The following is a 144,179-nucleotide window of genomic DNA, read 5'->3' as shown; positions in this document are numbered from 1 at the left end:
CGATGAACCCAGTCCTTATGATCTTTGTCTCCCATGCACCTATCTAGAGAGCCAGAAGAGAGGACCATCACAAAGCTCTTAGCACTTCTCACACTGTGGAGTAGATTGTTGTCAAATTTGCCTGCCTCCAGCTTCTCCACATCAATGAAGACTGTGAAACCGCGTAACTGCAAGTGTACCTTTAGCAAGCTGGACAAAAAGTAAATATGAACAGTTTTGATATCAAATATGACACAGCAACCACAAAAATAAATGTTGAATATGACAGAATAATGCTAGATTAGAGCTTATTCAAGCTATGAGATTTTTCTGCCAATCATATATATGTCAAAATGATCATTCTGATAATTACTTTTACCATTCCTATGCATTAAAGGTGTTCTAGTTGGTTTGTAATATCATGCATCAACCAGGAGGAGACGGACACTTCAGAAAATAATTTTTCACATATTACTTATAGAGTATCCAGTTTTGGCACAAATTATAACTTTTGTCAAGTAGGTGATTGTTCTATAGATTCATATGTAGATTTTTTTTATATACACTTTACAGAACTCAACTACATTATATTGTGAGAGTAAAAAAAGAGAACAGTGTGAATTTTCATTCCCCTTTTAATAAGTTTAAATAATCAATATCACATTTGTGCTCACCGTATCATTTCAAATATGCGAACGAACCTGTATCTGGAATTTATTCATCTTCAAATTTACAACACACTGAACTGCTGTGTGATTACTGACTGCTGGGGATGGAAAAAAAAGCAGAGGCAGAGGCACTGCAGCCCGGGAGGGATTTGAACCCGCTACCTCTGGATTACTATACCAGCATCCCTACAAATAAAAACATTCCATAAATCAGTACACAGTTCCTATCTTTCTTCTACAAACCTTGCTAGCAGAGACCCAGTAGATCTCCGGTAGCTGATGAAGACATCCAAACTCTTTCTTGGTTGGTTCTTAGAATCACCCGACTCAGTCAACTGCTTTTCTTCATTCTGAGGACTGTCAAATACCTTGGGGTAGATGTCAAGTCCTATAACAAAAGCAAAATGAATATGTATGACATTATTGTGACCTTATGAGAATTAGAGGATAAGGAGAATTATCTATAAATGTTGTTGTTTTTCCAACCTCAATTTAATATTCTTCAATGGCCAAGCAAAGGTAATTTCAGGGGGATGCAATATGGCATTTATTTGTTTTTTAAAATTGAAGGTGACCCTGCCATTTCCCAGCTGTTTAATAATGTTTAATGTTTTGAGTAGTTGCCTCATTCCAATAAGGGTCTTGGTTCAAATCCAGGTCAGTCCATTTCAGACATAGAATTTTTATCGAACATAAAATAGAATGTCTCAGACTATTCCTAGGTGTTCAATACAGTGATTTGCTTTGTTGTCACGCCACCAAGATTAATTTCCATGATATATGTCCATTTCCGGTTGTCAGTATTTGATAATATGAACACTTTTTCTGGTTACTCTTAATAAATCAAGAATGATTTTGTTGGGGAAAAAATCACCCAACAAAAATGTGACGACATACAATCTCAAGCTCTACTTCTATAGATTCAAAATAAGTTAAAAACAATAGTAACAAACACACACACAAAAACATGTTGATACTATATCTTTAGTACAGTCAGAGAATTATCACTTCACTCTAGTATAAAACACAAGTAATAGTATTGAGTATTGATGATCAAATGAGCCTTTCATATACTTTTGATTGATTTTATTTATTAACTATTGTCTTTTGCACAATTATATTCCATGTCTGTGGAACATTATATCCAGTTATAATTATCATACTTGACAAAGCTGAATCAATGTATAAGTTATAACCATGATATAGATAATGTAGGTAATACTATGAATAATACAAGTTGCTGGTACACACATCATTCATGAAAATTAGAAGAAAAGAAAAACAGGATGGGTAGGATTTAAAAGTAGATATGGTCATAAATCATTTATTGTAATTAAATGATCTATTTTCAATATAAACACATTAGGGAAAACAAACTTAAAACCAACATAAAAAAAAAGAATCCAAAAAGCAAATGGTTACCGTAGATTCAATATCTTGGTGGAAAACCAGAGGGAGTCAGTTTAGCTAGCAATGTACTGTATATATGGCACGATATTTGGATGTTAAAAAGAATCAAGTCCATGATTTTGTCTTCTTTCAGGAGTATTCAAGCAGCATTTGACTTCTCGTCATCCCTTTTCTGTTCGGCCCATGGAAAAAACGTTTTCTTACTCTTTTCTTCTTCTCTTTCATTTCTACCTTATCTATATTTAATTATTCAATTTCAAATTGTATTTATGTAATTACATTGTACAATTTTTGCATGTTTTTTATGGCCAAATAAATGATAATAATAATAATAACATTAAATATTATTTACAGCTTAAAGTACTATTGATTCTCCACTTTTCAAAACACCTAATTTTCCATTTTTGACTATCCTTGTTCGTTTTCTCCTTTTTTTTTTAAACTACATATTTCCTGAAAGAATGACCAAATTAAGAATTATAATTAATGTGTTAAAATTAAAATACCCTTGTATGCATTCATGCCTCCTTTTAAAAACACATGCTAATGTTCTAAAGATAAAATTAAATTCCAATCATGGGGTTGAAGGAGAAAACTTATCAAAGTTTAATTGGAAAATACTAATCACAATGCACCTCGCTAAGACAAATGCTTATAAATTGTAAAATTCTGCAATAAACCATATTATGCTGAGAGTGGTATATGCACTGCACACAGAAATGCATACACACACATACAAATGTTCTCTATGAATATATCAGCTGTTTTTGTTTGCATCTCGAGAGCAATGTCTTGCAGTGCTGCTTTTGACTATCATTGAAAACTCACAATATGGACCAGGGGTGGATCCAGGATTTTCCAAAGGGGGGGGGGGCACATTTTCCCTAGGAAAATTTGACAAGCAAAAAAAAAAAAGGTTTTCACTGAAAATCAAAGGTCATTTTGTCCCATGTAAAATTTGACAAATGAAAAAAAATCTCACTTGTGCATGAATGACATATTCTCATTAAAAATATTTGCCCTGACTCTTAAAGAGGGGGGGGCACACTTGTGTATGAACAACATATTTACATTAAAAATATTGGCTATATGACTCTTAAAAGGGGGGGGGCATATGGGCTGGATGTTGCCCCCCCCCCCCTGGATCCGCAACTGACATGGACTCTCTTCAACTTCAAACAACAAAAGATACCCTTTAAGTGGTAGTTAGGGTGCTCAATCATGTTTCATACTGGACTAAGAAATATTGTTGGTAATACATTAACATTCAATATGTGCCTGAAGGAGATAACGGCTATGAGAAAAATACATCACAAATCATAGAGGCAGTTGGCTTCTTACACAAGTGGGGATCGACTTGTAGTTTGACATTTTGATTTTATGTACAACCTCATATGGAGCAGACGTGGATGCCCGTGTGCCCCCTTGGCTAGACGAGAATGGAAAAAGCTCTTTTTAGAAGGAAGTGGGATGTGAGACCTTCTTTTCTCTTACTTAAAAAAAAAGTTTTTGCATCCTTTATTAATACTATTTGGCAGGGACAATTTTTTTTTTTTTTTTTTTGGGGGGGGGGCGGGGCAAAGGAGTTGCATGCAAAAAGAAAGAAAAAACTTAATAAATTTGTGGGCCCCCACAATCCCACAGGGGATTGTGGGGGCACTCGATCCACCCTAGAAGCATGAACAACCCCTTGATATGCCTGACTGCATTTATAGTCTTACTCATTTTAAAACTAGGAGTAGCATTGGCTGTCTTGTTATTTTTCAGAGTAGAGTCTTGAGATTAAACCTTGATTCTCCAGTTTTCATCTTCCCTCTTGATGGGTGCCAGAAACATAGCTCATTAGAAATGAGCTACATAGCTAATCAAAATGCAATCAGTTGAATAGGTGGAGGCCACCATCTGCTAATCAGCTCAGTCAGATACTATGTTTAATTTTTATTTGCTTCATAGCTTGTAATTAAAAGAAGCAACTAATTTTGTGTGAAGGATGCTGTGCCTAAACACTGAACATACCAGGTACATACAGGACAGAAATATTGAAACATTTTGAAAAAAAGCATTGCCCTTATATTCCCAAATGACACTCAATCCTTTAACAGTCTATAGATTAATAATACTAACTTTTTGCCACCAGATTTTGTTTAATCCATACAAACAGTTATTTCTCATAAAGCATTGAAATTTTTTTTTACCTTTTTTGGGTGATTCTAAAAACTTTTGGTACTAAACATCAAATTAAAGCTTTTTTTTTAAATATCATCTCTTGAATGTCACGATCTTTGGAAATACCCTGGATATTTTTTTTTTTGGGGGGGGGTGTTACACCCACAAATGTAATAATCGCCCACAAATGTAATAACGCCCACAAATGTAATAACACTTTACCCACAAATGTAATAATTTTGATCGCCCACAAATGTAATAATGACTTTACTCACAAATGTAATAAATTTGAAGGGATTTTTGGCGAATCTATTCCAAACTGAAATCCTATAGGAATACGTTCATATAGCACAAAAGTGCAGTCTTTTTTTCCAGACCCGGTTAATAAAGAAAGTATAATATAATCCAAAGTCTTTTCTTCCAGACCCGGTTGTTTCAATAATTATAATATAAGTTCAAAGTCTTTTTTCCAGACCAAGTTGTTTAAAAAATTATAATATAAGTCCAAAGTCTTTTTTTCCAGACCCGGTTGTTTCAAAAGTTATAATATAAGTTCAAAGTCTTTTTTCCAGACCTGGTTGTTAAAAAAATTATAATATAAGTTCAAAGTCTTTTTTTTCCAGACCCGGTTGTTTCAAAACTTATAATATAAGTTCAAAGTCTTTTTTCCAGACCCGGTTATTTCAAAAATTATAATATAAGTCCAAACTAAGATATGATAATGATATTCCAGTGGAATAAAAATGAGAATCGAGCTTAGTCTTTTCCAGATCCAGTTAATTAAAACTGGTGGAATTAGTGTTTTTGTTGTTGTTTTCACTTATACGGCGAATATTGTGAATATATGCGCTAAGGGTAAATTGAGAATCAAGCATAGTCTTTTCTCCAGACCCGGTAACTAAAAACTAAAACCCTATAGTAATGTGTTCGTATAGCACAAATGTGCAGTCTTTTTTCCAGACCCGGTTAATTCAAAAATTATTATAAGTCCAATGTCTTTTTTCCAGACCCGGTTGTTTAAAGGATTATACTGTAAGTTCAAAGTCTTTTTTACAGACCCCTTTGTTTCAAAAATTATAATATAAGTCCAAACTAAAACAACAAAACAAAGACCTATGGTGTAGTTTTTGCTCCAGACTCAATTATTTCAAAATAGGAAATTATAAGAAACAATAAAAACAAACAAACTATATCAACAAAGACCCCACAATATCATTGATGTAGAATAACGTTGTTGTTGTTGTTATGACAAAGTCTTGTGTTTTTAAGACTGTTTGAATTATTTTTTAAATGACTTGGTCTGGAATAAAGACATCGCTCTAAACATGTGCTTTTCTACATGGTCTTAATTTGGAGGATTGTTGGTTCTTAGATTCGTTGTTGGGGTTGGGTTTTATTGCTTTTATATTCTTGAAATAACTGTGTCTGGAGGAAAGTCTACAATCGATCTTTATGTTATTCCACAGTAATTAGATTATTGGGTATTTGTTTTAGAATATTTGTAAAAACTATCTTTTTTTTCAAATAATAACCAAGTCTGGAGAAAGGATGTTTGCTTTACCCATGCATTATTACAACGTTTTGTAGGGGTCTTAGTATTATTTTAAAAAAGCTGGGTGCGGGGTAAATACATATTTTTACACCCAGTAAGGGTGTAACTTTTGAAGATTTGTCTTAGATTTGAACTGTTGAAGTTTTTTAATTCATTTTTTTTAAATAACCGGGTCTGGAGAAAAGAGTACGTTTTAAAACTCGTGTTATTCCAGAAGAATAAGAATATGATATAGTCTTACGTTAGAAGATTTTTTTTGGTAAATTTTTTAATGATTATGTCTTGAATAAAGACAATGCTCTAAACCTCTTTTTAAAACAGGTTCTTAGGTTGAAGGATTGTTTGGTCTTAGATTTGGAGTTTTCTTATTATTACTGTTAGCGTTATTTAAAAAAATAATAACTGGGTCTGGCTGAAAGACTATGCTATATGTCCATGTTATCCAGCATTAATAAGATTATGGGGTCTTTATACTGTTTTTGTTGTTGTTGTATTGTTATTTATAATTTTCGAATAACAGGGTTTGGAGAAAAGACTAAGCTCGATTTTCATTTTTATTCCACTGGAATATCATTATGGTATCTTAGTTGGGACTTATATTATAATTTTTGAAATAACTGGGTCTGGAAAAAAGACTTTGGACTTATGATGTAATGTTTGAAACAACCGGATCTGGAAAAAGACTTTGGACTTATATTATAATTTATGAAACAACTGGGTCTTGAAAAAAGACTCAATTTAGACTTATGTTATAAATATTTAGTTAACCAGTTCTGGAAAAAAGACTTTGCATTTTTGTGCTATATGAACGTATTACTATAAGGATTTAGTTTTTAGTTTTAAGTATTAAACCGGGTGTGGAGAAGACTACGCTTGATTCTCAATTTACTCTTAGCGCATATATTCACAATACGCACCGTATAAGTTCAAACAACAACAAAGACATTAATTCCATCAGTTTTAATTAACTGGGTCTGGAGAAAAGACTAAGCTCGATTCTCATTTTCATTCCACTGGAATATCATTATCGTATCCTAGTTTGGATTTATTTTATATTTTTTTAAATAACCGTGTCTGGAAAAAAGACTTTGGACTTATACTATCATTTTTTAAACAACCGGGTCTGGAAAAAAGACTTTAAATTGTATATAATTTTTGAATTAATCGGGTCTGGAAAAAAGACTTTGCACTTTTGTGCTATAAGAACGCATTACTATAGGATTTTAGTTTAGAACGGATTCGCCAAAAATCCCTTCAAATTTATTACATTTGTGGGTAAAGTCATTATTACATTTGTGGGCGATCAAAAATTATTACATTTGTGGGTAGAGTGTTATTACATTTGTGGGCGTTATTACATTTGTGGGTAAAGTGTTATTACATATGTGGGCGTTATTACATTTGTGGGTGCAACAGGGGGGGGGGCAAAACTATGTCAAATTTTTCTTAAGATTACCTGCCAATGTCTATGAATGCAGAAGCATATAGCATTCTCTACTCCTGTAATTTGGGATAAGTGTTGCATGGAATAATATCTGGCATTGGGAAAGTCAGATCTAACATACCATTTTTGGTACATGTTTGGGTTCGAGATAGCTATCTCAAACTTACCAACACTAGAAAAGGCCTGGGGAGTGTTTCATCAACATTTTCATCCGACAGATCTGACATCTTTCCCTGATGTTGATTGGCTGAGAGGTACTGTTACTATGGTAACTGTCGGATAAAATGGGACTTGTCGGATAAAACGTCCGACAAGTCCTTTCATGAAACGCCCCCCTGGTGACAATGCAGACTTTCTGTTACAGATCTCCATACACACAGAGGATCATTTACATGTATTAATAGATTATGATGAAGTTTAACCTTTTATTAATAAATAATAGTGCTCAGTCTGTCCACTGTACACAAACCTATCTTACCTTGAAAACTAGTAATTCCTTTATTTTTCATCTTAGCAGGTGCACCGGGGAAGGTATATGGATTGAAAGCTGAATATAAAACAAATAAAGATGGAAGTGGCACAAGAACAGAAAACAAAATAATAATAATAAGCAATTGCCACATGGACATGAGGAAAGGGTTAAAAATGAATTACATGTTCATGTTCATGCAAATCATAAAAGGTGAAAGCTAACAGCAACATAGATACAGGCAGTAAATACAAATTAAACAGAAATATATAACAATTATGCAAGAAATGCAATAAAGGGATTATGCTATAATTCATGAATGAATCAAGCCTGAAACATATAGTGTAATTCAAAAAGTCTGACTACATGTGATAACCTGTCCATGGATACCAAAACGAAAATGACTTCTCTTTAAAGGAACTTGACTAGGGATAAATGTCAAGCCTTAAATTTCGAATACACTTCGGGCAAGTCCACTTTTTTAAAAGGGAACAATTTTAGATTACAGTACAAATGGGCAAAATGAAAAAGGGCACGTATATATCCAAAAAGTCAAAGAACTGTGAAAGGGGCATCGAGGGCAGGACCGGCAGGTAATGTCCTTGGATGGCTTTGGATTAATTCAAATCCCTTGCATATTTCTCGGCAAAATACCTTGTGACTTGATTTTACAATTCACTTTCCAATTTCAACAGGCTTTCAATAGACATTCACACAATGTATGAGGTAAAAACAGAAAGAGTACTGAAGAAAAAATGCATGGGGGCTGGGGGGACAATTTTGCCCCCAGCCCCCCCCCCCCCCCGAAATGCTCAAAAGAGCTCTGGAAACTAAACAAAAGAGCCTGGAAATTCCCATTCACTGCAATGTTAAAGCTTGTCCAATGTTGGAGATCTAGGTAGTAGGTTATGAAAAGTAGCCCTCAAAAATAATAACAAAATTTCTTTTTGCCTGAGAACTGACCTGTAAATTTAAAAAGATCATTAACTGTAAGATACATATATGATTCAGAGCACAGAGACTAACATCAGGAAAATAAGAGATGCGACACATAGAGCAGAAATAAACAATAATGATGCAGGGGTAAAATTAATTATTTTGAAAGTATTTCCAAACAAAGGTGAGTGACACTGACTATATTTTACTAGTCTGCGTTGCAAACCCTTCACTCGAGTTAAGGGTCTGAATGTGCAGCCTACTCATGCCTTGTGTACTGAAGGCCCTCTCGCTGTATTGGAACAGCAAGTTTTGTATGTGCTAGTCTTTGCGTGGAGACACACTTGCTGATCAAAGTTTCAATCAGGGTCTGTGCCTGCAGACTATTTTACTGCAATTTCAACATTGAAACCAAAGTGCATATTTTGATAATACAGTAATTTTTGTATTGTAATAATTGTATGTGTGGGAATCAACAGTCTGTGCTAACCTCACACTCTAAACTATGAACATTATGTGGGTCTAATATCACTCTACAATCAGGTATTCATATGGTAATAAGGGATGGGGGGGATAGGAGGCTTGTGTACCAGAAAAAAAAAAACTCAAAATATATATGGACCAGTACCTATAAATATATCCACACAGTGCTGCACTCAACTCAAGTTACCCAGGTGAGGTAAAATGGGTACCTGGCAGGAATTTATTCCTTGAAATGCATGTGCACTGTAAATAATTACAGCCGCCAAGCTAAAGCCAGGGTAAAAATATCCAAGTCTTTAGAAGTGCACATTATAATCATAATGTGATTATAAGCACTATACAAGAACTATTATCATCATTTATTCTTCTTTTCTGCTTTGTTAATTCCAAAAGTGTCAGAAATTATAAATGTATTCAAAACTCAGCTACCTCATAATCAATGTCTCATTACAATTCTGCCCATATTGCCTCCTTTCTGCCAGAGAAGTCATGAAAAATATATGGGGGCTGTGAGCGAATTCACCCCCAAAATGCCAATAAGAGCCCCATGAAACTAACAAGAGCCCCTGAAATTCCCATGGGGTCCAATGTAATCCTTTGTCTTGAAAATATAAAAAGTATCTCCAGAAAAAACCATGAATGTTTCCATAATGACTTACCCCATGGGTGTATAGCCTTGAGTATCTTCATACGATGGACACCATTGGTGATTCCCCCATCATCTTTTAGGTGTTGATCAGTAACAAAGGGTAAGAGTTGAATGTCAATGCCGCAGTGCATCAGATTGTGAGTATACTGGGGATATTCCGGACCTAGCGTCTTGAGCCAGTCATAGAGTTCCTTGTCACCACTGTTAGAGTTGCATTTTAGCTGGCCTAACTCCCGAAGAAACCTGACAAAGTGAAGATTTAAAGAATTAGATTTTTACGTCAGAGTATGAAGAGCAAAATGTTTATGCCACAGTGTATAAAATTTTGAGTGAAGCTTACTACTGCACTGGAATATTGCAAATCCAATAAACTTGAGCCAATCATAGAGTTCCTTATCGCCACTGTTTGAGTTGCATTTTTAGAGCTTATCTAAATCAGAGTAGGTATTACCTTTTGCATGGCAACATAAAGTAGTATGTATACACATCGATCAATTATTTGTTATATTGCATACTGTAGAGACTGAAAGGGTCATATTAAACAATTAACACTATATCCAGCTGGCATACATGTACACTGCAATTCACATTTAACTACATGTAATTTATCAACTTAGCACCATCACTAATTCACGACTTCTATTGTATTTTATCATGAAATATATATGACATTTTAATTGGTTCTCATTGCAACATGAAACAAGGTTTTATTTGCTATGTGCAACCTGTAAATTATCAATGAAGAGCTTCCTTTAAAGCTTTTAAATCATCAAAGAAGTAAAATATTTCATTATTCACACAGTAAAATACAAAATAGTTTACTTTCTCAGTTTTATAATTTGTATACCGCCAATGATGTGTATTGTACTGTTTTGTGCAAATAAGTGATACTTCAGAATTTCATAGCTTTCTCATTTTTACCTCCAATTTTGATGAAGTTTTCAATGTTGTGCTAGTTTAGAAATTCTCTATTTTTAATATTCAAATTAAGTTTTTGTTTGGGTGTGGTGGACTTGATCTTTATTTATTGATTTGTTTTGTTAAGTACGGCTACAAGAAACCTGACGAGTTTTTCATAAAGCTAGACAAACTAGCCGTTGGTTTTCACTGAGAATTGAACTACATATAAGCTACTGAACTCCTGCATCTTATCTCACTTGCTTTATTGTCATTGAAAATCAAACACGAAATATGCTTCTCTTGGTTTGATTGTCTTGTATGTTTCTTGCCCAGAGAAATGAGAAATGGTTTGTAATCAATAGCAAGGTCCCTCCATGTAGCCTACTGCATCCAATGATACCATCTGAGAAGCAGGTATGTACTTTATATTTGATTTTTTTTTCAATATGTATCTCTATTGGCAGACAATTTGTATTCATATTGAACATATATTCATATTGAACTTTTATTGACTCTCCAGCTATCTGCCACCATCTAAAAGACAAACTGTTAAAAAATTGAGGCAGGGGCTATCATTTTTTTTAAGGCAGTATATGACAAGGCTTTAGGTTGGAAAATGAAACTCATTAATACGGTTTTCTGCTAGAAATATGAATTTAATTAAACATCGTAATGTGATCTTGTAACATTTCACTCCCCTCAGTAGTGAAGAATTCTAGCCTGATCATGATGACAGATTTCATGAGATTCTTGCCGACATACAAAACATAATACTATCCTGATATGCAACATGAAGGTGATACTCAGTTCACTCATGTCATGTGCGATGAGCAGATTTTACGCTCAATGAACCATGCAACTTTGCACTCCCATCCTATTTTAAGATTAAAGATTGATCATTCTCTGATTCATGGTCACGTGTTCTATGCCCACTCTATCTAATTCCCCTTCGTCTCACTCCCATACTACATATCCTAGCTCATCTACAACCAGTTCATCTATAAATTAATTGATCTTTACTGCGCACTACATGTATATACCACAGTATTTAAAATTTTATTGAATTTAGGCTGTACCATTTCAAATATGGTTTCAAACCACATCAACTGAATTTACAATGTAAATAGAGTGTGAAAAAGAGAGTGGAAATTAGACAACATTATACATGACAGACCAAGCCTTCATTAAGTGATGGTTGAACCAAATGGCAATTTAGCCAATTGAGGTAGACAAAAAGGGTTTTGCAATAATTAGATGATTTGAATATTACACCAAGGGAATACAACCAAGGAAGATACATGTACATTATTAAGATAGAAGGAAGAATAAAGGAACAAACCTTCTTCTGAGTAGGCTACTGTCCATCTCAATATCTCTCATTAATTCAGTCTCAGTTATAGTCAGCAGTAGGTCTCCATCTACTTTGTGGTTTTCAAATCCAAAACAGAAATTGGCAAAACCTACAATATCAAATGGTAATAAAAGGAGAATGCATGTAAATCACAGGCAGATCCGGGACTTATCAGGGGGCACTTTTTCACATCCTCAAAAATGACCCCCCCCCAAAAAAAAAAAAAAAAAAAAAAAAAAATTAATAAATGATAATAAAATAAAATAAAAAATGGAGAGAGGCAAATAAAATTGACAAGTAAAAAGGAAAGTTGAATTAATATTTGGATCTGTGCCTGCATGTTATAAAAGTCAATGTGGACACTGCATCATGTGCATAGAGTTTGAAAGGGTACTAAAATAACTAGCCCCCATCATCATGAAATGGTTGCAAATTTTGTATAAGATTTCAGACTGAGAGGCGTGAGCATAGATGTTTTCCATAATATATTTCGCAGCTACTGCTCCAAGTGTTAAGGTGCTTCAGAGAAAATGAGAATATTTTGTAAATGACAAACAAGGGATTTGCTCAGAGATTCTGTGTATTACACTCAATGACCAAAATTCCAACTGACAAACATGTTAGAGTACAATTGAGAATTTTAGATAACCACATCAATAGATCTGCAGATAGTTTCACTTTGTATTCCTGAATCTTATTGGCCAGATTATGTTCAAAATCTTTATCTTAAAGTGCTTTAACACACATGCAGCCAAACATAATCATGTGCCAAGAGATATTTGTTCAATACATTACTCATAAAAACAAATAGCCTGCATAATGTAGACAGTCTGTTATTGAACAAATCTTATCTCTAATTATGATTCCGCCATATGCCGTGTGCATGCTTCATGTTGGCAGTGCTTTCAAACATGCCTCATTTCAGGTCAATGGGATTAATTATTCAATGTGTGATTGCCATATCTCATGGACTAATTACAAATCACCTTGGTTTCAAGTCTTTCTCTCTCTACAAAACACCTTTGCTCACTGTAAAATGTACTGTACATGTACTCAAGTGTGGCTTCAAGTTGACAGCAAATGAGGTCTTAAAGTCTACATGTACAATATCATTCCTATGACATTGACATGTACATCTTCACTGCATTGAAAAACGACACCTTACAACCTATCATCTGTTTACCCCATTGGCCATTTGAACTTCAGAGAATGCTGAGGTAATGGATTGCTCATTCAGCAAGAAATACCTTGGAACTATTGCATGAAGACAAATCTTTGTATATTCATGTACATTATTTTTGTAAGCATGTGTTGTTTTACTTTATAGTTATAGTTCTAATCATTGTAATACTATAGTCGGATGTAATCTTAAAACAATGTAAATGAATAGACGACCTGCGAAAACCAACTGACTAGGCACATTGAGTAATAATTACAATGAATGAAAATTTCTCTACTATGGGCCTATAAATAAGTATTAATCTATAAAGCTATATATTGTAACATGATCTTTATATTTTGTAACTTTACAAAAATAGTTTGACTGAAATTCTCAAACTACCATATTTGTAAAAAAATAAAAACAGCCCAAACTTATTCACAAGCACAAATAAACCAATGATCATATTTAAAGGGGAATCCAACCCAAATAAAAACTTGTTTTTATAAGGAAAAGAAAAATCAGACAAGCTGATAGGTGAAAGTTTGAACAATATTGGACAAACAACAAGAAAGTTATGAATTTTTAAAAGTTGTAAAAATTGGTAATCACTATACCCATGGAGACTTCAAATTGGCCGCATATGGAATATCATAGTGATGTAAGGCAAGGACTACTCTTCCATGTACTCCAATACATATTATGGCTAAAATGTCATTTTTCCCAAAAGTTTTATTTCAAATTGTATTTTTCTTTCATTTGAGGACATAAAACAATATACTACCTGGGTTATATTTAGATTACTGCCCCAGGGGAATGGGTACTTAGGAGAAAACCACAAATCCCTGATAATAAAGTACATGGCCTATGGGAAAGTTGTCCTTGCCCCTTGTCATAATTTACTTACTCAGTTGCCAATTTGAAATCTACATAGTCTTAAAGTTAGAGATCTCAATTTTAAAACAGCCATAACTTTTTTATTGCCCATCCGATTTCTTTCAAACTTTCACCATTTTGTTTAATTTATTTTTCTCCTTCCCAACACAACATTTTATGGCCAAGGCTGGGTTCCCCTTTAAATAGAAAAAAAATCATCACATACATTTGTACTCTTCCAGTACAATTATGTTCAAACAATTTCCATCAAAAACAAGCTTCAAGGCACTTACACATTGAATATAGAGTACAGTACATTAAAAGTAGGATATTAATATTTAAAAGAGACAGTTATACACCAATCATTTGCTATGGCTAGTTTGAGTAATGTTGAATACCAGTACAGTTGTTATGAAATTGCTCTGAGAGTGATAGTTTGGGACTATATCTGATTATATCCATCGTGATAATAATCTGAACAGGTGATTGATCTAAACCTGTCATGTGACCAAAGATAGTTCCAACCAAATGTCACGAAATTGGCAAAAATGCCATGAATCCCGTCATCTGACGTCACATCCCGGGAATCCCGAGCCATGTCAGATGTAAATAGTTCAAAAGATAATTTACAGCTATGCATACTGTGCACGTACAACGCGCGTATGTGATCAAGGGGATCAATCATATCACCAAAACTAATTAATGAATTCTCTCTAAAAGATTGTTTTTCATGCAATTAGATCTACAATCCTTCCGATGACGGATACAGCCTTCGATCAGAGATTTGGTGAAACTATGATCCCCTCAGTGACACAAATGCGACCATTTTCCTTCAGGCTGCGGCCCTCAGGAAAATAATTGCATTCCGGCGTCACTTCGGGAACCATAGTTCCAACCACCTCATTTGGTGTCGTACAAATTTGTTCACCATACTTCGTGTGCAGGAGCCTTTAACAAAATCTAACAATCCATGCGAGAGAATACTACATGTAGGAAATTAAAGTGACAACAAGGAAATGCAGCCAAAATGTGATAACTGACAACCAATTTCCGCAATTGAATAAGTTCCATTTCCTTTCAAAATGGTATGAGAAAGCTCTTATTATTAGAGGGGAAAAAATGCATTTGATATACATGTACATAACTTATGCACAGTATATTCTTACCCCTCGTAAAAAATCTGCATTTTGGGAGTTTTTTTCATGACAGGTCAGTTGAAGTTACTTGCACAGTATCAGCTGAATTGACATAATCTCTTCTGTCATCTATATATACTGGTACCGGTAGATGTTTCTAGTTACACCTCATACTTATGGTGACTTATCTGATTTTGGAGATCATCAACACTGACCTCAAAATTATTCATGATATTTTGTTTTATTTTGAGTTTATTGATCAGTACAATGTAGGGCTTGTGGAAAAGGCTTTATATGTATACCATACATCGCTTTCACACTCCATTTTCTTTATTAGATTTGAGCATGGTTTAAACAAGCGAGCCATTAATTTACACATTGAAAATTGAACAGATGAACATCTTGATCTAGAAAATCCTTCTCAGATATATTAATGTATTATTAGTCAGTAGCGTGATGATCCAAATATTTGATGGGGCCACTTTAATACAGCATATGGGACAACATTTTGAAAAAAGCTGAGCTGCAAGCAAAAATTTGAGAAAAAAAATTTAAACAAAAATTTAATTTTGTAAAAGATTTTCATATAATACTCAGGAATTTTACCCCTTTTCTGTTGTTTTTCTCCCTTTTTTTTTCTTGGTCATAAAAGCTTGGGGGTCCCTGGCACTTCCAAGCTCCCATTCCCATCAGTAGTGTTCAACTCAATTCAATTCATTCCATTTATTTTCCTTTTCAATATTAACAACAAAAGTTAAATTGTATAACAAAACAAATTTGTACAATAAAATAACAGTGTAACTTCTGTTTGATCAGATATACTTAAAACTCTTGTTATGTAGCCTCGTAAAGGACATAGTCATACATGTACACATAAAAAGTAAAATGATAATCTGGACTCTTCCTTCAATAATTAGATAAAATAAACCATCCTTGATGGGAGATGACGTATACTGCCCAAATTAAATCACTCCACCCAAGGTAGTATCAAAGGTACGGTGTTACTAACACGCTAACAATAAAGGGCAAAACATATCGGTACATTTAAAATTTGAAGGAAAAAAAAAACTACATGCATGCACCATTGTACATGTAAATGCAATTTGTTGGTACCTCCATGGATCAAATACCAAATACAGACTGATCTGTTTGTGCCTCATGTACATGTACACACTATAACAAGTGATACCACATTCTTCATTGTGTAGAGATGATATCCTATATGAAACAACCTGTACAATGCATACATGTATCCCAGAAAAAAAAAGGAACCAAGGTTCTCAATCATTTATTTCATACATACTCAGGCAAATGATTTTGGATATCTTACTTTTGTTATCACGTAAGGTTCAATTTTCTCTTTCATTTTGATACCATACCTAATTCAGATATACATAAGTTGTGCATCGATGACTGGGAATAATTCAAAATTTTAATGTCAAATCAAGTGCTGGAAAATTGGTCAAGATTTATTTTGGATAGAATGATCTTGAGTGAGATAAGGATGGGTCATTAGCATTTATTTTGTGTTCTTGTTTTGTTTTAATTTTCTATGTAGCAAACGATAAAAGATGCCAATTCAAACATGATTTGTGTGTGTGTGTGCATCATTTCTATCAGGCTTCAAGTTTTATTGTCCACAATCGGGCCGTCTGCACCGGCCCGAGTTTTCAAATTAGCGCGCTTTTTCATATCCGGCAAATTATCCCGATCTGAACAATCTCGAGAATATTTGTAATGGAGACGCAATTATCGCGCTAGTTCGTAGGATTAATCTCGAGATTGCAATCCCAAGTCAACTTAGATTATTTGCAAAATAGCGCGCTATTTTACTCAGGATTATTTCTTCACAGCGTCAGACCATAATGCATCGGTGCCTCGCTCATGCAGGAATCGCTCTTCTTACTATGGTGGAGACGGGGTTTCTTGAATCTCGAGATTAATCGCGAAGAGGGCCGATCAGGCTAAAATCTCGAGATTGAGCAAATTCGGGCTGGTGCAGCACCGCCTAAAGGCACAATCTATAATTACTTTTGTCTAGTATTAAAGAGAGATTTCACCCATTCTCTAACTTTCAAATTTGGAACCAGAATGTACTTGATGATTGGGACATCTATCCAGGGTAGGAAATAATTCTGATTTTTTAGGGGCTATCTTTTTCTGGACACTGGGGCAATTGCCAAATTTTGGGGGCTAGTTATTTCATCTTAAATGCTACTCTTTAGGGGCAACAAGCAATTATGCAGTTGACCTCAGATGCAATCATTCTGCCAATATCTTGAATATTGTTTGTGACAGATCTTAGGGCAACTCTAAAAAGAATGGTTGCCCCGAAGCATGCTTTTGGGGGGAATTTTAGAGGCTATTTGGGCTGTCATGAGGGTGAAATTGCCTGTCGCTCTCATGTATTTTCTACACTGCATCTATCCATCAAAATTGTTTCCTATTTATTCTGGGACACATTGTATAGTTTGATAAATATATCAACATTAAATGAATGGTTGGTTTCTACAATATTTTCTGACCTACCTATGGTTTTGACCCACATCTGAACTTCCTTCACACTCCAGCATGATATATTGAAGGATAATTTGGACGGGATTTCTTCACCGATAGTGCGAAGGGCCTGGATGGCTAGCTTGGAAGCAATCTCATTGTTACTGCTCGCTACCTGACGTAATGATGCTATCACATTGATATCTTGGAATACCTGTGACAAATTACATGGGCAAATAGAAGTAAATCACAGTTCGATTTTTGTCTCGGAAAGTTGCATGGATATTAAGTGGAAATTATTGTCCATTGAGGTTTTCGGCCTTGGAAAATTATCTATTCCGAATAAGATGGCTATTTATATTTCAAAGACTTTTTAAATTACATGTAAAAATATATGGCTTATTACGACATGCTTTCTTTTTAAAGATGTTGAATCCATTTTTTAAACTCCTGTGAAAAAAAAAGGAAAAAAAAACAATGCATGATTGGTGTGAGATTACATGTACCTCAATTTTCATAAAAATATATAGCACCTTTTTTAAGCAAAATTGTTCATAATCTCAAATAAAAAATGCATGTCAGCTTGTTATTCTTTTAAAAGTCATACAACAGCAGAAAATGCGTTTCATACTTTAAATGAGTCAGAAAATATGTTCCATCAAGTTGTCTTACCTGCAGGTATGAACATTTAATCATTGATTTATTGATATATTGTCCGGACAGAGAATATCCTCCCTACATAATTTGGTATCATTTTCATAAGGATCTTTGCAGGCATGACTGACTACGAGACATTCTCTTAAAGGTCGTAAAATTTCATGTTGCTGGTGAAGATGAAACAAAGTGTGGAACAAGAGTGTCGCTATTAAAGGCGAGCACATAATACGCCCGTCTGTAACAAGGAAAATGGAATAATTGGTCAAGCAAGAAAAGTGGAAGGTGGCGACTTCACCTTTGACCTTCTGACCTCATAATCAATAGAATTGCTAGGATCTATGCTAGTATCATACACACAAAATTATATGAGGCTAGGTTACATGAAACTAAAGTTATCGCGTTTACAAGGACTTCAGAAGGGTAAGATGAAAACATGTCAGTGTGACCTTGACCTTTAACCTTTTGACCTCAAAATCGATAGGCTTCCTGGGATCCATGCTAGTATCATACACACCAAATTATATGAGCCTAGGTTAAGTTAAAATAAAGTTATCACGTTTGCAAGGACTGCAGAAGGGTACATGAAAGTTGAAAATATGTCAGTGTGACCTTGACCTTTGACCTCAAAATTGATAGGCTTCCTGGGATCCATGCTAGTACCACACACACCAAATAATATGAGCCTAGGTTAAGTTAAACTAAAGTTTAACTTAACCTTGACCTTTAACCTTTTGACTACAAAATCAATAGCCTTCCTGGGATCCATGCTAGTATCATACACACCAAATTATATGAGCCTAGATTATAAAGTAAAACTGAAGTTATCTCGTTACAAGGACTACAGAAGGGCAAGATGAAAACATGTCACTGTGACCTTGACCTTTGACCTTTTTTTACCTCAAAATCAATAGGCTTCCTGGGATCCATGCTAGTATCATACACACTGAATTATATGAGCCTTGAATAAGTTCAACTAAAGTTATCAGGTTTGCAAGGACTTCAGAAGGGTATGATGAAAACGTGTCACTGTGACCTTGACCTTTGACCTCAAAATTGATAGGCTTCCTGGGATCCATGCTAGTATCACACACACCAAATAATATGAGCCTAGGTTAAGTTAAACTGAGTTATCGCGTTTACAAGGACTTCAGAAGGGTAAGATGAAAACATGTCAGTGTGACCTTGACCTTTGACCTCAAAATCAATAGGCTTCCTGGGATACATGCTAGTTACAGACACACCAAATTATATGAGCCTAGATTGAGTAAAACTAAAGTTATCGCATTTACAAGGAATGCAGAAGGGTAAGATGAAAACATGTCACTGTGACTGGGATCCATGCTGGTATCATACACACCAAATCATATGAGCCTCATTTTAATATTAAACTGAAGTTATCGCGTTTACAAGGACTGCAGAAGGGAAGATGAAAATATGTCACTGTGACCTTGACCTTTAACCTTTTGACATCAAAATCAATAGGCTTTCTGGGATCTATGCTAGTATCATACACACCAAATTATATGAGCCTCTAGAGGTTAAGTCACACTAAAGCTATCGCGTTTACAAAGAAAAGTTACATGTAACGTATTGACAGACAGACGGACGGACACTGAGCATGATACCATAATACGTCCCGTCTAGGACGGGCGTATAAAAAATAATTGATTGCACACAGAAAGACACCTACCCATCATTCCACCTGATCCAATCCACTCACACGTACACACACCCACACATGACAAATTACCTCTCTCGCACACAGGCATCCACCCATACAGCGCTTCCTAAAAACTTCATAAACACTTCATAAAGCATTGCGTACATTTCGTCATTTCCCGCTTTCTTATTGGTTTTGTTGATCAGCAATGGCCAACTGCCCCATTGTTTAATTTCAAAATGGCATGCCTGATATGGAAGCAGTTACTTAAGTTGAGCCCTTCACAAGTGTGAGTGGATGTGAGAGTGTGTGGGAGATGGTGTTTGTGGGAGGGGTGATGTGTTGTGCATTTGTGAGGGTGAAAACGTGTGTGTGTTTGTAAGGATGGGTAGGTGTCTTTCTGTCTACACACAAATCTTTTTTAACACTTGTTTCATTCTTCACCCAGCAACTTGGCGCAACTGAGATATTACTAGTCATTCATGCAAAGATCCATCTATATGAGAATGGTACCGGTACCAAAATGTGCGGGGAGAATAAGTCTTTCAGGACATAGCAATAAATCAATGATACCTCAGACAAAACTTCAAATAATTGGGACATTTTTTCTGACTCATTCTGTATGAGTGCCCTGAAATGGTTATGATGTGAAGGACATCAAATAAAGAAAGTTTTAGCTATTTTACATCAAAATTTTACCAGGTACCAAATCAATATGAAATATCTGCATGCATATCTTCACCTTCTACAGAACAGAATAAAAGAAAAAGAAAATACCTTAGACCATATTGCTCATGTAGCACCTTTCATTGGCTGTGTATATTTTTTGTGCCCTTTTTTCAATACTCCCACTCCTGCTGTACAGCAGGAATGGGAATATTAAAAAAGTAGTCTTGAACCCTAGATATTGACATCCATGTCCTGAATAAAGTGTGGATGTACTGTACAGTATTCCAAAATGAAGTGATAAGAAGAGACCATGCCCAGGACATGTTTTAAAAAGAGCCTTTGAGACCGAGAAGTAAAATCATACAGGGGTGTAAGCCTATTATATCTTATTGATCTTCTTGAGAATGTGGCTGAGGACATGTTAAAGAAAATATGAGGGTTACTTGAGTGAGGGGAACATTTTATTAAACAATATAGTGATTCTTTTCCAACGAATATGCTCTATATTTACTGTACATATAATCAAAATTTCAATCCTTGCATCTTATTGGCTCAGAGCAAAATCCTTTTCACATCAATCTTATCTAAAAATTCAAAGTGAAGCTTTTGTACTTACCTTAGTTCTTCCTTGATCTTTCTTAATAATTGCCTCCATTGCAAAGTGGAATGCAGCAAGACACTTTGCCTCCCTCCTACTACATTCTAGAAGAGGCATGAGCCTGGTAAGCCATCCCTCTGATCTACCCTGAGCATGGGCCTTATCACTCCTTGCAAATTCACCAGGATCATGGGTGGTCACAAATGGTTCCACTAGGTCCAGAGTTCCAGAGCTGACAACCTGTCGTTCTATGGCCTGATTGGATGCCAGGACCGCAATAGCCAGGCAGGCATAGTAACGGATGCTGTTGTCAGAGTTGAAAGCCAGTGGGAAGAGCCACTCTGAAGTGCGGAATTCAATCATACGCTGCTGGTTGGCAGAGCCACCATACATGGCACAATTAGCTAGTGCAGCAGCACAGTGACGGAGAGTGATGTTGTCACTCATTCGGCAGCTATAGAGAACAGCCTGCAGTCCACCACGGTCAATAACTTTTGTGCAGGTGTCTTCTGAATGCTTGAAGAGATTCTCCAAGATACCCATTCCTATCTGAAGAAGAGTAGGTTCTTTTCTGGAACATGCTAATTTTACAACGGATTCTAGGCCTTTCCTAACTACAAAGTCACGGTTATTTGCTGTCATTATCTGCTCTAGTAGCCTTGCTGAATTAAGCTGCAAGGCCCTGTCATCTGATTTACAATTTTTGAGGAGGATATCTAATCCCCCTTCCATTCGCATTGCATCGCTGATGCTATAAGCCAGGTCACGACCATACTTCGGGGTACTCCAGGCATCATCTACCATTCTATAGAGCTGTTGGGTTGCTTCTACTACTTTATCTGTGTTATCCTGCTTCAGCTGTTGTATCACATCCTTGGCCAGGGTGACGGTACTCTCCATACGTGTACCGTTCCCTGTTGGGGGAGGAGACGAACACTCGGGGGATCCTGGCTTGGTTGACATTCTCTTAAATTTTCCACTACGTTTTGAAGATCTAAAACTACCACGAAAAGAGCTACATGTATCTACCTCATCTCCTAGCCTATCGAGGGTCACCACTTCCTTATTGGGTTGGACATCTAATGTATCTGATGTCACAACATCATGAGTCTTCTTTACCCTGAGGCTTCGACTGCGCTTTGGAGAAGAGGATCCAGGGTTACGTTTGAAGGAGCTCCACACTGTCCTAGTCTGCCTTGGAGGGGACTTGTATTCGAAAGAAGACTCTGTCAACGGATTTTCCGTCATCGAGTCTGAGGATTCGGAAGGTGTTAGAGGTTCAGTTTCAGGAATCAATTCGGGCGAAGGTGTTGCAGAAACTTCACTGTGAGGTGGAGTCGAGGCTACTCTGACTCCTTTTTTGCTGCAATGCAAACCCATCAATTCTCAAATTTTTGTCGAGGCAGTCACGCTTCGGAAGAATGAAGTAGCCATTCTGCATAAACAACAAAATAGACAGAATGATAAGCTGAGATTTTTATTAAAGTACAATTTAAGTAATTTGTAAGTTGTAGCATGTATTTTCAGTAAAACCATCCAACTAACCTAACCCCCCCCCCCTCCATTTTCTTGTCTAATGATAATCAATTTATAAATGAATCCACTGACAACTGAATTCTGTGATTTCTATAGCCTCTGTATAGGATGACCATGTGCCAGTATTTAATCAAAGTCTTATATGATAATCAAATTTTCAATTCATCTACCATTTATAACAAAACTATTATTCAGAGCTCTATGAAGGAGAATAATCCGCCAAATCAATGCGTTATTTTAAAAGGTTGCAAAAATCAGCTATTAAAACAGCCTGGGTTTTAAGGTTCATTCAGACATTGGCATGATGCTTCAAGGTGATTAAAGCAACATTTTGTGTACAAGATAATTTTTTTTCCTGATTGCTAAGAAATCATGAATGCTTGTAAGCAAGCAACAAGAGAACCAACGGCTTAAAGTCCTCTCCAAGGGACCTGTAGTCCAGGATAGGCCCCATAGACAAGGGGTCGAACCTTGTTTTTTTAGATATACAATGTTTTTTGATGGTTTCTTGTCAATTCGAGGGTGCTGATTCCGAATCTGAATGATGCCACTCTTGTAACCTTGAGCATTTTCCGCAAATTGGCAAAATCCAATATGGCCGCCAAAATATGCAAATTACCCATGAAAATCATAAAATTGCCCACACATTAGCTATAAAATGCATGTAGTTGTTGTGCAGAAGTGAAATACCAATTGGAAAAGCGATATTTGACAAAATATTTATTTTATTGATATTCAAAATGGCCGCCATAACCCCTGTATACTTTATTATGTAGAATATGAATGGGGAAAAATATTTTTTCAAACAAGAGCACTATTATTGCATGTGATTGTGACCTGCGAGTGGACTATACTGTCTGAAAACATGACTATTAACAAAACTATGTCATTTGTATACTATCTAATGTGATAAATGCTGTATTATGATATTCAAAATTGCTGTCATAGACCCCTTATCCTGTGTACAATATATAAAAGGGGACAAATAATTTTCACAATTGAATTTGTTTGACTTTAACATGCCAATAACTGCGAAATATTGGTGTAACACTGTCTGACAACAAGGATTTCTAACGAAACATCATTTCCCTTGCAATTTCGGTAATTATGCTGCATTTTGACATTCAAAATGGCTGCCATAGGCCCTATCTGTATTATGAACAAAGCGAATGAAGAAACTAATTTTCGCAAGAGTAAACACAATAAAATGAATGTAATTGTAATCTACGAGTGAAATATTGTCTAAAAACATGTTTTCTGGCGAAACATATCATTTCCTTTTTCATGCATGAGATAAATGATGTATTGTAAAATTCAAAATGGCCCCTAAGGGCCCTTACAGTATTATCTAAAATGTAAATGGGGACAAATACTTTTGAAAGAATAAGGATTTGCCTGACTATGAAATCCATATAATTCTGTTTTATAAGGAAAATATTGTTTGAAAACGTGATTTTTTTTAATGAAATATAACATTTCCTCTCCCATGTAGGTGATAAATACTGTATTTTGACTTTCAAAACGGCCGCACAAGCCCCTGCAAATTCTGTAACATGCGTATAGGGAAACTAATCATCACCAGAATGAGAACCAAAAACGCACGTAACTATGTGATGTATAGGTAAAATTTGGTCTTGAACATGATTTCTGACTAAATACATCACATAATGGTTGAGAAGGTACTTTAAAATTCAAAATTGCTGCCATAGCCCAAAGTAGTATGTACAACTTACGACAGATAATTTTGACAAAATTTTTACTATGAAAATGGCTTAATTTTGATGTAAGTGTTAAGTATTGTCTAAACCCAATGATTTCTAACGAAATATATCATAGCTTGTGTCATAAAGGTGATGAATGCAGCCTTTTAAAAATGAAAAATGGCCGCCATAGTCCCTTATCTTAATATGTAAAATTTGAATGGGGAAAGATAATTTCCACAAAGAAACATATTGCAGCCATTTTGAAATTTAAATATAGCATTTATCACCTAACTAACATAAGAAATGATCTATTTTGTTAGAAATCATATTTTCAGACGATATTTCACTCATACATGCAACACCATTAAGTCAAGCAAAGCCAAATCCTGTTAAAATTATATGTTCCCATTCACAAAGTACATAATAGGCCTACCGTTAGGGCCTGTAGCGGCCATTTTGACTTTCAAAATACATTATTTATCACCTACCTGGCAGAATGAATGATATATCTTGTTAGAAATTATGTTTTCAGACAATATTTTACTCTTAAATCAAAATTATATGCATGTTATGGTGCTGACTCCTGTGAAAATTGGTTTCCTAGATCGATTGTACATAATACAGTCAATGTCTTTTGGCGGCCATTTTGAAAGTCAAAATACAATATTTAACACAAATATGAAACCCGAATAATATATTTCGTTGCAAATTATATTTGAAGACAGTATTCCACTAATTTACCACAAAAAATACGTTTTAGTGCTCACCTTGTGATTGTTTTTGTCCTCTCTCACATCGTAGATCATAATTTTAGGGCCTTTGGCGGCCATATTAAATATCAAAATACAGGGTTTATCACATACATGGCATGTTAAATAATAAATTTCGTTAACAATAATGTTTTTAGTCAGTATTCCACTCGTTTATCTTAACAAAATGCATTTTAGTGCTCACTCTTGTGATTTTTTGTGTCACCATTCACATTGTACATAATAGTGTTAGGGCTTTTGGAGGCCATTTTGAATATCAAAATACAGGATTTATCACATAACTGACATAACAAATGATATATATCGTTAGCAATCATGTTTTCAGACATTGCTTCACTCATAGATCATAATTACTTGCATTTCAGTGCTCAATTTTGTAAAAATTAATTTTCCCCATTCATATTGTACAGGGGTCTATGATGGCGGCCATTTTGATATCAAGAAAATAAATATTTTGACAAATCATTTTTTTAGATATTATTTCACTCCGGCAGCACAATTGCATGTACTTTATACCCAATGTGTGGACAATTTTATGATTTTCATGGGTAATTTGAATATTTTGGCGGCCATATTGGATTTTGCCAATTTGCAGAAAATGCTCAAGGTTACACGAGTGGCATCATTCAGATTCGGAATCAGCACCCTCGAATTGACAAGAAACCATAAAAAAACATTGTATATATAAAAAAACAAGGTTCGACCCCTTCTATCCTGGACTACTGGTAATGAAAATAAATGCCTTACCAAAGGGCACTAGTGCACCAAGAGGAAATATCAAACCAGATCACCAGAATCCGAAATGTCTCGCTCTACCAACTGCACTATTGCGCCTTCTCAGATAGGATGATATATAAGACGTTGATACTGCATCAAAAACATGCATAGATCTAGGTCTGTATCATTTGAGAGCATATTGCACAAAGCACCAAAATCTGACAAATATCGAATAGGCTAAATTGTACAAAACCTGCCGTTCAATATGTTGCCGTATTGAAAAGTCTAAATCCCTACACACAAAAACATAACGCACACAAAAATCAATGCAATGCGATGCGCAGCATAGAGCACAATGACACAAAATGATGTTGCAAATGATAAAGTCACATTTCTAATTCTATGCTCAAATAGATAGATGAAATGAGGGCGAGGCCCGGGGGGGCCACTTCCATTGACGAGTGGATACCATGCGCGACCACGGGGTCTTGAAAAGCACCCTAAACACGTATTTTCCATATTCTGAAAATGCACCCCTTAACAAGTATTGGCGTGTGAAACCCTACCCTTAACAAGTATTGGAAACACATACTATTGGCAAGTATTCCCAGAACTGAGCCCCTAAACAAGTACAGCGATGTATTTCCCATATTCTGAAAATGCACCCCTTAACAAGAATTGGAAACAAAACGATACTCTTAGCAAGTATTCCCTGAAATGAACCCCATAACAAGTACAGAGGTATTTTATTGTTATGTCACGCGTCCGTCGGTCGTCGGTTTTACCTTTAGACACCATTATTTTGGTTTAGTACGGCCCCACCTTCCACACCTCGCGCAAATCGGACTCTAAACACGTAGTGTTGGGGCAAAAAGGACATCCTTTATAAAACATTTTAATTTTGTTTTATCATCCCCGCACATTTGACCCTAAACACATATATTTTTCCTAGCGAAATAGATACCCTTTTTTCAATATTTTTGTGTTTTTGACACCCTTATCACGTTACGTACGTAACGTGCCCTATCTTGAAAAAGACATCCTTTTTACGTGTTTTTTTGGTCGCGCATGGTATCCACTCGTCAATGTAAGTGGCCCCCCCGGGGGGCGAGGCCATATTATATAGTGCCTCTTGACAATAACATGATCATGATATAAATGTACACTGCATTTATGATTAATAGTGTGTACTGTGTAGCATGTATTTTCAAGGCAACATACATGACGTACCTCCTATATCAATAATATACCATATATGGTTTGTACTTCTTCATCAAAGAATCTGAACAGTTGTAATACCCAGTTTGAAACTGTACGCATTGATGGGTAATACTGATCATACATGTAGTCAATTACACCAAATTGAATTTAGAAAATACTGTTCTGTGATATTTTCAAAGATGGGCAAAAGAAACTAAAAATATGTGCAAAACCTGGCTTGCATGAATGAAGACAATTATTTTTTACTAAAAATGATGCACAACCCATATCAGATGAATACATGTAGGCAACAAGAGTATGACTTGGTGCATTATAGAATTAAATGATAAAAAAGGCAAAAACTATTTTCTGATCCCACCGCTGCCACCAAATGAGGATGAAAGACCCAGACCAGAGCTAAAAGTGAAATTAACAATTGACAAAATGAAAATCTATAAGCTAGTAACAAAGCACAACAATAACAAGTTTCATGCATATTAACCACTTGCTTCCAGAGTATTTTGAGAAAAACTCATATTACCGGGTCTTTAAAATATTTTAGGCTTTACTGCAGTGCTTACAGGTATGTGTCAGAAAAAAAAATTGGCTGACCACAACTTTTCAGATTCATGCATGTTTCAGAGCAGACATAATCTCTGGTTATAAGTCAAGGGTCAATACATAAAATGTTCATTGAAAATCATCATAAACTACAGGTACCATAATTTGTGCATATAACAGGAGCCATCAACGTTTATTATAATGAGAGGCTTGTGTGGCCTGCATGTGTTGACCACTTTTCCTTCCGGTATGGGCCACATACAGCACAAGGGAGAATTGAAAAATTAAATGAAACAATGTGGCACAAGCACAGGATTATCAGGGGAGCATTTCATCAACATTTTCGTCCGACAAGTTGTCAGATCTGAGAACTTTCATTGACTTTGATTGGCTGAGCTGAGAAGCATTGTTACTATATCATGGTAACTATCGGATAAAACAGGAGTCACTTGTCAGATAAAAGTTATTTAAAACATCTGACAAGTCATGAAACGCTCTCCTGTACAACTAAAATGCAAGTGAGATCTCAGGAAATCGTAATTTAAATGGGAAATGTGAATTATGAAAATGTTGATGAAATGCTCCCCTGATAATCCGGTGCTTGTGCCACATCGTTTCATTTAATTTTTTGTTGTAGTGTGATGTGTTTTTGTAATGTGTGGTGTGGGGTGTGTTTTTGGTGTGGAGCTTTTGTAATGTGTTTATTAGTATGGTATGGTGTGGATGGGTCTTTGTGTTTTTGTAGTGTGATGTGTTGTGATTGTTCAATGTTGAACCGGGGCCCATGGATGTATTGGACCGGCACCGTGCTTGGCCTTGGGGCATTTCCCCCCTCGGCACCAGGTAAAGTTTCAGTGCAGCTGCCCTTGCAACGTATCATATTGTTTTGGGTTAGTATTAGGTCACTGTGTAATTTTTGCTTTGTATATCATTCAATGCCATTATTTTTGTAATTATTTATTATATGTTAATTGTTATACATTGTTTTTTGTATACCAACAGCCGGAATATGATTTTTATGCCAATGTAATTTCTTTTTATTTTGAGCATTACAATAAATTTTGAATATCTGATATCTGAATGCCAATCAGATGTTTACTTTAATGTGTCCGTGACGGATGAACGAGATGAACTTGCACGCATAATCGCATATTATTATTATGAAGCACACAAATCATATAATAGTATAATTGAAAATGAATGCCTAGTCTGTATTGCAATTTAGTCTCTCTGAGTTTCATGATCTCTGATTCTGAAGCCTTTTCTTTATTTGTTTTTCTTTGGGAGGGTGGCACGAGGTGTGAGAAATGAAATGGTATTACTATTGGTAATCAGACTAAAAAAATCAACTGAATGCCAGCTCAAAACCAGACTTCAATTTTCATTCTCTTATTTCAGACCTTTTAATGTTTTATCAATCTTATTCATAAACATGATAAATGCCCCCCAAAGGCAAAATGTTTCTTTTTCTCTTCTTCCTATATAATATTAATAAGCACAGTGAATGCAAGAAGGCCAACTTGCATTTACAGGCTAGCAGGTTCCATACCGCCACTACAATGCACTGGTCGTCCTCGAGATACCGAGTGTATCATACAATACATACATCACTGTCTTCAGACTAGACCATCGCATCCATGGATGCATCACAAATTGCGGACAGAGCAGAATCAGGCTCATTTCGATGGCATCATGGACATGGAGCTGATGGTATTATACGACTAAAGTGCCAAGGCGAGAACAAAAACGAATTTCTCATTTGATTACGAAAATAATACTACAACTAAGCACCGTACATACCTCTATCTACTCTTGCTCAGCCGACCTTTGATCATTGATGGGATTCAAAGTGTTGTGTGATTCAAAGTGTTGTACGCTTTCGCCTTCTAAGGTCAAAAGGGCTTGCATTAATCAGCAAACCAACGCTGGATCCCGGCAGTGGCGTATACACGCTCCCGCTAGCGCTCTCTAGCTCGCTCACCAAGCTACGCAGCGCCACCACAATCCCAGAAGGGTACCCTAATTCCAACCCAGAAGGAAAAACCAGTTCCACTGGACCAGTTAGACCAGTTGAATTTTAACTGGTAACTCTGGAAACTGGAACATCGGTTTACTGGTCTAACTGGTCATACTGGTCCAGTTAAAATTTTACTGGTCCAATTAAAAATTAAACTGGTCTTGAATTACTGGAATTTTATACTGGTCTTGTTTCTGGTGGTTAATACTGGTCTCACTGGTCTTCATACTGCTGGTATCCAATTCAAGCTGGTCTTTACTGGTATTTTCTACTGGTCTGACTGTTCTTCGAACTGGTCGAACTGGTCCTCGTACTGGTCTAACTGGATCAATAATTACATGCATTTGGTTTGTTATATACCATGGTCAGTGAAATGTGATGGAAAAGATGGTTAGTAAATTAATCTTTCTGCTGTTATTTTAAATGTGATATATGAAATTACACATTTCCATTGTGAATTAGTTCACACACTTATTTGGAAAGTTTTTAAACAACAATGAATGCCATTGCAAGGATATTCCATTATAAATCCTGATTTTTCTTTTTAAAATAGGAAATATGCAAATGAGGTAAACCCCCGGGGGTAAACCACGTGATCAGCATCATCAGAATTACTGGTATTACTGGTCTTGACCAGTTCAATTTCAAACAATGAATTACTTTAGACCAGTTGACTATATATCAGAGGAATATATCTTGCTTTGATCTTAATCATAATTAAAGGAAATTATTATTGTAATGATAATGTTAATACTTGATAATTATGATAATATTAATAATAATAATTACAATATCAATAACAATGATAACAGGAATAAGAATGATAACAACAATGATCATAATAATAATAATAATTATGATAATTATAAGAAGAATGATGATAACAATGACAACGATAATAACTTTCTCTGAATTGCAAGATTCATTTTCCATAATTCATCAAATGATCTGACTTGAAATAAAGTCATTATTTATTGGACCAGTAACACCAGTTTGATGAAAAACAATTTAACTGGTATTACTACTTTGCTTCAACTGGAATGCAATTGTTTGAACTGGTCTCCAGTTGATGATTTTTACTGGTCCAGTAAACATATACTGGAAACCAGTAAAAATCTACTGGAAACCATTTATTGGACCAGAAACACCAGTTTGATGAAAAACAATTTAACTGGTATTACTAAATGCTTCAACTGGAATGCAATTGTTGGAGCTGGTCTCCAGATGATTTTTACAGGTCCAGTTAAAAATCAACTGGCCCAGTAAAAATATACTGGAAACCAGTAAAATTCTACTGGAAACCAGTAAAAATTCTTACTGGTCTTACTGGTTTTTCCTTCTGGGAACGACCATAGCTAACTCCATGATGCAATTAATCCTCCAGAGAAACCAATTACAACCAGACACTATAGCCAAAAAATTTAGGGGGGGTCCACCTGAAATTTTGGGATGGACACAGGTAAAAAATTGGACAAGCAAAAAAAAAAAGGAAAAAAAGTAATCAACCAAATTTTTTTTGTGGGACCACAACAATTTTAGGGGGGTCCCACTTGAATTTAAGGGGGACGCAGGAAACAAAATTGACGAGCAAAAATAAAGAAATTTAAAACAATGGGGAACAACAAATTTTAGGGGGGCCGTCCCCCGGCCCCCCACCTCGGGGGGACAGGACCCCCCCCCCCCCCGTCTCCCCGCTTCCGCCGCCTATGACTGTACCTATCATCTACTTCGTCAGGGAGCAAAACCCTATATTTTGTTTAAAATTACTTAAACCTATTTTGATTGAAAAAAATGACCCGAGTCTGAAAGTATATCTGATCAACATCCGAGGAAGCGGGATCGAGTGCTGACCCCAAATTTTGAGGTGCTGCGCGAGCTACTAGTACTTGCGTCAGCCTATGTCAAGTGAGCCAACAATAAGCTAGCCAACAGCAAGCCAGCCAACAGTTCCTTCCAGCCAACAATATCGCGATATAAGATAGATCAGATACAGGATTTTGCGCACGAAGAGAAGCGTGCATTCTTGTACAAATCAAACAAACGGGGTCAGGTGGGATTTCCCTTCTTTCAATTTGTAAAGAAAAACAACGGGCTAGTGCTTTAATTTTAGTAGCCCACACCCCTATATACTCTATGTGTTTTCGTATATTGAGGAGTAAATTTCAACTAAAAGTCCTCTTTATAAAATACAATTGGAAGATTGCTCCTGAAATATATTTTGGGTGTGTGTAGGGGGGTTTCCCTTCTTTCAATTTGTAAAGAAAAACAACGGGCTAGTGCTTTAATTTTAGTAGCCCACACCCCTATATACTCTATGTGTTTTTCGTATATTGAGGAGTAAATTTGAACTAAAAGTCCTCTTTATAAAATACAATTGGAAGATTGCTCCTGAAATATATTTTGGGTGTGTGTAGGGGGGTTTCCCTTCTTTCAATTTGTAAAGAAAAACAACGGGCTAGTGCTTTAATTTTAGTAGCCCACACCCCTATATACTCTATGTGTTTTCGTATATTGAGGAGTAAATTTCAACTAAAAGTCCTCTTTATAAAATACAATTGGAAGATTGCTCCTGAAATATATTTTGGGTGTGTGTAGGGGGGTTTCCCTTCTTTCAATTTGTAAAGAAAAACAACGGGCTAGTGCTTTAATTTTAGTAGCCCACACCCCTATATACTCTATGTGTTTTCGTATATTAAGGAGTAAATTTCAACTAAAAGTCCTCTTTATAAAATACAATTGGAAGATTGCTCCTGAAATATATTTTGGGTGTGTGTAGGGGGGTTTCCCTTCTTTCAATTTGTAAAGAAAAACAACGGGCTAGTGCTTTAATTTTAGTAGCCCACACCCCTATATACTCTATGTGTTTTCGTATATTGAGGAGTAAATTTCAACTAAAAGTCCTCTTTATAAAATACAATTGGAAGATTGCTCCTGAAATATATTTTGGGTGTGTGTAGGGGGGTTTCCCTTCTTTCAATTTGTAAAGAAAAACAACGGGCTAGTGCTTTAATTTTAGTAGCCCACACCCCTATATACTCTATGTGTTTTCGTTTATTGAGAAGTAAATTTCAACTAAAAGTCCTCTTTATAAAATACAATTGGAAGATTGCTCCTGAAATATATTTTGGGTGTGTGTAAGGGGGTTTCCCTTCTTTCAATTTGTAAAGAAAAACAACGGGCTAGTGCTTTAATTTTAGTAGCCCACACCCCTATATACTCTATGTGTTTTCGTATATTGAGGAGTAAATTTCAACTAAAAGTCCTCTTTATAAAATACAATTGGAAGATTGCTCCTGATATATATTTTGGGTGTGTGGAGGGGGGTTTCCCTTCTTTCAATTTGTAAAGAAAAAGAACGGGCTAGTGCTTTAATTTTAGTAGCCCACACCCCTATATACTCTATGTGTTTTCGTATATTGAGGAGTAAATTTCAACTAAAAGTCCTCTTTATAAAATACAATTGGAAGATTGCTCCTGAAATATATTTTGGGTGTGTGTAGGGGGGTTTCCCTTCTTTCAATTTGTAAAGAAAAAGAACGGGCTAGTGCTTTAATTTTAGTAGCCAACACCCCTATATACTCTATGTGTTTTCGTATATTGAGGAGTAAATTTCAACTAAAAGTCCTCTTTATAAAATACAATTGGAAGATTGCTCCTGAAATATATTTTGGGTGTGGGTAGGGGGGTTTCCCTTCTTACAATTTGTAAAGAAAAACAACGGGCTAGTGCTTTAATTTTAGTAGCCCACACCCCTATATACTCTATGTGTTTTCGTATATTGAGGAGTAAATTTCAACTAAAAGTCCTCTTTATAAAATACAATTGGAAGATTGCTCCTGAAATATATTTTGGGTGTGTGTAGGGGGGTTTCCCTTCTTTCAATTTGTAAAGAAAAACAACGGGCTAGTGCTTTAATTTTAGTAGCCCACACCCCTATATACTCTATGTGTTTTTCGTATATTGAGGAGTAAATTTGAACTAAAAGTCCTCTTTATAAAATACAATTGGAAGATTGCTCCTGAAATATATTTTGGGTGTGTGTAGGGGGGTTTCCCTTCTTTCAATTTGTAAAGAAAAAGAACGGGCTAGTGCTTTAATTTTAGTAGCCCACACCCCTATATACTCTATGTGTTTTCGTATATTGAGGAGTAAATTTCAACTAAAAGTCCTCTTTATAAAATACAATTGGAAGATTGCTCCTGAAATATATTTTGGGTGTGTGTAGGGGGGTTTCCCTTCTTTCAATTTGTAAAGAAAAACAACGGGCTAGTGCTTTAATTTTAGTAGCCCACACCCCTATATACTCTATGTGTTTTCGTATATTGAGGAGTAAATTTCAACTAAAAGTCCTCTTTATAAAATACAATTGGAAGATTGCTCCTGAAATATATTTTGGGTGTGTGTAGGGGGGTTTCCCTTCTTTCAATTTGTAAAGAAAAACAACGGGCTAGTGCTTTAATTTTAGTAGCCCACACCCCTATATACTCTATGTGTTTTCGTATATTGAGGAGTAAATTTCAACTAAAAGTCCTCTTTATAAAATACAATTGGAAGATTGCTCCTGAAATATATTTTGGGTGTGTGTAGGGGGGTTTCCCTTCTTTCAATTTGTAAAGAAAAAGAACGGGCTAGTGCTTTAATTTTAGTAGCCCACACCCCTATATACTCTATGTGTTTTGATTTGATTTGATTTGATTTATTTTATTTCCACATTTCTAAACAAAAAAAAAAGAATATACAAGTATAACATTTTTTTTCAATATTACATAATAAGCAAATATTTTTTTAAACATAATGAATAATGCACATAAATCATTATAAAATATCAACTGTACTGTGAAATTATATATCTATATACATTTTCTTTAATTACTGAACATATATATAGAAATGTGGGAGACCTCCATCTTAAGCTTGGAGCTTGAAAGCGATGGAGGCCTCGAAAGGAAAGGGGATAGAAAACCAGACTGTATAGTGCAATAAAAGAGACTATCTTTTATTGCACAAAATAATAGGAATATATCAAAAGTGGATAGAGAAGAGAAATTTGATTGAGATAAGATTAATAACGTTGATAAAAGTGAAAGTGCAAGTGCAGGTGTGCGAGTGTGCATGTGCAAGGGGGGGGGGGGATTATTAGTTGTTTGGGTACACAGAAAGATTTTAGAAATTATAGCTTGACAGCGTATTTTTTTTCAGAACAGCTTTGAATGAATAAAGTGATGTGCATAGCTTAATGTCATGTGATAAATCATTCCACAAATCCGCACCGTAATGTCTAATTGATTTGTGTGTTATTATTAGTTTTGGATTTGTTAAATGAAAGTTTGTGGAGTTTCGTGTTGGATAAGAATGGATGGTGTTGTTCAGGGTGAACATATTTTGAAAGGAAGGGGGAAGTAATCCCTTTTTGTATTTGAACATGAATATAGCAGCATGAAATGTATTTATATCTGAAATTTTTAATGTTTTTAATTTAAAAAATAAAGGATTGGATCTAGCAAGATATTGTGATCCTGTGCAAATACGGACTGCTCTTTTTTGTAATAAGAAAATCGGATTAAGTTTCGTTTTACCACAATTACCCCAAACTATATTACAATATGATATGTGAGGAAGCACCAAAACATTATAAAGTAAAAAGAGAGTTTTTTCAGGTAATATGTATTTTAATTTGGAAATTATTCCAACACCTTTGGACACGGAAGTTGTGACTTGGCTTAAATGATTATTCCAGGATAAATTTTCATCAATAGTTACCCCTAGAAACTTTGAATGTTGTTTTTGCTGTAGAGATACGTTATCAATATTTATCGCTATTGTATTGTTAACAGCATGTGTATTGTAATGCTTAAAGTGCATAAAATGTGTTTTGTTTATATTTAAGGATAATTTGTTGCATTTGAACCAAGTAGATACTTTACATAATTCAACATTTAAAGTAGATATTACAGTTTCTAGTTCTGTGTGAGCATAAAAAATATTAGTATCATCTGCAAAGAGGATAAACGATAATAAGGCCGAAGTATTTGATATATCATTGACATATAATAGGAAGAGGAGCGGCCCCAAAATTGACCCCTGAGGCACACCGCATTCGATAGTTTTAAAGGTTGAATCTATTCCATTAAATGTAACATATTGTTGTCTGTTTGATAAATAATTTTCTAACCATCTGTGTGCATTTCCACGTATTCCGTATAAATGTAGTTTGTGAAGTAATATTTTGTGATTAAGTGTATCAAAAGCTTTGCTTAGGTCCAAAAATATTCCAATAACATGTTCTTTATCAGCCATCGCTTTAGTAATTTTGTCGTAAATATTTACTAGCGCTAAATCTGTAGAGTGATTTTTCCTAAAACCATATTGATTTTGATTCAATAAATTATGCAAGTTTAAAAAATTGTACAATCGTGTGTATATTATTTTTTCTAAGATTTTGGATATACTACAAAGTATAGAAATTGGGCGGTAATTACTTATTTCATGAGGATCATCTTTTTTGTAGATCGGGGTAACTTTTGCAATTTTGAGTAGGTTCGGACAAACACCTGATGATATAGATTGATTAAAAATATAAGTTAAAGGATCAACAATAGCATGAATAATTTCTTTAAGCATAGATGTACTTATCCTATCATGTCCTTGTGACTTACTAGAGTTTAAGGATTTCGTAATGTTAATGAGTTCAGTGGGGTTGGTAGGATTGAGAAAAATAGAATTTTCGAATGGCGTTGAAATAAAATCAGTAAAATGTGCATTGTTGCAACTACCTATCTTATTTGCTAGTTGGGGGCCGATGTTATTAAAAAAAGAATTGAATTGTGAAGCATAAGTGGAATTATCTGCGATTTTATCACCGTTTAAAGTTAGTCCATCTTTAGGTAATTCAGTTGTCTTTTTTCCGATAATCTCATTTATAACCCGCCATGTCGCCTTTGAATTAGCGCTAACTTTAGTTAATTTGTCTGAGTAATACATCTTGCGAGATAATCTTATTAAATTTGTAAGTTTGTTCCGATATTTCCTATATTTTTGCACGTTTATGGGTGATGGTTTCTTTAAATGTAATTTGTAAAGACTGTTTCGAGTATGTATTGATTTTAGAATCCCTTTTGTGATCCACGGGTTTTTGGCCTCCCGGGAATTTTGACGCTTCCTCACAAGTGGAAAATTTTTATCGTAATAAAATTGTAATTTATTGTTAAATTTCTCATAAGCAATATGCACATTATTTTCATTGTAAATATCACTCCAATTTTCTTCAAAAAGGTCCCGTTTGAAAGATTCAATTTTTCTGGGAGTTTCTAATCTATAGCGGGGAGGTATTGTTGATTTATTTTTAGATGAATTGGTTTCGGATATCGTGAATATTGGCAAATGGTCTGATACTTCTGAATAAAGTAAACCGCCGATGATTGTTTTCGTATATTGAGGAGTATATTTCAACTAAAAGTCCTCTTTATAAAATACAATTGGAAGATTGCTCCTGAAATATATTTTGGGTGTGTGTAGGGGGGTTTCCCTTCTTTCAATTTGTAAAGAAAAACAACGGGCTAGTGCTTTAATTTTAGTAGCCCACACCCCTATATACTCTATGTGTTTTCGTATATTGAGGAGTAAATTTCAACTAAAAGTTCTCTTTATAAAATACAATTGGAAGATTGCTCCTGAAATATATTTTGGGTGTGTGTAGGGGGGTTTCCCTTCTTTCAATTTGTAAAGAAAAACAACGGGCTAGTGCTTTAATTTTAGTAGCCCAAACCCCTATATACTCTATGTGTTTTCGTATATTGAGGAGTAAATTTCAACTAAAAGTCCTCTTTATAAAATACAATTGGAAGATTGCTCCTGAAATATATTTTGGGTGTGTGTAGGGGGGTTTCCCTTCTTTCAATTTGTAAAGAAAAACAACGGGCTAGTGCTTTAATTTTAGTAGCCCACACCCCTATATACTCTATGTGTTTTCGTATATTGAGGAGTAAATTTCAACTAAAAGTCCTCTTTATAAAATACAATTGGAAGATTGCTCCTGAAATATATTTTGGGTGTGTGTAGGGGGGTTTCCCTTCTTTCAATTTGTAAAGAAAAACAACGGGCTAGTGCTTTAATTTTAGTAGCCCACACCCCTATATACTCTATGTGTTTTCGTATATTGAGGAGTAAATTTCAACTAAAAGTCCTCTTTATAAAATACAATTGGAAGATTGCTCCTGAAATATATTTTGGGTGTGTGTAGGGGGGTTTCCCTTCTTTCAATTTGTAAAGAAAAACAACGGGCTAGTGCTTTAATTTTAGTAGCCCACACCCCTATATACTCTATGTGTTTTCGTATATTGAGGAGTAAATTTCAACTAAAAGTCCTCTTTATAAAATACAATTGGAAGATTGCTCCTGAAATATATTTTGGGTGTGTGTAGGGGGGTTTCCCTTCTTTCAATTTGTAAAGAAAAAGAACGGGCTAGTGCTTTAATTTTAGTAGCCCACACCCCTATATACTCTATGTGTTTTCGTATATTGAGGAGTATATTTCAACTAAAAGTCCTCTTTATAAAATACAATTGGAAGATTGCTCCTGAAATATATTTTGGGTGTGTGTAGGGGGGTTTCCCTTCTTTCAATTTGTAAAGAAAAACAACGGGCTAGTGCTTTAATTTTAGTAGCCCACACCCCTATATACTCTATGTGTTTTCGTATATTGAGGAGTAAATTTCAACTAAAAGTTCTCTTTATAAAATACAATTGGAAGATTGCTCCTGAAATATATTTTGGGTGTGTGTAGGGGGGTTTCCCTTCTTTCAATTTGTAAAGAAAAACAACGGGCTAGTGCTTTAATTTTAGTAGCCCACACCCCTATATACTCTATGTGTTTTCGTATATTGAGGAGTAAATTTCAACTAAAAGTCCTCTTTATAAAATACAATTGGAAGATTGCTCCTGAAATATATTTTGGGTGTGTGTAGGGGGGTTTCCCTTCTTTCAATTTGTAAAGAAAAACAACGGGCTAGTGCTTTAATTTTAGTAGCCCACACCCCTATATACTCTATGTGTTTTCGTATATTGAGGAGTAAATTTCAACTAAAAGTCCTCTTTATAAAATACAATTGGAAGATTGCTCCTGAAATATATTTTGGGTGTGTGTAGGGGGGTTTCCCTTCTTTCAATTTGTAAAGAAAAACAACGGGCTAGTGCTTTAATTTTAGTAGCCCACACCCCTATATACTCTATGTGTTTTCGTATATTGAGGAGTAAATTTCAACTAAAAGTCCTCTTTATAAAATACAATTGGAAGATTGCTCCTGAAATATATTTTGGGTGTGTGTAGGGGGGTTTCCCTTCTTTCAATTTGTAAAGAAAAACAACGGGCTAGTGCTTTAATTTTAGTAGCCCACACCCCTATATACTCTATGTGTTTTCGTATATTGAGGAGTAAATTTCAACTAAAAGTTCTCTTTATAAAATACAATTGGAAGATTGCTCCTGAAATATATTTTGGGTGTGTGTAGGGGGGTTTCCCTTCTTTCAATTTGTAAAGAAAAACAACGGGCTAGTGCTTTAATTTTAGTAGCCCACACCCCTATACCCTATATACTCTATGTCCTCTTTATAAAATACAATTGGAAGATTGCTCCTGAAATATATTTTGGGTGTGTGTAGGGGGGGGGGGGGTTTCCCTTCTTTCAATTTGTAAAGAAAAACAACGGGCTAGTGCTTTAATTTTAGTAGCCCACACCCCTATATACTCTATGTTTCTTTCGTATATTGAAGAGTAGTCTAGAATGAATTTTCTTTCTGATAAAGATTGATTGGAAGATTGCTCCTAAATCAAATTTCGGGTGTGTGAAGGGGAGTTTCCCTTCTTTCAATTTGTAAACAAAAACAAATGGTTAGTGCTTTACTTTTATTAGCCCATTACATACGTTTATATCGAAAAATGTCAAGGGGGGCTTATTAAGCTCCCCCCTCCTCCTCGGGCTAGATAGGGTTAAGGGGGCTACAGCTTTCTCCCCCATTAATCCCACTTTGTTTTGTTTTGAAGCAATATAATACGCGAAAAAGAGCATTGTGAAACAGAAATATAATTCGCACTGTATAGGCTTTTTAAGTGGTGTATAATGCAAATTAACTTTCAATACCCAATAAATTTTCTCGCTTGGTCACTTGTTTCTATAGCTGTTATTCTGACTCTCTTTTGTTATCAACACTGGCGTACAGATGGAGAGGGGGAGTGCTTTTGTGGGCTGGAGCCCTCATAAATTCCAACCATTTTTTTTTTCAATTCCCTCGAAGTTATATATAAAAAAATATGAATATATATGTACATGTATATATGTCCGTGTGAGGGTGTGTCAGTGTGATGGTGTGTGTTTGTGTGTGTGTGTGTGTACGCGCACTTGCCACTTGTTAATATAAACGAATTGAAGGAATTAGGGAACTCGCTCCACATACCCGAAATTTCTTTATGGATCAATCTTCCCAGGAGGGTGGGATCACAATTTTTTTTTAACTTTAGGACTAGCCCCTTGTTTGTAACCCTAGATTGCAAATATGTGAAACCCCCTACAAACAACCGAAAGCTCTACCAGGAGCAATCTTTCTATTTGCTTTCAACAGGCAATCTTTTTCCATTATATCATTCTCAATATTTTTAAAACATCGAGTATATTATAGGAGTGCGGGCAACTAAAAAATTTAGCCCTAGCCCTTCTTAGTATCCAAAAATTGAAATGAGGTTTAATAAACTCCCTACAAACAACCGAATGGTCTTCTAGGAGCTATATTTCCGTTTGCTATCAGGAGGTTTTTTAATTTTATTTAATCCCCAATTACTGTCAACACTAAAATAAGGACAAAAAAAGGATATAAATAATATATAGGAGTGTGGGCTACTGAAATGTAGGCACTAACCCCCCCCCCCCTTTATAAACGAATTAAAAGAAGGGAAACTCCCCTCCACAAACACCCGAAATTTCTTTCAGGAGCAATCTTCACTTTTGCTTTTCAGTCAAGAATACTTTCATTTTTATTCACCCCTCAATAGTACAAAAGAAATACTTTTTAAAAGGGCGCAAATAATAAGAGAGGGCCAGTGAACCTTATCAAAGGACAAGCCCCTTCATTCTATCAATACAGTGCGTATCAATAAAAACTGGACAGTTTTGAAAAGTCTATCAAAAATTCTTTTCAAATTATGATGTCTATATTTTGATGTTTATAGATGCTCTGAAACCTTATATTTTAAATGCAATTTTAAGAAATGAATTTTGTTCATGCTTGAACGAACACGAGATTTGTCAAGGGTTCAAAAATAGGTTTGTGCAGAAATGAGAGGAAACAAAATATATGGTCATAAGACTTCCTGCTAAGCAGTAAACTTCCTCTTAACATTTTCATTATCTTTGCCATTGTTTTTAAAATTATGTTTCAAAATTCACTCACAAACTTATTTAGTTACTTTAAAAAAAAAGTTATTTTTTAGGATTGCATATTTAATAATTAATAAAAGTCAACCCAACAAATGCCTAATTGCATTTTTTTTTCGGCCTCAATTAGAGGATTTTATTTACAACAAAACAACATAACACATTATGAAAATGAGCATACATGACATTACAGGAAATTTCAGAAATTAAAACAAAAATTTACATAATAATGTAATTGTGCAATAATCTTACGTAATCTTTAACATAAATTAAAAAAAAACATTAAATGGAAACATGAAATTCACAGTGTTTCAAATATATTCCATAATTTCTTTGGGTAGATGAACATATCTTTTCCTGTACCGAGGTTTCATTTCTATTCTTCTTTCTATTTCTCTTAAAAATATGAATTTCAGATCCAGTTTAATTTGACCAGTAAAATTATTACTGGTCCAGCAAAAATTGTACTGGTCCAGTTTAATTTGACCAGTAAAATTATTACTGGTCCAGCAAAAATTGTACTGGTCCAGTATAATTTGACCAGTAAAATTACTGGTCCACCACAATTTGTACTGGTCCAGTTAAATTGGACCAGTAAAATTATTACTGGTCCAGTTAGTTTGACCAGTATATTTGTTACTGGTCCAGTTAAAATTATACTGGTCCAGTTAAAGTTGACCATCAAAAAATTACTGGTCCAGCTTATAGCAGACCAGTATATTTTGTTCCAATTTCCAGAGTTACCAATTAAATTTTACTGGTGTAACTGGTCCAGCCGTACTGGTTTTTCCTTCTGGGATTGCCTCTCTTTTCGTTTCCACTCATGTTTCTTAAAACGATGACTTTGTGAATGCACCAAAGTGCGATAGTCAGAAGTAAAACTAATTTTTCGTCTACTTCATGTTTAAACAAAATTTTAATGATTGATTTCTAAATCTTTATGAAATATTTGCTGGATAATTTTTTTCAAAAATTCAAAGAATGGTTTGTTCAAATCACAAGAAATGAAAGCGTGATGAATATCTTCCTCTACTTCACAACGAGAACAGATGTTATCATTCACCAAACCCCTAATTGTTAATTGTTAGTTGTTAATAGGGTGAATTTGCTGTACTTTATTCAAATCATTATAATTGTGTGTTAGATAGGATATTAAATTATCAATTCTAACAGAAAAGGATTTATCTGCTTGTTGCATAAAATAAAATGGTTTGAATTGATTACAAGCTCTCAAATTCCTAATTACAAATTGGGTCATTCTTGGTTGATAAAAAAATGTTAGTATGAAAGAATATTAATTGCAAAAAAAATAATTTATTGAAATGAAAAAGTAAAGTAAATATACAGCTTTGTACGTGACATTTGCGACCAAAATCTGAAAACTATGGCAAAAATAATCTGCTGATTGGCAAGAAGTCTTATAACCATACACTTCATTTCCTACCACTTAGCGCAATCCTATATTTGAACCCCCGACAAAACCATCTCGTGTGCACTCAAGCATGAACAAATTAAAAAAAAAAACATTTTGAATTTGATCGATAAGATTTCAGAGCATCTATGAACATCAAAATATAGACATCATAATTCAAAAGGGTATTTTGATAGACGTTTCATAACTGTCCCGTTTTTATTGATACGCACTGTAAAATTGAATAAAAAGGGTCACTCCCTTCAAAAATACGATAGCTCTCTTCATTTATCAGTAACTTTTTTTTTAAAAATACTCCTCAATATTCTTAAAACTTGAGTATATAGAAGTGAGGGCTACTAAAACTAAGGTACTAGCCCTTTCTTTTTGTTTACAAATTGAGAGATATTAACCCCCCCCCCCCCTCCACAAACCCAAAATATATTTCAGGAGCAATCTTCCAATTGTATTTTATAAAGAGGACTTTTAGTTCAAATTTACTCCTCAATATATATAAAAACGTGGAATATATAGGAATGTATATGAGTGTGGGCTACAAAAACTAAGGCTCTAGCCCGTTGTTTTTCTTTACATATTGAAAGAAGGGAAACCCCCCTCCACACACCCAAAATATATTTCAGGAGCAATCTTCCAATTGTATTTATTAATAAAGAGCACTTTTAGTTCAAATTTACTCCTCAATATATATAAAAACGTGAAATATATAGGAATGTATATGAGTGTGTGCTACTAAAACGAAGGCACTAGCCCTTTTTTTTTTTTTTTACAAATTGAAAGAAGGGAAACCCCCCTCTACACACCCAAAATATATTTCAGGAGCAATCTTCCAATTGTATTTTATAAAGAGCACTTTTAGTTCAAATTTACTCCTCAATATACGAAAAACCCTAGAGTATATAGGGGTGTGGGCTACTAAAACTAAAGCACTAGCCCGTTGTTTTTCTTTACAAATTGAAAGAAGGGAAATCCCCCTACACACACCCAAAATATATTTCAGGAGCAATTTTCAATTGTATTTTATAAAGAGGACTTTTTGTTGAAATTTACTCCTCAATATACGAAAAAACATAGAGTATATAGGGGTGTGGGCTACTAAAATTAAAGCACTAGCCCGTTGTTTTTCTTTAAAAATTGAAAGAAGGGAAATCCCCCTACACACACCCAAAATATATTTCAGGAGCAATCTTCCAATTGTATTTTATAAAGAGGACTTTTAGTTCAAATTTACTCCTCAATATATATAAAAACGTGGAATATATAGGAATGTATATGAGTGTGTGCTACTAAAACGAAGGCACTAGCCCTTTTTTTTTTTTTTTACAAATTGAAAGAAGGGAAACCCCCCTCTACACACCCAAAATATATTTCAGGAGCAATCTTCCAATTGTATTTTATAAAGAGCACTTTTAGTTCAAATTTACTCCTCAATATACGAAAAACCCTAGAGTATATAGGGGTGTGGGCTACTAAAACTAAAGCACTAGCCCGTTGTTTTTCTTTACAAATTGAAAGAAGGGAAATCCCCCTACACACACCCAAAATATATTTCAGGAGCAATTTTCAATTGTATTTTATAAAGAGGACTTTTTGTTGAAATTTACTCCTCAATATACGAAAAAACATAGAGTATATAGGGGTGTGGGCTACTAAAATTAAAGCACTAGCCCGTTGTTTTTCTTTAAAAATTGAAAGAAGGGAAATCCCCCTACACACACCCAAAATATATTTCAGGAGCAATCTTCCAATTGTATTTATTAATAAAGAGCACTTTTAGTTCAAATTTACTCCTCAATATATATAAAAACGTGAAATATATAGGAATGTATATGAGTGTGTGCTACTAAAACGAAGGCACTAGCCCGTTTTTTTTTTTTTTACAAATTGAAAGAAGGGAAACCCCCCTCCACACACCCAAAATATATTTCAGGAGCAATCTTCCAATTGTATTTTATAAAGAGCACTTTTAGTTCAAATTTACTCCTCAATATACGAAAAACCCTAGAGTATATAGGGGTGTGGGCTACTAAAACTAAAGCACTAGCCCGTTGTTTTTCTTTACAAATTGAAAGAAGGGAAATCCCCCTACACACACCCAAAATATATTTCAGGAGCAATCTTCCAATTGTATTTTATAAAGAGGACTTTTAGTTCAAATTTACTCCTCAATATACGAAAAACCCTAGAGTATATAGGGGTGTGGGCTACTAAAATTAAAGCACTAGCCCGTTTTTTTTTTTTTTACAAATTGAAAGAAGGGAAACCCCCCTCCACACACCCAAAATATATTTCAGGAGCAATCTTCTAATTGTATTTTATAAAGAGGACTTTTAGTTCAAATTTACTCCTCAATATACGAAAAAACCTATAGAGTATACAGGGGTGTGGGCTACTAAAATTAAAGCACTAGCCCGTTGTGTTTCTTTACGAATTGAAAGAAGGGAATTCCCCCTACACACACCTAAAATATATTTCAGGAGCAATCTTCCAATTGTATTTTATAAAGAGGACTTTTAGTTCAAATTTACTCCTGAATATATATAAAAACGTGGAATATATAGGAATGTATATGAGTGTGCATGGGCTACAAAAACTAAGGCACTAGCCAGTTGTTTTTCTTTACAAATTGAAAGAAGGGAAACCCCCCTCCACACACCCAAAATATATTTCAGGAGCAATCTTCCAATTGTATTTAATAAAGAGCACTTTTAGTTCAAATTTACTCCTCAATATACGAAAAACCCTAGAGTATATAGGGGTGTGGGCTACTAAAACTAAAGCACTAGCCAGTTGTTTTTCTTTACAAATTGAAAGAAGCGAAATCCCCCTACACACACCCAAAATATATTTCAGGAGCAATCTTCCAATTGTATTTTATAAAGAGGACTTTTAGTTGAAATTTACTCCTCAATATACGAAAAAACATAGAGTATATAGGGGTGTGGGCTACTAAAATTAAAGCACTAGCCCGTTGTGTTTCTTTACAAATTGAAAGAAGGGAAACCCCACCTGACCCCGTTTGTTTGATTTGTGTATACAATAATGCACGCTTCTCTTCGTGCGCAAAATCCTGTATCTGATCTATCTTACATCGCGATATTGTTGGCTGGAACTGTTGGCTGGCTTGCTGTTGGCTAGCTTATTGTTGGCTGACTCTACTCCGGCCTTGCGTCAAGAGACTACCAGGGACGGACGTGTTGGGTCCTTGAGTCCCTCTCACCACCTCCCTGCACACTAAGAAATAAAGGTTCAAAATTGAACCCCGAAAGGTTGATGCAAAATCAGCACCCCATGGGTTCAAAAATTGAACCCCTGGTTGGGGTTTATTTTTGCATCCTGCGGGTTCAAAACTGCACCCCTATAATAGGGGTTCAATTTAAAATTAAGGGGTGCAGTTTTGAACCCGCAGGGTGCAAAAATGAATGAACCCCAATCAGGGGTTCAATTTTTGAACCCATAGGGTGCTGATTTTGCATCAAACTTTCGGGGTTTAATTTTGAACCTTTATTTCTTAGTGTGTGGGGCCGATTGCACGAATAATGGTCATTCCAAGGACCGGCTGTCGTGTCGCCCATCTTTTATAATGCGCCGTATGCGGGATGTTAGCTAGCATTTAAATCAATTTGTATACAATTTCATGATATATCACATCATTTTATACAAAGATTTACTTTAACGGATGAATAATAATATGTTTGCAGGTAATTTATTTAAAAAGCGTTTCACATGGCGCATCATAATGGGCGACACGAAAGACGGTTCTCAGTGCAAAGACCCTTTCGTGTAATCGGCCCGTGGTCTCCAGCTATATGCCTTAAAGGCCAAGTCCACCCCAACAAAAAGTTGCTTTGAATAAAAAGAGAAAAATCCAACAAGCATAACACTGAAAATTTCATCAAAATTGGATGTAAAATAAGAAAGTTATGACATATTAAAGTTTCGCTTAATTTCACAAAACAGTTATATCCTGGTCAGTATGCAAATGGGGAGACTGATGACATCATCCACTCACTATTTCTTTTGTATTTTATTATGATCTATGAAATATTATGATTTTCTCCACATTGTCAAGTGAAAAAATGATTAATTCCTCCCTGAATATGTGGAATTAGCATTGTTTAATACAATATGGTTAAGTCAACTTTGTCCTCATTGTCAAATATGTAAAAAATGAAATATTGTATAATTCAAACAATAAAAAACAAAAGAAATAGTGAGTGATGGACATCATCGACTCTGTCATTAATTTTGCATGTCACTGAGTTGTGCATATCACTGTTTTGTGAAAAAAAGTGAAACTTTAAAATACCATAACTTTCTTATTTTACATCCGATTTTGATGAAATTTTCAGTGTTATGCTAATTGGATTTTTCTCTACTTATTCAAATCAAAATTTTTCTGGAGTGGATTTGTCCTTTAATAAGCCAGTTCGTAGTTCCTTTCTGCGCATGATCAAAAGATTCTACGCATGATCGATCAGAGGAAGGTCATTTGTACTAAAGTGACATGGTGGTTTAAAATCTAATGAGATAAGCACCAACTTTGATGTCTTTATTATTCATGTATTCTTTTGAATTGTGCATGGTTTTCATTTACATCCACAAAAAACAACAACGCGTCCACGAACGACTGGTTTTCACAGTTTGCCAAGTACATTGTGCAACATGCTATGCATTCAAAGTAGGAATGCAACAAATACCTTCATAAAGTGTTCATTGGTGTGCTATTCTAGTCATTCAATTTCTTCATCCTGCTATGTAAGGCAAGCTTACGTAATATTTTGCTTTGAAATCTGCCTATCATAATGAAAGAAATGAAAGGTCATTTGACCGAAAATTGCCCATGAGTAACTACGAACTGGTCTATTAGCCAAGGTTGGTACATGTATATTAAAGGTCTAAAATGCATAGATTTGACCAAACTATTCGCCTTCGTTTGGGAGTTGTTATATATAAGTAGAATTGTAAGAGCAATTACATTCATTTATTTAGTTATTTTCTCTTCAAGGATATTCATAGCATAATAATTTATTTATTTATTTATTCAGTTTTATTTAAAAACAGGATAGTCCTTTCAGAGCCCAAAGGCCTGCTTTACAAAAGAGCCCTGTAGACATAGAAAGATTTACAAAATAAATGAAATACAATTAATATAAAGTAAAATACAATACACTATCAAAATTACATGACATATCAATGATATCACATTAAATGAATCAAAACAAAAATTAAAAACCTAGATTAAAATCAAGACAGTTTAAAAGACGAACAAAATCATAGAAATAAAGGAAATTTCTTTAAAAACGTGTGACTAAAATTAAACTAAGTAAAATGTATAAATAAGTTATAAAATTGACAATTAAAAACACTTTGAAAATTATTGATATAAAATGGCATAAAGCAGGTAGCATACAAGGACAAATAAAAGAACAAAAGGTAAAATGAATCAAACAAAAAAATACATAAAGTATCACAAATACATAAAACCAACAAGAAAAAAAAACGTCACGATAACATTAAAATTATTAATAACATCAAAATTATTCATGATTAAGAATATTCCAGAATGTCCCAGTAAAGCTTTGTTAGGCATGCTATTTAATGAGATAGAGTAATCTTGTTATTTCTGGAATATATTAAGATAGACAAGACTTCTATAGTGGCAGTGAAAAGGACAATAGGATTAGCTATGTTGTTTACATTGTTAATTTCACTGAGGTCATTCAAGAGTCTTCTAGAAGTGTTTGGACTATTCTAGAAAGAAGGATAATGTTCTTTTTAAAGACAATACGAGAAGCTTCCAGAATAGTGAATGTTTATAAAGGCTGGCAGTTTCTTTAAGGACATCATCACATCAGATCAGAACTCAGAGTTTCACACCAGCCTTAATTATGTCAGAGCATAGTTTATTTCCAACTGGAATACCACATTTAGCCATATCAATGAACTGTTTGCAGTTACTTTGAGAGGGGAATTCTCAGTTCTCATCGAGATCATCAACCTGATTTAATGAATGCTTTTCAACCCATGGATTGATGAAATCGACTGTTTGTCATCATCAACTTCATCTTCACGGACATTGCAACTCGTTGCAGTTTGTGAATCTTGTTATTCATCGTGTTTCAACATCAATTTCATCATCGCCATCATTGTGAACTTTCATTTAAGGAATCTTGACCAACCAACTTGGATTTTATCTGGATTCAATACGGGACTATCATAACTCTGGATTATAATCAGAACTGACACTTCAAGAGATGTAAGATCAGTTTGTTTTGTTTAGTGTATCTTTTTCCTGTAATAAATTTTCCTTGTTATTTATAGTATCGTAACAGAGTATATAGGCCTACCCCCGAGTACACCCCCCGCCATTTCTTTCTTCCTTCCTTCCTTCCTTCCCTTCCTTCTTTCTCTCTTTTCTATCTTTCTCTTTTTTTGCTTGTCACCTAGCAGACCAAAGTCACCTGGGGGGGGGGGGGCGTGCTTGTTAACACTTTACTAGAACCCACTCTTTAAAATTCTATACCCCTGCAATCCAACGCTCTAAAAAAATATTGCGTAAAAGTGCTTCATAGTGAGGTTTTATGTGCCCAACCAACATTGGGCATTTCTTTTGGGCATTTATCAAGTGTGATGAAAATTTTGCCAATTCTAAAGTAATTGCTGCTCATTTTTTAACTTTACATAATATGCTTTCCGCATTGGGTAACTGCCCCAAATTGGTTGGACACATAATTACCCGGTCCATGGTGGTAAAAAAATTACCCAATATTTTTTGCAGTGAAACTATGCTTAATTGCACCGTGGTCCTCTTGATCTATATCAATCAAGGCCGGGATGGAGGGGGTGGTAAGGGCCCCTCCCATCAGGGCCCTCCCGTTGCTTTCATAATCAAAAAATCAATATATCAATAATCAAGGTTAAAAATCTTCAAGGATGCGTCAAACGTATAACGATAATGGAACATGGGCGAGAGGAAAGCAGACCAAATGGAAATTAAAATCAATCAAAATCATGTAGACCACTGGTGGATCCAGGGGGGGGGGGCATATCCGGCCGGTCCCCCCTTTTTGTTTAAAGAACTTAAATTTGGGGTGAATACCTTTTTTTTTTGCTTGGCAAATTTTTCTCCGGAAGATGTGCCCCCGCCCTTGGAAAATCCTAGATCCGCCTCTGATGTAGACCGTACAGTCCGGGAGCCAACGGCATCTGCCTAGTGTTGACAAGGTTACCAATCTTCATCTTCATAGCAATTATGTATGTATGGATTGATTGATTGATTGATTGATTGATTGACTGATTGATTTTATTTGTCAAGAATATCACAGGTAATATGAGATACAATGAATTATAAGAATCCCGTGACACGAAAGCCGCCTTATTTCCAATGGGGTCCTATTGATAGTAAACAGTAATATATTGTAACAACAAAATGTATAAACCACAAGTACTGGAACATGGCGGTAAGGATATATCCATCGATCAAATAATTTGCAAAAACCTGAAGAACAATAATCTACCTTATATGAAACAAGGTTATATTTTAACATATATCCTATATAGGCCTATTATTTATACTAGAAACCAACTGTACAATTAAGGACCCCCCAAAAAATAAAAATAAAAGAATACTTTGATTTTTTTTCCAGAACCATTTCGTGTGTTAAGTCTTTAGTATGAAAACCCCTTTTTTAGCAGAATTTTTCTGTGTGGTAGGCCTATAACCTTGAACTGATTGCAAGGCTCCGTAACACAAAGCTTAGCGATGAATGGCAAATATGAAAGAATTCTTTCATATGATGAAAGAATACTTTTATATCCTGGTCAGTATCGGAACCAAATGCGTGTGTAACATTGATCTTGATTGGTCAGTCCATTTAGCGATTGATCGCTAATCTTTGCTATGTGTCTTGTCTGATAATCTATACCTCACAACAAATAAAGTCTCTTTCACTTTTTGAAAAAATTGCTAGGTCTCTTTATCATTCCTGACCGAGGCAAAAGTTATTGATAATATTATTTGAGAGTGATTTGACTAATTATCTACTATCAATAAGCACTCGATTCTTCATTTATTAGAGTTTGATATGCTTCTTCTTGTCTTGTCCCATTTGAAACCTGCGCATTATACCCTTTTTAAACCCGTCTTCTAAAAAAGCTCATTTTTCTCTATCAGATCATCAGAGTAGCTCGTTTTTCCATCATTGTGTTGCTTCCCTCTACGTTCGTTATTATTATATTCGCGTATAAATTGATTGATTGATGATGATCGGACTTTGCCCAGATGCGGAATTTTTAAGGTCGAGAGAAAAATGTCGTCCAAAAGTGCGCAGCAGGCGTCAGATACGAGAACAGAATTAGCGGAATTGGTGAAGAGAAGATCAGAAATAGCTGTAAGTATCATGACATCCTATACCGTTAAGTAAAATACGGTAATTAGATGTCAGATTAATGAGTTTCGACAGATTGCCGTACGGAAAAGTGCGAACATCTGGCCCTGCGCTGCTTGACCGACGGTATACCGGCACATGCGAAGTTTACGCGAACATATCTAATGGGATTTTCACAATAATGTGATATTTTTACTTAAAATGCACAAAGCTAATTCCCGTCCCCGTATAGATCTACATCATTGAATCAAATAATATATTTACGCAGTACAATTGTCAAATGTTGAATACATTGGTGTTTTTTTGAATAAATTTATTGATTTAATCATATCATTATGATCAGATGAGAGATAATCAAACACAGTCAATCAATGACAATGTTTCTTAAATGACAAACGTCCACTACACTACAGCCTACAGGATGAATACCAGGCCTGGTGAATCACAAATAGTGTATTTACAAAGAATAACGATGTACACATTTTGCCAAGATCAGCTTTCTTTTTTTATGATATCGGCTTTTGATCGCACCCCTCGGCCCTCTTCGCATGTGAAATATGTTTGTCACTTGAAAATGGTATTACCGACTCTGTGTTTTCTGTGGGAAAAGTTTGAAACTTCACAAAATCACCTAGTTCAACCATATTTTGTTATTTTGAGAATAAATGAAGTGTGTTTTTGGCTTTTATAATTTTGTTCATCATTTTTTCTAGTTGAATTCCCTGGCTTTGGAAGGATGTTGCAAAGTTTTGAGAATATATGGAAATTATTTTCTGATGCGTAAATTCATGTGTTCGGTAATTACAAGGCCAATCCGTAAAACAATCACTCACTTTACTGACTTTAACTTCAATGAAAGGGGTAGGTATTGTCTTTAAAAAAAAAAATTAACTTGAATATCCTATGTACAGGAGACACTTGCAAATCTTGAAAGACAAATCTATGCATTTGAAGGCAGCTACCTGGAAGACACAGCTTTGTATGGCAACATTATAAGAGGATGGGACAGATATCTAACAAATAAGTAAGTAGGAAATAGGAATATTGTTTGTTGTTTACATATGTATTTGGTTATCACTTGGATGAATGGTTTTTCAGATATGGGTGATTTTAGGGCCGAGTCGAAGTGGGCAATTTCTTCCAGACCGATGGACTGCTAAAATAAAAAATATAAGAAATTTAGTGTCACCAAAGACTGAGAATAGCAACCATTTTCAGGCCTTCATCTAGATTTATACCGTATATCGAAAATTACACATGATACTATATATCTAAACAATAAATCAACCCAGTAACGCTATGAAAATAGTAGCACTGAGCAGGATTTCTCAATTTTCTTGCTTGAATTCATCGGCACGAAACCTTATAATCCCTGTGGCATGGATGCATCCATTTTGTTCTGTTTGCAATTTCTAGCAGGGGGCACAAGTGCTACTCCACAGCAATTTTCAGCACCGGGTAACTAAGAGTTGCAAACAAACAAAACAACAGAACAAAATAGCTCATTAGCATCTCTCTTTTTTTTTTGGTTAAAATTTTTCATTAATCTCTAAATGCAAGTGTATTCAGGTTTACAGTTGAGTTTCTGCGCATATCGTTTCTGGTACGCCTCAGAATGTATTGTTTTTACTCAGCAATATGTTACCAATTCAGTAAGTATTTGGTCTTGAATTCAAGAAAAGATTCAATTCTTACAATTAATGTTGGTTTAATGATGATTGAAATATAAGAGATAATATATGAAATATAAGAGAATATGCGAGTAACATTTTATTATTTGCAGGAGTACCAATAGTAAGACAGACAAACGAAACAGAAAGTTCAAGGAAGCTGACAGACTGTTTTCTAAATCAAGTATTACATCTCAAGTAAGTGTTCTAGGGGAAACCAGTCTTTAACAAATATTGAAAGAAACCGGGCCAGGAATGGGAAAGTAATGGCTGTTTAAAACTTTGAAATATGAGATTACTAAGACTACATTAATTTCAAATTGGCAATTCTGTGTGTTGTGTTAAAATGTCATACTGAGTCAAACTTGAAAAAATACATTTTAGTCATCACAGTGACATCACTTTTCTAGCCATTTTGTAGTCTAGGTGTAGAGATTTCAACTTTTTACATAGATCTTTTAAAAATTCATAAATGAAGGGTGAAATTCCATGATATATGCATATTTAATACTTTGTCAACCAAAATGGAAATGACATATATTCATGTTTGATTTATATTTCAACATGAGACTGAGATGTAGGGTAAAGGGCAATTGCTTTAATTGCCTTAATACACAATATGTCATTTTTTCAATAGTTTTCTTAGTATAATAGTTTTATGTCATAGGCAGATGTTCATACTATATTTGATTACTGCCCTGAGTAAAAAAAAAAAATGTTCGTAGAAGAAACAAGTATTAGTACATGGCAAATTTGTTTAAATTGGTTTAGAAATGAGCTATATACAAATATTGAGTCTTGTAAATTGGTCTCGTACAAAAATAAAGGACTGATGATATTTCCATTCAGGCAAATAAGCCTGTGATCAATGTGGGCATTCTTTACAGAAAGTTCTTGACAGATATCATTGGAGTGTTGCATATACTGTGACCTTTGATGTGTGAAATTTGATTTATTGTACTAAAAATTCATCAGATTATAGGAAGTGGAATTTCAATTGATGTCTTGCATATGTTTTCATGGTATATAGTTAATATGAACCCACTTTTAATGAGCTTTCACCAATAATAGCTACCACTAATCTTTATTTTTCAACAGGCATCTCTTGGTCTCACAGATTCACAGAATGAAAGGAGTAAGTACCATGGAAATAACCATTGTGATAATTCAAAACTAAAGACTATCCAGGGAAAGTGATTTGAATTAAAAACTAAGAACCATTTCAACAAGAATGAAATTAAAACAGACAATTGTCAATAGAATAATGCTATTTTCAATCAGATTGTTATTGACACGCTGCATTGTAAACCTTCCATAATCAGAGCAAAGTTTCATCCTTCTGACTGTTCCTCATCTTTGTTATCACTCGCATGCATGTTTACTGTTTCTAGGAAGTGGTGACACATTTGCTCATGCGACAATTGCTCTGGGCTTTTATTTATCTAAGATGTAGGGTTAGGGTTGCAATATGTATTCTTTATGTAAGGTTTAAGGTTTGGTTTATGGTAGGGTACAGTGTTAAATCCAGGGTTTAAGTTAGTCATTTGATTACTGTGTGAAATTTGTAGAGGAGCAATTTTCGCCAAAGCGATATTCATGGAATATAGCAACCAACTACGTTCATATCAAGTTCTGTTGTTGGAAGCACAATTTAGATTGACTTCCCCAAGCCCCAACACCTAATCCTAATTTACAAAATTGGTCCAAATCACAGTGATAGAGCTCAATACCAAGTGAGATGTCCCAGCCCCCAAGATTAGTCTGATTTCATTTTGGTGCTGTAATGATGTACATGTAAACATCCAGCCAACATCAACACCAAAATTTCCACACCAAACTTAAAATAACCCTCTGTGTTTTATTATTACTTGGGTAATGATATCACTCTTCATTATCACCCTCACTGACAAAACATTGCAGGGCCCCATTTTACAAAGAGTTGCGATAGATCCGATCAACCTCAGCTATACGGAAATCCATCAGTGTCATAATTTCCTTTGTAAACAAGGAGAAGCACACTGAATTTGAAGAAAAGGATGAATGTATGAATGCATGTACACCTATATGTAGAAAATATTTTGAAAAAACAAACAAACATGCAGTTTAGATGTTGGCATCGCTGGCTTTCCAGGGTTTAATCGGATCATTTGCAACTCTTTGTAAGATGGAGGCCTCAGCTGCAAAGTTTCAGTGGTGGTTCTTAATTCCTTTAACAAAAACACATGATTTTAATGCCCAAACTTCCTAATTTTTATTGTCTTTGATTCATGTGTTGCTTACTGCCATCTGGTTTGGGTAATTGAGAAATACCTCTCTTGAAAAAAATTATGTCTTCCTAAAGTGTGTTCTGTAACACAATAAACACAACCAATTGTGCAAATAAGTGTAAATGTAAGTCACTGGCAAACCATATACATGTACAGATAGTTGCAATAGATTATAATTGTTTGGTTCAGGGCCCACATGTTGCACAGAGTTTATGTGCATGACAAATAAGATTATTTCTACAGGGTACATGTACTTCATATTTCAATTCCTTTCGTTTCCAGAACCAGAAACAAAGGATTCTTCAAGCAATGCGGAAGGCCCTGTGATAAAACCTGACAAGGATTCCACAGACGGTGGGGCTGGCAGTGAAACTGTACCTGAGATAAAAGAAAGACCTATTAATACCAACCGCTCTGGAAAGCTGCACAAGAGCTCACATGGACATAAGAAAAGGAAAAACAAGAGCAGACACAGGTAAATGGAAAGCAATTATGTTATACCGGAACAAGAAATATCAACATTAGCACATGAAAATACCTGCTGTGTTCAAGTTTACCATATACCATGGTTTGACATTTCTGTTTAACAAGTCAGGGAATTTGAAAATATGTTTACATTTGTAAATCTGGGTTCAGTCACTAAGGTTTTAAGCCTTTGATTTAGATTATGATTTCATTAAAGCTAGCACTGCCCTCCCTGGACATTGTTAATGAACAAGCTGCAAAAGATCATGCAATTTTCTTTTGAACAAAGCATTACCAAACTCCTTTTATAATTATTTTCATTAATAAGTATGGTCAAAACAACAGTAAGAATATGAAGCTTTGCCGCAAATAGTGCCACAATGTCCTATGTGTCGACTTCCAAGTATCATTGTTAAAAAATAGTGAAATTAACTCAGGATTCATGTCTTAGATATACTTCTAAGACATTAAATTGTTGTAAAACACAAATCTTATCCACTAAAGTTGAAAATGAAAAGAATAACCTGCAGAACTTCCAGACAACTCATTCCTGCTGATAAGCCATGTCACCTTCGTGTGTTGCCACCAGTGTTGATACATCCCTACATCCATGTATGTCCCAATGATTACATTGTTTACAATGTTAACATTTTGAAGTGTGGTACTAGGAGTGGTCAAAACCAGTATTGCACTGAAAGCAGCCATTCTTCTTTCATTTGGGAATGAATGAATGAATGATTGATGGAACAACTGCAAAAGGGAGGGTGGGTTATCTTTCTATGATATTCAATATATTGCCATAAATACAATAATGCATATATTTACACTGTTTTTCTTTTCTTTTTGTACCACAGACTGGAAGGTCGTATAAAGAAAAGTAGAATGTCTACAGAGGACTTCTGATTCCATAGCTTGCTCCTCTCTTCTGCATCATCTACATTTTAAGATACAGGATTGTATCTTTAGGAGCCAGTTTCTCAACCCATCGGGACGAAGAATATTAACTCTTGTTACTGTGACATGTCTATGAGAAGCTAATGGAACAGGTGTCTTTTAACCATTGAAGAAAATTACTTATTTGAAGACTTGTGTGATCAGCTTTTATCCTGTAAATTGGCAACAGTTTTTCTTTCTTTGCTACTTTTATATGAAAAATAGTTGTGGTAAAATGGAAACGATCACTGGGAGCCATCATATTCTTTTTAGGATATTTCTGAATAGAAATGGTCCACTGTATTAGATTGCTATTCCATTGCACAAAATATAACAAAAAACAGTTGTAGCTGTTTGTACATTGTCCCATACATGCTTACCTGTGTGTAGTGCATGTGTCCTTTGAAAGAATTATTGTCAGTTTGATATTGTCTGGCAATTCCATTGCTTCTCAAATTTTTCAAATACATGTACCAGTTCTTACATTTATGCATGTTATAAATAGCCTTTCACAATCATGCAGAAGTAGTATCCTACATCATTCAAATTCACAACTAAATTCAAATTTATCTTTTGATTTTACATATCAGAAATAAATGTCTATTGATGAAGTCAAAGTTGTCAATTTTAAGAAATCAATGAACTTTTTTTTAAACTTTAAACATTTTGTGCATTTGACAAAATTTGATGATGCACTAACCTTAAAACGACCAGATGTTTTCATAATATGTTAACAATATGAATAGCTGCTGCTTGCACATCTGTCGAGACCGAATTTCATGTCCACTTGCACAGGATACATGCCAATTTGGGTGGGGAGTTCATTCAGCCCAGCCATACAATTCATAATAGGTTCAAATGGGCACAGAATGTGTTAAAAAGTTCTCTAAATGTTTTACATTGTTTTTAGGTTGCTTTCATCAAAAGTAAATGGGCTAAATAACTGACAAAGTGTGGTCATTTTATCTTGGCTATCCAGGAAATGAAAGTGTAGACTACAGTGATAACATAAATGTAAATATTTCTTTCTTTGTAAAGTTGTACATACATGTACATGTAGTTAAATCAAAGAAATTGCAAATAATGTAAAGTGATGTGTATTATTTTGTACAGAGTTTAATATGTAGCGCATACCCTAAAAACACTATGGTAAAGTACAATGGTTGCTGATCAATCGCAAAATTTAATGATCCAATCATGATTAAAAAAAAAACATGCACGTTGTGTTCCAAACACTGACCTGGGGCCCGTTTCATAAAGGACTTGCAACTGTTGTAACTTTGCCATTATGGCAACTACCATGGCAACCTTGATTCTGATTGGCTGCTGAGCCCTGTCACCATGGTAGTTGCCATAATGACAAAGTTACAACAGTTGCAAGTCCTTTATGAAACAGGGCCCTATGACATAAAACTTAGTGATTGATCACACTGCTGATTGATCATTTAGCTGAATTCTGTGATTGGTTGTACAGAATAATTAATGCAATTAATCATAGAAACTAGCCCTGAAACCATTCAGAAGTGTTCTTTCATATTATCCATTACATACATTGTGTTTCTGGACCCTACTCATGAATGTGTTTTCAAACTAATGGGTGTTTCTCTTGTGTCAAACCAGTGATGATTCATTTATTAGTGGATAGAATGAAATACTTTGTATAATCATATGTACATATATTAGGCTAAGTACAGCTCCTTATTTGATGTCAATTTATTAACATTTCAGTATTTCAGGGGTATTGATATGCATTTTAAATATTTTTTTTTTTTAAATCAATCTCAGTCTCATTTGAATAAAATGCAGTCACCTTTGCTAAGAATTTGCTTGTTACTGCCCAACTTCAAGGCCAAAATGAATTCTGAGTTTTTAATTTGCAGGTTGTATGCTTCAAATCAGATAGTAACTTTGGCCAGGATTTAAAATAAAAATCATTGATTCTATCATAATTGCCATCCTTTAGGTCAGAGAGGAATGGCCAGTGCTTTAAGATATTCTCCTCAGTAAATTATGATTATATGAGTTTTGATTTATAAGTGTACGTAAATTTTAATGGAATGAAATATTAAAACAGTAGCATTTGCAGAAAATAAGATCTTGTTTCCTGTTGTGTTATGTTGTAAGCAGAAGTTTGTAAGTTTTAATAGTAAAGATTGTTTTTAATTTACATTAGGTTAACTTGCTACTACTGATCCGGGCTGATATTCACATACTAAATGATAATGATTCATCAAGACCAGTAATTTGGGTTTGCTATTTGTGCACTGTGCACAAGAGAAGTGAATCTGAAACTTTCTACCCAATCCAGTGGCGCCAGTGAGGTGGGAGGGGTGACATTGTCACAAAAAATGGACACCATGCCAGTACATGGATTTTCAAAATGGACCCGAAACAAGTATTCATCCATTGATATATTGGTGTACCCCAACAGATATATCATGTTTTCCCCACCCTAATAACTAAAATATAAAATTTTCATAATTTGGTGAAATGTATACCCTCTAACATTTCCATGACATTTACTCTCGAGTCAACTGCTCGTACAGAAATTTCACTCATTAAACCAAACATAAACCCAACTCTTGCCTTAAACTTAAAGAAATCATTTCACTTTGTTCTGATTTAAAAAACTCTCATTTCAGTTCTTGAAAATGGGCTAAATATGAGGCTTATCGCGAAAAAATACAATCCCAAAAGTTTCAAAGTATATCTAAAAGGAACGAGCATGGTGTCCACTTTGTAATGACAATATGGTATAAAAAGTACATATAAAGGCTAAGACTTCTAGATAGTTGTTACATAAAAATTAAGTGTCGTTACATATCAAACAATTATTAAAGGGGAAGTTTACCCTGACAAAAAAATTGTAAAAATAGCAGAAATAAAAATAATTAAGTGAAGGCTTGAGGAAAATCCATCAAAAAATGAAATAAGAATTTTAATTATTTGATTTGTGATGTCATATACAAGCAGCTGCCCCATGTTATGTATATCAAATGCATAAATTTCATATTGTTAATGGTTATTGACCAATTTCTTATAGAAGCGGTGTGAAATGATTTGTCTATTGATACGCTGAAGGTACAATAAAAACTTTCAAATTTTCTGAGAAAATTACATTTCATTGATTTTCTACCATACGATAAGTGGGAAAGCTGCTTGCATATGACGTCATAAATCAAAAAATTAAAACCCAATTTATTCTTTTGATAGATTTTCCTCAAAACTTCAATATTTTTAAATATTTTTCTGTTTTACAATAAACTTTTTGTCAGAAGTTTCCCTTTAAAATCAGGAGGAAGGCCATATCGTGATGGCTGCCTCAACCAGTTTATGAAATTATGTAATTACCCAATTTTGGGGGAAGTCCACTAATGCATGTCAACAGGCAATGGTAAAACTTGATTAAGGTGTACCTATGTGACATCTCCCCCAAAACATACAGATCATGTGGAATGCCATTTTGACTCCATTCAAATACAGAATATCACGCCAAATTTGAAAATTATGCTGTGTTTCATAGGAAGGCACCAAATTCGATTATTTTGTGAAGGTCCTTTGCCCAGTATTCAAAATACACCACTCCAATTTTTCTAGGGCATACAATGTGTGTATGTTAAATGTTATAAATACTAGTTATCAAGGGTCATACACACTGTTCTGAAACGGTAAAAATTGCTCCAAAGGAAAATCTGCACATTAAGCCAAACCTAATCTAACCTCTAAAACTAAATAAACCCTAATAATTTTCTTTACATTGTTCTGAATCAAAAACTTTATTACATTTCTAACCCTATGCCATCTTGAGATATCAAGAATGGAGCAAATGTTGTGTCACCCTGAAATGAGGATCACCATTTCAAGTGAAGGAGCATTTGATTTATTCTGTGGGTCATCTATTCTATATAATTCCATCATGAATAGTGGTTAAAGCTATCAAATCTGGACACTCAAGTTGGAAAAAAGATATCACATCAGATTAATTACTAATACTGATATAAAAAGAAAAAAAAAGATATGGGTATTTCAGTAGCAAGGTTGATACACTTATGTCTCCTTATTTTGTTATAAAACTAGGTAGTCAAAAGCTCTTATTGGCACTAAGTTCCTTGTCCTTGCTTTGCTGAATATGAAAAAAGATTATTTTCAAACATCCTTTCTTATAAACTTGCAAAGAAGAGGTGCCTGGTTTTAAGGTATATCCAGGCCCCATATTCACAAAGAATTGTGACTGATCTGATCATCAACTATGGAATCAATCAACCTCATAATTCATGTAGGAAACTTACACATCCTTTTACAAATGAAGTGAATGATTAATTCAAAATTATTCAACAATCGAGACTTGAAAATATTTTGAACAGACATGCATTCTATATGTTGGAGTTACTATCATTCCATAGATGTGATTGTTCTGATCAGTTGCAACTCCGTAAAACAGTGCACTGCTTACACTAAACACAACAAGCACAAATATTTCGATATGCCTCAGCCTAAATTTATTGGAGTTCATCGGTTGAACACATGAAAGGTGAAAGCAATGGATAATATTGAGCTATTTCATTTTATATCTCTATTATACTGTATTTCAACAAACAGTCCACACATAAATTTGAGGGAACAGTGAAAAAATAATCTACACACCATCAAATATACCTCTTTTTTATATCAGTAGTTTGCTTGATCCTCTTTTTTTAAATCACATGCTCACTATACGACCAGAAACATTTCAAGAGAAATACAATGGAGTCCAGATAGAGGTAACAAGCATATGAACATTCATTTTAGATGTCCTGGCAGTGGAATTAAGATTCCAATAAGAAAAAAACTTCATGAAGTCTCTACATATAACTATCAAACTTGAATGGATAATAAATTGAACTTATTTTATCAAGACCACAAACATTGATCCATGAACCAGTTTCTTTTAAAGAAATTTAAGAGACAAGATGCGCTTTGTATAAAAATATTCAAATATTGAAGACAAGATGAAAACAAATCTTAAAATTAAAGTACTGAAATTATCAATATCTTTAGAAATTGAGCATAATAGTGATCATATTACAAATAATTGCAATATCAAATAAACTCGACCAATGATATGAACCAGCATTTTGTATTATCTGGGCAAAAGTCTTGGAACTTTCTCTAGCATTTACCATCTTTATTTTTGGCTTCAATACATGAAAAATGTGATTTCCTTGAATTTTATGAATTTAATTCTTAATGAGTCCAATATTGTAATTTTTTTACAAAATATATGATTTACTATTTGATTGTGTTTCAGTGATTCTTTAAAATATAACCAAAGACATATCACATTTTAAACCCTGCTATCAAAATAATAAAAAGTGAAATTTCCAAATTTGTTTTTCAATAAGAGCAAAACCCATTAGGAGAAAGATCCACACTCTAAAAAAATATATAGTAGCAACATACTGATTATGAATCTGTGTTTGAGAAAATAAATGAAGATTATAAATCTGTGTTCAAGAATAGATGTATATATATATTTCAGCATCACCAAGGCTATGCACCAGAGTTTTAGATGATTGTCATTACTGAATAAAAGCTTACGGTATATTCATTACTTGGTTTGGAGCATGGCTTTTGAATTTCCCAGTGCATTGTCATAGAGATATTCCACAGTTTGTTAGTATGAAACTTTTTTCTATAATCGCTTGAAGAGCAATTAGATTGTTTTTAAACTTAACAAAAATTACATATTAAAAGGCTCTCTGATTGTGAAGAATGTATCCTCTCAGAACCAAATTGATTTAATTTGAAGCTTTATTGTTTAGTCAGCAAAACAGCAATGTCATGAAAACACAGAACTTGCAATATTTCTTACAATGAACCAAATATATAAATCAAGATAACATAATTCTACAATTTCATGCACAGACATCAAGTGAAATTTCGGGTATGCTGTATTATGTTAACATGGTTCACACCAAACTTAATGATCTTCATGCTTTTTCCATGAATTGAAAGGTTTATTTCACATAGAACTAGCTAACAGCATATCAAAAAAATATTGATTGCTACAATTACACATTGTGATTTCATATAGCCAAATAGTACATGTATGCTTCCCGCCACCAAATGAATTCAATCTACAAATACAAGACAAACATAGTTTCATCAGAATATGTTTATGTTATATATTTTAATTTACCCTTTCATGTTAGAAGCATTTGCTTAAAGTACATTATGTATGTATTGCTTTATCTAACAGGCAAATAGATGTCAATTACCAGCTTATATACTAATACAAAATTACTTTATTATTTCAAAATACATTTTATCAAGTTAGAAAGAATGCCTATATCTACAGACATGTACATTTGTGCAATTCATAAAGTATCACATACTCAATTCTACCACACACAAAGGGGGAAAATTGCGCAAATTTGAACCAAATATCAGACTTACTGTGTTAGAGGTGAGATATAACATGGTTTATTCTACAAGGTGAAGATTACATCTGATACCCAAATGAAATAAATACATGTTATATCCTTGTGTATGCATTTAAATGAGATTTCATAAATTACTTAAATCAGGAGGTAAATGCTATCATACGCCACACAAATCACATGAAAAATCCAGTTTAATACTAAATTGACAGCGTAGGGATTCTATTTCACCACAATCACACCTTAACATTTGACCCATTAAATATAATCATGAACTATGGTAGTATGTTGTATCGCAATGTTAACCGGATATTTTGATGGAAGCGCCAATGACATTTTAGTATGCATGATCTTTGACGAAGAGGGACTGCGAAGCGGCTCCTGCTGTTTCCTCACCTGTATACTTGCCAACCGAAGCTAGGCCGTTACACTAGAAAATACAACCAAAAAGGAAATGAATATGGTAATAAAGAGAGATGAACAGTAACTATGATTTAAGCAAAAATAAACATAAAACATTTTCTTGATAGCCGAATTCCATATTGCACATTTGGTAATTGACAGCTATAACAGGATGATGAGATGCAGGCAAAAAGTAAATTTTCATTTTCAGGGGCTACTTACAACAACCTATTGCCTATCGTATATCTGCAACATTGGGTATGCTTTACAATTGCAGTAAATGGGAATTTCCCTGGGCTACTTTTTCAATTTCCAGGGCTCTATTGAGCATTTCAGGGGCACCTTATTTTTCCCAGATGAGGCAATACATTATCCTTCATGAACAATTGTTAAACACACGAAACCTTCACAAATCACTTTTCCTGAGCCAAGACGGACATATAGAACAGGTGACATAGAAGAAAGTAAGAGTACGTAGTCTGATTCTCTATGTAGGACCTTCCCAAAATGATATATCGGTTTTCTAGTTAATTTGAAAATTTGTAATACTCTCAAAATGAAAATGGTGGATATGCTCCAGCAATATTTTCTTACTAAAGAAAAAATGAACACGGGGGGGGGGGGGGGGGGGGGGGGGGCGTTTCATAAAGCTGTTCGTAAGTTAAGAGCGACTTTAAAAACGACTGGTGAACCTTTCTTACGTGCTAAATAATCACCAATTAACATTAATGGTGAATATCATTTACCATAAGAAAGGATCACCAGTCGTTCTTAAAGTCGCTCTTAACTTACGAACAGCTTTATGAAACACCCGCCTGGAGTAGGATTCAACCCCATAATTGATTGAAAACAAAAGGCATAACCACTAGACCACGTAACCCTTGAACAAAACCTACCTTTGCTCTGTGCAAAAGGGTTTCTTGTCCCTTTTTAATGTTCTCTGGTTTACCACCCCAGGCTTGGAGAACACTGGCCTGTAGAGCACGTCCATAGGAGAAGGTCAGGCTCCATGGCTTCTTGCCTTGGTACTTGTTGATAGCATTGAGATGGATGGTAGCATCTGTTTCAGACTGTCCACCAGACAGGAATGTGATACCTACAAGAGTAACCAGGGACCATTTCGTAAAGCTGTTAGTAAAATTATGATTGACTTTTCAAACGACTTAAGTATGACAAGCAAGATGGTTGTGTTAATTGCATGAGGTAAAGTTTAAATATTGAGATTTTGACTAGTATTCCTACTATTAAACAACATTTGAAGGATTTTACATGTACCTAATGGCACAGTGTTAGCATTCAATTATTTGCAGCAGAAAAGTCCAATATAATTTTGGCAGTTCATGTCCCGGTTATCAGTGAGGTCATGTATCGCTCTATGAACTTTACGAACAGCTTCATAAAACAGCTCCACATTTTAGAGTGATGTTGAAATTCTTTAGTTACATCACAGTGATGATTCTAAAATAAAAACCCTTACACCAGTGGACTATAGTTGGGGACTAGTATGGTTTGCAACTATCACTCTCACTGGTTAGTTGACATTATTTAGACTATGACATCACAATTCCAGATGGGGACATTCATGAAAGGAAGTTGCCACAATTGTTTTTCTATGCAGGTCAGAAAAAAAAAATGTTGCTGTTTTTCAGTCCAAAAGTTTGTGAAAATCAGACCATCCCAGTTTATAGCATAATTAATTGTTCATCATCATTCTCGATTGACTAAGGATACCATTCCATAAAGACTACTACTTTTTGCCTCTCTTGAGCAGTCTCTATACAGTTTACATGAATTTCTAGGAACAGCTGCAAATGGTTCAGATTAAACTATAACCTCAGCTTCCATAGTGTACCTTCTAATATTCAGCTTATCCAGAATTGTTTCTTATAGGAGTATTTGATGAAGAAAAAAAATCCAGTTAATAAATGTCATCTGTCTTTTCAAACCAGTTTCGTAATCATCTCCCACAAGTTTGACTGACATTAATTACCTGGGACAGCGGCAGGAACAGTTCGGTTCAGAGCTGTAACTGTTGCCTGGGCCACCTGTTCTGGGGTGTACTTGACAGGGCATGCCTGACCAGCTGTCACCATGTTGGGTTTCAAGAGTGTGCCTTCAAGGAATACATGGTGGTCACTAAGGGCTTTGTATGTAGCAGCAAGAACCTGTTTATCATTCAAAACAAATCAAAGACAGATATTATGGTACACACTTAAAAAAACGATTTCAAAGCAAATAACAACCCATTCAATCAAGAAAAAGGGCAAATGGAAATCACAATCTATTTAATTGTGATTATACTAGTGCATAACTTAGAATGGACCAAGAACAACCCCACCAGTATGGAGAGCCCCTAAAGAGCCAAAATGCTACAACCACTTTGAACAACACTAGCTGAAGATCTACACTACTACCTGGAGTTTCAACAAGGATGCAAAATTTCAATAGCGTAGTCTTCCAATAAATTCCCATAAGAATGATAGATATTTTTCATTATTCTTTACAAAATTCAAAATGTTCGTCAAGAAACAAAGGGGAAAAAAATGTTAAAAGTATACCTCAGAAAATCCTATTTTCAGGTAAAGATGAAATGACCATCATATTCTTTACAACCAAAACTTACAACTCTAATTTATAACTTAATGAAAGTATACATGCATACATATCAAGATTATCCTAATGCACCTTTGCCTGTGGCAGAATATTAAAGTCCTTTTAGTTCAATTCCTACTTAATACCATGTTGGTGAAAGACCAAATAGTAGACTCCATAAAAGAAACCCCCATAGGTTTGAATAGCTAAGTAAACAAATCTATTGCAATTCATCTAACTTTCCATTGTGTGTGTGTGTGGACCAAGGTTTGTGCGAGGTCAAGGTAACCAAACAAAAAAATATCTAATTCAAAACCATCCATCTGTGCAATGAAGTATCACACACACACATAATGAATTATCATTTCTTTTGAAAATTGGTTTATAATGCAAATCGGTTATCTTGGAAATATGGTTGTACTAAATACTAAAGCTACTCTTTTATTCAGTTCTCTTTTTGCATGTTTAACCAAAGCTTTTGCTTCATGATTGTATCATAGAGAATTCATACAAAAACGTTACCTTTTCTGTGACATACTGGGCTCTTTCCAGTGAGTGTTCTCCATCAGGAAGGACTTCTGGTTCAACAATAGGGACAAGTCCATTCTATTAATTACAAAACACAATGCAAGTCATTTAAACAAAATACAAAAGTTTAGAGAAACAATATGCTTCAAAGAACTATGACTAGATGCAACTTACATGTCAATGCAGCTTTCATTCAGCAACCATTACAAACATATTTCGGTTTGGTATTTGTTTAAGTAAAAATAAAAATATTTTTCAGGCCCTTTCAATATGAGACTTAGGGGTGCAGGGAGAATTTCTGATGCAAAATGACAATTGATACATCAATTGTAACTAGAGCTGGGGGCCGTTTCATAAAGCTGTTTGTAAGTTAAGAGCGACTTTAAGAACGACTGGTGAACCTTTCTTAAGCACTAAATAATCACCAATGAACATTAATGGTGACTATCATTTACCATAAGGAAGGATCACCAGTCGTTCTTAAAGTCGCTCTTAACTTACGAACAGCTTTATGAAACACCCGCCAGATTGATTTTTACTACTCGCTGCAAAAAGTAGACCAGCAATTTCAGCAATCATGTACAAATTTGCAAGTAATTGCCACACTTCTGATCGATTTCTTGACCCCATATTGACTTGCAATTGATTGCAAATTTCTTGCAACTCCCCATTAGTGCATATACAACCTAAGTTTGGTTGAAAAATGAGTGACGGTTGCAGAATTATACATAGGTCATATAACTGCCTAACAGGTACAGTTTAACATATAAAGGACCTTTGACATTATCTTTTGACCTCTGGCAGCAGCATAAAATGAATGTACCCCTAGTGCATCAATCATCCTATCAGTCCAGTTTGATTGCAGCAACAGTTGCCACGTTATCATCAAAAGAAAATCCTGTAGATAAACTTAAAAATTTGTGATATATAGACACAATTTGAATCTATTAGTCTTGCTTCATCGGGGTGGGGGAGGGGGCAAAAATGAAATCAAATTGACCATTAATTCACAGATAAAACAAGATTGTAATGTTGTAACCCGCAAGTGAAAACCCGAACCGTACCGTCCCGTATAATCCAATAATTTGCAAGCGGGACCCGCTAACCCGTCGGGTTTTAACCCGCAAGTAAATTTATCTTTGAAAAATGAAAATTATTTCTGCAATCCCCATACTATATACCCAGTTGTTGTGTGTCCGGACAGGTTGTGTGTCCGGACGATCAATTTTAGAAAGTCATTTGGAAAAAATTACAAGCGAAGTTTCATCAATTTTTAGTACAAAACGTTAGGAAATATTATAAAGAACAAAACAGAATTATGATTACAAGTATTGAATTCATATTTTTAGTGTAATCCAAAGACAAAAAAGAAGGCTTCAAAAAGATAAAGTGTCCGGACACCCGACCCCCCATCCTACAGGCTCAAATCACGAAAATATATGCCAACTACTAACCTAGCCTAGAGTGAATTTACTTACAATTTGCAAATTCGCCTTTTATTCCGGAGAGAAAATGTTTTTGGGGGTTACTTTGTACCCGAAATGGGTCGGCTCTGATCTCGTAATCGAAAGCATTGCGCAATTAACTCCTCGGATCGGAGCCGCAGCTCAGAGCGCGCTAGCTACATGTAGCCCAGGCTGCCCAGCAAATTCGATGTTCAGTTTCCCGTCGCCCGCCCGCGTTATGAAATTTGGACCGCGTTTAAAAATCAAATTCTGAAAATAATTCATTATTTTACTATTTTGACATAGATCTAGATTCAGAACTGATATAAAACATTAATATAAGCTTTTCAGTCACAATTACTTGTATATCATGTAAATACCTGTAATTCTTTTCTTGTTTTTTTCTTGTGAATGGAATGACACTGCATGCTCATCCAACCACACCTCGAGCGATGTTCGTGCAGGCTTCACTCAACTTCACTTCTGCTACACTACGCTCTACCTACCCGATGTAGCGGTAGTGAAGTGGAGTGGAGCCTGCACGAACATCGCTCGAGGTTTGGTCGAGCTACCTCAATAAATCCCATAGTCTAGTAACCTCGCATTGGTGAGTTGTCATACGGCATATCAGACAAAAAAATCATCAAACAAAACTCAATCTGTTTTACAAGGCCGACGGGAGGCTCACGCACGTACGCATTGGCGCTTGTACTAGCTAGCCAGTCTGAGCTCTGTCTCTCTGCCAGAGCTCTGGGGGACAATTCGCTCTGTAAAGGCCTCAATGATGGTGATTTTATGTTTCAGACAGAGTTTATATTTCGGGAATATTATTCAAAACTGCCAATAAAGTTAGATGATTTCTTCACTGTCATGTATATTTAAGTTATTAATGAGTTCATTCTCACCAAATTTAGACTCCCCCATAGAGAAATGCAATTTTCGTGGAGATCTGCGTTTTCAAAGAACATCAGGAAAAGTTAGGGTATGTGGGCCTTTATTACATGGCCAAGTACTGGAATTAGATGGAGTAGAAATTAGATATTGAATTCATTTATATCCAAGTTCAACTCATAGTCACACCCACACAAACACACCCACATCCAAGATTCTAAGCATGAAAAAAATAACTTTAAAATCATGCAATATTAAACAATAAGTAATAATTAATTTAATAAGTGAACAGGAATTCCTCAAAATACAAAAACTTAGCATTTGAAAAGAGCCCCCGAAATGAAAAAAGTAGCCTCCAAAACGGTAGAAATGGAGACCCTGAAATATTACAAAAAAATGAAAATGGAACCCCCGAAAAAAATGATTGATTTGCTCCCTGGCTTCAAGACAGTTCCACAGAATAAAAGTGCGTTCAAAGGTTACAAAAGGTCAAACTTTCATCTTCTGGAAAATAATGAATAATGAAATCCTCATTATGAGCTGGAAAAAATGGGACGGGAAACTCGACATTGAGTTTCATTGGCCTATGCGATTGCTTTTGACTAGACTGTGCTGCGCTGCACTGGCGCGCGCTCTGATCCTTCTTAGAAAGAGCAACTCGATGTATTTATGTCGAACTGTCTCAGTCCTGTTCACTGTTCACAAGACAAAAATACGCCAGCATTTTTTTAAAAGGAAATATCTACGTCTCTAAAAGAATCCGCCACGTAAGAAGCACATGATCCTAACTCAATTTTCATTGTTAATGTTTTTATTATGCGTCGTTACTTCTCCCTTTTTTTTCGCATGACGGTCTGCGGGTTTGAGAATGAACTCGGCCCGGCCCGCAACCCGCGATCGGGGGCATACCGGCAGGTTAACCCGTACCGCAACGGGTGCGGGTTACAACATTACAAGATTGTATCCTGAAACCTACCTGTTGACAGCAGACAGCATACCTAGCCAGGACATTAGCATTCTCCATGATAGCCAGAGGCGAGGGTGTCAGATCTGAGATCTTAAGTACACACCTCCACTTGGCAAAGTCTGCTCCATTTTGCTTGTACTTGGCACAACGTGCATTCAGGTCATCTAAGCCCTGTGTGGTGCATTCGTTGTTGAAAGTGCCGGGCAGGGGAACAACACCCTTGTCAACCTACAAAGAGCATAAAATTAAGTATAAAAAAGTACAATTACAGATTACCTCAAAGGGGGGAAAAGCATGAGAAAGAATGAAACTTTGTATGTGACTTGCAAGTTTGTGTGTGTGTGTGTGTGTGTGTGTGAGAGAGGGGGGTGGGGTACTCATTTAACTCAACCTATGTAGTGCATTCATTGTTGGAAGTTCTAGACAGGAGAATAACACCCTTGTCAACCTACAAAGAGCATAAAATTAAGTATAAAAAAGTACAATTACAGATTACCTCAAAGGGGGGAAAAGCATGAGAAAGAATGAAACTTTGTATGTGACTTGCAAGTTTGTGTGTGTGTGTGTGTGTGTGTGTGTGAGAGAGGGGGGTGGGGTACTCATTTAACTCAACCTATGTAGTGCATTCATTGTTGGAAGTTCTAGACAGGAGAATAACACACTTGGCAACCTACAAATTAAAATGAGCATTACTTTGAAGTTAGAAATTATTAACTACCTCAAAGGGAAAATGCTATAAAATTGACCTTATTATTGCTACAGAGAGGGTAATTTGAACAGAACAAAAATTGAATAAGTTGAAGAAAAAAATTCTGGTTTGTCCTGTCATTGTTCATTACCTTGATTCCAGGGATAATGCCAGCACCCTTCAAGACATCTACAAATTTGTTGCCATTATCATCTTTCTGCCAGAAGGTCTCATCATAGAGAATGACGCCGCTGATATAGTTTGCCAATTCCTTATCGGAAGTGAAAAGAAGCTGGCGATAGTGGCGACGATTGTCATCTGTATTCTCAAGGTTGATGTTGGCCAGTCTCTTGCCCATAGTGCCTTTACATTCAAGGGGATAAATAGTTTCAAGAATGATATTGGTCAGCCTTTCCTGATAATTATGTTCCCATATTAATATTGGCTAGTCTCTTGTACATAATGTCATCAAAGGGCAAGTCCACCCCCCATCCACCCCCCCCCCCAAATTTCACTTATTTTTACAAAACAGTTATATTCACTGTTCACATCTTGTTGGTAAGCAAATGAGGAAACTGATGCTGTCATCCACTCAAGATGTTTCTAATATTACATTGTATGAAATATGAATATCTTAATGTTTCCTCTTTATAATATAAAACAGGTTAGATTCCTCATTTAATATGTGGGACTTCCGATAGGTCAGATGCATAAAAAGAAGCAATTGCTTCAAGCAAAAGCAATATCTAGCCAAGCAAAAGGTCATGCATCAGCAATTTCTTTATGCGTAACCCTTTGCTAGCGCTTGAACCCTTTTCTTGCCTTCAGAAAGCAATTGCTGGCGGTTTAAACAATAGCGACGTCACGCTGGTGCGAACACGGCTAACAGAAAAGGCAGGACTCGAATGCAAAGGCATGACAGTGCAAATTACCGCTTCTTTCATATATCTTTTCCTCAGATGTGGTGTCAACAGTCAAAACTAACTTGTTTCTTTTTGATAAATTTATATGTTAGGCATTTGGTTTGCACTTATTAGGAAGAAAACATGTACATGTAGGCTACGGTACACCTTGGGGTTCTCTCTCAGGTGCATAAACATGATTAAAAAAAGCGAACACCCTGATCAAGCAAAACCCAAGCAAGTGCTTAAACGTGCAAGGGAAATGTTCGCTTTATGCATACACTTTTTAGCAATAGCTTAATCGTCAGGAAATGCTAGCAGTCAGATACCGATTGCTTGAAATTACTAGCAAAAGCATTAGCTTGCTCATTTTTATGCATACGGAATCAAGCAAAAGCCTAGCAAAAGCATTTGCTACTTTTTATACATCTGACCCATTATTGCAACTTTTGTGGTTTAATGAATTCTCCTTATCCTTAAATCTGCAAACAGTGAAAAATTGCCCAATTCGCACAATCAATTGAATACAAAATAGTGAGTGAATGACATCATTGACTCTCATTCCTTATCACTCTTTTGTGAAAATAAGCAAAAATCTCAAAATGTATGAACTTTCATACAAAACATCAGATTTTTATAAAATTTTCAGCATTACACTTGTTTAATTTTTCTGTTTGTTCATACCCACATTTTGTTGGGGTCATCTTTCCCTTTAAATTCAAGGGGATAAGATGTTTAAAGATGTTCGCTCTAATCACTTACATGTGTATTTTGCAAGATCGAGGTCCCATATTTAAACACCAAAAGAAAACTGCAAACAACCAATCCGATTGGTCGGCCATGACTTTGTGTAACAATAAGTGGTTGTGGTTGCAACTTGAAATTTAATTGGCCATTGCTAAGTCATGAAATTGATTGCATCTTGCATTCCACAAAACCTAGAAAGTAAACATTTATTCCCAGAAGGGATAACTATTAAAAATAACAATGAGATTCAAAAGACATGTATCTCAAATGCTCTCCGCCTCTTGTAATTATGGGGGAAAAAACATACATAGGCCAATACATTACAGATATGTTAAATTGTCTCCATTCAGGATATTTGTGTGGTTTTTTAAACCACCCTGGGCTCTGAAGCACAAAGCCTAGTGATAGATCATGAACTAATCTTTTTCAAAGCATCTCTTGAAAGTGAATATAAAATATACCTGTGCTTTCGTCGGCAGCAAGGATACCATGTCCCGGGCGTGCAATAGCATCAGCTATCCGAGAAAGCTCTTTCTTCTGCTCTTCAGTCAGGTACGGAGATACTCCAGTAGGCATGGTTGCAAGTTTTCAGAGTTCACAAATAGAAACAAAATCTGAGAGGGAATGAAGCAATAACAGAGAGAGAACAAAGAAAATTACTATCAATTTTATTATGCCTTCCATACAAGAATAACTCAAATAGCTTACTGTACTTTGGAAAAAAATCCTTCAATCAATCAAATGTAAAATTTCTTAATTATTTTTATTGATGCCCTAGTATAAAGTGGATGGAATTTAAATTATAAATAGGTAATGCCACTCATGTTCAGGATATATGATTCCAAAACATCGCAATGGCAAATTGCGCATGCGCGGGGGGGGTCGCTGGTCAAGCAGAATGAATATTCATGAATATTCCCATAGATCACTATCCGATTTCAAAATATTGCATGCGCGAAGTGGGGGGGGGGGGGGGGGGGGGTCGCAGGTCAAGCAGCATGAATATTCATGAATATTCCCAAAGATCAGGATCGTTTCGCTGCCGATTTCAAAACATTGCATGCGCGAGGGGGGGGGGGTCGCAGGTCAAGCAGCATGAATATTCATGAATATTCTCATAGATCGGGATCGTTTCGCTGCCGATTTCAAAACATTGCATGCGCGAGGGTCTGAGCTTGGACCCTCGCGCATGTGCATGCGATGTTTTGAAATCAGCAGCGAATTGTTAATACATGTGAGGAACTCGATGTTGGCTCTAAATCACCAATTTTGAGACTGATAGAAGCATGGAAAAGAAGTGAAACTTTTGTGAAAATCTTTATTTCACAAATACTAAAATTTAATATGTGATTATAAATAATTAGTAGTATTATATTAATTATTTATAATCACGTATTAAATTTTAGTATTTGTGAAATAAAATTTTTATCTGTAAATTGTTCATCAAAACGGTATCGCTAATCAGATGTACGTCATAACGAAGCGGTTCAAGGGTCAGGCCTATTGTTTTTGCTTTGTTGACAAACGGATCAAGGGATCTACACGAGATCGGTCTGGTAAGAAACGTCTCATTTTTACCATTTATAGTGAAATAATTTGTATACCTTTATACGCATTAGGCGCATGAAGGTTCATAGATAAATGAAATTCACCCCTACAAATCAATTTCACCCTCTAACTAGGGATTTCCTAGGGAAATCCATCCGGGTGTGCAGGTCTCGCTTATGCATCTACGGAAAGGTAGTCAAGGCTCCATGATCAAGTATATGTCAAAATATTTTTTAAAAAACATCATCATGGAGTCCTCAAGGCTAGGTGGAGCGTAGTGTAGCGGTAGTGAAGTGGAGCATGCAGCTGCACGAACATCGCTTGAAGTTGAGGTACTGAAGATCTAGACCAAAAGCTTCGGTCTCTGTTATGTTGGTTGTTCCGCTGAACTCCGTTGGCTCCACTCACCAAATACAGAGACCGAAGTTCTAGCTCGATCTGTACAGGGACTCAATGGCAATATGTTTATGTATTAAGTTCTGATAAAACAGGGAAGTGAAGTTGCGCGACAGCCAAAGTAAGTCACTGTTTTTTCCCTGTTAAGTTTATTTTTCCCGTTTTGGTGCATTTCAGGCCAAAACAGAATAATAATCTTTATTTTGGTACAGTCCTTTTATATATTTTTATGAAATTAAAGACAAAAATCGATGAGCCCCATTGGGGAAATTTTGCATTGTTAACCCCCTAATGGTGGCTGCACGATAGCGAGCCGTCTGTGTAGGAGAGAAAAAAATGTAAAAAAACTCCTCGAAACAGACGGCTGCCAGCTGTCTACTGAAGATTCTTACATTCTTACACAAATAATACAATGCCTTAAAACAAAAGTGCGAAGTATATTCTTGGGTATTTAGTCCGAAAGTGATTTATCGCACAATGGGCAGCACAATGCAGGGGCCGTGGAAGCCCCCAATATACTAGACAGGAATAACCGTCGTTTCTGGGGATTTATTCAACAATTTCTGACATTTTACTGTTATCCCCATTAACCGACGGTAGGGTATACGTGTGGGCTCGCATGTTTTCTCATTCCCACCCTTTTGTCAATTCACAGTCCAAAGTTTGATGTAATTTTACACATCGAATTTACAATCTAAGGATGTATAGCCATCAAACTTTTAAACCATGATATTTAGTGAAGACAATATTTTAAACGATTATAGATTAAAAGGCATGAAAAATTATACTTTACCGATGTTTAATTGGGTTGAACACGATCAAAATAGTCAATATGGCAGCCAAACTGTGAAATATTTACAAACGAACGGAGAGGGCGTCAACAATCACGAATGTGATATCGATATTGCTTTCGATATTATACGATCTGCTCCTTATGCGAGCGAAACCGCTACGATCACAAGTAGCAGACGACAATCAAACGATCACTTTAGTTCAAGCAGCATAAACGAAAGGCCTGCATGATGGATGCTGTAGCCAAGGGGATATTCGGGGAACACTTCACTCTCAAGCCTGACCAGCGGGAAGCGCTACAGTGTTTGGAGGACGGGAGAGACCTGTGGGTCCAGCTCCCCACTGGACATGGAAAGTCGGCGATTTTCACCGTCTTTCCGATATGGAAATCAAAGGTTATTAATTTTTTAATAGGCCTACTTTATTATAAAATATTGGGAAAATGATAACTACCGTAGTATTAACTTTGACATTCAAAATGCAGCTTTCATCGTTTAGACCCAGATCTAGGTTTGTGGATCACTTAAATTCAAGCAGTATAAACATATGGCCTATTTATACTACATAATCGTTTCAATTGAATATCAAATGGCACTAAAACACTTATATGATGCTATATCTGCATACTAGTCTAACACTGAACATAAAATGAGTGAAAAAATGATTTTAACAGAAAATATTTTTATAGGTTAGAAGTTCCCATAGACCACTACTCCAACTGACCAGACATACAGTCCCAGTTAAATCAAATACACAATTTATTACGTTTATTTACACCTTATTCTTTCTATTCTTCTTTCATTTTACACTATTTATTTTGTGTTGGGCTATTCTGATGACTGGCCACATTGAATGCATTTGTTTATTTCAATGTTTTTAAATCGCTGTACAGAGTTGCTATGATTGTCGTCTCAGGGGGATATGAGTCAATTTTGAAAAGACATTTCCAACATCTTTATACCTATCATATTTAAATGTCTGATCAAGAAACCTTCAAACACCCCCCCCCCCAAAAAAAAAGGGGGAACAAACTCTAAGAAATGATGTTAAAATTCTGCAATAGCTATCTATTCAAAGTGTTATTTGAGGGCTCCAATTATAGGCTTTATCATCGAACCATTCAAATTTGAAGGAAAGGGGAGTGTCTCCTTTGCGTCGCTATTATCACCACAATAGAGGCTATACTGCTTGTTTAAGACGACTCGTAATATTAGATCCATATTGACCTTTATACTCTCATGTAGGACCTTTAGGTCTAACTATTCTAAAAACGCAAAACTTTAAAGACAATCAGACCAATTAATGCTACACAGAGTGAACGCCAATTCAGATCCACCCAATCGGCTGGCAAGAAAAAAAAGGAGAGAAAGAGAAAGGAAGAAAGAAAGTGGGGTTAAAGAAGAATTATTGTCGACCTATGTTATAATGATAATAATAATGGATGTGTAATGCGCCAAATCCACTCGGCAGGGTGCCCGAGGCGCAGTGAAAGAAAGAAAAACACAGAGAGAAAAATACAAAGTATGTTATAATATATGAAATTATATTACGTGTATTTTTATTTCAGAACTATTTATGAAACATAATTTGCTTAAATGTTAGTCCCTACTGGTGCTTGCGTTGTCTGTTTGATGAGATAAATAATCCTGTTTAAGGAGATTAAATGGTTCTAAATCATCCCGTTTCCAAGTCCATAAATATACACCAAATATATTTCCTTGTATTCGGATTTTTCAAAATTATTGTATGTAGTGACATTGATTTTTTTTAATGACTACTACATTTGCCGCATTTAAGGTCTAAATATAAAACATTTCCAGTCCGTGCTTACGTTGACATTAGTGCATTGGCCATACAGTGGCGTACCGTGTGTCACGGCATGGGGGGACCAGCAAAACAAAATGAGTATACTAATAGAGGCATTTTAAGGGCAGTGCCATTAAACGGATATGTATATTACTGATAAAAAATAATGCGAGCGCCAAGCGCGAGCTGAAAATCTTTGATATTCAGACCTAAAAAGGGACACAAGCATTTTTTTGTAATTATGATACGTGCCCGTCTCGCTAAACAATGCAAAACTGCTGAAATGTTTGTATTTATTGACCCCAAACAGGGACATTTTAAGGACAATAGGCCTATTTTAGGAATCCATATCCATGTACATATCTCAAAAGCTACGTTTCTCTTCCCTTCTCCCTCTTTTTCTCCTTTTCCCGTTTTTTAAAATATTTTTGCCAGCCGAGGGGGGGGGGGGTGCCCCCATGTCCCCCGTAGTCACTCCACTGATTGGTGAGATATGTCTACTCTTCATGACACGAGCGTAAATCCAGAGGGGGGTGGGGGTATGCATCCCCTCCCCCCACACTTTTCAACACAGAAAAAAAATATTCTTTAATTATCAAATGGTCAATAACTTTTAGTATGTGGATTTATCTTTAAATGCAGTCAAGGTGCTTAAATTGGCCAAGTTTTTCCATTTTAAAGATGAAAAATTTCTCACTCGGCCGCTCTGCCCCGCGCTTAATCTAATTTGGCCTTGACAATCACTACGTTTAGCTTATTGCAGAGGTTAATTTATATCCACTGCGTAATGGGAATATGTTTATAATAATTCAATTTTTTAATATAAGATTCCAATGACTTTTAAATATGATGATAACTATGGACCTTAAACGAATCAAACATCCTTTAAATATACACTTTCGTGAATATGGGGGAGGGGCTGTCATAACTTGGAATCTCTGTGGAAGCGCAGGAATTTTTCACCAAAATATAGGCTCAGTCTTCTTCGTTTCTTCCGAAGAAATGGCGAAGCATAGCTGGTCACTTTCACTTTCCTCCCCAGGTAAACATTGATTCTACTAATTTTCTTTAATTTGGATTTATTTTCAATTACATTTGAATTGCTTTCAGATAATTTTGAAATTATTCTGCAACATCTGTCGCAAATGAATTTTTTTGATTTTTGATCTGGTGTCCGTCACTTTAATTCCCAATGATTCGACAGCGTCAGCAGTGGTGTAATCACGGTGATCCAATTTTGCATTCAAAGATCTTCTTTTATTAGGATGATTATTCAAATTACGGTCACAATTACAACACCAGTAGTCAGCCATAATTACTAAAATGAATTAATGAATCAAATAAAATTACCACCAGCAATCAGCACACCTAACGTTATACATGGCAATATACGAATAAAATAATACGATACGATACACTACACGAAGATAAACGATACTAGTTATAATCGCGATAAATCGAGACATGAAAAAGTTAATAACGATAATGACGTCATTCAAGATGGCAACTTGCAAGAAAAACCGTCAGGTCAGGTGAAAATGTCTTAGATGACAGATTTCTCAATCATCCAGAGGATTTTTTTCAATAACTCCGGCCCAAGGTATGCAATTAGCTTAAGTTATCTATATTACACTGATAATGGAAACCATGAAAATGTCAATTTTGCCTAAAAAAAGTTTTAAATCGCGATCTATAAAACGCTAGTTCACTATACGTTGGCTGTAGGTAGGGGCCCCCTCCGCTTCAGTCTATGTATGGTGAGTGAGCCAACGCAGTTCAGCGGAACAACCAAAATACAGAGACTGAAGCTTTTGGTCTACCAATATACTAACCTCGCGATAGTGTGAGTGGAAGCCGCCCACCCACTTTTTTCCAAAACTATACAAAAACGTAAAAATTACTAGGCCTATACGTGATACAAATGTGATTTTTTGCATGGTCAGCCCCCCCCCCCACTTTTAAAACCTTTCCGCGGCCCCTGCAATGTGTTTCAGAATATAATTAAAAGAACGATCCCTTTGCCCAATTACATGAATTAGCCCCGTGTCTCAAGTCCTGCCTGGCATTGGCATTGCCTGGTCACACAGCTGCACTGCAATGATACATGACTGGTTTGATTTCCTTCCGCTTAGTAAATTACTACCGTACCGCCCGGCAATACTGGCTCAGATTCACAAACATGAAATGTTAGGATTACAAAGATTACACCTTGAAATAAATACCAATAATAATTCACAAAGAGAGTGAGTTAAAAGCAATTCAAACCTGTGTTTTGTGAGTGATTTTAGGAGCCGACCGCGAACGTAGCACGAAGGGGTTGCACAGCAGCAAGAGAGAGGGAGAAAGAGGAAGCTACAGTGAAAGGTCGACTTAATTAGGCCTTCGCCTCCCCGGTCAGAATGGCTGGCTCTCCGATCAAATAGATTTTGACATGCAACTATACACGTACACATTCACGCACGCGCAATACATCTGAGCACCTGGATTGGAGGCTCGGCCCTAAAGATTCACGCTCATTGGACATTCTCTCGTGATGTCACCGGAAAGTATCGAAAGCCAAATAGACAGGTTGATCTAAATGAATACTAGTACTAATATTTTGGAGTATGCTTGCAGTACATTCTGAAATGAACATGGAGCACAAAAGCAAGAAATAGTTATCAGATAATAGCATTAAATGTACAGTTTCTAACATTTGAGATCTAGAGGTCACTTCCGTAGTCCAGGCACCCCGTAAGGGGGGTATATGGAGACAATTGGCTTAAAGGGGATGTAACCTTGGTCATGTTTGAGGAGAAACATATATAAGTATAACCATAGAGTAATAGCTCTATAATGGTATAACGGAGAATGATGAATGTTTGCAGAAAATCGGACAAGATACAAGAAAGTTATGGCCGTTTCTCAGATCGGCAAATGGGTAAGTAAATGATGAAAAGTGGTATAGGGATAACTTACCTGTAAGTCATGTATTTAATCATTGGGAATTCGTGGTTTTCTCCTATTCCCATGGGGAGGTAATCAACACATAACCAAGCTAGGTAGCATATTGTTTTATTTTTAATTTAATGTAAAATTCCAAAGAAGATGACGTTTTAGTAATTGTATGTATTGGAGTAAATGGAAGAGTAGTCCCTGCCTTACGTCACTATTACATCACCAAAGTGGCCAAAATGAAGTCTCCTTATAGGTATATAGTGATTACCAATTTTTACAACTAAAAAAAAAAAAATCATAATTTCGTAATTAAAAGTAAGATTAAGCATGTATTGCTAGAAGACAACACTGAGAGGTGGTAATGAAAAACACCAAATGTTTAATATGATATAGCGGTCGACAGCATTTGGACTGTCCACTCGACGACGCACTCTGGGCCAGAACAATGGACAGATTAATAGATGGACCATGGCCCCAGTCGTAAGGTATGCGATGATGATGATGATGACTATGATAATATGATGATAATGATGATGATGATGATGATGAATAAGACGATGGTGATGTTGACGATGATGATGATATAATGATGGATGATGATGATAATGATGATGATGATGATGAATAAGACGATGGTGATAAAGAATAAGAAGATGGCGATGTTGATGATGACGATGATGATGATGATGAAGAAGAAGAATAAGACGATGGTGATGTCGATGATGATGATGATAATGATGATGACAATGATGATGATGATGATGATGATGATGATAATGATGATGATGATGATGATGATGATGAATAAGACGATGGTGATAAAGAATAAGAAGATGGCGATGTTGATGATGACGATGATGATGATGATGATGAAGAAGAAGAATAAGACGATGGTGATGTCGATGATGATGATGATAATGATGATGATAATGATGATGATGATGATGGTGATGTTTATGATGATGATGATGATAATGATGATGATGATAATGATGATGATGAATAAGACGATGGTGATAAAGAATAAGACGATGGCGATGTTGATGATGACGATGATGATGATGATGATGATGATGAAGAAGAAGAATAAGACGATGGTGATGTCGATGATGATGATGATGATGATAATGATGATGAAGATGATAATGATGATGATGATGAGGATGATGATGATGATGATGATGTTGATGACTGAATTAAATAACTGTTTTGTCCAATTCTTTGATGATGATGTACGAGGTTTAAAATGGCCGAAGGTTTGCACAACAATACGACCGTGCTTTCTATGTACCCTGGCGTTAACTCATTCGGACTAAATATCTAGTCACAGCTGGTTTTATAGGGTTTATAGTCGTTGCTCATACATGACACTTATTTTTACGAAAGTTTGTTATCATTTTTTTTTCAAAGGCCATATAGGAAGTGACTGCAGCTAAAGGGTAGATAATATAATGATGAACGAAAAAAAAACCCGTTAACCCGTATTTCTGCGGGTGCCAGACTGTATAGCCCGGTTATTTCTCACGTTATAGTCTTATGGTTCTTATTTCTTATTTCTTATGTCTACATTTCATAGTTATAACCACCCTATATTTTTATAGGCATATGGCATACATTCTAAGGCGGTATTGTCATTGGCGGTGCCAGGACATTTGGATGATTTTTTGTTTATTTTGTTTATTTTACTCTTTTATTGGGGGGGGGGGAACGACCAGAGTTGACACCACATTAGGCCTATTTCAATTAAATTACAGGGTTGTGATGGAGTTACACGGCAAAATATCTTCTTTATTCCATTTCATCACCCTTTACACTACTTGAAAAATCACAAGGGGCACGTTAGCAGTGCCCCTGCCTCCTGTGGCGCCGCACCGGGATGTGGCAAGAGCGTTTTTGTACCGACAATATTCTTTAAAATAACTTAGAAATTTCAAAGGACCCCTCCCCCAAGAAAATACACATGATACAGGCCTAATCTTCATGAGCTCTTCTGTAAATTATATTATGAGTCGATATAGATATCAACAAAACAGTCTCATTTATTATGATTATCATTGTTTTGTGTAGTAAGAAATTTATTCCAGCTAGACTTCAGGAGAGGGAGGGTGAGCAAAACGAGCTAAAGTGACAAGTGAAAATAACAGGGACCGAGTGAGTTATTATACCTTACCACTCATAACTGAGAATTAAAAAAAATGATGGCCCTATTTTTGCAAATCAATCTTTTTAGGGGACAAATAGCAACCCATGTTAAATCCGCTTCACCACTGACTGTTGGTTGATGAATGGCAGCATTTCCTGGTTCAATGGTACTAGCCATATTAAAAAAAGGCTCTCCTGAATTAGGCGGCGAAGTGAAGTTGAAAGTGTGGGGGCGGCACAGGGAAAACAGCACATTTTCTTTCGAAAAGGGCACTATCTTAAAAAAAAACAGAAAAAATGACTTATCTACAGTGGTGTAATGGGCCAAAAATTTTGAGGGGGCTAGATATGTCGTATCACGTAAAATGTATAAGAAACTACGAGCGAGCAAACGAATTGGTAATTTTCATAACGAAAATCCAATTTTGTGATAGATTTTGACATAATATTCACAAAATAATATCATATTTCACCCTTCTCTCTTTCCTCTTCTTTTTTTTCTTAGTCGCGATTTTTTCTGTACGCCAATGCCTATCTACCCCACTCAGTCATGACTCATGAAACTTAAGGCACGCAGGATTATTCTTAGAAGTTGACATATGAAAATGAGAATATTGTTTTCCTGTTTAGAAGGGACACTCTTTAACACATAAAACGGGTCCTTCTCGGGTGAAATGGGGTACAGAGCACGTTCGTGAGGTAAAAGGGGCACTGATTTGATAAAGGGCACTTGGTAACACCTTAATTGGGTCGTCCGATCCTCAGGTGAAAGGGGCACAGTGCACGTTCGTGAGGGACACTTTTCTTGCATAAAAAGGGCACTTTTATCAGTGCTTCATAAAGTGGGGCAGGGGCGCAGTTTGTCCTTCTGGCGGATTACACATGCGTGGCCAAATTATTTCTAAACACCCCCTAAACGAGTTTTTCTCTGTGTGCAAAATAACCCCTAAACAAGTTTTTCGCGGGCTTTATTTTGGCCCCTAAAGTTGCTAAACAAGTTGTCGCCAGAAAAAGCTTATGGACAAAACATACCCTAAACTGTTTAACGTTTGGCTAGTCCTAAAAAAAAGCTTTGGAAAAATAAACATACCCTAATTACGTTTGACCCCGCGATTGACCATTGACCAGTCTTTCAAAACCACCTTTGAAAATCGGTGTTTTTGATACCCTTAACGAGTGCTCGCGCAACTTGAAAAAAAAAACACTAAATTTTGCCCGATATACGCCATAATGCCCACCTCAAAAATGTTGCCTCATTACGCCCGACTGCCTGTTCATTCCATATGATCGGGAAACTTTTGGTTCTTGCCCACCTACCCCTGTTACGCCCCTGGAAATTTTGATGGACGAAATGGCATTAGTCCAAATAAAGGTAGACCATGTGATGAGTGGACGAGTTGGCAATAGAAGAATTGACAATTTACCCCCAAAATGACCCTGATAATACAAAAATCTCATATTTGAATAGATTTTGACCCGATATTCAGAAGATATTGTATTTTTCACTTTTTCTGTTTCATCATTTTTTTTCTTGGTCTTGAAACTTTTTAGGGGAGGGGAGACATGACCCTTATTAAAGCCCCCATCTATATGACAGTGATATTGACTTAAACAGTATTCAGCGACCAAATCCTGTCTTTTCATAATTCTTGAGAAAAAAAATTCTTCGTAATTTTCCACTCGTTTCTTTTCTTTCCGTTACCTGACAATCATAAAGGGTAGCCATCTCTGCTTCTATCCCCTTAGCCCCCGGCCGCCGCCCCTGTTGTATTTCATGATTCACACAACGAAATTAAAATACTCGTTGACAAAACTTCGATGCCCAAATCATTTTGAGATACTATTGGCGTTCCATAGTAAATGAACTCTGTTGAATAACTTGACTGTACACGGATTCGCCGTGTGATCCCGCTCTCTGCGCATATTTAATGATGATGCATCCATCCAGGGGTGGTTTGTATCCATGCAAAAACTGGACATTCGACACAGTGAATTTTGAGTGAATGACCACCTCAAAAGGGATGATCTTCAAAATAATGATAAAAAAATTCACCTCAATAAAAATTAAATTAAAATTATCTGTCGATTTCGACAGACCAATGAGTAGGAAATCTTTAGCATGCCCGCGTTGACGCCTGATGCCGACAGGTCATTTGTTATGTATGCACGTTGAGATCCCGTGATCGTTTGATTATTTTGTAAGCAATCGCGGGCACAGACGTCGCCCTGTTCGAACACTGAAAGGTAACGGGTTTGGGGGCATCAGAGCATTTGAAAGATATCCTACGAATATGGACATTCATATCCAATTAAATTAAACTAAATTAAATTAAATCAGCGACTGCAGTCGCTCAGACCCCACCATTAACACTAAATAATAGGCCTAGTATCAATAATCTCACTTTCTTTTACTTTTAATATAAACAAATAGGTTTCCCCAATAAGCCCTAATGTCAGACTATAAAACGTGTAATTTAATGATGCCCGAATATTCAATTGAGGTTTCACCATGCATACAGTCCCCTATGAAAGTAGCCTCCCATCTCATCCCGTACTCAAGACAGATGGTGTAGTAAGTTATACCTCTTGGTATAGCATAGTAATAGGTCTATCAACGAGTCGACCTTATCCGCATATTTTGAATACCATGTCATTTCAAGCTCATTAACACTGGCCTGGAGATGATCAGGACGATGTCTGAATAGCAAGGCCCGGATCCGGGTGGGGGGGGGGGGGGGGGCACATGACAGATGTTCCTCCCTTGATGTACGCCGATATTTACCCCCCCCCCACCTCCACTGATTCTAGCTGACCCATTCAGACAAATTCTCCCGAGATTAGAACCCATTTTTTATTTCTTAGTAATAGTATTTCATATTTTTATGTCAGATATTTTTGAGGGAATGAGAACCCCCTTTGTATCCCTTGATTATTATTCTTTGGGCTTCTTATGGACAGGCCTACCCTGTCCATTAATGAAATTCCGGTTCTGGATCCGGATCTGTCAATATCATATTATGCACGTTGAATCGTCACAGTCAAACCCGCACCAGAGAATTAAAGACGGGTTGAGAAAAAGATGCTCCAAGAAGTATAGACAGTATTGACCAAAATATAAAAACACGCAGCTATAGAACGGACAATTCGCGGTCTTTGTATAATCAATACAAAACGTCTCTTTGCCAAAAACTTAAGCCCACTCACTCCGATTTGTGTTTACTTCTGTTGTTTCAAATTATATGTTTTATTGAACACTCGGATAGTCACAAGATTATACAGCAAATTTATGGGACATAGGTCATATATGACTGGCAAAGTGTACTTATTAAATATCTGCGCTGAATTACTTTAAAGGACAAGTCCACCCCAACAAAAACTTGATTTGAATAAAAAGAGAAAAATTCAACAAGCATAACACTGAAAATTTCATCAAAATCGGATGTAAAATAAGAAAGTTATGACATTTTAAATTTTCGCTTCATTTCACAAAACAGTTATATGCACATCTCAGTCGGTATGCAAATGAGGGAACTGATGACATCACTCACTCACTATTTCTTTTGTATTTTATTATATGAAATATTTTGATTTTCTCGTCATTGTCATGTGAAATGAAGTTTCATTCCTCCCTGAACACGTGGAATTCCATTATTTTAACATATTGTGCTTCAGGCAAGGAGGTCCTAATCGTCAAATTCGTAAAAATTGAAATATTGTATAATTCAAACAATAAAAAACAAAAGAAATAGTGAGTGAGTGACATCATTGACTCTCTCATTTTGATGTAACTGGCTCGTTCATATAACTATTTTGTTAAAAATAAGCGAAACTTTGAAATGTCATAACTTTCTTATTTTACATCCAATTTTGATAAAATTTTCAGCATTGTGCTTGTCTGATTTTTCTCTATTGATTCAAATCAACATTTTTCTGAGGTGGACTTGACCTTTAAAAATTGTAAGTTCCTGACATGCCTCATGTACAAACGTTAAATTTGTTTCACAATAATCATTTTGCTGATATTCATTTCGATTTTTTCTTTAAAGTGGCAATTATGTCATTTGTCGTTTTCTAGTTTCATTTCATGGTTCTGTAAACACGCTTTTCCTGTTTTCAATTAAACTTTCTGTTGAGTTTCTTGTACTTATGTTTCCGGATAATTACAAAATACTGAACAAGTAGAATTAACAATAGAAATTGGATTTATTTGCCAAATTTACTGGCTCAATAAGAGGTCATGATTCCCTGATGATCGGCAAGCAAGAGACTAAAAAAAGATAGAAACATAGAAAGAAAGAAAGAAATCCATCGATTTTACTTCACATCACAGTCCTGTACCCCTTCCCTCAAAGTCAAAACATAAAGGTTTTAAAGTCCTTCCTAAATTTCCTTATTGGAAAAAATGTTATCGCTCGGCCTTGCATTTAAGTGCCCACCACATGCAGGGTCATAATGATGTAGGTTAAAAATTGTGACTCAGTTCCACTAATGAAAATAGATGTTTACAAAATTTACTAACTTGCTACGCCTCCTCGACAAGGAACCATTGGCTCTCACTGCATTGTTTTGTAGACTGATTTTCGACTCAAAATGCCAAGTTTCATTAGCAAAACAACAATCAGCTTTCTTGCCATATGCTTCCTTCCACACAAATCTTACTGTAAACTGTGTTTATTGGTTTCACTGGTAGAAAATATGCAACGGTTTTTTTTTTCATTTTCTTATTCTATATCCAGTTGTGGATTATTAATGTAAATGGCACATATTCTTGCTCGTCGTTACACCCTTATAAACTATCCTCCCCTTCACTGGAATTTGTAATCGTATACCATGTTTTGAAAAAAATTTCTAAATTTCGGCGTGACAATTTTTTTTCTTCAGTATCTTGGTACTAGTTGTGAGTTATGATCTGTATTCGCTAGAAAAAATGGTAAAAAAAGAAAAATCCCCTATTGGTGTTCGGTTGCTATGATCATTCGCACAAAATACCCGGGGAAATACCCCTTCACTGTTCTTGTGATAGGCCTATAACTTAGGTCCAAAACGCTCATTTTCATTTGTTAAAGATAACAAATTTTCTATAATAAGAAATGAATTTTCTTGTTGTACCATGTTTTGGTCAAAATGCCAAGATTTCACTGGTAAAAGAAAACATACCACTTTCGATCCAGTGACAAAGTTTTTTTTCAGTCACAGAAGGAAAACAATCTGAATCACTCACAGTGATTAAGATTTTGCATTTAGAATCAAAGCGCAAAGAAAATGGATACTAAAATTATCACGGAGCAACTGGCCAATGAGCTCCCGCATGTGTGCATATGGACAAGCCCAATATCAATTATACATTAAAAGCTTGGTAAAGGTCAGTATTATCAACGTCATGGGAAAGATAAAAAGACAACATCTGCTTTATTCACAGACCATGGGGAAATCCGATTAAATGTGAAATGTTTGTTATGTCTATTTTAGTTAAATAGGCCTTCATCGTGACACACAAAAAATGACTAAAAGAATAAACCTTTTTTATGGTTGCCTTTTAACGGTAACTTCATCTCTATTTCTTTTTCGAAGAACTTTATTCAAATTATGATATTCAATACACGATAATACACTTACTTAATACTTATGCTGCAGTCACATTTCCCCTACGGCGGCCGTATGGCGAGACGAATATGTAGCTGCATGGTACAAGGCTCGCCGTACGGTCGCCGTATATAGGGGAAATGTGACTACGCCATTACTTCTCACGCAAAGATAAGCGAGGTTCAGTCCCGGTTCAGTTTCAAGGCTTTGATATTTATTATAATTTGAAATTTCAAAATTTCGCCCGTGGTTTGATAACCGAATATCGGAAGTGAATACTTACATATTATTTGTATAGATTCCAGATACTCGGCGTTTCGAAACTGCGTGTCTCAATCTGATGGGGAAACTACCAAATCAGCTTTTGCTCTTACCTATTTCAATAGGCATCTTTGCCTAGTGATTGAAATGTATGAATGTTAAGCACTTGAGAACTGATTAACGAGATGAATAAATAAAGTGCAACATTTTTTATTGTTGCCATGTCTGGCGATCCTTTGGCATGCTTTCATGTTGTCAACGACAACCGATGTTAACCTATATATATAGACCTATATAAATTTTGATGTTAGTAAAAAGGTGCATTAATTACCTCCAAAACTATTGGAGCCTAATTTAAAGACCTTTATTATTTATTCATGTTTTTTAATTAATAGATGTTGTTTGTTGACTACCTGAAAGCTTGTCAGAGGCTTACCAGACATATCAAGAACTATTGTAAACAAACTGGACTTCAAATAATGTAATTAGTTACTAACATGTTATAATTAATGGAAGCCTTCGTTCTTTTATGATCAATTGACCTAAACGGGATTCAGTTTGACCAGACTGAGACTAATGTTATTTATGGCATTCTTAAACATTTCTAAATATAAGATACAAGATAAGCTTATGGTTTTACTTTACCATGGGACTATATACCTGTAAGAGGATAGAAGATTATCATGATAACATTATCCTTTATGACGCAAAGTTTGGTATATAAACCACTTAAATTGAGAATCTTGTCACCAAACGAAATAACTGCAATCATGATTAAGTTGTTGGTTCTTGCATCGCTGCTCGTGTCAGCATATGCTGCTAAATCGTACAGTGGGTGAGTTATTAAATATGATTGTATATGGAGAATGGGAAATCAAATTACTTTCGTCTGAAGTCAGGATTCTTTCACAGGACGTCTAGGATCCTATGTTCTTGTATTTAGATATTTTCATCGGTCCTTGAATAGAATATTTCACATTTGAATTACAGTTTTATAAGTATCTAACAAAAAATACGTCATGGGAATAGTCGGCTATAAAACACAATAAAATAGCACCTCAATATGTCAATATGTAGTTAAAACAATAATTAGAATCTAAAGTTCAAGTTTCTCAAACTCAATATAATTCCTCACGATACCCCAATTATTACAAAAAGACAACATTTTATGTTGGTTTCATAATTATAAAAAGAAGTTGGCAATAATTGGAATAAAATCCACCAGTTGGGCGGCAATTGATCGGAAGATTGTATGAAAGACAGATCAAAATGTGTGATATATGTATCTTTTTTTTTTTGGGGGGGGGTTCTTATGAAGGATGTACATTCGGAAGTGATTTGCTCATTTGCAAACGAAAGTACCCAAGAGAGCAAATATTACTTTATGATTATGAATTAATATTAAACAAAATACAATTAAATGTAAAACTTCCATTAAGAGATCGCCATATATTGTTTTCACAACTTTAACACCCTTCTTCCTTTTCTTGGCTTCTGTGTTAAGCCGGGCGCACACTATGCGATTCGTTGCGATCCAAATTTTAAAGAAATTGCAATAACACTTGATAGAACATTTCAACCAATGAAATCTTGGCAATCAGAATTCAGAATTGTGATAGGATTACTGAAATCGAAATTCGGTTCGAGCCTCCCTGTAGGTATAAAAGCAAAATCAATTCCAAATTGCAATGACGTCATCATCGCCTGCGACTTGAAGCCGAATTTGACTTTACTCCAAAAACAGGGCTTGCCGCAGCGCAAAATTTTGATTTTATTATTCCTAACATTCAAATAAAATAATTTTGCTTCTTGTAAATGTCACAATTAATGCAAAATTCGATTTATTAAAAATTCGCGTCGCATCGGATCGTATAGTGTGCGCTGGGTTTTATAGTTACAACTGTTAGCAACAAATAAAATGGGTTTTTATCTTATAAACATGTACATATATTCCTAGATATCAGGTGCTCCGTATCACCCCTCAAAGTGAAGATGACCTGACTGTACTCTCCATGATTGAGAAGTCTATCAGTGATATGGTAAGACAGATGCTGGAGGGGAAGGGAATTGTTGAAGGGAGTTTTAAGGAATGATACAGATACAAAGGGGAGAATATGTATATAATATAATGGGTCATAGCAAATTCTTCTGCACTAGGGTTGTGTTGTCTACCGTGCGAGTGTTATTTACAAATAACACACACATAATTTGTAAATAACACACGCATGGTAGACAACACAACCCTAGTTCAGATGAATTCGCTGTAACCTAGTCAGCAAATTAAAACTGAAGAAGGCCAGGGCCGAAAGCTTTACAACATAGTGTATACTTTGCTTCATCCTTGATTCTATTATACTCTTCACACACATATATTAGAAACAATTATCAAAGCGATTGGTATGGTACATATATTCACGCCTCTCTCGTTTAATATATATATATATATATATATATATATATATATATATATATATATATATATATATATATATACAGAGAGATTATGCAAGGGAGAAGGAAAAGAAAAAGTGATGGTTGTGAAGGCTGAGAAGAAGACAGCAACGATGACGGCGCCGGTAACGACGATGATACTATGGTAATTTCGATTTAGAAAATTGTTGTTAATTACCAGGATGATTATGCTGGTGTTGAAGATGTTAAAGAAGATGGAGACGGAGATGAATAAACAAAAAGATAGTGGTGCTAATCCTAGGGGTAAGCGACTAACCGCTAGCGATTGTCCTTTGCTTTATCACATACCATCCACAAATATCCTAAATCACTCATATAAATAAATTACATTCCTGTACCAATTCAAATTTTAAGAATGATTTTTTTTGCAGGTGGACTTCTGGAAAACCCCACGTTCAGTTGGAATCCCCGTTGATATCATGGTATCGTCGGAGTATCGTGAGGTTATTACTCGCTTTATACAGACACGCGGTCTCCAAGTCGAAGTCATGATCGACGATGTCGAAAAATTATCCGAGCAACAGAAATTGAGAGAGTCACCCTCCACCGCTAATTTCGACTTCGCCAGCTACCACGAACTGTCTGAAGTATGTATATTGTTATAAAACTGTCTTTTAGAACTAGTAAAAGCACTAATGAAAGTTATATGTATTCCATGTATTCTTCATTCACGACATAATTCGACTCAGTAACGAAAATGCACAAGAATGCCAATCAATCAATCAATCAATCAAACAATCAATCAATCAATCAATCAATCAATCAATCAATCAATCAATCAATCAATCAATCAATCAATCAATCAATCAATCAATCAATCAATCAATCAATCAATCAATCAATCAATCAATCAATCAATCAACCAATCAATCAATCAGTCAATCAATCAATCGATCGATCAATCAATCACAGTTATATCCTACCCTCTTTAAAATGTAATGAAATTTAATTTAATAGCTGTTGAAATAATCATGAAATGCTTTTAATATTGAGAAAATAAGTCGTCTTATTGGATTTCGTTAATTGTTTCCATTTTCCATTGTTTTATGAATTTCTTGTGTATTAAGATTAAGCCTATGTTATTTTTCATTTACGCATTTCCTACAGATGTTTTTATCGGAACGCATATGCTCAAAGAAGTTAGTGAATTTAAATATTTGAATAGAAGATCAAAACCTGTGAACGACTTAAATAAAGCTAGAAAAGTGAAACAAAACAAAATGAATATATACAGTGCGTATCAAAAAAAAGTTTACACTTAGAAAAAATCCTGTAAATTTGTACATTTGTAATATCCTGAAGATTTTTCCACATTCTTACATTAGTACAGATCCATTTAAGCAAATGACGATATAACTGTTGAAAATATTTCCGCTTGAGTGAGCACCACTTACTTTTGAAAAGTTAGTGAAAAATGATTTGCGCAGAACTTTGCAATAGTTATGCAAATAAAAGTAACCTTAATCATGAAGAACACTTAGAATTTAGCTAGTAAAATTGATTTGAAGATATCTTTTACCTTTTTAAACTTGTTTCCTTGCCCAAAACACTTCGAAGAGTGCATTGCACCCCATCCCACTCCCCCACCCACCAAGGCCATCGTGACGATATTTGCTTTACACTGAGCTGTGATTTACATGAAATGGCTAAGGCTTGATTTTCATTTTGTTAATCATCGTCAAGCTTGGAAAAAGTGTGGAGAAACAAGTATTAAATGAAAAATGAAATGTAAACCCATTTAAAATGATAAAAACGTAGTGATAAAATGCTGGAGATGTCTGATATAAGTTTTTGTTCAGATTCAGTTAAGTCCTCAGATCCAGCTGGCACAAAAAGGTTAAAGGTTGTGCTTATTAAGTGTTGAAATTTCAATTTGGGTGGCAAAATTGTTACAAAATGCTTGAATGTATCCGTTTTATTTCAATTGACTAAAAGTGCAAGGGAATTTTATGAGAAATGTTTCGCAGGGTAAGTTTGATTTTGCCCTTTCCCCTTGACACAGCGTGAAAACGAGCATTTCTGCGCAAACAGATTTCTGCGAGCTTTACAAAAATGGACAGTGCTCACTCAAGTGTAACATTCTGTCAAAACTTTTACTTTCATTGGATAGATGAGACCCAACCCAAGATTATATGTGAATAAATTACCCACATGTTGTATATTTTTTAATTCCCAGGGCTTTTTCAAAGTGTAAACTTTTTTTTGATACGCACTGTATATTAAAAAAGATTTCAGAAAAATGGAAGCATAACATTGTCCCGGAACATCGTGTCCAAAATAATGTTCCAAATTCCCCAGGATTAGCTCAATGTGATCTGGCAATTGAACGGTGAGTCATATCATGATGCATATCATATCTTTAGGTGTTTTGTTTTAAATCTATTTACAGATCAATGATTGGATGACGAGTTTCGCTGCTTCCAATTCCATTCTGGTTTCCCTGGAGAACCTGGCAACATCTTATGAAGGACGTACAATTAGGGCTCTAAAGGTATCTAATCACTAATATTATGATTATTTTGCTGACGGAATCCCTGTTAAAATCATATCGTTGGGGTATCGTGAGGTAATATTCTCTATATACAGACACGCGGTCGTAGTCGTTGTGGTAAAGCTGATGGTGCCAATTAATATGTTGGCGCCATTCAATAAACCACTTTGTAGAATTACAGACAAATATCATGCGAACTTAAATCTAATACTCGCTGATATGAAACTCTTCTATGATTGCACGATATGGCAACATTCATACAAACAAACTAGTATGCCAAACATCAAGCATCATTAATGCTCGTAGCTGAAAGGGGCATGCATAAATTGGAATACCCTGCAGGACTGAGGAGTCTATTTTTCACTCGTGTCGCATTCCATGGTATCTAGTTAATGTATTAATTTGTCAAAAAGTGAAATTAAAAGCATCTTTGTTACTATATGAGTATATTATCAAAGCGGAAAATCTTCATGATTTAAAATCGCTGATATTAGATGTCATTCAGGACTTGGGCTAACTAGGAATTGGTTTATCATTCCGCATATAGTATACCGCAAATACATGTATTTAAAATTTGACATTCGAAATTCGATGACGCAGATTAGCTCGACATCATGATAGTAATGTCTTTGTCATTTGCCATCCCCACTATATGCAATGTATTTGTGTAATGAACACCATTTCATCACCAACAGAAAAGATTCTAATGCTATTCTGGGTTCAGAAAACCAGATTCTCTTTGGTCATTTGTGTTTAGTTGATATTTTAGCAAAGTATTATCCTATCTTTTATAAAACTTCCATTTCCTATTTTTGGTTTTTAATAGGTAGGTGCTCCTACAGGCTCTACTAAACCAGTGATCTGGCTTGAGGGCGGTATTCATTCTCGTGAATGGGTTTCCCCTGCTGCTATGATGTATATGACAAACATGGTAAGATAGCAGTCAACACATTACACCTTTTTCACAAAAGAATATAGATGATAAAAAGGCGGGGGTGGGAAGTATGTAGCGGAGTATGATCTGTATGAGATAAGAGGAAATATCAACAAGGTAGGAAATGTAAAACGCTGTTTACTGTTGGAAAAAAAGTATTCTCAGTTTGATAGGAAAACCTCAATTGTTTTGTTTGATATAATATATGATAGGGCCTATATAATGCATATTATTGTTCCATAAACTATGTGATATGTTAATATGAAAATGGTAATATTATTTTACTGAAGCATTGATTAGGATTTCCATGTTGGAATCACAGGTGAATATAAACTGTTATCGATTTTTTTTTGGGTGGGGGGTGGGGATAAATTTAGATTGTCAAATGTTGCTCAAAAGAGCATGTTTAAAATTAAGTGTGTCAGTTTATTGGGTACTTAATTAAAAAGAACAGAGGCCCGTTTTGATTTCTTAAGCTGCTCGATCATTTACTATCATTTTTAAGGACTCCACAAGTCAACTTTTAATAGAGAGTCTTTTTTTATGATTAAGTGGATACAAAATTATGTTATATCTCTTATCTTCACAGCTTGTCGAGGGCTATGGCAACGATGCTGACATCACAAGCATGTTGGATGATTTCGATTTCTATATGATCATCAACTACAATCCTGATGGTTACGAATACACCTGGACCAACGTAAGAAAAATACAATTACCCTTCTTTTTGCTGTATAATAATGAAAATTGAGAGGATGGTGACGATGACAGTAGCGTTGACGATGATGGTGAATGTGTTGATGGCGATGATAGTGACGACGATGAAGATACTAGTGCTTGTGTTCGTGTTGGTTGTCATGGTTGTGGTGATGATGATGATGCTGATCACCATGATCACGTGGAGAAGGAAGAAGAAGAAGAAGAAATAAAAGAAGAAGGAGGAGGAGAAGATGAAGAAGAAGAAGGAGAAAAAGAAGAAGAAGAAGGAGAAGAAGAAGGAGAAAAAGAGGAAGAAGAAGGAGGAGGAGGAGAAAAAGAAGAAGAAGAAGGATGAGGAGAAGAAGAAGAAGAAGAAGAGGAAGAGGGAAAATGAGAAAAAGCAAAAAGGCAACGCCCATGTTTTCGATTTTTTTCCCCAATTTTGTGAGCGGTGACGAGCGTTGTCGAAATTCGACCCTCTCTCCCTACCGCTCCACGACCGAAAGGCCTGGTCACACCACCCGAGCGTTGTTGGAGCGGTCGTGGAGCGGAGAGAAAAAATCATCACCGCTCGCTACCGTTCACCACCGTTTAACCAAAGTTGGCCTTCGTTAAGGCAACGCCGAATACACTCGGCCACCGCTGATGGTCCCTCCTACAGCTCCGAAAGTTTTGAGCTGCTCAAAATATTGCGAGCGGTGAGGAGCGGGCAATTTTCCGCTCCAGCAAAGTTGCTGACTACCGCTCTAACAACGCCCAGTCAAAGTTTGGCACCGCTAGACGAAAGTTTGTGAACGCTTGGGTCCACTAGGCCAACGCAGAAATCTTGAACGCTGGACAACCGCTGCTTCGCCAGCGTTGCCCGGCCGGTGATTAAACGGTTCACAAACTTTGGTGGAGCGATTGTAAGCGTTTTCCGAGCGGACACGGGATTGCTGGAACGGTGCTGGGCGTTAAAGTAGCGATCCATTGCGGTGATGAACCTTGGTTTATCGTTGGTAAGGAGGTGTCGGAGCGGTACCAGAATTTGGCTATAAATACGGGGAGAAATGAATTAGGAGCTCATTTGGAATCGAAATGGGCTGATAATCCATGTTTTTTGCATTTACATGAGAAACGTTTCGATTTCCGTGGATTTCCGTTTTAATTCTATCATCATCATTTCGCCCGGTGTCTAAGCTTTAAGTCGATACCAAATTTAGCTGCCCGTTTTTATGTTAGAGCCGATTTTACTTGAGACATCACCCCAAAAACCTGTTCAAAAACGATAATGTTTATACCATGCAGTCATCGCAGCGCACCGTGTGGGGTGTACATTGCTGTTCATTTTTGCAATTTTGCACTTCGGGGACGATTCCCCTTCCATTCCATGAAATTCCGGGCATAATGTAAACAAAATGAAGGTTGATAACGCATATAAGGGCTACCCAGCCCTCTTCCAGAGATAAAATTTACTTGTAGAATAATTTCAGCCAAAAACCCTCATCATAGTAAAACATTCGTTGTGTTATATACTCTGCGTTTTAACCAAGACTACACAGCTTGATAAAGCACGGTTAATATTTTTCAGATTTTAAAATATTTTTTTAATCTAATGATCATTTTGATGCCATAAAATTATTTTCAGGATCTCATACACACTTTTTAGGCATGTGAGAAGCATAAACCAACATCCACTCTGATCAATCTTCAAGTAACACATAACACAAAGTTTATATACTTTACATTGTTTAACGTAATTTTTCTTTTCACAGATAGGTTTTAAGCAGCCATTCAAAATTTTGTATCAAAGTGACGTCATATGGGCTTTAAATGTTCAGTCGATTCTACGCCCAAAATTACCCTTAATCTACATGTTAAAGTAAAAATATAACACGGAAAATAATTTTGGTGCACTTTCAACTCATTCTGGCCCACTGTGCGACGCCCGCATGTGCAGAACTCCGCTCTATCAACGCTCGAGTCACTGCTAAACCAACGCTCGCGACCGCTCGCCACCGTTAAACCAAGGAGCTTCCAACAAGCTCCTTGGTTAAACCAACGCTAAAGCTACGCTGGCTTCAGCGGTGCACCGCTAAGGCAACGCCCATGTTTTCGATATTTTCCCCAATTTTGTGAGCGGTGACGAACGTTGTCGAAATTCGACCCTCTCTCCCTACCGCTCCACGACCGCTCCAACAACGCTCGGGCAGTGTGACCAGGCCTTAACATACTTGTTTATTCATACGTTCATCTTTTACAGGATCGTATGTGGAGAAAGACCCGAAGTAACAACATTGGACGTTTGTGTGATGGAGTAGACCCCAACAGAAACTGGGATTTCCAGTGGGGAAGTAAGTACATAAAATATGTATATTAAATATTGTGTTGTGAATTAAATCAATAATTTTTAATGAATAGGAAAGGTGACGAGTTGATGAATCAATAATCAATAATTGTTAAGGGAAAGGAAAAGTGGACGAGTTGCCGAATGGCGCCAAATCGATAAGTTTTAAGGAAAAGAAAATGTGACGAGTTGACGAATCAATAATTGTTACGGGAAAGAAAAAGTTGACGAGTTGCCAAATGGCGGCAAATCGATAAGTTTTAAGGAAAAGAAAAGGTGACGATTTGACGAATCAATAATCAATAATTGTTAAGGGAAAGAAAAGGTTGATGAGTTGCCGAATTACGGCAAATCAATAAGTGTTACGGGAAAGAAAAAATTGACAAGGTGCTGAATGGCGGCAAATCAAATAAGTTTTAAGGAAAAGAAAAGGTGACGAGTTGACGAATCAATAATCAATAATTGTTAAGGAAAGGAAAATGTGACAAGTTGACGAATGGCGGCAAATAAATAGTTGTTAAGGAAAAGGAAAGGGGACGAATTGTCGAATAGCGGCATATCAATAATTGTTAAGGAAAAGAAAAGGTGACGAGTGAACGAATCAATAATCAATAATTGTTAAGGGGAAAAGAGTTGACGAGTTGCCGAATGGTGGCAAATCAATAAATGTTAAGGAAAAGAAAAGGTGACGAGTTGACGAATCAATAATCAATAATTGTTAAGGGAAAGAAAAGGTTGACGAGTTGCCGAATTGCGGCAAATCAATAAGTGTTAAGGAAAAGAAAAGGTGACGAGTTGACGAATCAATAATCAATAATTGTTAAGGGAAATAAAAAGTTGACGAGTTGCCGAATGGCGGCAAATCAATAAGTGTTAAGGAAAAGAAAAGGTGACGAGTTGACGAATGGCAGCAAATAAATAGTTGTTAAGGAAAAGGAAAGGTGACGAATTGTCGAATAGCGGCATATCAATAATTGTTAAGGACAAGGAAAGGTGACGAGTTGTTGAATAGCGGCATATCAATAAGTTTTAAGGAAAAGAAAAGGTGACGAGTTGACGAATCAATAATCAATAATTGTTCAGGAAAAGAAAAGTTGATGAGTTGCCGAATCAATAATTGTTAAGGAAAGGAAAATGTGACAATTTGACGAATGGCGGCAAATAAATAGTTGTTAAGGAAAAGGAAAGGTGACGAGTTGACGAATCAATAATCAATAATTGTTAAGGGGAAAAAGAGTTGACGAGTTGACAAATTGCGGCAAATCAATAAGTTTTAAGGAAAAGAAAAGTTGATGAGTTGCCGAATCAATAATCAATAATTGTTAAGGAAAAGAAAAGGTGACGAGTTGACGAATCAATAATCAATAATTGTTAAGGGAAAGAAAAAGGTGACGAGTTGACAAATTGCGGCAAATCAATAAGTGTTACGGGAAAGAAAAAGTTGACGAGTTGCCGAATGGCGGCAAATCGATAAGTTTTAAGGAAAAGAAAAGGTGACGATTTGACGAATCAATAATCAATAATTGTTAAGGGAAAGAAAAGGTTGACGAGTTGCCAAATTGCGGCAAATCAATAAGTGTTACGGGAAAGAAAAAGTTGACAAGTTGCCGAATGGCGGCAAATCGATAAGTTTTAAGGAAAAGAAAAGGTGACAATTTGACGAATCAATAAACAATAATTGTTAAGGGAAAGAAAAGGTTGACGAGTTGCCGAATTGCGGCAAATCAATAAGTGTTAAGGAAAAGAAAATGTGACAAGTTGACGAATGGCGGCAAATAAATAGTTATTAAGGAAAAGGAAAGGTGACGAGTTGACGAATCAATAATCAATAATTGTTAAGGGGAAAAAGAGTTGACGAGTTGCCGAATGGTGGCAAATCAATAAATGTTAAGGAAAAGAAAAGGTGACGAGTTGACGAATCAATAATCAATAATTGTTAAGGGAAAGAAAAGGTGACGAGTTGACAAATTGCGGCAAATCAATAAGTTTTAAGGAAAAGAAAAGTTGATGAGTTGCCGAATCAATAATCAATAATTGTTAAGGAAAAGAAAAGGTGACGAGTTGACGAATCAATAATCAATAATTGTTAAGGGAAAGAAAAAGGTGACGAGTTGACAAATTGCGGCAAATCAATAAGTGTTACGGAAAAGAAAAAGTTGACGAGTTGCCGAATGGCGGCAAATCGATAAGTTTTAAGGAAAAGAAAAGGTGACGATTTGACGAATCAATAATCAATAATTGTTAAGGGAAAGAAAAGGTTGACGAGTTGCCAAATTGCGGCAAATCAATAAGTGTTACGGGAAAGAAAAAGTTGACAAGTTGCCGAATGGCGGCAAATCGATAAGTTTTAAGGAAAAGAAAAGGTGACAATTTGACGAATCAATAAACAATAATTGTTAAGGGAAAGAAAAGGTTGACGAGTTGCCGAATTGCGGCAAATCAATAAGTGTTAAGGAAAAGAAAATGTGACAAGTTGACGAATGGCGGCAAATAAATAGTTATTAAGGAAAAGGAAAGGGGACGAATTGTCGAATAGCGGCATATCAATTATTGTTAAGGAAAAGAAAAGGTGACGAGTTGACGAATCAATAATCAATAATTATTAAGGGGAAAAAGAGTTGACGAGTTGCCGAATGGTGGCAAATCAATAAATGTGAAGGAAAAGAAAAGGTGACGAGTTGACGAATCAATAATCAATAATTGTTAAGGGGAAAAAGAGTTGACGAGTTGCCGAATGGTGGCAAATCAATAAATGTGAAGGAAAAGAAAAGGTGACGAGTTGACGAATCAATAATCAATAATTGTTAAGGGAAAGAAAAGGTTGACGAGTTGCCGAATTGCGGCAAATCAATAAGTGTTAAGGAAAAGAAAAGGTGACGAGTTGACGAATCAATAATCAATAATTGTTAAGGGAAATAAAAAGTTGACGAGTTGCCGAATTGCGGCAAATCAGTAAGTGTTCAGGAAAATAAAAGGTGACGAGTTGCCGAATGGCGGCAAATCAATAAGTGTTAAGGAAAAGAAAAGGTGACGAGTTGACGAATGGCGGCAAAAAAAAATAGTTGTTAAGGAAAAGGAAAGGTGACGAATTGTCGAATAGCGGCATATCAATAATTGTTAAGGAAAAGGAAAGGTGACGAGTTGTTGAGTAGCGGCTTATCAATGATTGCTAAGGAAAAGGAAAGGTGACGAGTTGACGAATCAATAATCAATAATTGTTAAGGGTAAAAAGAGTTGACGAGTTGCCGAATGGCTGGAAATCAATAAGTTTTAAGGAAAAGAAAAAGTGACGAGTTGACGAATCAATAATCAATAATTGTTCAGGAAAAGAAAAGTTGATGAGTTGCCGAATCAATAAGTGTTAAGGAAAGGAAAAATGTGACAAGTTGACGAATGGCGGCAAATAAATAGTTGTTAAGGAAAAGGAAAGGGGACGAATTGTCGAATAGCGGCATATCAATAATTGTTAAGGAAAAGGAAAGGTGACGAGTTGACGAATCAATAATCAATAATTGTTAAGGGGAAAAAGAGTTTACGAGTTGCCGGAAGGCGGCAAATCAATAATTGTTGTTAAGGAAAGGAAAGATGACGAGTTGACGAATCAATAATTGTTAAGGAAAAGAAGAATTAAACAGTTGAAGAATCAATAATCAGTAATTGTTAAAGAAAGGAAAATGTGACGAGTTGACGAATGGCGACAAATCAATAACTGTTAAGGCAAAGGAAAGGTGACGAATTGTCGAATAGCGGCATATCAATAATTGTTAAGGAAAAGGAAAGGTGACGAGTTGACAAATGGCGATAAATCAGTAAGTGTTCAGGAAAAAAAAGGTTGACGAATCGACGAATGGCAGGAAATGAATAATTGTTAAGGAATAAAAAAGGTGGCGAGTTGATGAATCAATAATAATTGATTTTTAAGGAAAAGGAGATGTGACGAGTTGACGAATGACGGCAAATCAATAAGTGTTAAAGAAAAGGAAAGGTGACGAGTTGCCAAATAGGGAAATCAATAGTTGTTAAGGAAAAGGAAAGGTGACGAGTTGACAAATGGCGGCAAATCAATAATTGTTAAGAAAAAGGAAAGGTGACGAGTTGACGAATCAATAATCAGTAATTGTTAAGGAAAAGGAAAGGTGACGAGTTGACGAATGGCGGCAAATCAATAATTGTTAAGGAAAAGGAAAGGTGACGAGTTGACGAATGGCGGTAAATCAGTAAGTGTTCAGGAAAATAAAAGGTGACGAGTTGCCGAATGGCGGCAAATCAGTAAGTATGAAGGAAAAGGAAAGGTGACGAATTGACGAATTGCGACAAATCTATAATTGTCAAGGAAACAGAACATGTGACGATTTGCCGAATGGGGGAAATCACCAATTGTTAAGGAAAAGGAAAGGTGACGAGTTGACGAATCAATAATCAGTAATCGTTAAGGAAAAGAAAAGTTGACGAGTTGAGGAATAGCGGCAAATCAATAATTGTTATGGAAAAGGGAAGTTGACGAATTGCTGAGTGGCGGCAAATCAATAAGTGTTAAGGAAAAGAAAAGTTGACGAAATTACGAATGGCAGCAAATCTATAATTGTTAAGGAAGAGAAAATGAGACGAGTTGCTGAATCGCGGCATATTGTTAAGGAAAATATGACAAGTTGTTGAAGAAACTTGATAATATATAGAAAACTATAACAGATTGCCAAAACTGGAAGAGTTGAGCTGCCATTTTTTTAAAGAAATAGAAAATGTTTATCTTTCTGTAAATCAGAAGTGATCGTCACACCCACGTGTATGTATTTACTTGCTCTTGGTATAAGATCAAATGTTGCGGAGTGAGTAATCATAGAAGGTAAGATTTCATTACTTCTCTCTAATATCAATATTCATTATCATTCATATATTTTTTCTTCTGTTCACTTTTCACTGTTCTTAAGACGCTGGTACCAACCCCTGTGCCGACGATTATCAGGGTTCTAACGCACATTCTGAGCGGGAGGTTAAAGAGGTTACCGACTTCATCCTCGGTCTCAACGATGTCAGGGTATTCATTGATTTCCATGCTTACAGTCAGATGTGGTTGACGCCATGGGGATATACCTATCGTCTACCTAGCGACTACACTGAACAGGTAGATACATCCGAACCTCCTTAGTTTCAGAGCATGAAGATGATGATAATGATGATGATGATAATGATGCTGATGATGACGATGGTGATGACGATGATGATGACGATGATGATGACGACGATGATAATAATAATAATATAGAGTATTTATAAAGCGCCAAATCCACATTGATTATGTGCTCAAGGCGCTGAAATATACTTGGTATATTATTATTACCTCGGCTGTAGCTGAGCAGCCATATAGGCGCTAAAGCATTAGGAATAAATCCTACCGGGTACCCATTCACCTCACCTGGGTCGAGTGCAGCACAATGTGGATAAATTTCTTGCCGAAGGAAATTACGCCATGGCTGGGATTCGATGATGACGATGCTGATGATGATAGTGATGATGGTGGTGATGATAATGGTGTTGATAATGATGATGATGGTGATAAAGATAAAGAGAAAATATGGTTATGGTGGTTGTGGTCTCATATTTACAATTAATAATTATCTCTCCCACATCTTTCATAATTTTTTTCCATAGTACACAGTAGCTCGTGATGCTGTTAATGCACTCAATGCAGTATATGGAACGGACTATGTCTATGGTAGCATCGCAAATACCATATGTAAGTAAAATTATTGGCAATATGACCGTACATGGGATTTTATGGAGAAGAGCAATGATTATCAAAGGGGATGGGCAACTATAAAATGATAGACAAAATAAAAGAAGGGGCCATGATCATCACCATGGCCCGCTTATCACAAAGGCCTTTGAAAAATCACATTTTATTCACGTCTAAGAAAGAATGATGGGCTTCAGTGGAAGATTAAAAGTGTCACCCAGATGTCCAGATAATCATCTCATGTTTACAATCTTTGGCCGATGTCTGCATCCTGTGGGGTCATCTCGTCATGTTTACAATCCTTGGAAAAGATGACGAGATCTCGGATCTCGTCATGTCTAAATCCTGTGTGAGAGATGATCAGATGATTAGATCTCGTCATGTCTACATCCTGTGGGAGAGATGATCAGATGACAAGATCTTGAATCTCGTCATGTCTACATCCTGTGGGAAAGATGATCAGAAGACAAGATCTTGGATCTCGTTATGTCTACATCCTTTGGGAGAGATGATCAGATGACAATATCTTGGCTCTCCTCATATCTATATCCCATGGGAGAGATGATCAGATGACATGATCTCGTATCTAGTCATGTCTTCATCTTTTAGAAGATATCATCAGATAATGTGATCATGGATCCAAGATCTTGTCACCTGATCATCTCTTCCAAAGGATGTAGACATGACGAGATCCGAGATATTGTCATCTGATCATCTCTTCCAAAGGATGTAGACATGACGAGATCCAAGATCATGTCATCTGATCATCTCTCCCACGGGATGTAGACACAACAAGATGTAGATATGCCGAGATCTGAGATCTCATCTGATCATCCCTCCAAACGTTGGCACTTTTTAGCTTCCATATTTATCTCTACAAGATGATGTAAATTTATATTTTAAATTCTAATTCTCTTGAATTACAGACCCAGCATCAGGATCGAGTGTTGATTGGGCGTATGGAGTAGCTGGTATCAAACACTCGTATGCTGTCGAGCTCCGAGATACCGGTCGCTACGGTTTCCTTCTTCCCGCTAACCAGATCATTCCTACCGCCATCGAAACATTTGAAGCTGTCAAAGTCATCGTTAAGGCCGTCACTTACTAAACTGACATCTTACCCACGGGAAGGAATAAACAATCCCTGCAACCGTGGTAGCACCCATACATTCCAAAGAAACAATAACTGTAACCAAACATTAACAGGATTCTAGCAACTGAATTATCCGTTAAAAAATCTTCTGTAAAATTAATCATTGGATAAAAAAATCGTCTGACGGTGCATGCACCCAAGGTCATAACAGTCGTATTTCATGATGCTGGACTTATGTTTAGTAAAATTTTAGTAAAATGAATATTATGATTTTTCTTAGTGGTTGATGTGGGCCAGTGGGGGTATCTTGTACTTCAGTTATTTCTTAAAATAAAGATGATTGTTAAAAATTTATATTCATGGATAAAGTATTTGTTATTGAATTGAATGAGAAGACTCTTATGTACCATTTCCTTGATTTAAGAGCATCGACTTGATCATCACATGATCATATGATCATCATAATCATTGTCATTATAATCATCATCAACCTCATAATCATATTAAACATCAATCCATAATCATGATATTCAGTCATAATCATGATATTCAGTCATCATCATCATCATCATCATCACCATCATCACCATCATCACCATCATCATCCTCATTATCATCGTCATCATCATCCTACTCAACATCATAATCACAATCACAATCATAATCAAAATCATAATAGACAAATCATACAAGAAAAACATAATTTATATTTTTTTTCCAAAAAATTTGTTCTTCTTTATTCATTTTGAAATGAACGTTATTTACATGAACAATATGACTGCAATACATGACAGTCTACTTTGAACAAGCACTTGTATGTATACATACGTAATATTAAACATTTCATGCACAAACGTTGGGAACAGCCTGGTTAGATCTTCAGACAAAGAAACTTTCGATATGTACACATTTGAGCCACTGAAACAATGGTTATTCTCAAAACTAAATCAATACCAGTACTTGCATACAATTAAACTTATTCAACAGGATTGCTCATTTCAAGGAAAATTACCATGGCAATGAAAACATTTTTAGATGTAAACAAGAATTTGATGACACCATCGATAGGAATCAAAATTAAATTTTGGAAATTCTAGTATTCATGTTTTTATCTCCCTTTGTGGTATCATCTAATTTTTATGAATTGCATTCCCTAATGGTATGAAAGAAAGAAATAACTTTTTAAGAGCCTTTTCCCCCTAGCCAGTACCTGTACTTCAACTGCAAGAAATTATTTCCAGACACACATGCTATACTGGATGTATCATTAAAAAAACAACTCAACTTAACGTCTTTTCATGAGAGAAAGAAAATCAAAACAATGAACACAAGTATGGATTTGGAAAATTTACCAGGAATTTCATCTCTTCAGTAGTGCCCTAATAATTTTTTTAATCTTACAAGAATGGAACCTACATGATTCTCCTGCAATCTGATTTTTATAGAAAGGGTACTTGTTTTTGAACAAATATATTGTACAACCACCATCCTTCTACTTTAAGCTCAGGATAATGACAATAAGAGCATTGACAAAGTTTTAGTGCATTTATATACTCTTGTGTCAGAAGAACAGGTTACTTGGCTACAATTTATAAGTGAAAATAATCATATTGCACCACTGGCCCAGATTCATAATGATTTTGAGCAGATTTAGCCTTTTCCCCTCCCAAAATGTGAAATTCAGTGGATTTTATCAATCCTAATTGAATTTGTTACTAATGCACTCATTTTGAACTGACTTTACCCTTCCAAAACATGAAATTCATTTGACTTTATTAATCCTAATTGAACTTTCACTTTATCATATTTCATTTCTATTTATGAATTTATCCTCATTTTTTTACAGGGGGATTGCTTGTTAGAAACAAACATCTAAATGATAGCCTATGGGATATTTCTTTAGTGCAGTATCTTGGTCAACGAGGCATAAAAACACGAAGGGATTCAAAATGTTCAGCCCATTAAGTTAGACAAATTGGCTCTAAACGCTGAGCCTCTAAATTGGATTCGCGACCAACAGCAGATTATTAAGAACAATTCTGATTGGTCACTTGATAGTCTTTTTTAATAAAGCATGTGTAAAACAATGATCCTGGTTGGTCATTGCAAGTTATTCTGTTGATTGCTACTCTCACTTTTAATTCTTAAATGTGCCCCATTTTACACAAAGCTTCGTAAAAGATTATAGGACTGATTTCTATGATTGATTGCATAAACCAATATGTTCAATCAATCGTACAAGTCAGCTTTATAATCAGTCACTAAGTTTTGTGATACAGCACCATAAGCGCATACATGTGATTTCTATTACCTCTTTATGGTAGCAGAGAATAATATAAAACTAAAAATATAACTTTAACATGGTTGAGAAATAATGATGATGGAATTAGAAACGGTACAAAAATAGAACTTTCAACTAAAACATAATAAAACAACAGAACAAATGGTACTTATTACTTACCTCCCCATAATAGGCCATGTCAATTTCACAATGGAAGGCATTGCAACATGACTTACTATGGTACACAACAAAAACAGATTTAGTACACCTTAGTGGCAAATCAAAATACCAAGATATACCTACCCAAGTTACATTTGGTGGCAGAAGTAAAAGGGTGGTGGGATAGAACAAAATTAGTGCATATCGGTTGCCTTGAATATCCTGAAAATAGACCAAACTTGTTGGATAATAGAGCATGTGAAAAGTGATGATTGTTGTATGTTCCGTCGCATATTAACTATGCCATTAAAAACAAAGAAAAATGTACAATTTTGACTTTGAAATATGTTAAGATTTGATTCCCCCCCCCCTCAAATTGTTATGCAAGTGCCCAGTGGGCATATAGAATGGCATAGTTTATTAAATCCTTGTATTTGATGTAGGCAGCTATTTCAATCTGTATGGAGACAATAGGTGGGTTTTATTGGGAAGGTTGAACTGGTTTATCTCATCAGTTTTCACTGACAGAGCCAATCAGATGCAAGGATTTCAGTAGCTTGTATCAGTTGTCAATGAGAGTCCTTGATGAAAAGCTTTGTAAATCATTCTCCTCAGCACCACTTGTGTCGAACTGTGACCTGCTTGATCTGCACAAACCTCACTAATTGCTTTTCTTGTATTTTGAACTGTGTTTCATGAGGAATGTCTCTTACAAACAGGTTGGCAATTCCATATAATAATACACAAGTTTACAGGTATGTCCAACTTCCCTTTGTCTCAATTTGTAACAGCTGAGAGAAAACAAACATCAAACACTTTCCAACAATACTGTAATCACAAGAATAAAACATTCTGTATCATCTCACTCACTTTTCATTGGGGCGGATGAGACTTAATGATCATGGCTCTATACCTGTGATGACAGTTAAGAAGTTACATGATACAAATCTTGCAGTTTTACACATATTTGAGCACCATGAAATTCATCTTTATTCCTGGAAACGCTCTTTGAGAGCCACCAGGTTAGCATACACAGTATGTAAACAACATCGAGAGAATATGATATGTGACATCGTGAAAGAACTCATCTACCTTCTATGCAATGCTAGAAGTACTTAACAGTTGGGCTTCAGCACTATTGACCCAATTAGCCATATTCATTACTTTCAATGAATGTCTCATTTTGAGATGTTATCATTCATAACCTGAGTGCATTTTTCTTTAGTCATCCTGTACCCTACAATAGGATCAGGGGATGCTAAGAAGACGTGCGCCACTGCGTATTAAACAATAAGATTGTGCCTCAGATATCATGTGCATGTCAGCATTTAATCATGGCTCTAAGTAATAGGTTTAACTCTTTGAGAAACACTCCCTGGCTTCATCGAGCTTTTTATCAATGACAAGTTACAAGTTACTGTTATCAGCTACTGAAGTCCTCCAATTTGATTGGTCAAAAGAAAATTCAGGATAGATATCTAGTATTTGCTATTGATGACAAAGTATCATGAAAATGGGCCCAGGATACATCTTATGAAGACCAAACCAAAGCTCATACCGATCACAAATCATATCTTTATTTTTAATTGATGAACATCTCTGTTGAGATTAATCTCAATCAATTCTAACTTGTTACAAGATGGGGAATAGGTCTTTCATTTATTTGCACATAATCAAACTGGCTCTCTCTAGTGTGATTCTCTCCATTGCCTTCGTGAAGAAATCAGTGAACACATCCCACTGCGAACGAAATACTGGCATGAGATGAACCAGACTAATTTCCCTTGGTTCTGCATGCATGGTAATGATGATAATGATGATCAGTCTTGTATATACACTGGCTAATGTTGCATCAACTAGGAGTCATTCATCCATTACACAGTAATGTTCTTCAAAGTGACATTCAGTGAAAGTTACTTCATTCCTGTTCTTTCAGACACACTGCCAGCAAGTTGTCAATTTCATCTCCTTTCATACTCTCTATTGAAAGACCGTCCTAGTGAAAATCAAGCAAATATAAATATTTAAACATAAAAATGTCAGTTGTGGTAACAATCTCAAACCAAATTCAGACAGAGTCTATCAAAATAACAATCCAAGTGTTGTATATGTATGAATTAAAAAATATATATATGTGCCAACTGATTCTAGTAGAAAATTTGTAATTGTTGAGAAATTAGTGCAAAATAAACATGTTAATCCAGCCAGGTGTTAGGACTTTAATCTACTTGGTCTACGTTTTAGTTTGATTAATGAGTTTTCCCTTAGCTTTTGATCAAGTTTTTTTCTTTTAGTTCTTCAAGTCAATCAATGAGAAAATGATTAACACCTCCCCAGAGTATCATGTAATGTTGAAAGTAATAAAATAATAATATAGGATTTATACAGTGCACATATCCACCTTGTTAAGTGCTCAAGGAGCTCCAATTTTACCTGGGCCAAGCTAGTCTACCGATTCTGGTGCTCACAGCTTTTTGAGGAATTGCTTCCTGCCGGTACCCATTTGGGGTTGAGTGCAGCACAATGTGGAAAACACGCCATAGCTGGGAATCGAACCCACGTCCCTCAGATTGAAAGAAGAGAGTCTTAACCACTAGACAATGTCGCCCCCACAAATAGCTGGGCAACCATCTTGCACAGATGGTTGAGTTTATCCTGAGTTCTTATTCAAGTTTTCTTCTCTTCTAACTTCTTCAACTCAATGAATAAGTAGGTGAACATACATTACCTGTGTATCATGTAATGTTGAAAGTAGTTGTGCCACCATCTTGCGTAGATTGTTGAGTTTACCCTGAGCAGTCATAGCTTCCTTCTCTTTTTCTTCAGCATTCACCTGATATCTGCCAACCAACTGAATTAAAAAAAAGCCAATAAAAGTCATTTCAGATTCAAAATACTTTTTTTTCTATAAAGATCTAATTTAACATTGAAAGCCAGTATACAACAGTATCTTTGAATAGCACCACCTTAATACCTAAACTTCTCAACTGAATAGAGCTACTATCAGTCATTTCAAATTCAAAATATTTTATTTATAAAGATCTAAGTTAAAGCTGAAAGTCACTATACCACAGCTACCTTGAACCATCTTGAGAGTCAAGACCCAAACTACTCAACTGAATGCAAAGTGAGCTTCGATCACATCAGCCTTTTCAAATTCAAAAGATTATATTCATAAAGATCTAAGCCCAGGTTTAGTTTATATTCTTGTAGGACCACAAATTCATCTTTGTTTATTGTTTATAGCTAGTTGGAAGAGGAAAAGAAAGGGCAGAACTGAGGGCAATTGCATAGTTATAAATTTCCTTCCCACTATATACAAGACCTTCTGGAAATGACTTGCCTCTGTTTTGTTCTTCATATAAAACTTAGTATGAAGCTCTTAAATTATTATGGCTTGAGCAATTCATGACATGACGTACAAATGAAAAAAAAGGTGTCTATACATGTGGATTATTTCATGGAATTGCAGTCGATTTGAGGTGTCTCAACCTTAGGTGTTCCAACCTCAAGTTGATTTTCAGGTGTACATTTTCATTGCTGCATATATTAGAATTTATATTCACGATGATACTTACATCTCGTAATCCCTTCTCATAGTGGTCAAAGAAATTGTCAAGTGGAAACTCAGTTAGCTTCTTGGCATCCATGTCATTGATATCATCTTTTGACATTGTCCACTCTGGTGGGAGGAAATACCTCAAGCATGTTCTGTTTCCAAGAAAAGATAGGATTCAAGACTTACGGGGTATTGAAAGAAAATATTTGCAATCAATTACAAATATTATGTTGCAATTTTACAATTGATAGATTAATTTTGAGTGTAGCAAATCAGATTACACTCCTTGTTTCAAGAAGCAGATTAGCAATTAATCACAAATTTGCAATTAATTGCAAGACATGTGATTGATTTAGGAACTGAAAATAGAGTTGCAATTTATCGCATATTTCTTGCAACGCCCCATACGTATGAATGAATACCACAAAATCTCAAAACCTTTATTTCCTCTGTCTTTTACGATGAAACTGTAATGGAATGACCACTTGTTAGCGCTGGCAACTTTCGTATATGAAACACTCTTTGGTTCTTAAAAAATTTAGTGGGAAATAGCTTGTCCAGCATTGCATTGGAAAAGTCAGCATGACTCACACCATTACAAAATAATGACGTCATGTAAAATGAACTATGAGGTAATGAGTTTATCCATGCAACTTAGAACAAATTTGGGGGGCTTTGAACCTTCTAAGTATATAAATTGCATGTTTATTATCAGCATGGGCAGGCATTTTTTTTTCACCTGATCACTGCAAAGTATCCTTGTTAGTACACCATATATGACTGAGGCTTTGAGTCTATCATAAATATTGATATGCAGAACTCACCTGAAACCATCACAAAGTGAGCCATTCAGTTGGCTTAATTTATCCACTTCCTCTTTCTCTTTGCTTCCTCCTGCCTCCTCTATGCTCTTTCCTTTTGGTTCCTCTTTCTTTTTCTCTTCAACTATATCATTATCTTTGGGTTCTTTCTTCTCTTCATCACTCTCCTTCTTTTCCTTTATTGTTCCTTTCACTTCCTTTACTGGTTTAGCCGACTCCTCTGGTGTCTTTTCTTTCTCTGTCTTTTCTTCTACTTTCTTTTCAGGCTTCTGTTTTTCAATCTTCTCTTCTGTCTTTTCTTCTTTTGTTTCTTCTGCCTTCTCTTTTGTCTTTCCTTCTGTCTTTCCAACTGGCTTGTCCGTATCCTGCTTGATTTCTTCTTCTTGCGATGACATAGAATCTTCACTACCCTGAAAACAATAATAAAAATATCAATGTACAGGTGTATTGCTGAATGAATCGCCCCCAAGAATATAAAAACATAACTACCTGGCTTGTTCTTCTCTTTTCAAAATTGTAATGCAAGGTAATTCACTTTGCTAATAATTTTGTTAACTTTGTTTGGTTCCCATATTTCACAAAGCAGCTTAGCTTTTACTTGGGAATCCTATCAGAATATAATTTCCATGTTCAATATTTACTTGATATTTGTCTGATGCACTTTATGTATTTTTCAATACTTGACAAATAAATGAATTGAATTCAGAGGTCATGTGGATCACGAACCTGACTCTGGACCACAAGGGCCAGGGTACAACCCACATTGCATATAACTGGTGTCATATCAACAACAGTAATGTAAATTGATAAACAAATGAAGTACAAAAATAAATAAGTATAAAAATAAATAACAAATTAAGTGATATTGTTACAAATGGTCAGAAGGTCACAAAGTTATCAAGGAGTAGTGAGCTTGGGTGAATTGAAACAAGTTCCGATTTCATAAAATTTACTATCTATAATAAATGCTGATATTCTATGGCTAATTTACTCTCAACCAATCAAATGAGTATTTTAGTAGCTTATAACAGTAGCTCATAATAATAAGCTTTATGAAATAGGGCTCAAATGCAAACAAAAAAAGAATAATAGGCTGAATCTTATTTCATAAAACATGCCGACGATACTAAGTATTGGAAGAATTTTATGAGAAATTCACTCTCAGACTATCAAGTTTAAGGACTTCAGTAGCATAAGTTTGTTCATTTAATATCGATAACAAGTTTAAAGTAACAAACCCAGTACTTTAATATGTCTCACCTGCAACCGAAGATCTGAGCTTTCCTTATCATACCTGAAACAAAAAGAGATATGATTGAGTGTCAAAAATCTATTACTTAATCCATTACCTATTATTAAGAGAGCATGATTGTCTCCTAAATGTTAAATTCCTTTATACCTAAATTATTGAGACAAACCACAAAAATTGATTATGAGTACCCCAGTAACTCTTCTTGAATGCCCAACTCCTATTTTTGTTTCAAATTTGACTTCACTCAGCTTCATGAACTACTTGAGCCAAGATGATTTGATAGTATTGCAACTTTTCATATGAACTAGAAAACAGTGACAAATAATTTCAGGAAGGTCACACATATAGGGAGTTGAACATACATTTGGTCTGACAGATAAACCACATGCAATTGGGAATTCAAGAGCAAAATAAAGGCTGAATTCAATCCAATGTAAATAAATTTATCAGCTGTAAAATTACAAATATATGATAAAATCACAAGCATGAGAGAAATTACCTACCATTTGTCAAACTTGTCTTTAGGATGGTCATCAAACTTGACCTTCCATTTGTCGCCACTATCTGGCTTCCTGCTGACCTTGACAACTTGACCTTTGTGCCACTGACCTTTAATAAGGGTTTCAACTTTGACCCCCACTCCTTCCAACTCTGTGTCTGTTTCACTGTTTGCATTCTAAATCAAGGGAGCAAATATGGAAAATAAACAATGCATTTATTGATATGAATGGCAAAGCAAAGGAAAAACAATGGAAAATTTTGAATGATTGAGTTGATTACTTATGGTGAGAATGGTGATAGATTAGGCCCTCCATATATTAAAAGACACATTTTAATCCTATACACTTGACTAAAAACTGAAATGCAGATGAAAAATCGACAGGTCATGCAATGTGATTGCTTACAAAATTATTTCATGAGGTAATCCTGAGTAATGAACAAGAAAATGAGTTTTCCATGATAACGGGAGATGTTGAGAAGACCAGTCAGTTTTAAGCTGTAATAAAACAAACTCACCGAATGAGAAAAGGGGTATTACTTAGTTCTGGTTCAGGGGTTTAACAACCAGTACTGGTCAAACAGAAACATTGTTATCACTAACAATGCACTAACAGAGGTCCTGTTACAAGTGGTAATGTAGCAGCGATGCTTAATGTAACAACAATATGTTATTTACATCTTTGATCAACGTTTAACATCACAATATGATAGATCTGATTGGGCATACTGTTAGTGCTCTGTTAGCACTATTTCTGTATGGCTGGTACTGAGGATTATGTTCCATAACTATTTAACTCATTATCCCTTATAGAAAACAGTCATGAAATACAACAAAATAATAACATAACAAGTGGAGCGCCTCTGGCAGTCTCGCCTGCATTACTTGTTTCAATATAGCAGCAGTGCCGACTTTATACTATGTTCATTGACCCGAAATGACTTTGACCTTGATCGTGTGACCAAAGACTTGTGCAAGATGACCAGTGATACTTGATTATCCTTATCATTTCATGAACTAGATCCATAAACTTAAAGTTATGATGGAAATCAACAAATACCCCAACATGGCCTAAGTTCATTGACCCTAAATGACCTTTGACCTTGGTCATGTGACCTCAAACTCAGTCAGGGTGTTAAGTAATACTTGATTACACTTATGTCCAAGTTTTATGAACTAGGTCCATATACTTTCTAAGTTATGATGACATTTCTAAAACTTAACCTTCAGATAAGATTTCAATGTTGACAATGCCGCTGCCGCCACCGTCGCCAAAGCCGCATTAAGCGGCGCCTATAGTATCGCTCTGCTATGCAGGCGAGACAAAAATCATTTTGATTGTAATGTGTATTTATTAAAAGGTTTGATGCAACAATTGTTTGTTTCAGGTGAACATAGTTTGAAGTATTGTCTGTTAGAAGCCTTGGGTATGGAGAGGTGCACTGTTTTATTTTTTATGTTATTCATAGTTATCTGTTTATGTTCATATAAATAAAGGTAAGAGTTACATTCTTATAGTGCATTGCATTCATATGCGCTTAACAATGATATACATCTGAATTTGTCAAATATAACATAGTACATCATCTAATTAATATAACTTGAATTACAAATACCATAGACTATCATGTTGTGTTAAATCCAAATTCAAAATTGATTATCAAGTACAGGAAAATAGTTTACATAATTATGTCTTTTTAGAAAATATATTAAATAACTTAGATGAATGAAATTTAGATTTGTTCAAAGGACATACTAATTTACAGAATACCAAGGATCTTTAGAATAATATAATTGAAGTACTGCATATAAGGAATAAAATGAAGGAGGAAGAAAATGAAAATTTCTTTATTCTGCCGTTGAAAACCTATACAAATATATGCCATATTATGCAATTTAAATGAGAGGGGGATAATATTTTTTCTACCTTCTCTGCTGTGTCCTGTGAGTCCTGGGAATCTTGTGATGACTCGCTGACTTTCCTCTTCTTCTTAGGAGTAGGCTCTAGTTCCAAGACCGGCTCATCATCCTCTATAACCACCTTGGTCCGAGATGAAGGTGGAGGGCTTGCTATAGGGCTAGGGATGGGGCGTTTGGCAGGGGCGATTGCAGCTGACCGCTTGGCAGGCTTAGGGCTAACTGGCCGTTGATGCACGACTGGAGAAGCTTTACCGATCGGTTTCACTTTAGACGAAAACTGCTGGAAATGAAATGTACATGAGGGATAATATTTTTAAAAGTACATTCTTACATCTGAATTTAAGTATTTCATTCTGTTAAGTGTGATTAAGAGGTACCATATTAAAGCAGTAGCAGGGGGGGGGGTGGTCAGAGGAGAGTGATAACTAGTTTAAGTTAACTTCAAGAACTATTCAACACTGCAATATATATGTTGTGCCATACATATAATAATAACCCAGATGATCTTGGATTAGAGGTAAGCACACTTTACATCCTTGACTTTCCATGTATATGATTTTATTTTCTTGTTATAGAACTATTCAAAGTTTTAGTTGTTAACCTGAAATTGTTAAGTTTTATATACCCTTAGTTTTATACTTCTCAACTTTGTTTCATAAGCTAGTTAACGAAGGTCTCCCTATGATCAGTTTATGTTATTTAAGACCATTGATGAAACTTCCGTGTAAAAAGACTAAAAAACTATGCATGAAAAAATGAATGAATGAATGAATGACTCAATAACTCAATAAATAAATAAATAAATGAATGAATGAATGAATGAATGAATGAATAAATAAATAAATGAATAAATAAATGAATAAATGGATGATTACAAACTGATGTTGACCTTACCCTCTTTGTGACAAGTTCTTCTTTGGGTTTAGGAACTGGTTTTGGAGGTGGCTTTGGTTGAACTTTAGGAATCTGAAAAGAGAAGTATACACACCTCTCATTACATAAATTTCAATCTGTTGCTGTTCCTAAAATTGGCAACAATTCAATAGATAATTCTGCTATTCATTTACATACTTTGAAAAAAAATTGAATGTGTATATCGCATTACTCAAATAAATGATAGAAAATTCTAATTATAAATTTCCATCTTCCACGTTTAATCAGTCGTTTAATCAGTGTTTTTGTTCTTGTTTGTTGCACTGCCCATTTCAAGTGTGTTATGATAAGATAAAACAGCTTTTATTCATGAACAGCACCACACACTGCACAGGGAGTAGTATAAACCTTTTCAGTACAATTTTCTGTTTCTAATAAAGGGGTGTCGAGGTTGAGTGGTTACAACTCTCATCTCTAAATCAGAAGGATGAGGGTTTGCATCCCAGCCCAGCCATGGCGTATTTTCCTTCAGCAAGAAATTTACCCGCATTGTGCTGCACTCAACCCAGGTGAGGTGCATTGGTACCTGACAGGATTAATTCCTTGAATGCACAAAGCAACTTTAGCAGCTGGAGCTACAGCTGGGGTAATATATAATGTGACATTGAATAGACAACTAGATAATCGGTGCCTCATAAATGCTACATATCAATATCAAAATTGATAGCTCAGTCGGTAAAGCGGGGGATTCGTATTCCGGTGACCCGGGTTCGATTCCCACTTGGTGCGCTAGTGCCCTTTGGTAAGGCATTAATCCTCATTACCAGGTCCTTCGGAGAGGACCTTAAGCCGTCGGTCCTCTGGTTGCTTGCTTACAAGCATTCATGCTTTCTTAGCAATCAGGTAAAAAATCCCCACCAATCCCCCCCACCAAATTTTTTTTATTAAATTCCATGTGAAATGATCAGCATTCAGAACAAGAAGATGTTTTAACCCTGTTGTGGATGTTAATGTTTTTAATGATGAATAAAAATGCAACCAATCCAATATGGTTATCACCACTGAGTACCCTTTTAAGAAATGAAGTACTTAATTGGGATATAAAAATGTTATATAAATATTACTCACTGGCTTGGCCTTCCCTTTTGGAATGTGTTTAGGTGTTGGCGCTGGTTTTGGAGCAGGTTTAGGGCTTGGTTTTGGAGTGGACCTTGCAATTTTCTTCGGTCTAGGAGGAGATGGTGGCGGAGAAGGTGATTCAGGAGTTGGGGATCGCCGACGTCTTGAAAATAACTTTTTGGTTCTCTGTAAAGAAGAAATCAAATGTAAGCTAAAAATAATCAGAACCCCCATTTTCACAATAAAGAGCTGGACTGATGAAAATGAAGCTCTACAATGGAAAGCCAGAAACAACAAAATTTGTTGTCACCACTATATCAGAGCAATTAATATCATGCAACCTTTCAGTAGTCACCCCTCTTGTTTACTGCTAAATGTGAGAAAGGTGGATACTAGACTAGACAACAAAGACACTTCAATAAAACGTATATAAACTACTAAAATCTGTATGAATCAAGATGTCAAAAACATTACTATTGTTATTAATGTACTTCATTTATAAATGATTAATTATGTTCAAGTCTAATCTAGTAAGACCACATAAATTTATTAAGAAGAATGTGACTTTGAAGAGATAAACAAACACTTGATTTTCAGACTGTGAGGTCATTTCATAAACTGTTTGTAAGTTGAATGTCTTACTTCCATTTGCTGAAGCTTCTGCTGTTTCTTCTTGATGTCCTGTAAAAACAAAAAATAAAAAGCCTAATTAGCAACCAAATTCAATATTTCATTCAGCAGGCTCACAATTGTGAAACTTTAATAGCTGCATAATCTACTCACAAAATATCCATTAGTTAAAGTGACAATACCAGAGGGGCATGTATAATTATAAATACCATCCCCTCAAATTGCAACACATTACACTTCAATACTCTCATTTGTGTACTTATGAGGAGTTCATCATTTTCATACTCTGCTTCTCAGTGGACCACTCTATTTTCAGCTAAACACTGATAATTACGCGAGCTTTGAATTGCAATATCTATATATTTTTCCATTTCAGTCTAGAATCTGAAGTTGTGATGTCATATATTGCAAGCATTCTAGTTAAAATGTTAATTTTCATGATACTTCTATGGATTTTATACTTTGTTGGAAATGAGAAAAAATAATTAAAACCGAGAACTGGACTGAAATTCACCTCTTCAAGATCTTTCTGTTTTTCCTCTGCACTTTTTATTTCCTTTCTCATGGTTCCTGTAGGAATGGACAGCTTCTTCTCAGGATTACTGCATCTATGGGAAGGAATGCAGTGAGAGAATGTTTACATGCTACTATTGTTACTTCAAATGCGATCACTCAGAATAGGATGTAATCTAATAAGAAAGTATTTTGTTTAGATGCTTCCATAGTTACTAAAAGTTACTTGGGCAAGGTGCCATGACAGTGTGTTCTAAGGTGCCCGATTACACCAAGGAAGACCAGGGTTCAATTCCTGACATGGCCCTTGAGCAAGGCATTTTATCAATACTTTATTGTTCATCTTGCATCAATAAATGAAAATGCTATATGCAATATTTATACCATCGTGTGCATGTTGTTTAAAAAGAGTAAATAAAACGCAGTTACTGACAATATGATGTAAAATAAACAGAACGATATACTGTTTAGATGCTACCATTGTTATCTTAAATGCATTCACTATGAATAGGATGCAACCAAATTGAGTATGCCTTACCTATTGAGAGTGGTATCTTTATTCATTGAACATTCCCAGTTATCAGGGTACTCTATACCGATAGTGCTGGTAGAAAACGGCAGTTGTCTCCATTTCAGGCAAGAGTCTAGCAAAAAAGATGGACACAAATTAGTCACTCAATATTGCAATCCACATACATTTAAGAAGCTTCTCATGTCTTTGAAGAGACAAGTTGGACAACACAGGTATGAAGCACGAGATTAACTGATTGACAGACTGACTAAGAGATTGATTAATTGTTTATTGTTGAAGAAATGATTTATTTCTTGTTTGATTCTGTAAGATCCCCTTACGTTCTGATATTCTGTTGTGGTGAAACATATTTCCTGTCACTGAATTCCATCTGCTTTTATGAACATTTCAAAATCACTCAATCTGAAGTGCCCACAGGGTACCGTCCGTAACACAAAGGTTAGCGATTAATCGTACGCTTGATTTTTACGATTGATTCTACATTGTAGTCAATGCAATCAGTAGTAGAAAAATGTTCTATGATCATTACTAAGCTTTGTGTTACGGGCCCCTGGTGTAGTGACAACAGGTATCAACCATTCAAGGAATTTAAATTTCTCATTCAATTTCATTAAAATTTCTATCATCAACAAAGCAATGGGGTAAAAGGGGAAGCTGTTTGGTAGGATTTCTGCTAAAAGAAGCAACAAAGACATTTTTAACACCCCTAAGGCACCTTCTATTTATATGCTTCCAAGCCAAATTCTCTCATGCCCTAAGAGAGATGTCAGGAAAGTCATCAAGTGATAGCATTACCATCTGAGTAAACGTCAGATGGAATCTGATCCATTTACAGGAAATATCTAATTTATCACTTACTTCCTCTTGACAAATCAGAGTTTTACATGAAGGAAGATGATTTAAAAAACTCACTGCATTGTATCATTGTTGGCAGTTGCATGGCTCTTTTCCTGATGAACTTGGCTTCTTGCGAAGGGGCATCCTTCCAGTTTGCACTCACGTAACCGTAACTCTCCCAGAACTTCAACACTCCTTGGTTAACTACAGGATATAAACATGAAGAAACAAAGATCAGCATCAATATTGATCTGTCAGATTCACCACAGGTACCTTGACCCCATCAAAATGGGTGATTTCAAGTTTGGTTTTGGTCTTGGTGTTGAAATTTGGATTGCTTCCCCTGGATCCAAAACTTATTCATAGTTTGTAAAACTGATCCAGATCAACATCTAGTGAGTGAATTTCCAGGACCATCTTTATTTTATGTTTGGCGTTATACACCAAAAGGTCAACACTGATCTAATCACCCATTGGTCAGATCAAGCTCATGAGACACACTCTACCTCATATAATATCTTAAATATCATGTACTCAATTGTACTTGAAGCAAGACTTTTACCCAGGCTTAACTCTTTCAGAAACATCCCCCAGAGATTTGACCAACTGATATCAATGTGGGTATACCCATTCTGTCTTCTGAACTTACCTATATTGATATCTTTCCAGTACTGTATGATGTGTTCTCCCAGGGACTTCAGGAGCAACCGATACTCTTTGTTGTCAGCAAAGTCCTGTTTGTTATGGGTCGGCTCTAGAACGATGTACGGAATGTTGACATAGCCCAGGACTCCACTGCACATGCTGTATACATGAAATCAAAGTAAGAAGAAACAGATTTTTCATGAAATGTCACTGTAGGTGAATACTACTCCCGCTGTTGCCATTGCACTGCAGTATATGACACAATTTTTGAAAGATCTGCCAGGCATGCCTTCACTCAAATATATTAGAATATACTGTTTTTCTACATGTATAATGATATGATCCCCCTTATTCCAATATAAAAATGTAATTTGGCAAGACATCAATCTATACAGTGCGATTCTCCTCCCAGGTGTTAAATGGGCGATTGGTAGGATGCTAAAATCAATGTATTGCCCAAAGTTAAGAGCGTCTTATATGGAGACTGGCTGGAATACTCCTAGGTAGTGGAGAAATTGCCACCTATTGTATGCTGTCAAGGCTGATCGAATCCCATGATCAAGGTATGTTTTCTATAAGAAATTTGGTACTAGATTTTAAAGTACCAGATTGCAGCCCTTTAGCAAGGCATTTATCTACGTATGCCCCAACGACTTTCCACCAATTTGAAGTTGCTGGGTACCCGGCGGGAAGAAGTTTCTTGAATGCCATACCACCCGATCATGTTAGCTGTGCTAAAGCAAGAGTAATATGCAGCGCTTAAAAATGCTTGTATCAAGTCCTATAAAAATGTTTAATATTATCATCATTTCCATCAAAATAATTACCATCATCATTAGCATTATCATCACTATTATTATTATTATTATTATTATATTCATGATCATTATTGATATAATTTTTATCATTATTATCAAAGTCTTTATAGCATTATCATCACTATTATTATCATTATCATTATTATATTCATTATCATTATTGATATAATTCTTATCATTATTATCAAAATCTTTATAGCATTATCATCCCCAACAGGGCCCCATCCTCGCAAGCTATGCTTTTCTTGGGGTCCTTCCGATTTTTATTTATGAATTTTGTATGTATTTATTTTGATTGAGTTTTTAATGGAAAATAAATGAATTGAATTGAATTGAATCATCACTATTATTATCATAATCATTATTATATTCATTATTATCATTGATATTATTCTAATCATTATTACCATTAGCATTATCATCACTATTATCATTATCACTATTATTATATTCATTATTATCATTATTGTTATTATTTATTATTGTTATTATCAACTTACACTCCACCATCCTGCTGAGGACCCACTTTCTCATACATCTTCACAAGACGATCACAGTTATAGATAAACATCCCCTGCTGCCGTCGGTTCTCAATATTGACACCAAAGATAAAATCTAACGTCTTTGGTTCCTTCATGGCCTTCTGTTTAATGTCGGCTATTTTATGCCTCATTGCAGACTCTTCCTTCATATCTTGAGCATGGGCCTGTGCTTGCCTGATCTTGGCCTGGATAACAAAGGATGCAAAAAATCATGTGGACCATATTCACAATCATGTTTTGAAGTACTATATACATGAGAGTATAGATATGATTTTAAATTACAAGCAAGAGCAAAAATCAAACGCAGGTATTCTATAAATAGTGGAAATTTCAAACTAATCTCTTAAAATGAGAGACAGAGTCACAAGGAAATTCAACTGATGTCCTCCCAATAAAAAAATCACTATTCAGTTATTTACCTTGGCCTGTGTCTTCAAACTAATAGAGACAACATAAATCTGTGAGATATAGGTTATCATGGTCACATACTTACTCTTGAGTCTTTGGTATTAATGTTCTTATATTTCAATTCAAGGTCTTTGAGTTTGCTGACAGCTTCTCTTTCATTCTCCTTAGCTGTATGAGAAGGTTTAGAGAGAAAATAACTTAGTACGCATCATAACCATGTCCCAAGAAGCAAATGTTAATGAAGATGGTGAAACATTTATAATCTACTTAATTCTAGAGTCCTTGACAGACTCACCAGACTAACTCCTTAGATATTGTACTATCATGGTGTGAAAATTAAATATTATCACATCCTTATAACAATGTGTTGTTTCCAACTGCCAAAATCCTCTTGAGCCAGTTCAAAAGATCAATGATATGTAATATATATTTTTTAGCTTCTTCCTTTGGTCCACACAGTGGGTAATTCATGAAAAATGTGATATTTGTTAACTATTTAAAATATCACATGGTGGAAATATGATGAATAGTGAGAGAGAGAGGAATAGATAACATACCGTTCTTTGCTGCTTCTGCGGCTCTTGCTGCATCCGTCTCAGACCTTTTCTTGAAGCGATTGGAACTGTATTTGTAAAGCCTAGAGAATACGAAACAAAATAACAAAACATTTGGATAATAATAATTATGAACATTACTTTTACAGCACATATTACTCCTACAAGTGGTTAATTCCTCTGCACTTAAAAGATATCAAGATAGGTTATGAAATGAAACTATATCTGGTACATGGAGATGAGAAAAAATGAAATATAAAATTACAAATAATAATTATTTATATCAATTATACATCATAAACATATTCAAATTAAATCATAACCAATCAAGAATATATAGGATTAAACCGAATCAATCACAACTCTAACATTGTGTGAAAAATATAAATATCATAGGCTGACTTGATTTATTTGAATTCCACAATGATTTCAAGAGATCTCAATATATGCAAAATTTGAGGGGGGGGAACAATGCAATTCTAGAAAGCTTCTTTTCGCGAAATTAATGACTTCAGGTGCCTATCCATTTTCTGCTGCACCACTATTAATATTCAACATAACTGTTGATTGCCTATTGAAAATCAATTTGAAATGGGATGTACAAAGTGAAATAAATACACAAGCAAGCAGACAGAAAAACATACGGTGCATGTCTTACAAATACTTGACTAATTTAAATCAAACTCAACTTAAGATCACTCTCAACTCATATCTCTTAAGTGTGCGCGATCAAGATCAATCTCAATCTAAGTTGATTCTTAATCCATTGCAACTCTTTGTAAGAAAGGACTTCATATTTTGTCCATAACTTCAACAAAACACTCCATATTTGAAATATCATATTTTCATCAATCAACATATCTACTTTACAGGTGCTATTTCTAACAATTCTTTTATACTTACTTTGGTTTATACATGACATATGTGAGCTTTCTTGTCCTTACTTTCCGTCCTTGGATATATATCTTCATCTTCGGCTCTGCATACAATATTCTTGTATATGCTCTGAAGGAGTACCTTTCTGGGTACATTCTGAAACACAAGAGATATAAGACAATTTCAAGGTACAGCTACTTCAAAATATGATGTGTAAGATGTGGTTTCATTTATTTTGTCTAAAATCTCATGTATTTGTTTTCTTAATTTGGTGTCTTGCATGCATGGAATGTCGTACACATTCCTTTTTTACTCACATACTTTGACGCAAAGGATAAAGTAGAAATGGCAACATGTTGATTACAATGTTTTTGATGATGTTAATGATTAAATGAAAATGATGATGAGGATGACAATGATGATTATGACAATAATGGTGATGATAGTGATGGTGGAAATGATTAGGTCTCCTTAAAAAGTCTGAAAATGTTAGGAGGTCTCATGAGGGCAAGCCCCAGTGAAGTCAAGTGTCAAATAGGTGGCATTCTTGGGACAACTGCAACACTAAATTTTTTTTTAAAAAATAAATCATTCCGTTTTTTAACATAAAAAAAAAAGAATTTCAACGTAAGTCAGAAAAATGGCACCCTGTGATTGTGTTGATAATGATGGTCAAGGTAATCAAGATGATGATGATGATGAAATGTAGTGATAAGCAATGACTCATGGTCATGACCTTTTCATGCTTGGGCCCTGTCTAGCTTACCAGGCAAATTTTTTTTTTTTTTTTTTTAATTTTAATTGCAGGGGCTACTTTTCACAACATATTGCCTAAATCTGCAACATTGTATAGGCCTTACCATTGAGATGAATGGGGATTTTCATGGCTACTTTTTTTAGTTTTCAGTACTCCTTTGAGCATTTTGGGGTCAGAATTGCCCATAGCCCCCATGTATTTTTTTCCTGTAGCTTACCCATTATCATAGGTGATATCCTGTGAGTTAACACCTCCCATCAATATATCTGTATCATCAGAAAACACATCGAGTTCAGGTTCTCCGTTGTCTAACAGCTTCATATGATACACAATGACAAGAGTTCCTGCAACAAGAAGCAAAACAAATTGAAACTTTAAAAATTCACTAATATTGTTAAAACTAAGTGCCTCAGAGAGGACTAATTGTCATTGGTTTTGTAGAATCTATACCTGCAAGAGTGCACTGATTCCTCAGTAGTCAAGTAAGGAAAAATAAAAACCTATCTGGGGCCTGTTGCAGAAAAATATTACCAGATTATCCAACAAGTTACTGTGTTTGGTTAAATGGCAGAACTGTGCTTACCCGAGTTTTCAACTTTTTACCAGTTTGAAAGGTAAATCAATTATTCAACATGCCCCTGAACTATTAGCAAACCAAAATATATCAAAAAAAATACCAACAAAATCAATATATTTCTAGAATAAAATCAGACTTCACATCATACATTCTTCTTGAACTTTTGTAACTACATGTACATAGTGCACAATGCCTGGAGGACAAATAAAAAATGCTATGATGGATCAGTAGTGCCCATTACATTCTGTGTTTCTATTAGTGTACAACTTTCTACAATATTTCTAAATCAAAGAGATATGAAGCATCAAAATGTAACCGTTCCATTTTCTTTTCATGCTTTACCCCCCCCCCTCTGCCAAACTACTTGGGGAGAGGAGCTGAAAAGTTGATGGGTAGCGTTTCATGAAGCAATTTGCCAGTGATTTCCACTGACTCATTGTTTTCAGCCAATTAGATGCAATGATTTCACTAGCTTATAACAATTGTTAATGTTAATCACAGATTATTCATTTTTGTGAAATGTTCCCCACATGATTTACCTGAGTTTTTGATCTGTCTGAATTGCCTAAAGAGTTCCTCTTCTGTATGAAAGGGTGAGTACTTGAGAATTATATCCATTTCTACTCGATGCTGCAGAAAAAAAAAGAGATCGAAAATACACTACACAACCATTTATCAAAAGATTTATATCAAGTACCTAATCAAAATACTAGGTTGACAAAGAAACATGAAGAAATCTTTTCATGGCTTTCAATCTTCTAAATTGCATACTGCTGCAATAAGACAGGTATGGTTTAATTTCGAAATATGTGCATATTCAATGTAGGAGCAATTACCGCTATCCAGAAAAAAAATTTCATGGAACTTTATAAAATACTTTATCTATTAAACAACTTTCAAACATTTTATCTATCAAATAACTCCAAACAACTTTCATTTTAAAAAGCCCATATCATTAATTACCTAAAAATCCATTCAACATCATTTTCTCTAAAGAAAGGTTTCTATCTTTCTATATATTTTTTTTAAAGTCTTATACATTACCACTATATATATTGTTAATATCAAGGATCATTTATATATATTGTATGCAAACACAAATAATCAAACTTACCCTTTCTTTCTCTGCAGCTGATGTTCCTATTAAGGGTGTTCCTGTACTGGCATTGAATGATGGCATGGGGACAATAACCTCCTCGATCTTCTCCTGTTCATGGAATGTCCTAGATAGCAGGAGACAGCTCATTGTGTCATTCTTCTTGGTGAACAGGATGAAATCACGCCCTATCCGCATCGTACCTCTGCACATCAAAATGAAAGACAAATAGAAGGTGAAGTATAGGAAGGGGGGGGGGGTAGCAAATTAATGATGCTGATGAGTTCAGGTAACTTTAGGGGAATAGCCTTGATAGCTTTTGGCCTTGGCTAGTCCCCACATCCAATAACTATTATACTGTCAATCGTTACTTGTTTCTTTGGTATTCTAATTGCTACAATGTAATACAAATATTGTTTTTACTATATCATGTGTTTATTCTGGAGGTAAATACATGTTATAACTAGCACATCAATGATGTGGAGCTCATCCGGCATCTCACAACGAAATTTAACACAATTTTAATTTCAGCCCAGTTGACACTGTAGGGAATTATATTGGTGACTTAAATTGAGGATATAGAATTGAAATTGATGAAGAAATGACATAGAAGCATTTTTTGTGATCTATGAATAAATTTCATATAAATTAAGCATAAATAATTTTCTAGTCAAAATTTCTAAAATCTGTGTAGAACCTTGGTGAACCTCATGTAGCTCTCAGATGGAACAAAAAAAAATCAAAATCAATCAATAAATGAATAAGTATTTTTTGTGAGTTTTGAAAATATATGAATAAATTAGCATATTTAAATGAGTTTCAAAATTCTGTGTTGAAATTTTGTATCACCACATAGAGCTATCATATAAAGCAAACAAAATTGAAATTGATCAACAAATGAAAGAGAATTTCTTTTTGTGATTTAAGAATAAATTTTGTATAAATTAGCATAAATAATTTTCTAGACAAAATTTCAAAATTTTTTGTACAATTTTGGTGAACCTCATGCAGCTCTACCAGATGGAAGAAAAAAAATCAAAATCGGTCAACAAATAAAGAAGAGGCATTTTCTGTGATTTATGAATAAATTTCACATAAATTAGCATAAATAATTTTCTAATGAAAATTTCAAACTTCTGTGTAGAAGTTTTGAATCCCCCACCTAATGCTATCATATAAAGCAAACAGAATTGAAATCGGACTTGAAATGATGAAGAAGCATTTTGAAATTCAGTCAACAAATAAAACAAGAGGTATTTTCTGTGATTTATGAATTTTGCATAAATTAGTATAAATAATTTTCTACTCCAAATTTCAAAATTCTGTGTACAAGTTTGGTGAACTTCATGAAGCTCTACCAGATGGAAGCAAAAAATTCAAAATTAGTCAACAAATAAAAAAGAAGAAGCATTTTTGGTGAATTTTGAAAAATGCGCATAAATTAGCATATTTAATGAGTTTCAAAATTCTGTGTAGAAGTTTTGAATCCCCCGCCTAGTGCTATCATATAAAGCAAACAGAATTGAAATCGGACTTCAAATGGCGAAGAAGAAGCATTTTGAAATTGTGGCAGACGACAGACGCCACGCCACGGCATAAGCTCATCTAAAAACCAAACAATTGAATTAAATCAATCAATCAATAAAATTAGAAAAATACATGAAAACAAGACACAGAAACTGGTAGCAATCTGAATAATGTATTTGAAAAAGTAGTGCCACAAATATAAAAAGCATTTAAAGATGTCAACTCAAAATTTCACACTATAGACGAACCTATGTTACCATGGCAATGCAATTATTTGAATACGATGCAACAGATATGTATTAAAGGGATGGTCCAGGCAAAAATTATTTATAGTTCAATAAATAGAGTAGAATTCACTGAGCAAAATGACGAAAATTTCATCAAAATCGGATAACAAATAACAAAGTTATTGAATTTTAAAGTTTAGCAATATTTTGTGAAAACAGTTGTCATGATTCAAATATTCATTAGGTGGGCTAATGATGTCACATCCCCACTTGTTCTTTTGTATTTTACTATATGAAATGAGGTTTATTCAAAAAATTTCCTCCAAGAACTAGAAAAATTGGATTGACAACTGATTTAGTGCATTAGATATTTATTGCTGCAGCTTGTTTCATTATAAGGGAGACATAATTATTCACAAAAGTATGAAATAATGAAAAAAATTATGATTTTATGTAATAACATAAGAAAACGGAAAGTGGGGATGTGACATCATCAGCCCACCTAATGAATATTCATGACGACTGTTTTCACTAAATATTGCTAAACTTTAAACTTCAATAATTTTATTATTTGTTATCCGATTTTGATGAAATATTTCAATCAACATTAAATCAATCAATCAATAAAATTAGAAAAATACATGAAAACAAGACACAGAAACTGGTAGCAATCTGAATAATGTATTTGAAAAAGTAGTGCCACAAATATAAAAAGCATTTAAAGATGTCAACTCAAAATTTCATACACTAGACAAACCTATGTTACCATGGCAATGCAATTATTTGAATACGATGCAACAGATATGTATTAAAGGGATGGTCCAGGCAAAAAGTATTTATAGCTCAATAAATAGAGTAGAATTCACTGAGCAAAATGCTGAAATTTCATCAAAATCGGATAACAAATTACAAAGTTATTGAATTTTAAAGTTTAGCAATATTTTGTGTAAACAGTTGTCATGAATATTCATTAGGTGGGCTAATGATGTCACATCCCCACTTGTTCTTTTGTATTTTACTATACGAAATTAGGTTTATTCGAAATTTCCCCCCCAAGAACTAGAAAAATTGGATTGACAAATGATTTAGTGCATTAGATATTTATTGCTGCAGCTTATTTCATTATAAGGGAGACATATTATTCACAAAAGTATGAAATAATGAACAAATTATGATTTTATGTAATAACATAAGAAAACAGAAAGTGGGGATGTGACATCATCAGCCCACCTAATGAATATTCATGACGACTGTTTTCACAAAATATTGCTAAAGTTTAAACTTCAATAACTTTATTATTTGTTATCCGATTTTGATGAAATTTTTCGGCATTTTGCTCAGTGAATTCTACTCTTTGTATTAAGATATAAATATTTTCCGCCCGGACCATCCCTTGAATGAATTTCTTTTTCTACTCAATCCCATCAAGTCTTTTCTTTTCTTTTTCTTTTGTGACTTATGTCCTTGAGCAAGGTTCTACATCTTTGAACAAAAACTAAAATGAAAGCCATAAACAGCAAGGTAACATAAGAGCTGTGATTACATAATAATAGACTATTGACCAAACACATTTCTCTATTATTGTATACTTACGATTTCAATCCATTTCCATACTGGCCTATCAAATTCCCATCAGGTAGTCGTTTTGATGACCTTCCAAACTGGATGATGGATGCAGTTTCATCTGGAGAAATAATAGGCAGGAGAAAATTGTCATAGTCATGCTTGAATCTTTAAAGCATGCATGTGCACAGGTATTAATTTGATTTTATGCATTTTGTATTTCTTTCTACGGAGCTTTGAAAGTGCCATTGACTTGACGACTTGGCGAGATACTTTATCTTGCCATGTCGACATAATAACCATATTATTTCGACATGGCGAGATACATTATCTCGCCACGTCGACTTATAGAAAGTTATATGTCTACATGGCGAGATACGTTATCTCGCCAAGTCGACTTATAAAAGGTTATATGTTGACATGGTGAGATACTTTATCTTGCCAAGTTGACTTATGAAAAGTTATATGTCAACATGGCGAGATATTTTATCTAGCCAAGTTGACTTATAAAAAGTTATACGTCAACTTGGCGAGATATTTAGACTCTCGCCGGGCCTTGGACACTTCATATCTCGCCATGTTGACTTAAAATGTTTTGTAAGTCAACTTGGCAAGATAACGTATCTCACCATGTCGACATATAAATTTCTATAAGTCAACTTTGCGAGATAACGTATCTCGCCATGTCGACATGTAAATTTCTATAAGTCAACTTGGCGAGATAATGTATCTCGCCATGTTGACATAATAAGGTTATTATGTCGACATGGCAAGATAAAGTATCTTGCCAAGTCGTCAAGTCGATGGCACTTTAAAGGCTCCGTATCTTTTAGTTATGACAGGTACATCTATTATAATCTCAAGATATTTTGGTGGAATTTTCTCAGAAAATGGAAAAAAATAAATAAAACAATATTAATGCAGCAATGTTATGAGTAATTATAAGGCATAAAATTAAACACAATAGCCAGTACTCTGAAATCCAGTTTAAAGGGATTGTTTCACTTTGTGAGCAATTTAAAAAATTATCATATTGCTTTTTGAAAATGGTATGAACATTTGACTAACAGCTCAAAAATACCCATGTGAAAGTTTGGGATCATAACATGTTCGGGAAGTGTTTTTAAAAACTGAAAATCTGAGGCAATGTTTGAAGAGAAAAATGCACTTCTCGACGGTTGATTCATGATTCTGTTTCCAATTTAAATCGATATTATATAGCGCCACCTTGTGATGTATGCAAGAAAGTAGGCGGAGCTTACCACGGGGAATTTCGCTTCTTGCGTGATCTGTGGGCGAAGTTAGTTTGTTTTGGGTTTTTTCTGTGTCTCCGCTCGGTGTGTGCGATAAGCGATCGATGCATGTGCGTTGCTTATTGCCTGTGTGAAAGGGTGTAACTGTGTGTGTCGCTTGTGCATAACATTGGGGGAATATCATAGGTCCATGATCATACTGTCAAACTGTGTCGAACTCGTGAATGTCCATTCCGTCTGTGGTCTGTACATTTGAATATGCTACATGTATGCCTCATAATGAACTTTGTAGACTTACAGACCATGGGATTTTGATGAATTTATATTTTGGCGACGTAAATTAGTAGCAAATAAAACGACAACAACAGAAAAGAACGCGACAAACCGGGGCTACAAATACAATCTCGGATCTACAGTGTAGAGTAATAGTAGTTTTTTTTTGTGGATCATGGGGGCCGGGGATGGAGCGTGATTTTCCAGAAGCTATATTGTGCCCCCCCCCCCAAAAAAAAAAAAATCCCCTCTGTTCTTTTCTTTAGTTTACCTTTGCATGCACTACAAGATATATCCTTGTGGTTGTTGATAATTATCTTTTACCTGGTCACGATATAGCAAACGTCCGTCGACTGATTCGAGAAGAGAATGTAATCTTAGCTCCATGTAATGCAATATCATGGAGCTGTAATATGTATCCGAACTCCACTCTGGTCATGTTACGTCCACGTAGTCACAGGCCTTCGTGTGTCATGTGCACGGGGCATAGCTGGGTAGGAACTCGGAATAAAGGCAGTGACCTCTCCTTCCCCCCCCCCTGGCATGGAAACATCCACCACCGTGGTTTTTTTTTTGTGTGTGTGTGTGTGTGTGTGTGTTTTTTTTTTTTTTACGTTCTCCACGAGCTCCCCCAACAAAGATATTCCCATCCCGGATTTCCCATCCCATCAAAATCTTCGGTAGGCCTATCTTCACGTAAGATGCTTATGAGAAACTCCCGGGGAGAAACTATATGATCAACATGATCAACGTATTGCCCCCCCCCCCTCCGATCGATCGGGGCCTATCCGTTTTGGACTTTATTTTGGAACGTGCATGGTAGATAGGGTAGTTGCAAACCCAAAACATCTCAACTCCTAGACCCCGGACTATAATGATTATTAGACCTACAAATTATTATCCATAAACTTTGTTGGTTTTTTATTTTTTTTATTTGAATGGTTTTTTGTAAGGGGTAGGAATCGTATTTAATTTTATCCATGATTGTGGTCAATAATTCTTTCAGTTTCTCCGCCATATAATCCGCTCATGACATCTTTCAAATCATATCACTTTTCTTTTACATTTTCCATTTCTTTCGGCCGCTCTTTTCTTTTCTTCTGCTTCCCCTCTCTCGATCCTCCTTCCGTAAATTCTTTACAGTAAAAAAGAAGTCTGATTTTTTTTTTTACACATCCCTGATTACTATATGAACCTTACGTGAAAATAGTGTTATGTGTTCTTTTCTAGCTCGTTTACCTGAAAACCTGTAAATTGGTTATTGATTTTCTTCATACAATTTATATGAAACCTCAGCGTATATGAAGCATCCTTTACCTTCGATCTGGTATTGTTTATATTGGTTGGTTATATTCACGATTAAAAAAATGCATAAATATAAACAAAATAACATTACATAATCAAATAATTAAAAAAAAACCAATATAACAAATTAACAATATAACAGTAATGAAGCTTACAATGCATGTAATACAGAATCGTAGGGATAGACCCGTTTCAGATTGGCTATTGATAGCCAACCTGTTCTTCCCCGGGGTCCCTAAAAATAAATTAATTAAATTAGCATTACAATATGAAAATTTCTAATAAATACGAGTATAACAAATCAATATAAAACAAATGTAAAATAATATATCCTCATGATATCATTCATTTGGGGAAAATAATGAAAAATGAAATAGTGTAATTAGTCACACGTTATCAATCACGAAAGTTCCCTTTTCTGCTCGATCCAATCACTGAAACATTCAAATTCCATGGAACAGTTAGTCATACATCATCACCACAACTATCACATAACAATACACTTAAATTCGTGTATTTTAAAACAAATTCTTGTGAATGAGCATAATTGTATTTCCGTCGATATTGAAAGGCCGTCTCTAACAGGGTATGACCCCCCCCCCTTCCCATGTCGGGGTAAGGGGGAGAGGGGGAAAATAGAAGTGAGGATGGGGAAGAAGAGAAAGAAGAAAAGTGGAAGAAGGAAAGAAAAAAAAAATGAAAAGAAAAGAGGCTGTCGGACTGACGCCTACCGGAAAAATGATATAACTGTTGGGTCACGAAGGAATGTTCCATTACTCCGTGTATATATATGCTATACCGACAGTGATTAGAATATACTGTCACACAGGGCGGTTCTAATTAATTGCTTCATGTTCCGAGAGAGATTTGAATGTATATAGGTTTTAGGTCTAAATCGCCTTACAATCAAGGCCATTCTTTTTTACGTACAGTGATTAAAATTGCCCGGCCATATGTCCCAGTCGCCAAAATTGTTAGCTCGCGCTTCGCGCTCGCATCATTCAGACTGTTCCATTATCATCTTCACAAGTTTCTTACGTGTTGGGCAGCGCTTTTAAGATATTCACTTTTATGTCAGTAAATTTAGTTCGCGCTACAAACAGCTTGTTCTTTATTGTTTTACAACGTCCAGTCATGATCAATTATATATAAAAAAATATATATTGTTGAGCATGATATACCCTTCGTATTCATTATTACAAGAAGTGCAAAAGGAATGTCTAGTTTTTATGTCTACATGTAAAAAATAGCTTGTTGTGCTTCGCGCTTGCAATTATTGTTTACTGAGGTACATATAATTTGATATTTACATTAAAAAAACCTGCTTAGAATGTCCAGTTGTCGGGCCATAATAATATTCAGCTCGCGCTATTCGCTCGCATTGTTTAATTTAATGTCCACCATGTCCACAGTGGCGTATCTAGAACAAACGAGGCCCGGGCAAGTGCTAAAATCGCACCCCTTTCAAAATATAGGTCTATTGTGTATTTACTCTGCACTCGACCAGTCAAAATAAAACATAATATTCTAGTCCGGGTTTTTTTATCATGAAAATGATGCGTATCTAACGAAAACAACGTATGCGAGCGCTAAGCACGTGCCTATTATTTTCAGTATTAAGATCTTAAAAAGGAATATTCTAAGCACTTTTTGTAATAATTAACATGATGCATATCCAGACAATGAACGCATTCGCGAAGCGCGAGCCGAAAATTATTGATATTGAGACCTACAATCGGGACATATCGATGCTTGTCTAATTAAGCATTTCATGCAAGCACGAGGGGCGAGCTGAAAAATTAATATTGAGGGGAAATCTTAATAATAATGATGATAATGATAATAATTATAATAATAATAATAACAATAATAATAATAATATTGGTGGCTTCTTATATAGCGCACGCGTCCACCTTTCGGTGCTCATGGCGCTTGTAGAAAAATAAACACAACACCCAACAACAATAGAAAACGAAAAAGAATAGAATTTGAATTCTCCTGAATGTTAATGGGACATCAAAATTTAGTTTTCACTGGGACTTGAATGTTTCTGTTGATGAGAATTTGGCGTAATTGGATAGGCAATCGATTACATAGCTTTGGTCCTATAACAGAGAATGCATCCCCCCATTTGTGTTTGGTTCTGGGTGTCTGGAGCAATAGAGCATCAGAATGATGAGCGGAGACTGCGTGAAGGCTGATATTTTGAGATAGAGCTGCGGAGATATGTGGGGGAAGAGAGAATAAATTGAATAATAGTAAAATAATTTTGAAGGAGATTCTTTTATCAACAGGCAGCCAATGTAAGGACTGGAGGATTGGCGAGATGGAGTCATACTTTTTAGTGTATGTTAGGAGACGGGCAGCAGAGTTTTGTAGACGTTGAAGTTTTGTCCAATCTTTTTGTGGGAGGTTAAAGAACAATGAGTTTGAAAAATCTAAACGGGAGGAAATCAAAGCATGGATAATTTTAGGGGCTTTTTGTAGGAATTCATGAAAAGGATACGTATCTCATCGGGGTAGGCCCTAATGTGAGCGCGAAGCGCGAGATGATATTTTGTATATCCTCACCTAAAAATGTCTAATGGAGAGTTTTTATCTCCCTCATCAAAATCAGAGCGTGGTGAGAAGCTTTGACAAACCAGAAAATTATATTTCTGAACTGTTTGCAAGAATTAATGAAAAGAAAGGTATAAAAATAATGCAAACTCGTAGCTATAGATGAAAAGTTATGACATTTGAGTTTGAAAAACTATTTTTTTTAATAAGGAGTGTTTGTTGGAATTCATGGACAGAATATAAGTATATCACTAATTAAAAGTTGCACGAATATTCATCCCTGGGTAAAGACATGCAAGATTATTTTTTTACGTTGAAAAGTGCATTAATGGTACAGAGAACGGGGGTATTACCGTCAGCGGTATTCCTTTTTTCAGCGTCTTAATTCCTTTGCTTTTTCTATTCATTTTTTCCCTTTCTGTCTTTGCATCTATCTCCCATTTTTGCACCACTGAAAGTAGCACCCGGGGCACGTGCCTCCATTGCCGCCCCGGCTAGATACGCCATGTAATAAAGTCCACTTTTCATGTCGGAAGAAATATCAGCTTGCGCTCCGCGCTCTAATCGATTGTTGAGTTATATATATATATATATATATATATATATATATATGTATAACATGTACATGTATATATGTATAACATGTACATGTATATATGTATAACATGTACATGTATAACTTCACACATTTATATATATATATATATATATATATATATATAGCCATTCTGTTCATGGTTCCATTGCTTTTTATGTCTTGTTTTAGGTCTAAATCTAGGGGGAAAAATCACCTCGCGTCTAATTCTCTAATATGACGTTTCTTCTTTAAATAAAAAACGGACTTGAACTTTCCAGTTTTTAGATCTGAATTAAAAAAATAATAATCAGCTCGCGCTTCGCGCTCGCATTAATTGTTTGATTACATACTCATCCTGGTTATGATTTCAAAACGTGGTTAACATGTTCAGTTCTCAATAATACTCATATTGTACATGACAGAAAAAGTGCTTAGATTGTCCGAGTTTCGGGCGGAAAATTAGAATTTCTGTTCGCGCTTCATGCACGCTCGCATCATAAAGTTATGCTTATATATCCATCTAATTTATGGTTGAAAATGTGATTCGAATATACATTTTTTAGTCCCAGATATTGAAAATGTACAACTCGCTCTCGCATTTTATTGATTGGTGAGATTTGTATTACATGTTCATTCATGAGTCACTGCAAAACGAATACTTTTGTCGGCGAGTATATTAAAAATTACTTCTGTGTTTCGCGCTCGCACGAATCTTTTCGTTAGATACGCATCTTCTTCATGATTACAATAACTGCCCAGAATATTCAATTCTCAGTTCTAAATAAAAATATACAATAAATTTAGCTTGCATGTGATATATTTAGACCTCATGAGATAAGGTAAGATAAGACTGTATTAGAACTTCGATCTTTAGTTAGGTCAAGCCCTCTAATATATAAATGAATAAATAAATAAATAATAACGTGAATAATGCCCCCCCCCAAAAAAAAAAAAAAAAAAAAAAAAAAAAAAAATGATTTTGGCGGCCTATCGGGAAAGTGTGAATGATAATTCCCACCCCTACCTTTAACTGATGAAAGCCTGTACTGCCCTGGGTATGGTGGAAGAAAATGTGACTGAGGAGAGTGTTGAACACTTCCAAGACTCATGGTCGTATAGCTGACGTCGGTACACGTTACCGATATACATTTGTAGAATCAAGGGCTATACCGACAAACATTTTGAACATTTACGATGGAGTGTAGCTCGTGAGCAAAAAATAAAATAATATAATCACTTTTGAAAATGAACACCACTTCTCCCCCCCCCCCCCTCTCCCTTGCATGGTTGTGGAAGTTCGTAGTGTTTTTCGTTTGCGCGGGGGAGGGGCTCAAATAAAGGATTATAGGTATGTTCGTTTTGATCACACGAATCAAGCAGTGATAATAATACATGGGCACCTTGAGCACCTAACAAGATGGACACGTGTGCTATATAAATATTATATTATTTTATTACTATTATTATCATTACTTAGAACTTATACGCTACTCGCCCCTTCCACTTCCCTCGTCTCCATTTTTTGAGGGGGCCGCAGGTATAGGCATAATCTATAGCGTTCCCGCACCCCCTTTCAATAATTTTAATTTTTTTTCATCGTCCATTCTGGAGATATATGATTTCATCTCTCCGATCCGCCTCGTCAGTGTGTAAATGCGCTAGCGTGAAGGGAGGGGGTCGCTAGCAACCAACCTCCAACCTTGGACAACACAAGAAATAGGAGAAAAAATAAAGGACATTTTAATATTAGAAACGAAAATGTCTGCTATGTTCTTGTTTGTCTTTTCCCCTGTTTATATTCCATAATGATGTAATGATTTTCATTTCATGATTTCAAAAATCACATGTTCAGACCCCCCATTCCTCCATGTCCAGGGTTGCACTTTGTGAATAAGAGAATTCAACCTGGTCACACGTCGTTTTATTTTCGTTTTCAGATCCTTTCATTTTACTTCTCTCTCCCAATTTTCTTTCTTTAGTCATGTTCGTTGTGTTGTAGAACAATAGAGTGGACTCTTTGACGTCGAAATAAGGTTACCAGACTAACGAAGGGAATGGGAAAGGTAGCGATAAATGGAAGCGAGGGGAAGGGGCACGCCCTCCTAGATTTTAGATAAGTGGGGTAGTTACCCCCTTAAAAGGAAGAGGGAAAGAAAGAAAGAAAGAAAAAAGAAAAGAAAGGAAAAATGTGAAAATAAAAATAAGAAAAAGATGAATATCACATGTTTACTAAAACCAATAATACCAAAATAGCAGTTTTGACAAAGGAAAATACTTAAAATTTAAAGCAAAATAATCATACAATCAAAAATAAAAAGTTTGTTTTCCGCACCAAAATGAAGGTGTTTGGATCAAACCTGTACATCACCCCCATATAAATCTTGGAGGTGATTTAGCACCCCCGCTTACAAAGGCCATGTGCATCGGTGTTTCCACAGATCCAAAACAAACTTCTCGAATTTATAGACATTTCCTAGAATTTTTAGTTTGATTTTAACAAAAATTGTACAAAAATGTAGCCAGCCGAAACTTTCAGCAAACAATTTTAAAAATATAACATAAATGTTGACAGTTGCTATGTTTAATTATTGTTTACTTGTAATCTTTGGATTTCCCGAAATTTCCTGCATGGATTTGTTTCATTCGGAACCTTTCCTGGAAAAGGTAAAATTTCCCGAAATTTCGGGAGGAGTGGAAACACTGATGTGCATCACGGGAATATCTATATATAACCCTTCATAATGCAATGTTATAAGGGGTTATAAGTAATATCACGAACATGCTATTGAAATAAAAATGTAGGATTTTAATATAAAATCGAAAAACTTTTCAAATTCAACTCTTTGCGTTTACTCGCATTTCTCTATTTTATTACTAAACTTTATATGCCCTGTCGCCGAACCCTGCATCGGCTGCATGTGTCTTTCCACATTTTTTAAAATCGGATTAAAGTGACATTTTTAGATTGGTGACTTCATTTTTTTGTAAAAAATACCATCTGGACGTCTCAGGATTCTGGATTTTCTAGGGGCTTTGCTATCTATGCCTAGAGAAAGGGGAAATAGAGAGGAACGATAAGAAAGGATATAAGAAGAAGAAAAGTGAATGAAATAAGAAAAGAGGAACGATTTGAAAACAGAAAAAATAGAAATCATTATACAAAAAAAAATCAATCGCGAATATACTTTTTAAAAAATCAGCTTGCGTTTTACATGCGCTCTTATCATTATTCAGGAAAATATGCAGCAATATTCCAAAACAGTTTATACAATGTTTCGTATTAAGATCTTAATTTCAACAAATATCAGCTCGCTTGGCGTATAAACTTTATACTTACCATAGGACCGTATTTGATTAGAATGACCCGATTCAGCTCTTCATGTCAAAATATTAATAATTTTCAACTCGTTCGTCGTGCTCCGCGCTCGCACCATTCTGTTGTATAATCAATGCAATTTAATAAGTTTGAATCTCGGGTTTTCAGTTATTTTTTTCCAAGCAATGTGCTTATAATGACAATCCTCGATCCTGATAATTGTTAATATCATAATATGTTGGGTGTGGATCATTTGGTGTGTGTGGGTTGAATCATATTTTTAATAAGTACACTCTATTATTCATGCCAAAATTTTAAACGATATTATGTTTCTTTTGTTATGAAAATGCTAATACGCATTTACGAGAACAATAAATCAAATCGAATTGTTTAAGATGAACATACCCTGCGTGATTACCAAAAGTGAGTAGAATGACCCGTTTAAGATGTTCATGTTCATAAAAAAGTTCGCGCTCCTATATTTATTTTCAAGGCGAAATATAAAAATAAACATTACCTTGCGCGCTTCGCGCTCGCATCATTAATTTAGGCCATAGTAGGTCCATGATTGTAAGAATAAAGCTACGATGTACTTAAAAATTCAGACTTTAGTTGCATGGGACACCCCCCCCCCCCTAAATGATAATAATTAAGCATTTATCAGCCGATGTGGAAGAAATGTGGATGGAAATATTTCTTACCCCCCCCCCCCCCCCCCCCCCCCCCGAAGTACGTAAAAATATACATTCTGGCACTGGCGGCGGAAGATCATGCTTCAACACCGCCGGAACACCGCCAATCCAGAATCTAATATTTTTATGCTTTCGCCGCCGGCCACAGAATAATGCAATTATTTTTATGTCCTTTTTATCCCCAGCATATACCTTTATATTTTATATATTTTATGCTGCACCAAATCTTTTTGTATAATTATTATAAAAATGTTCGTTATACATTGGTTGTTGGGCTGTGCAGTTATGTGTTGGAGGGGGGGGGGGACAGCTTTACGTTGTGCAGGGGTGGATCCAGGTTTTTCTAAAGGGAGGAGGCACAATTCATGAGAACATTTTGAAAAGAAAAAAAAAGAAAAAAAAGGTTTTCATCTAAAAATTTACAATCTAAAGGTATTTCGCCAAAAATTTGTCAAGCAAAAGAAGAAGAAGAAGAAAGGACCTCGCGTTCAAAGGAAGGGAGTGCATACGTGAGTAAAATATGGCAGATTTACTACACAAGTTTTGATTACTGCTCTCAAAAAGGTGCTCGGCCCATTAGAGAAACAGTCTTGAATAAATGAAATGTTATAATCATGTGACTGCACAATTAAAAATGAATGTCCTGTATTATGTTCATTTTTCGAGCGATATGGGAAGAGTCTTACGTAATACCAAGTAATTTGCATACCCACATAAACAACGAAACGTTCACGCATGGGATAAAGCCATCCTTCCCTCAGCTAGCCATGGTCCATGCCTCAGCTCACGACACACGCAGAGCTCGAGAGACCACATGTTCTTATTCTATTCTCAAGTACATGTATGATGTTCTGGATCGCACATTTTATTCTGGTGCTACACTTTCGCTTTATCTTCATGTAATATTAAAGTACATCGCCCCAAATTTGCCACGTTACTACCATCCCGGCGAGGAGTCAGTAAGTCTGCATTTTTCTTATCTTAGATGGTCTGTACATATCTTTCGTTGCGCTATCAGAATCTGTTTTTCTTCTTTCATACTACTTTCTCTGCTTCGACTAGAACCGTCAAGGCCCTATAGAAACGAGCCAGCAGAGAACATGCGCTCCATGTAATGTTTACAATTCTCAGTGCATGCCGGCCGGAGCGGCCTTGCCCCCATTCACTGTTGGTTGATTGACAGTTCTCGCTTGCGTGTCCGTTACGATCTCAACGCAGAGGGAGGCATACAATTTTATTTTCAAATCGGGATGTCACAGTAATTTGGGAAATCGTCTAGTAGACGAGTTCTAATATAATCACATTTTCCTACCTACTAACAACTTTTCATTCAAAATAAAGATGATTTCTAGGGTTTCTTAGAACAAGTACATAAACTCATAAACATAATTCATCTTAATTTGAGAATTTTTTAAATCAGCTTCTCACAATGTTAAACGATCCCTTTAAAGGGATTGTTTCACTTTGTGAGCAATTTAAAAAATTATCATATTGCTTTTTGAAAATGGTATGAACATTTGACTAACAGCTCAAAAATACCCATGTGAAAGTTTGGGATCATAACATGTTCGGGAAGTGTTTTTAAAAACTGAAAATCTGAGGCAATGTTTGAAGAGAAAAATGCACTTCTCGACGGTTGATTCATGATTCTGTTTCCAATTTAAATCGATATTATATAGCGCCACCTTGTGATGTATGCAAGAAAGTAGGCGGAGCTTACCACGGGGAATTTCGCTTCTTGCGTGATCTGTGGGCGAAGTTAGTTTGTTTTGGGTTTTTTCTGTGTCTCCGCTCGGTGTGTGCGATAAGCGATCGATGCATGTGCGTTGCTTATTGCCTGTGTGAAAGGGTGTAACTGTGTGTGTCGCTTGTGCATAACATTGGGGGAATATCATAGGTCCATGATCATACTGTCAAACTGTGTCGAACTCGTGAATGTCCATTCCGTCTGTGGTCTGTACATTTGAATATGCTACATGTATGCCTCATAATGAACTTTGTAGACTTACAGACCATGGGATTTTGATGAATTTATATTTTGGCGACGTAAATTAGTAGCAAATAAAACGACAACAACAGAAAAGAACGCGACAAACCGGGGCTACAAATACAATCTCGGATCTACAGTGTAGAGTAATAGTAGTTTTTTTTTGTGGATCATGGGGGCCGGGGATGGAGCGTGATTTTCCAGAAGCTATATTGTGCCCCCCCCCCCAAAAAAAAAAAAATCCCCTCTGTTCTTTTCTTTAGTTTACCTTTGCATGCACTACAAGATATATCCTTGTGGTTGTTGATAATTATCTTTTACCTGGTCACGATATAGCAAACGTCCGTCGACTGATTCGAGAAGAGAATGTAATCTTAGCTCCATGTAATGCAATATCATGGAGCTGTAATATGTATCCGAACTCCACTCTGGTCATGTTACGTCCACGTAGTCACAGGCCTTCGTGTGTCATGTGCACGGGGCATAGCTGGGTAGGAACTCGGAATAAAGGCAGTGACCTCTCCTTCCCCCCCCCCTGGCATGGAAACATCCACCACCGTGGTTTTTTTTTTGTGTGTGTGTGTGTGTGTGTGTGTTTTTTTTTTTTTTACGTTCTCCACGAGCTCCCCCAACAAAGATATTCCCATCCCGGATTTCCCATCCCATCAAAATCTTCGGTAGGCCTATCTTCACGTAAGATGCTTATGAGAAACTCCCGGGGAGAAACTATATGATCAACATGATCAACGTATTGCCCCCCCCCCCTCCGATCGATCGGGGCCTATCCGTTTTGGACTTTATTTTGGAACGTGCATGGTAGATAGGGTAGTTGCAAACCCAAAACATCTCAACTCCTAGACCCCGGACTATAATGATTATTAGACCTACAAATTATTATCCATAAACTTTGTTGGTTTTTTATTTTTTTTATTTGAATGGTTTTTTGTAAGGGGTAGGAATCGTATTTAATTTTATCCATGATTGTGGTCAATAATTCTTTCAGTTTCTCCGCCATATAATCCGCTCATGACATCTTTCAAATCATATCACTTTTCTTTTACATTTTCCATTTCTTTCGGCCGCTCTTTTCTTTTCTTCTGCTTCCCCTCTCTCGATCCTCCTTCCGTAAATTCTTTACAGTAAAAAAGAAGTCTGATTTTTTTTTTTACACATCCCTGATTACTATATGAACCTTACGTGAAAATAGTGTTATGTGTTCTTTTCTAGCTCGTTTACCTGAAAACCTGTAAATTGGTTATTGATTTTCTTCATACAATTTATATGAAACCTCAGCGTATATGAAGCATCCTTTACCTTCGATCTGGTATTGTTTATATTGGTTGGTTATATTCACGATTAAAAAAATGCATAAATATAAACAAAATAACATTACATAATCAAATAATTAAAAAAAAACCAATATAACAAATTAACAATATAACAGTAATGAAGCTTACAATGCATGTAATACAGAATCGTAGGGATAGACCCGTTTCAGATTGGCTATTGATAGCCAACCTGTTCTTCCCCGGGGTCCCTAAAAATAAATTAATTAAATTAGCATTACAATATGAAAATTTCTAATAAATACGAGTATAACAAATCAATATAAAACAAATGTAAAATAATATATCCTCATGATATCATTCATTTGGGGAAAATAATGAAAAATGAAATAGTGTAATTAGTCACACGTTATCAATCACGAAAGTTCCCTTTTCTGCTCGATCCAATCACTGAAACATTCAAATTCCATGGAACAGTTAGTCATACATCATCACCACAACTATCACATAACAATACACTTAAATTCGTGTATTTTAAAACAAATTCTTGTGAATGAGCATAATTGTATTTCCGTCGATATTGAAAGGCCGTCTCTAACAGGGTATGACCCCCCCCCCTTCCCATGTCGGGGTAAGGGGGAGAGGGGGAAAATAGAAGTGAGGATGGGGAAGAAGAGAAAGAAGAAAAGTGGAAGAAGGAAAGAAAAAAAAAATGAAAAGAAAAGAGGCTGTCGGACTGACGCCTACCGGAAAAATGATATAACTGTTGGGTCACGAAGGAATGTTCCATTACTCCGTGTATATATATGCTATACCGACAGTGATTAGAATATACTGTCACACAGGGCGGTTCTAATTAATTGCTTCATGTTCCGAGAGAGATTTGAATGTATATAGGTTTTAGGTCTAAATCGCCTTACAATCAAGGCCATTCTTTTTTACGTACAGTGATTAAAATTGCCCGGCCATATGTCCCAGTCGCCAAAATTGTTAGCTCGCGCTTCGCGCTCGCATCATTCAGACTGTTCCATTATCATCTTCACAAGTTTCTTACGTGTTGGGCAGCGCTTTTAAGATATTCACTTTTATGTCAGTAAATTTAGTTCGCGCTACAAACAGCTTGTTCTTTATTGTTTTACAACGTCCAGTCATGATCAATTATATATAAAAAAATATATATTGTTGAGCATGATATACCCTTCGTATTCATTATTACAAGAAGTGCAAAAGGAATGTCTAGTTTTTATGTCTACATGTAAAAAATAGCTTGTTGTGCTTCGCGCTTGCAATTATTGTTTACTGAGGTACATATAATTTGATATTTACATTAAAAAAACCTGCTTAGAATGTCCAGTTGTCGGGCCATAATAATATTCAGCTCGCGCTATTCGCTCGCATTGTTTAATTTAATGTCCACCATGTCCACAGTGGCGTATCTAGAACAAACGAGGCCCGGGCAAGTGCTAAAATCGCACCCCTTTCAAAATATAGGTCTATTGTGTATTTACTCTGCACTCGACCAGTCAAAATAAAACATAATATTCTAGTCCGGGTTTTTTTATCATGAAAATGATGCGTATCTAACGAAAACAACGTATGCGAGCGCTAAGCACGTGCCTATTATTTTCAGTATTAAGATCTTAAAAAGGAATATTCTAAGCACTTTTTGTAATAATTAACATGATGCATATCCAGACAATGAACGCATTCGCGAAGCGCGAGCCGAAAATTATTGATATTGAGACCTACAATCGGGACATATCGATGCTTGTCTAATTAAGCATTTCATGCAAGCACGAGGGGCGAGCTGAAAAATTAATATTGAGGGGAAATCTTAATAATAATGATGATAATGATAATAATTATAATAATAATAATAACAATAATAATAATAATATTGGTGGCTTCTTATATAGCGCACGCGTCCACCTTTCGGTGCTCATGGCGCTTGTAGAAAAATAAACACAACACCCAACAACAATAGAAAACGAAAAAGAATAGAATTTGAATTCTCCTGAATGTTAATGGGACATCAAAATTTAGTTTTCACTGGGACTTGAATGTTTCTGTTGATGAGAATTTGGCGTAATTGGATAGGCAATCGATTACATAGCTTTGGTCCTATAACAGAGAATGCATCCCCCCATTTGTGTTTGGTTCTGGGTGTCTGGAGCAATAGAGCATCAGAATGATGAGCGGAGACTGCGTGAAGGCTGATATTTTGAGATAGAGCTGCGGAGATATGTGGGGGAAGAGAGAATAAATTGAATAATAGTAAAATAATTTTGAAGGAGATTCTTTTATCAACAGGCAGCCAATGTAAGGACTGGAGGATTGGCGAGATGGAGTCATACTTTTTAGTGTATGTTAGGAGACGGGCAGCAGAGTTTTGTAGACGTTGAAGTTTTGTCCAATCTTTTTGTGGGAGGTTAAAGAACAATGAGTTTGAAAAATCTAAACGGGAGGAAATCAAAGCATGGATAATTTTAGGGGCTTTTTGTAGGAATTCATGAAAAGGATACGTATCTCATCGGGGTAGGCCCTAATGTGAGCGCGAAGCGCGAGATGATATTTTGTATATCCTCACCTAAAAATGTCTAATGGAGAGTTTTTATCTCCCTCATCAAAATCAGAGCGTGGTGAGAAGCTTTGACAAACCAGAAAATTATATTTCTGAACTGTTTGCAAGAATTAATGAAAAGAAAGGTATAAAAATAATGCAAACTCGTAGCTATAGATGAAAAGTTATGACATTTGAGTTTGAAAAACTATTTTTTTTAATAAGGAGTGTTTGTTGGAATTCATGGACAGAATATAAGTATATCACTAATTAAAAGTTGCACGAATATTCATCCCTGGGTAAAGACATGCAAGATTATTTTTTTACGTTGAAAAGTGCATTAATGGTACAGAGAACGGGGGTATTACCGTCAGCGGTATTCCTTTTTTCAGCGTCTTAATTCCTTTGCTTTTTCTATTCATTTTTTCCCTTTCTGTCTTTGCATCTATCTCCCATTTTTGCACCACTGAAAGTAGCACCCGGGGCACGTGCCTCCATTGCCGCCCCGGCTAGATACGCCATGTAATAAAGTCCACTTTTCATGTCGGAAGAAATATCAGCTTGCGCTCCGCGCTCTAATCGATTGTTGAGTTATATATATATATATATATATATATATATATATATGTATAACATGTACATGTATATATGT

At 35.5% G+C, this 144,179-nt stretch overlaps 5 protein-coding genes across 10 annotated transcripts in view; 2 read left to right on the top strand and 3 right to left on the bottom strand.

Annotated features, from left to right (window-relative positions):
* The window catches only part of LOC129254652 (NAD(+) hydrolase sarm1-like), a 37,962-nt gene extending 7,940 nt beyond the window's left edge, over positions 1-30,022 (bottom strand). Inside the window, exons 1-8 of one of the 4 annotated variants that reach the window (XM_064111777.1) lie at positions 29,546-30,022; positions 21,277-22,693; positions 17,708-17,888; positions 11,996-12,116; positions 9,767-9,999; positions 7,698-7,766; positions 891-1,035; positions 1-189 (exon numbers count right to left, since the gene is read on the bottom strand). The exon at positions 1-189 is cut by the window's left edge and continues 1 nt beyond it. In XM_064111777.1, the coding sequence (XP_063967847.1) occupies positions 1-189; positions 891-1,035; positions 7,698-7,766; positions 9,767-9,999; positions 11,996-12,116; positions 17,708-17,888; positions 21,277-22,638 (2,300 nt within the window). In that variant the 5' untranslated portion in view covers positions 22,639-22,693; positions 29,546-30,022. The other 3 variants (XM_064111786.1, XM_064111790.1, XM_064111795.1) reach the window with 3 other exon arrangements.
* A 20,753-nt stretch (positions 30,023-50,775) lies between these two features.
* LOC135157150 (chromatin modification-related protein MEAF6-like) lies at positions 50,776-58,432 on the top strand. 2 transcript variants are annotated; one of them, XR_010296182.1, is made up of 7 exons: positions 50,851-51,007; positions 51,916-52,028; positions 52,788-52,872; positions 53,773-53,809; positions 55,224-55,416; positions 56,261-57,584; positions 57,721-58,432. XR_010296182.1 is itself a non-coding variant. In XM_064111762.1 (6 exons), the coding sequence occupies exons 1-6, from the start codon at positions 50,927-50,929 to the stop codon at positions 56,307-56,309; spliced, it is 558 nt and encodes a 185-aa protein (XP_063967832.1). In that variant the 5' UTR covers positions 50,776-50,926; the 3' UTR covers positions 56,310-58,432. The 2 variants fall into 2 exon arrangements, 1 of the variants encoding a protein (XP_063967832.1); XM_064111762.1 differs by having other exon boundaries at positions 50,776-51,007; positions 56,261-58,432.
* Positions 58,433-60,815: 2,383 nt separating this feature from the next.
* On the bottom strand, positions 60,816-79,102 carry LOC129254654 (fructose-bisphosphate aldolase, muscle type-like). Its single transcript, XM_064111753.1, has 8 exons — positions 78,728-79,102; positions 72,382-72,534; positions 70,423-70,634; positions 69,593-69,811; positions 66,275-66,358; positions 65,151-65,325; positions 64,057-64,256; positions 60,816-63,188 (listed from the first exon to the last, which is right to left on the bottom strand). Exons 2-8 carry the CDS (start codon positions 72,494-72,496, stop codon positions 63,096-63,098), a joined length of 1,098 nt encoding a protein of 365 aa, XP_063967823.1. The 5' UTR covers positions 72,497-72,534; positions 78,728-79,102; the 3' UTR covers positions 60,816-63,095.
* A 9,036-nt stretch (positions 79,103-88,138) lies between these two features.
* LOC129274493 (carboxypeptidase B-like) lies at positions 88,139-103,488 on the top strand. The gene is made up of 10 exons (XM_064111747.1): positions 88,139-88,220; positions 89,343-89,424; positions 90,229-90,444; positions 92,247-92,348; positions 93,175-93,279; positions 93,872-93,982; positions 96,224-96,314; positions 101,236-101,429; positions 101,957-102,041; positions 102,968-103,488. Exons 1-10 carry the CDS (start codon positions 88,156-88,158, stop codon positions 103,147-103,149), a joined length of 1,233 nt encoding a protein of 410 aa, XP_063967817.1. The 5' UTR covers positions 88,139-88,155; the 3' UTR covers positions 103,150-103,488.
* A 2,448-nt stretch (positions 103,489-105,936) lies between these two features.
* Positions 105,937-127,839, bottom strand: LOC129254655 (ATPase MORC2-like). 2 transcript variants are annotated; one of them, XM_054893159.2, is made up of 22 exons: positions 127,750-127,839; positions 124,421-124,607; positions 123,846-123,936; positions 122,947-123,073; positions 122,000-122,128; positions 121,100-121,179; positions 120,628-120,710; positions 120,093-120,319; positions 118,779-118,933; positions 118,205-118,333; positions 117,299-117,404; positions 116,762-116,855; positions 116,260-116,298; positions 115,627-115,803; positions 114,520-114,591; positions 113,633-113,905; positions 111,710-111,882; positions 111,215-111,248; positions 109,958-110,364; positions 109,153-109,285; positions 108,303-108,425; positions 105,937-107,570 (listed from the first exon to the last, which is right to left on the bottom strand). In XM_054893159.2, exons 2-22 carry the CDS (start codon positions 124,598-124,600, stop codon positions 107,493-107,495), a joined length of 2,910 nt encoding a protein of 969 aa, XP_054749134.2. In that variant the 5' UTR covers positions 124,601-124,607; positions 127,750-127,839; the 3' UTR covers positions 105,937-107,492. The 2 variants fall into 2 exon arrangements, with proteins under 2 accessions (XP_054749134.2, XP_063967808.1); XM_064111738.1 differs by having other exon boundaries at positions 113,633-113,902.
* Positions 127,840-144,179: the final 16,340 nt, after the last annotated feature.

Source organism: Lytechinus pictus, chromosome 2, assembly GCF_037042905.1.
Source record: "Lytechinus pictus isolate F3 Inbred chromosome 2, Lp3.0, whole genome shotgun sequence".
In the NCBI taxonomy this organism is placed as follows: domain Eukaryota; kingdom Metazoa; phylum Echinodermata; class Echinoidea; order Temnopleuroida; family Toxopneustidae; genus Lytechinus; species Lytechinus pictus.
Note: the sequence above shows the minus strand (reverse complement) of the source record. Positions and strands in the feature narration are given on the sequence as shown.

Excerpts from the sequence above, each read along its gene's own strand:
- LOC129274493 (XM_064111747.1), top strand. The coding sequence starts at position 88,156 with ATGATTAAGTTGTTGGTTCTTGCATCGCTGCTCGTGTCAGCATATGCT. Across the intron at positions 88,221-89,342 it reads GCTGCTAAATCGTACAGTGG|ATATCAGGTGCTCCGTATCA; the intron begins GTGAGTTATTAA and ends ATATATTCCTAG. Across the intron at positions 89,425-90,228 it reads AGAAGTCTATCAGTGATATG|GTGGACTTCTGGAAAACCCC; the intron begins GTAAGACAGATG and ends TTTTTTTTGCAG.
- LOC129254654 (XM_064111753.1), bottom strand. The coding sequence starts at position 72,496 with ATGCCTACTGGAGTATCTCCGTACCTGACTGAAGAGCAGAAGAAAGAG. Across the intron at positions 64,257-65,150 it reads TGTTCCTGCCGCTGTCCCAG|GTATCACATTCCTGTCTGGT; the intron begins GTAATTAATGTC and ends TTACTCTTGTAG. Across the intron at positions 63,189-64,056 it reads CCCTTTTGCACAGAGCAAAG|TGTAACGGCCTAGCTTCGGT; the intron begins GTAGGTTTTGTT and ends TGTATTTTCTAG.
- LOC135157150 (XM_064111762.1), top strand. The coding sequence starts at position 50,927 with ATGTCGTCCAAAAGTGCGCAGCAGGCGTCAGATACGAGAACAGAATTA. Across the intron at positions 51,008-51,915 it reads AGAGAAGATCAGAAATAGCT|GAGACACTTGCAAATCTTGA; the intron begins GTAAGTATCATG and ends TCCTATGTACAG. Across the intron at positions 53,810-55,223 it reads AGATTCACAGAATGAAAGGA|AACCAGAAACAAAGGATTCT; the intron begins GTAAGTACCATG and ends TTTCGTTTCCAG.
- LOC129254655 (XM_054893159.2), bottom strand. The coding sequence starts at position 124,600 with ATGCGGATAGGGCGTGATTTCATCCTGTTCACCAAGAAGAATGACACA. Across the intron at positions 123,074-123,845 it reads CAGACAGATCAAAAACTCAG|GAACTCTTGTCATTGTGTAT; the intron begins GTAAATCATGTG and ends TTCTTGTTGCAG. Across the intron at positions 109,286-109,957 it reads TCACTTTGTGATGGTTTCAG|AACATGCTTGAGGTATTTCC; the intron begins GTGAGTTCTGCA and ends TCTTGGAAACAG.